At 38.2% G+C, this 135,942-nt stretch overlaps 1 protein-coding gene across 1 annotated transcript; it reads left to right on the top strand.

Annotated features, from left to right (window-relative positions):
• Positions 1–46,283: 46,283 nt before the first annotated feature.
• SEL1L2 (SEL1L2 adaptor subunit of SYVN1 ubiquitin ligase) lies at positions 46,284–120,049 on the top strand. Its single transcript, XM_044748589.2, has 18 exons — positions 46,284–46,446; positions 62,639–62,741; positions 67,127–67,289; positions 88,212–88,265; positions 88,705–88,764; positions 88,855–88,936; positions 90,152–90,306; positions 90,957–91,013; positions 97,149–97,217; positions 98,097–98,174; positions 102,255–102,317; positions 102,872–102,959; positions 105,175–105,323; positions 106,461–106,626; positions 106,734–106,808; positions 111,042–111,214; positions 119,663–119,791; positions 119,930–120,049. Exons 2-18 carry the CDS (start codon positions 62,692–62,694, stop codon positions 120,047–120,049), a joined length of 1,731 nt encoding a protein of 576 aa, XP_044604524.2. The 5' UTR covers positions 46,284–46,446; positions 62,639–62,691.
• The last annotated feature ends 15,893 nt before the right edge of the window (positions 120,050–135,942 follow it).

Consider the following 135,942-nt stretch of genomic DNA (forward strand, 5'->3'; position numbering starts at 1 on the left):
ATTTTTAAATAAAAAGAAAGTCAAGGGAAGATAGGTCAAATGACATCAATTTCAGTAAAAGTAGGAGGCAAAATCATCTGCTTGAAAGATACTGATAATTCTGGATCCAAATGGGGACTGAAAAAAATATTATTTGAAGAATGTTTAATGGATGATATTGAAAAGTTTAAATAAATTATATTTAGGCAATTTTTAAAAGTACAGAAGTTAGGAAATTTCCATTTTGAAGTCCTTCGGTGAAAAGAAAAGACATTAGAGACTCTGGTGGACTGAATAATGAATGGTCCCAAAGATTTCCAGAACCTAATCTCTGGAACCTATGAATGTTACCTTATTTGGCAAAAGGGACTTCGCAGATGCGACTGAAGATCTTGAGATGAGGAGATTGTACTATATTATCTTGATGACCCTAAATGTAATCTTAAGTATCTTTGTAAGAGGCAGAAGGAAATTAAACTATAGAGAGAAGGCAAAATGATGATTGAGCAGAGATAAGAGTGATGTGATAGCAAGTAGAGGAATGTGGGCAGCCACTAAAAGCTGGAATATACCAGGCAAGGAATGGATTCTCCTCTGGAACCACCAAAAGGAACTAGTCCTGCCCTTAATTTTAGCCCTGTAAACATTCTTTTGGACTTCTCACCTCAAGAACTATAAGAGAATACATTTCTGTTGTTTTAACCCACTAAATTTGTGGTAATTTGTCACAGCATCAATGGGAAACTAATAAATGGAGTAAACCTGTAAATTTTAATAAATAAATGTCTGTTTCTGAAGTAACTACCTGTACACACTGTAAAACCTGAATGTATTTTAGGTATAATCTCTCAGCTAGCTCCATTCCTTGGATATATTTAATATTTCCATGATTTTGCCTAAATATTCATTTTGATTTTTGGCCCAAGCCTTGAGAGCACTCACTCATGAAATACCCATATTGTTTGAGATAGTAGAGAAGGCATTTTAAAACACTTTTAATGAAAGTTTAAGGAAACACCTTTTTTTCTAAAAGTTACTGATGACTTGGATGTTTGTCTTTGTCTCAGTAAAACCTCAGCAGTTCCTCACTTGAACAGAGGATAAACACTCGCCCAGATGGGGACCAAAGACTTGGTCCATATGATTCTTGTCCCCCATAGCCTTGAAATGTTAGGTTAAAGGACGATGTCAGGTCAGCTCATGCACTTAATTGTGTTTTAACAAATGTGCAGTTTGCCCCTCTGGAGGTAACATAAAAATAAGAACTTCCAGCTACTCTGAACATCATTTGAACATTAGTATGGACATGTACAAATCAGACTTCGGGGCCCTTCGGTTAGTTTCAGAGAGCAACTCCTACCTCTTTCAAGCTTATTCATTAGCTCCCACCAGAGGAATGGCAGGCCAGGTATGGTTCTCTCCTACAGCCTGCTCTCTCTAGCAACTGGCTTCATTCCGGGTTGAAAGGAATTTCCTGGCAGCTCATTGGCCCAAGAGAAAGAAGGAGGTTGCTTGGCAACTAAATCCTGACCCCCACAAACCTGAAAAGAGGAAGCTTAATTGGCCAGCCACCTAGCTCTGCCTGTGTTACATTGAGGAGGAGCTGCTTAGGAGAAGATGAAGCCCTTGTCCCTGTTAATAGAGATATTGATAATTCTTGGGGTCACAATTAAAAGTAAGTTTTTCTGTCCTTATTATTCTCTATGAGGGTCTTTTCTCTCTAACAGCACTAAGGATGGAAGCTGAGTAGAAAACCAGAAATAACTTCAAAATATTCCCAATTAACACCATTTTTTGATAAGTACTTAAAAATATCCAGTAAGGGTAGATAGTAATGATACTCTCATTTAGGACAATACTTGGGAAGGACATTTGTGTGTGTGTGTATGTGTGTGTGTATGAGAGAGAGGGAGAAATAGAGAGAAAAGATTGAACAAATCTTTGAGGAGAGCATTATAGTAATTTTTGTAAAGTAGGGATATTTGAGGCAGATTGTTAAGTTTTGTTAAGTCTAGAATATCATGAAGATCTAGTTCCAGAACTTCAAAGGAAAAGTATAGGACTCAAAGAGTGGCAAAGTGCAATATATTTATATTCTTATAATTTCTTTGAATCTTTTCACAATAACAATTCTACTTCCAAAGTTTTCATGTTTCCTATCTAGTTAAAATGGAAATTCTTAAAGTGGAAAATTATTTAAATAATTTTTAAAATGGAAATTATCTTAAGAATGGAAATTATTTTCCAGTATTGTTTCTCTGGCCGTTTATTGAGTTAATTTTTCCCCAATCCTCAGATAATTTACTTTAGAATTCAATTTAAAAAATATTTATTTGTGAGGCCGGCGCGGTGGTGCAGTGGTTAAGTTTGCAGGTTCCATTTCGGCAGCCCAGGGTTTGCCAGTTCGAATCCCGGGTGCAGACATGGCACTACTTGGCAAGCCATGCTGTGGTAGGCATCCCACGTATAAAAAGTTGACGAAGATGGGCACGGATGTTAGCTCAGGGCCAGTCTTCCTCAGCAAAAAGAGGACAATTGGCAGCAGATGTTAGCTCAGGGCTAATCTTCCTCAAAAATAAAAAAATTTGTTTGCATTTAACCCACACCACATCAATAAAATAAAAACAAAGACTACATGATCATTTCAACCGCAGAAAATGCATTTGACATAATCTAACACTTTCTTGTTATAAAAACACTCAACAAACTAGGTATAGAAAGAAACTTCCTCAACCTAATAAAAGGCATCCTCAAAAAACACACACCTAATACATTTAATGATGAGAAACTAAATGCTTTCCCCCAAGATCAGGAACAAGACAAGGATATCCACTCTTGCTATTTCTCTTTAACGTTGTCCTGGAGTTTCTAGCTAAGGCAAGTAGATAAAAAAAAGAAATAAAAGACATTAAGGTTGGAAAAGAAGAAGTAAAACTATCTCTATTTACTAATGGCATGATCTCATATACAGAAAATCCTAAAGAATCCACTAAAAAACTATTAGAACTAATAAATAAGCTCAGCAGGGTTGCAGAATAAAAGATCAATGTACAAAAATCAATTGTATTTCTATACAATTGCAATAAACAAACTAAAAATGACATTGACAATTCCATTTACACTAGTATCAGAAAGGATAAAGTACTTAAAAATAAATTTAACAAAACAAGTGCAAAGCTCATACTCTAATAATAACTACAAAAATTGTTGAAAGAAATTAAAGAAAAACCTCAATAAATGAAAATACTTCCTGTATTCATGTATTGAAAAACTTAATATTGTTAAAATAGCAACATTCTCCAAATTGATCTACAGATTCAGTACAATCCCTATCAAAATCACACCTGTCTTCTTTGCATGAATTAACAAAATGATTCAAAAATTAATGTGGAGGAGCCGGCCCCGTGGCCGAGTGGTTAAGTTTGCGCAGCCTTCTTCAGCAGCCCAGGGTTTCGCTGGATCGGATCCTGGGCATGGACATAGCACCGCTCATGGGGCCACGTTGAGGCGACGTCCCACATGCCACAACTAGAAGAACCCGCAACTAAAATATACAACTATGTGCTGGAGGGATTTGTGGAGAAAAAGCAGGAAAAGAAAAAGGAAGATTGGCAACAGTTGTTGGCTCAGGTGCCAATCTTTAAAAAAAAAAAATTAACGTGGAAATGAATGTTCTTCTTGGAAAAGAAAAGAACAAAGTTGGAGGACTCGCACTTTCTAATTTCAAAATTTACTACAAAGCTGCAGAAATCAAGACAGTGTAGTACTGGCATGAGGCTAGACATATAAGTCAATGGAATATCATTAAGAATTCAGAAATAAACCCTCACCTTTATGGTGAATTGATTTTTGGCAAGGATGCCAAGACAACTCAATGGGGAGGGGAAAGAAGAATCTCTTCAACAAATGGTGGGGGCAACTGGAGAACCACATGCAAAAGAATGAAATTGGATGCTTACCTTAAATCATATACAAAAATTAATTCAAAATGGGTCAAAGACCTAAGAATAGTAACTAAAGCTTTAAAACTCTTAGAGGAAAATGTAGGCATAAATCTCTCTGACGGTGGATTAGGCAATTATTTCTTAGATATGTCACCAAAAGCACAAGCAAAAAAGGAAAAAAACAGATAAACTGGATGACAAAATTAAGCACTTTTATACTTCAAAGGACATCATCAAGAAACTGAAAAGACAACCTATAGACGGGAGAAAAACTTGGCAAATCATGCATCCAATAAGGATATAGCACTCAGAATATATAAATAACTCTTAAAACACATCAACAAAATGACAAAGAACCCAATTTTAAAAATAGGCAAAGGAATTGGAAAGACCTCTAATATTCTCCAAAAAATATATGCAAATGACCATCAAGTACATGAAATGATATATAACATCATTCATCATTGAGAAAATGCAAATCAAAACTACAGTGAGGTACCCCATCACACCCATTAGGATAGCTATAATAAAGAAATGGGAAATAACAGGCTTTTGCAAGGGTATGGAGAAATAGGAACCATCATACATTGCTAGTGGGAATTTATAATGGTATAGCCACCGTGGAAAACTATTTGGTAGCTCCTCAAAAAGTGAAATAATTGCTATATGACTCATCAATTCCACTAGTAGTTGTATACCCAAGAGAAATGAAAATATATGCCCACACAGAAAACTTGTACACAAATGTTTATAAAAGCATTATTCATTACACAGTCATGAGCCGCAGTCATGAGCCCCATAACGACATTTCAGTCAATGATGGACTGAATATACGACAGTGGTCCCATAAGATTAGTACCATATAATCTAGGTGTGTAGTAGGCTATACCATCTGGGTTTGTGTAAGTACATTCCATGATGTTCACACAATGACAAAATCACCAAATGACGCATTTCTCAGAATGTATCTTCATAGTTAAGCAGAGCAGGACTGCAGTTAAAAGGTGAAAACAACCTATAGGTTCATCACCAGATGAGTAGATAAACAAATTGTGATATATACATACAACGGAATATTATTCAGCCATGAAAAGGAATGAAGTACTGATACATCCATACTACAAGTTGTATGAACCTCAGAAACATTATGATAAGTGAAAGAAGCCAGACAAAAAGTCACATGTTATATAATTCTTATTATATGAAGTATCCAGATTAGGCAAATTCATAAAGACAGAAAGCAGATTAGTGGTTGCCAGGGACTTGGGGAGGGGAGAGTGGTGAGTTATTTAATGAGTACAGAGTGTACTTCTGGGGTAAAGAAAAAGTTTTTAAACTAGAGAGAGAAGGTAGTTGCACAATGTTGTGAATGCACTAAATGTCACTTAATGGTACACTTTAAAATGGTTACTGTATGTCATGAATTTCACCTCAATTTTTTAAAAATAATGCAATGCTTTGGAAAACAGTCAGGCAGTTCCTCAAAAAATTAAACATAGAATTACCTATGATCCAGAAATCCCGCTCCTAAGTATATACCCAGGAGAACTGAAAACTTCTTGCCACACAAAAACTTGTGTACACAAGTGGCAGCATTATTCATAGTAGCCAAAACGTGGGGGGAAAAACAAATGTCCACCAACTGATGAATGGACAAACAAAATTTAGTACATCCATGCAGTGTAATATTATTCAGTAAAAAAAAAAAAGGAATGAAGTAAATTGTGGATGAACACTGAAAACATTATGCTAAGCAAAAGAAACTAGACGCAAAAAGCCACATGTTGTATGATTTCATTTATATGAAATGTCCAGAATAGGCAAGTCCACGGAGACAGAAAGTAGACTACTGGTTACCTAGTTTGGGGAGTTATAAGGGAATTGGGAGATGCTGGCTAAGGGATACAAGATTTCTTTTAGGCTAATGAAAATGTTCAAAAATTGTGGTGATGGTTACACAAATCTGTGAATTTCCTAAAAGCCACTGAATTGTATGGAGAAAAAGAAATATTTAATAAAAGTTATGTGCCAGGAATACTGGGGATACAAGAATATCTAAGACACTGCCCTTATCCTTGAGCAGCTTAAAGTCTAGGAGAGAAAAGCAAGTCAACAAGTGAATAAACTGTAAAGTGTTGTAGGTATTAAAATAAAAGCATTTACCAGGTACTGTAGGGCAATAAATGAGGGAGTGACCAATTCTACCAGAGTGTGGAGTGGTCAGAAAGTTTTCATAAAGGAAATGGCATAAACTGAATCTTGAAAGATTAGTGAATGTTCACTAAGCAGACAAGGAGAACAAGAATATTTCAGACCACATAAAGGGAACAAAAACACAGAGGAAAAGAAGAGCAAGGTCTATAAATAGGTAGATCAGTTTGCTGTAGGTGTAGGATATTAGAAGGAACACAGCAATTGATGATGCTGGAGTAGTAAGCAGACTTTGTGCGACAGGCTATGAAGTTTGAGCTTTATCCTGTGAGCAATGGGGAATCATTTAAGGGTTTACTCACTGAAGAACATGAATACAATTATGCTTTAAAAAAATGACTTTGGGGGCTGGCCCCGTGGCCGAGTGGTTAAGTTCGCGCGCTCCGCTGCAGGCGGCCCAGTGTTTCGTTGGTTCGAATCCTGGGCGCGGACATGGCACTGCTCATCAGACCACGCTGAGGCAGCGTCCCACATGCCACAACTAGAAGAACCCACAACGAAGAATACACAACTATGTACCGGGGGGCTTTGGGGAGAAAAAGGAAAAAATAAAATCTAAAAAAAAAAAAAAAATGACTTTGGCGGTAGAGAGGTGGATGGATTCTAGCTGTATAACTCTGGTGACAATATAACCAGTAGCAGACTATTGAATGGCCCAAACAAGAAATGATGAGGACTTAAACTATAGCAATAGCAGTGGGGACTGAGAGGAGTAGATGGATAACAAGGTTAGAGAGAAGAGAGTCACAAGAGACAGTATGAGAGTGCCAAGAAGCCTGAAATGGCCAATAGTGCCAAAGACCAGAGAGGGTGGGGAGGTGAGGTAAGGACCAAAAAAGGACCATCAGATTTAATAGCTGGGGAATCTTTACATTTCCAGGATGGTTGTATCAGAGAAACAGGGACGAAACCTAATTTCAATTGGTAGGAGTGAACAGGAGAGGAGAAAGTAGAGACAGTGATGATGATTACAGAGCTCTTCCTGTATTATGGTGCTTTGTGGGGTCAGACATGAGTTTTCAACAGATCATGTATTGATTGCAGGTTTACGGAAGCTCAAGGAAGTAGTTAGAGGGGAAGAAGGCAGTTGTTTTACAAGCTAATGCTGAAAGACCTAAAATTCATACATAAAATCAGCCTTAACCGTAGTCTTTTTTTTTTCTTTTCCAGCCCCTAGTTCTCGAGGCAAAACAGACAGATCTGTCCTTTTTCACTCACATATACCTTGCAAGCTTGCATATTTCCTTTCAATGAATTCTTTCACTTGATACTCAATGTACATTGATTTCACCTATATAAAAATATTGAGAGAGGGATGATGCTATAACCAGGTGATTGTCCCTGACTCTGCATTTACCTAGGAAAAGTTCTAAAAAAGTCACTGTGATTATTTTTCCCTTTTGGTAAATCCTCAGAATAAAGTAACTGATGATGATAGAAAGAATGAGCAGTCTATCTTAAGGTGTGACTTAGAAAATGGAAGTCAAAGTAATTGTGTGTTTTTTCGCTGTCACCCTACCAACCCAGCTGCTGATGTAAGATAGTGTAAGGTATATAACTGAGGCAGAGAAAAGACGTTGCCAGGAGTTCTAGCTCTAGATCATCCAAGATCTAAGGTTTCCCTATCCTGTCTATTTGTTCTAGTAGTAATTCTTCACTATTGTTCACTTCTACAACTAGGAAAAAATATAATACCATAAAAATAAAATAAGCAGAAAGTTCATATCAACTCTCTCTCCTGACACTCAGCCACCCAGAATCTCTCTATCCCAGTTGAAAAAGGCAGGTAACTCATCGATCTCACACTGATCAGAGGTCAGAAAGCAATGGCCTAGCAATCATATCTACGGTCCCTGTTAAGTCCAGAGAGGGGCCGCATAAAGGCCAAGTCCTCTAGACATGTTGCAGAGGATGCTGAGCTTAGGCAGTACAAGCAGGCAATATCCTACTGCTTCAGAAACGTTATTGCTATTACTTGTGAAATCAAGGAGTTCTAAGTTACCTTTGCTTCCTTTCAGTTCTTTTATTTTATACCTCTAAACAGGGAAAGAATAAATTGTGAGTACCTGAAGCGTTTTTCCTTGAAGAGGGCAGATGTGTTAGGTGGGATTGTTGACTACTAAAGAGAAGTTTGATTGCTGTGTTATGTTAAGGATCAGTAAGAAAGCTCATTTGTCTTTTGTGAATTGTTCTGAAAGATGTAAAGCTTTTTCTTGTGTTCATATCCCAGATTTACCTGAAAGGTTCCTATGATAACCAATTACCACCCCTCTTTGGAACCATCCAGTAGGACAGCACTCAGTGGGGAGACAGCAGCCCTCAACCTGGCGAAAGTTAGGGGAGCAGATCCCCCTGATGAACCCATTAATGCCCATGCATCAGGTTTATTTCAGACTACTCAGGCTGCTTTTAGGAGCGCCCTCTTCTTACATGTCCTTTTTGTCATACCAGTAATCACTCTTCCGAATTCCACCTAATTTTCTTCATATAGGGACTCATATGTCTCTCTTACCACATAGCTACCCCAAGAATTCTGTCTGTCAGTGATAGCCCTCTATCCGCTCCAGCAAATGCTAAGATCTACTCCCCATCTATTGAGACTGCTTTCTCAAAGAATGCTAATAGCCCATTATTACCAATCCAGTGGTCTCTCACTGTTCTTAGTACTTAACCTCTCCGCAGCATTTGATACTATTCATTATCTTCTCTTCTGCTCTACCTTTGTAGAATTTTCTAAGGCTCTTTCACTAGTTTGTCTTCCTTAACCCTCCCTTTACATGCTATCCCCAGAGTTTAGTGCTTAGCTCTCCTGCTCTTCATATTCTATGCCTCTTGTGTTCTCTCCCAAGTCCAACAGCATCATTTACAGGTGTATTTACATCCTAGACCTTCCTCCTAATCTCCAGACCTGCATGTCAACTGCATGATGGTAATAAACAATATGCGGTCTGTAAATGTCTTAAATACAGCATTTCTTCTCAAAAGTAGTTCCCCTCCTATGTTTCTTCTCTTGTTAATGGCCTCAACATCCCTCCCTGCTCACCTAGTTCTCAAGCAGAAAACCTCAAAATTGTATGATCATACAGTTACAGTTCCCTAAGTATCATCTAATTCAATGATTTTACAGATGTTAGGACTAAGGCCCAGAATAGAAATAGATTCCCCAGGTCATTGTGCAAAGCCAGGTCTGGAGCCAGAATCTCCTAATCCTTTACAATTATTCATTCCTTTATTCCTTCACCAAATCCTGTTAATTTCACAGTGTTTCTTCCACCTATGCATTTTCGGTGTCTCAATGTATAGTGTTCTTTATCTACACTACTGCACTGTGACTCTCTCCTCTTTCATCCACAATACTTTACTGCCAGAAATAATATTCCTGAACTCCCAATCTGATCATGATTTTCCCCTGTTCACACACTACTTTAAGGAGGTATAGCTCAGAGGTAGAGCATTTGACTGCAAATACCTACATACACAGAACGAAGTTCAAATATCTTGTCCAACATTCAAAATCCTACATAACTAGATCCCAATCTCCTTTCTATTCTGTCTCTGCTACACACATACTTTATTCCAACCAATTCAAACTATTAGCTGCTCAGTATACCCACCTAACTCTCTGACTTCCGTCTTTCTCAATCTGTTCTGCAGATGGAGTGTCTGCAGAAATGGACTGTCATCCCATCTTCTTCCCCATCACCACCATAACTCATCACCACGCATAGCATCCTGTTCATCTTTTAAGGTCCATCCCAAGTTCTACGTTCTCCAAAAAACACTTTCTCAAGCCCTTCCTCATAGGACATTGTGCCTTTACTTTCTTTTTCATCACAGTCTCATAACTGAGTTAGTTTTTAACTCCCTCACTAGGTTGTCAACTACCTGAATGCAGAAATTGTGTTTTGCTTACCTTTTACATCTCCTATAGCTCATTGCAGAACTTGGCACATAGTAGATGTTCAATTAGCACATGTAAAATAGGCTAATAACTAACATCTGGGTAATACTTTAAAATTTGTACATTCCCAAAACATGTGGAGTAGATCATTCAGACATTTTTATTCTAAATTTTCAGATTTTCAAAACCTTGAAGTATACAGTTTAGGAAGACCTAAATCCTCTAATGGGAGTCAAGTTTTGGGGGTTTTTTTCCCTCCATATCACTTGTTTGTCATTCGAAGTCTATATTCTCCAAAGTGGACTGCTCTGGGTATTTTCCTCATGATCATATTTACTTGCCTCAGGCTGTTTTTACATACTAGCAAAGAGCCAGATGAAAAATAAAAAATTCAATCAATGATCCAAATATTTTAAAATGTAGTGTACACATGTTTGCTTCTATATAGAACAAACAGCTAGGTGATTGATTGAGTTATTTACTTTTCAACCAGTTGTTTTGGCAGCATGATGATTAAGTAAACTGAAATAGCAGTATTTTATTAGCTTTTTTAATTAATTTTGTAATTTTACTGGAATCATACTCAGGGAGTCCCTATTTCCAGAAGACTAGCTCCTGTCATGCCCTGATAGCACATCCTACAACACTCATCAAGTTATTAGTGGTAAGCTGAGGTAATTGTTATAGCATTTACAGAGAGATTAACAGGGAAAATCCAAGTCCAAGGTGAGTACAATCAAGACTCGGCAACATTTGAGTAAAACGAACACCATGAAAGAAAAGCATTAGCACAACTGCCAGTAATACCTGAGGAAACAGAATAAGCAGAGCAAATGGGTGAAGACTTTGAAACGTAAAATGATTATCATAAGATGTATTTAGAGAGGTTTTTATATCCATAAAACAAGAGCAGTCCTCAATGAAAGAAAAAAGATGAGATATTTTGGAAATGAAATATATGATAGCAAAAATAAAGACTTCAAGGCCGAATGGCAAAAGAACTGAAGAGTAACCTGAAGGCTCAAAGATCAAACTGAGAAATTCTTTTAGATCACAATGCAAATGGACAGAGAGACGGCCTGTGCGAAATAAAGGTTAAAGGACTTGGAGGATCCATCCAAAAGTTACAAATCCGCATAATGGGATTTTTAGAAAGAGAAAAGAGAAGAATGGAGAGTAAGAAATAAAGAAACCAAGTAAAACTCCCCAGATTTGAAAAAAGACTCAAGTTTTTAGATTAAGTCCCACTGAGTGCCAAGCAAGAAGATTGAGAAAAGACCCAATCCTAGAAGATAATGGTAAAATTTTACTACCTCATGGATAATGAAAAAAATCTTAAAAGCCTCTAAAGAAAAAAATACGTTATTTACAAAGAAGAAGGCACTATGTTAACTTCAAATTCCTTAGCAACATTGGGTGTAAAGAGACACTGGAGAAATATTTTCTAAGCATTGCAGTGAAATGATTTTGAATCTACAACTGTCTAATCTGACAAGCTATCAAACAAGTGTAATGACAAAATAAGACATCTTCAGACATGAATGGATTCAGAAAATTTATCATCTACCACTCTTAGCTGAAATACTGACTAGAAGACGTGCTCCAGCAAAATGAAACACAAATTCAAAAGGAAGACAAAAAATCAATGGTAGTCAAAGAAACCTTTAAGACTTAGGATAAATGTAAATAAGTGTTCACTTTAATTTTTAAAAATATAACAATCACAAAAAATCATCTTTAAAAGTGTCTTTCACAACAGCAACAGAAATGATAAAATAGCTAGGAACAAATTTAATAAAAGTGAAGCAAGATGTATATGAATAAAAAAATGAAATTATTCTGAAGAGCACTAAACAGAAAATCTGAATAAATTAAGGCTATACACCTGAATGGATCTCAATACTGTAAATATGCCAGGTCTTTGTAAATTAACATGTAAATCCAATGCAATCCCAGAGAAAATATCAATACATTTTTTAAATGAATCTGACAAGTTATTCTGAAATTGATCTAGAAAAGAAATTATGCTGGAATTTACAAGATAAGTTTTAAAAAAGAGGAACAATGTGTGTGTGTGTGTGTGTGTATCTGCACAGAGAGGTTCTTGCTTAGCCAGAGAGTAAAATATGCAATTATAAATCTATGGTAGTTAGCATATTGGCAGAAGAATGGACAAATATATCAAGAAAATAGAACACAGAGTTTAAAAATTGACCAATGTACAAATGAGAATTTAGCACCTGAAAGAAGGTTTTTCAGTGCAATGGGTAAAAGATGGACTATAATGAGTGCTATTGACAAACTGTCTATTTGTTTAGGAAAAAAAGTCATATTCCACTTCGCACTAATCACAAAAATTGAGTACAAATGGGAGACCAGCCCCATGGCATAGTGGTTAAGTTCCATGCGCTCAGCTTCCGTGGCCCAAGTTCACGGGTTCAGATCCCTGGCGTGCACCTACACTACTCATCAGCCATGCTGTGGCAGCAACCAACATATAAAGTGGAGGAAGATTGGCACAGACGTTAGCTCAGGGCTAATCTTCCTTAAGCAATAAAAGAGAAAGATTGGCAACAGATGTTGGCTCAGGGCTCATCTTCCTCAGCATAAAAAAAAAAAAAAGGAATCCAGATGGATAAAAATGTAAACCATAAAAGCAAAAATATAACAATAGCTGAAGGAAATACAGGAGAATATATACTCTAATGATTGGTAAGGAAGCCTTCTTGAACAGGACACACACACACACACACACACACAAGGTTATAAGTGGGGAAAAGACCAATAATTTTGACTGCATCAGATTTTAAAACCTCTGCAGCAAAGGACACCATAAACACTCAAAAGGCGAACAACAGACTGAAAAATATATTTACAACATATACACCAATCAAATAATATCCATAATATATATAAAACTCCTATAGATACATTTTTAAAAAAAAAAAAAAAAAGCCTAACAGAAAGATGGGCAAAATTTCTAACAGTCAGTTCCTTGGAGAGGAAATACAAATACCCCTAAATGTGAAAAGGTCCTTAACTTTGCCAGCAATTGTGCAAATGGAATTAACAATGAGATACCAAAGTTATCTGAAAATATTGGCAAAAATTGAAAAATGTTGGTTAAGGTGAAGAAAATTAACGTTCTAATACACTGTATGTGGAGGTATAAGTCAGAGTAGCTTTTTGGGGAATGCCAATTTGCCATTATCTATTAAAATTTACATTAGGCATACTACTTCTCAAGTGAGCAAATTCATTTCTTGTTGTCTATTTAGCAAACCTTTACACATGTTTCACAGAAAACATATTCAAGATTACCCATTACAGTATTGTTTATAAAAGCAAGGTAATTGAAAACACTATAAATGACTATACATATTTAGTGATTAAGATTCTGGATTTTATTTTACAGTGTGTCAGCAGTCCTCAAGAATGCACTGATTTTAACTAAGAATTCCTACACATAAACACAAATTAATTTCTTATCTCCACATTCGATAGATGTTGAACATTACCTCAAGTGCTTATAGTACAAGGTTACTATATATTTTGAAGATCACATACATAATTTCCTACAAATATATTTTTATATTTGTATAAAAATATACAAAATATACCAAAAGACAAAAACTTTCGGGATTTTCTATATGGTTATTTCCTGTGTTGGTTAATTTAGTAATATCAGGTAAAATAAACTTGCCAGTTTTAATACTCATTGCATCAATTAAGAAATACTTCGAATTACTCCATGTTATGCAGTAGTAATGTCAGATAACGCTACTGTGATGCCATGGTCACTTAAATCATTGGAGAAGACAAGACATGGTAAGCATAAGTGCCTTGCTCAAGAGCAATTAATATATCTATTTACAAAGGGGACTAAGATAGAATTGAAGACTTCTGAATCCTGTTATCTTGCTCTACTGATAATCCACATTTCTTTATTCTTAAAGAGAGATTCATCAATAATGAAAGCTTCTAAACCTGCTTTGAAACTGATTCTTACAATACTCAAAACAAATGTTCTACATCAGGTTGCCAAAAGTAATTGGTTGAATATTTCTCTGGGTTGAACCAATCAATCACATGTGGCATAAATGCATATAAACTTAAAAACCCCTTAAAACCAGTCAGCCCATTCCCAAATTTATATTGTTCTAATGGTGAAGCAGTATAGACAAAAAGTCCAGGTAGGAAAAGAAAAGAATCATAATGTTGTACTCAAAAACTAATACAAGTTCACAGATAGAACTACTTAATTCAAAGCTGTTGCAGTGGTGAAGAACAGCAATAGTAAAAAAATTTTTGAAGAGGATAACCACTATTATTATGTAAAAAAAAAAAGAAAGATTTTTCTTTGTGGCTATAGAATTTAATTTGACAAGTGGGCCCTGCCCTTGGAGATCTTACAATCCATAGAATAAAATTCAATATGTAATTGGGTGCTAATATGAGTCACAGAGAACACAAGCCCTGAAGAAGTTCCAAAAAGCGAGAGATTATTTAAGGCTGAAGTATCCAGGGAAACCCACAGATAGGAGGGTGAATTTATTCAGTTGTTCAACAAATACGCATTAACAATCTATTATAGAGCAGCAATTGTGCCAGGCATCAGGCCCCAGTGTTGAAACAGGACAAAGAAGTCCTGGAAGGACAAATAAAATTTGGATATTAGGAGAAGAAAGAGAAGACGTTCCAAATTAGAAGTACACAAGCAAAGAACACGGGTATACGAATGACTAGAGTATACATATGGGGTAGGAGGATACCACCACTTCAATAAGAGCAGGGTGTAGTGGGAAACAAATTGGTTAAGAAAATTTGGTTCAGATTATTAACCCAGAATTTGGGCCAGAAAGCCTTAAATTGCCAGGCAGAGGAAATTAAAAGGAATATTACTAAGTGCTTAGCCCATGTCAAGCACTTTCAAACCCACAATCTCATAGAATTCTCAGTACAACTCCTTCCACCCCCTTACCCACGACTGCACCCTGGGGATAAAACAAGAATAATTTTGGGCTGGCCCCATAGACTACTGGTTAAGCTCAGCATGCTCTGCTTTGGTGGCCAGGGTTTGATTCCTGGGCACCGACCTACACCACTTATTGGCAGCCATGCTGTGGCAGTGAACCACACGCAAAATAGAGGAACATTGGCACAGATGTGAGCTCAGGGTGAATCTTCCTCAGAAAAAAGAAAAAAAAAACCCAAAACAACAAACCAAGAATAATTTTCCTTATTTAATGGATGAGAACGCAGACTCAGATGTTTTATGACTTACTTAAGGTCACGTAGCTAGAAAGTGGTAGAACATTGGCACGGGATGAGTAAAAACTGGTCTATGATTTTGAACTTGGGAGCTTGATGATTCCCTTGACAGCGACAGAAGATTAGAGGGGGAAGCTGACTTAGGGAGGAGCATGTGAGCAATAGTGATTTGGTTTGGGGACATTGGGACATAGAGATGATAGAAATATATCAGGGCCACCTTGCTGCCTATTCAGTCACATATATGTCACTTCAGTATTGATTGGCGACAACTTATCAAGTAATTTAAGTATTTCCACTTTTCAATAAAACCTTGACTGGAAACTATCAATTGCAGAGTGTCAACCTTTCAACTAAAGCTGCTCAGTATGTGTCTCTAAGGTTAAAAGTTTTACTGCCCTATTTCTAAAGGAGGATCATGTTTTACACTCACCATTAACAGAGGCGTCATACTTTGTGTGAGCGTAATTAACTAAATAACTAATGTATCAATTATAAATTTTAGTCCACAAACCTGTGTGTGCAAGAAATATAACTTTAATTTTTTAATAATGGAATTTAATTTCTACTTCATGCTATCATAGTGGAAACTTCTCTTTGCCATCCCTCCACCTCTCTCCTCCCCCCTAGCCCAGGGAATACCTTCTCATTTTGGGAAGAGGGCACAGAAGGCCCTGCTATCACCTGGGTGTTGTTTTTCAGGTATTCTCCTACATCCATCCTATTGTCTAGGTTGGAAGTCCTTTCTTTCATCCCTGACAGCCAAGAAAATAGTTATTCCTTTCTTTTCTGCCTCATCATTTTTATGCTCTGAAGCAATGAGCAACTCACTGACTGAATAGGAAAAAGGACACAAGGTACAAGAAAATACCAGGAAAAATTCTTAGTTAACATTACCAATTATGTTCTACTGTGTTTTCCCACTTGTAATTTGCATTTCTCCCAAATTATTTCTCATCTAATCAAGAATTAATAATAAAAATAACATTTATTAAGCACTTTCTATGTGCTAGACACTCTGCCAGGCACATTTCATGAATTATCCAACCATCCTTCAAGGTTTCTTTTAAGCTCTTTACTTGCACACCATAGGAGGTAATTAGCAGACTTTTGGAAGAGACATTCTCAACAATGTCGAGAGTTATTCATCCTTCTCTGTCTAATTAAAACTCATAAAAATAAAAATAAATAAAAGAAATATTCACTCACTGTTAGCCTAGTCCCTCATTTTGCCATGTTTGCACTTCAAGAAGGAAGTTGAGGAGGAGCAGAGAGCAGAATGTTATCAAATACCCTTTTCAAGATGATGACATTAAATTATAGACTTCAAAAAAATCTACTATGTTACTATTTAATATAACTAAGTCATTAGTCTATTACCAAAAATATAATAATACATCAAAGTGTATTTATTGGTCAAAGTTACTACAATATACTAACATCTTCCTCATTTATTACAGTCCTTTTACTGTAAGTAAATCTCAATTTCCTTTAATATGTATTTAGGGACTTTGATAATGTCCATGCCTAGTCTAATTATGTAGAAATAATGATTGTAAATTATTCCTGTTGAGAGAGGAATGGAATATCTCCCTCCTATGTGTGCAATTCTTGCTGCACAGATGTTGCAATTATTGTATGATTGAGATGAGTCTCTTGGGGACTGAGCTGCTCTCAGTACATAGAGGATGGAGTCTTATCTGAGGGATGATAATATCTGTCACCCCAATCCTGTCAGGGATTTGGAGAAGAGAAGAGCTGTGTCCCTTAGAATGGGAGGGCCTTAGGTGAGTGACAGAGTTAGAAATTGTACTCTTACCCTTGATAAAGAGGACCAGGTGTTAAAGAGGATAGCCCCCACGGGGTGGAAAATAAGATGATACCTTTCCAAGGTAGAAGAGAAAGGTTCTTGTGAAATTCTTTGGAAAAAGAAATGAGACAAGAGCAGGGAGAATGTGGTTGAGATATTATAGAACCAGAGATCTGTCAGTGTATACTGGACTGTGTCTATGCCTTTTATATTTTCTTTGTTCTTTCTTGGGATTAACTTTATTTTGAAAATGCCAGTCTGCTTTAGATGTGGTAAGAGTAACCAGGGAAAGAGATTTGAAGGGAAAGATGTTGCTATAGTTATCAGAATGAGAAAAAGCCAAAGAGAAGGTAAAATTCAGTAGGAGATGCTTTTTCCAGTGCTTACACCTTGTAGTTTCTTCATTTTATTTCAGTAAAGGAAGTGCTTTCCTCACAGATGCTAATACCACTTGCTTTTAAAAGATAGGCCTTTGAAAAAGGGAAAAGAGAAGGGAATTGACATTTATTATTTAGCTGCCATGACTTTAATAAAACAGCAAAAACTTTACATTTTAATTCTATTCTGTCTTCACATCTACTCTAAGAGATAAGTACAGCATTGCTATTTCCATTTTATGGAAAACTGAGGCTCAGACAGGTTAAATAACTTACCCAAGGTCACATGGATATGTAAGAAGATATGACATATTATTTCTAAACATCATTCTTGATGATGGCCAAAGCTAAGTATCTTGCAAACCAAACTAATAAAGGACGTAATGTCATATTTGTTTTTTGTTGGATTTTAATAGATAACTTTTAGTCCATTCAATAGGAAGTGTCAAAGTGAAAGAAAATGAAGTATAAAACTTTCAAAATAGTAGTCAATAACTAATGAAGCAGAGATTATTTGGATTTGAAAAGTAGTAGTGAATGTGTAGTTAAACTTGACTATGAAGGAAACTGGAAGTCGAGAGAGAGAGTTAATCTTTATACAATAAGCAACGGGGACTTAATGGGTTTTTAAGCAGATGTGTGCCTTGCTGGAAACAGTACTCGGGGAAAATTATTCTGAGGGTATATGTAAGTTAGATTAAAATTAGAACCATCATGATTAAATCTGTTAGGAGGCTGTTGTAAGAATGCAGGCATGTAATGATGAGAGTCTGATTTATGCTATGCTTTCTACAGGAAACTGAATACTCATCCCCACAAAAATCCCTTTGGCAGAATTTTCTCTGAACGCTCGTAGGTGCAAACCCTCACTCTTCTTACTCCTTCTACCTTCCCCCAATTGTCTACTCATTTCTGGTAACTTAGATTCATCTACACTCTTCTATTCCCAGCCTGACCTGCTCCCATGATTTTAGTCCCAGGTTTTGGAACACTTCTTGTTTCCAGGTTTGTCTCTTATTACTTGTCTCACTTCTGCCAGCCTGGATTCCTCCTCTGGATTCCTCTGTGACCTGTGATTTTCTGCTTTTCAATCATTGCAGTTTGATTTCAGGGCCTTACTTCTTAAGTGGCTGCCTGTCCTGGAATCAGCACATTATCCTTTCCTAGTTGCTAACCTCCTGCGCTCACCATTTGTCCACTCCAAAGTCCTTGCTGACCTTGCCCAACCCTTAGATCATGCCAGAGAGAAGAGGTGAGGACTGAGGATTGAGAAATACACAATCATTAGTGGATATGAAGCCAAAGGGGAACTCTAGAATAGGGGTTTGAAAGGAAGAAGGATATCCAGGATGGTGTACAATTGCAGAAGCCAGTGTACTACGCAGAGTCTAATTGAAAGGTTAGAAAGGAACCAATAGTTGATACTTCTGATACCATTACTACATCTAGTAGTCAAAGCAAATGAATTGGGTGAAGCCCTAAGTGAGGCATGAAGCACCATTTTGGACAACTAGGATGGCAGAATCAACAAAATACTTCTGTTTACTTTAATTTGTAATATCGTGTGAACAAGGAAACAGAAACTGATTTTCTTATTTGCCTGTAACTCCCCAGGCATATTCCCCCATAAAGTACAAAGGTTTTTTTTTTTTTTTTTCAGAACCTCAGTCAGTAAAGGAACAGTCATATTAATCAGTGTCCCAATGTCCATTCAAAGGAAGATAAACTATGTTCTGGAAAGAAAGGAGGTGAGCCACATTGGGGAAATGAATGGTAAAGCCAGGATTTAATGTATATCAAGCCTTTCATGACAAAGTGGTTCTGAAAAGAACTGTGATCAAGACAATATTTTGGGATATATTTTCTTCTAATCCTTTTCTCAATGCTATGAGTATATTATATGTGATTTATTTTGGCACTATTTATTTATCTAATGTAGCTTCTAAAAATTGTTAATTTATCCAAAGAGTCATAGTAGCCTGAAGAAACAAACTTGTTTCAGTTTTATCAATTGCTACATAACAAACAACCCAAAACTTAGTGGTCTGAAACAACAATGATTTATTATTTTTCATAATTATCTGTGGGTTGACCAGGTGATTTTTCTGCTGGTCTCATCTGGACTCACTCATACAGCTTCACTCAGCTGGTGGTAAGCTGAGACAGCTGGGCCTCTCTCCACATGGTATATTATCTCTGGTTTTTCAGGCCATGGTGGTCTCAAGATATTGTTCCAAGAGGGTGAAAGAGGCTGAAATATCTAATAACTAGCCTTGAAAATTGAACAACGTCATTGGCCACAATTCTGTTGGTGAAGGCAAGTCACAAGGGTGGCTCATTCAAAGATTGGGGAAAAAAACGTCTCCATCTGTTACTGAACCAGGTTCATTTTGCCCACCTCCCAGAAAGCCAAACAGTGAGATGATGACATTGCAGCAGAGAGAGGGTTTTAATCACAAGGCAGCCAGGTGAGGAAGTGAGAGAATATCTCAAATCCACTTCCTCAAAAATGGGGGCTCAGGGATACTTATGGGGTAGAGGAGCAAGTTGGTCTGAAATGTGGAGATAAATGACTAGAGATGAGAAGTGAGGTAATCGATGATCTGCACAAGTGTATTCAGACTTCATGCCTCTTCATAGGACGCATGTTCACATGATGGCGGTGTTAGCATGATCTGAAGGTGGAGTGTTTAGCCTTTTGACCTCAAAAGGTCACTTATCAGACATCTGTGTGTGCCCAGTTGATGGGTTAGTGGTCTCAACTGGCCTGAAGTGGACAAGGCGTTCTAATTCCTGAAAAACAGTTCAAACACCCATTACCATGGTGACCCAGGCTCCAGTGAGATGTTATCTATAGGAACCTAGGGAGAGTCAGACAGCATATTGCCTAAATAGCACAGTTAACAATGGATGAGGGAACAAGTAACAGCTATAATCAGTAATTTCATCACTAGCTACTTAGTCATCAATGGCTAACTGTTTTCCAGTTTCAATCCCTCCTATTCTTTGGTCATTCCTCATTCTTGAGGGATTTGGAGCAACAACTGATCTGACTACTTCCTGCTGAATTGGGGCATAGATCTTGGTTAGAGGCATGAAACTGCTTAGCGCTCATTTAGAAATATTCTCATTCCTGGCTTCAGGTTGACATTTTTGCATTATTAGAATTTTGTACCTTGCTCAACAGTTTTGGAACAACATCTAAAGGCATATTTTATAATCAAGTATCTGACCAGAGGGATAAGAAGTACAGGCAACCCAAATTTTAATAGTCTCTGAAAAAGAGACCTAATCGCACTGGGGCCTCCATCTGATCTCCAGGTAGGGGCAGACATCTGGTCTTAGTTCCTGATAGTCTTTTGTTTTACTGTATATGCTTCAAAGACTGGAGCGATGCCCTATACCCTGATCTTTCAGTTGTCATTGATGATGGCTATCAAGAGACTCTCTGCCTGGGGGTCACATTCCTAAGGAACTCAAAAGAACAAAGTCATCAACTTATAGCAGCTGGGAAGGGCCATAAAATCTACAGAGCATTCAAACTTACAATATGGTTTCTTTTCTATAATATGGCTTCCCTTATATCAACACTATGTTGAGTCGGTATCACATCTGTTGATGGGAAGATTGGACAAAGTTATATTGTAAAGGGGTATGATTACAGGTAGTTGTGATCCATTGGGGGCCATTGTTGTGACAATCTATAACAGCCTACCTTCAAACCTCAAGAAAAGAGATTTACTTCTCTCCCACACGATTCTCCTCTTCCAAGATTGCCTAAGTCTCATCCAATCATAGCATCAGGCTCAGAATTCATGATCTTATAATCTGCATCAGGTCAAGATATTGATGAGGCTCTTTGGATACCATTCTTAGATTCAGATACCTGTGAACCAAAAAGACAAGTTATCCTCCCATCCCCTCACAGACCCATTGTACACTGGAGAGAAAGAAAACTACACTAATTAGACACTGCTGGCCAAAAAGGGGAACGGAGAGACATATAACAGTAACTGTTATATGACAATTTGGAAATCCAGCCAGGTGCTTGTTAGCAGGTTCCTCTACTCCAGAGGTAGGTAATATTTCTTGATTAGGGCCCACTTCTACTCTCTTGAAGTAGTTCCCTAATCTTTTGCTCTCCTTGGCTCTTGGCAACACCCTCTGGGCTCCTAGCTCTGCCCTGATTTGTCCTTTCTTCTGCATAACAAATGACCCCATTTGTAGCTGAGTAGCTTTCTCATCCCACTTCCTACTCATAGAAAAGTGGGGGCCCAGAGGCCTCTTTCCATTTTGAACCATCTCAATCTCTTTTAGTCCAAGCTAGTGGTCTTTTTTCAACATAACTCTTTTAAAAACTTTGTGTGTTTTCTATGTATCTGATAGGGTTCACTCCATGCCCCACAAAGCCACACGGATAATTCTTTTAGAGGCATTGGGCTGTAGTGCTAGTTTCTTCCTTATTACTTCAAAATTCTTCTCTCTTAATGAGGGTGGATAGTAAATTAAAGCTCTCATATACATAAAATGTTGTGTTTCACACTATGCAAATAGACACATCTCATAAAATTTTGTGCATAAGTCAATTTTTGGTAAAGACAATGGAGTTTATAGCATTGTAGAAGCTTGCCATTTAAAATCAATCTATTGTGAATCCTTTAGTAAAGTTTGGAGAGACAGTGGGGTAGAAAGAGGGCTAGCTCTGGAGTCAGACCTGCATTTGAATCCCATTCTGCCATGTGACTTTGAACAAGTTCCTTATTCTCCTTTGGTGTTAGTTTCCTCATCAGTAAAACAGGAATACAAATATTCTTTGCTTGCTATATTGCTGGGTTGTTATAGAGATTAGAGATAAAGTGTGTAAAGCAACTGGCACATAATAAATGATAGCTAGAGCTACAATTGTAGAGCTGAATGAAACTTTAGCCCCCTTCCTAGGCTAACTCCATATCAAAACTTTTTGATGGTATACTTTATTGTATGTATATTTATTTACTATAATGATGTACTACTGATCTAATATAAAACACACCCCAAAAATAGAAATTAAAAAGAAGAATTTTTAACTTCACTTAAGTAGAAGTTCTAGTATTTTCTTCCTGCCCCCAGTGGATTGCATTTTTCACACGGAGTGCTGGAATTTGTGGCACTACCAATATGGAGGGAAGTGATGAAACAGTGGGACAGCTCTCTAGCAATCACTAGCATTTCTCAATTGATATAAAAAACCCACTAGAAAGCGTTGTGCAAGGTACTATTTGTAGCAGAATGTTTTCCCTGGTAGCCAATCAAAACTTCATTTTCTTTAGGTGAACCCCAAAAAGCCTGAAATTTATAAAAGAAACACATTTTTAAAATGTTTCAAAAGAATTATTTTTGGATTGTGCCTCTTCTACTAGAAGTAATGACCAATGATCTTTTTCTTCTTTTTATATTTTAAGCTGTTAAATACTTTGTTCCTTCACTTAGACTTTTGTATCTCCTCCGATTTCACTAATTCTTTTATCTACACTTATTCTACCTTTAATAACTGCTCTTAGCCCTGTAATTTTCATGTTAATATTTGACCACTGACAGTTTGATTTTCTGGTCCAATGTATAATACAAACTTTATTCCATTTAATATCCATAATTTTCTCCTCTCTCTCTGGTACAAATGACACTTTGTACTTCTTATTCTGGTCTGTGCATTTTGTGCATACTAACTCTAATTTTTTCTGTATACTTTGGGAAATATAATGGTGGGAATATACCAAATCACATTTCTTTTTCCAGTTCACTTTTTCTAGTTGTGGTAGTGGAGTTTAAAAATTACTAGATGTTTACTGTGACAATAATATTAGTCACAGTGTCTGATTTCTAATACACAAATATAATTAGGCTAAATAATTTGTCTTGAATAAAAATGCTTTAATTGAGAGAGAAGTCATATTCTAGGTAAAGCATTAATAAATTCTAATAACATTTTAAGTCTCTAATTATGCATTATTTGCCGTAGTCCTGTATTATTATTTGAAGGCATCTTAAATCCTTTAAAGAAGTAGGCCTCATATAATAATAATAATCATTATTATATATAGCTAACATTTATTAAGAATTGAATATGTATTAAATACTGTGATAAATATTTTACATAGATTATCTCATTTGATTATTATAAGTTAATGAAATAGGTACAAAATTGGGACTAGAGCACAAGCTGAAAGGCCACGTGGTGGATCATGAAGCTATATTGTCTCTGGTAATGAGTATCTTTGGCCCCAAAGTGATCACTTAGAAAACTTGGGATAAAGAAAGTTTCATTTACAGTAATGTTCTTATTCTAGTGTAATTTATTTTACATCCTGAACCTAATAAGTAATCCTATAATTATATGAAATATGTATAATCTTTTAAACTTTTCATATGCTTTAGATTAATGCATTAATATCATGTGGTTATTGAATTTTTATTTAGAATTTGCCAATTGTTTCTCTAATTTGACAGAGGACTAAATATCAAACAATCTGGGATCAGTTTCTAAAAGGTCTGGCTCACAAAGAAAACAGAACTGACATAGAATTTTAAGACCAAATACTGAAGTTCATCAGTGAGAGAAAGAATAAAATATATCAAATTAATAAATACAATGTCAGAGGTAACATTAGAAAATTCATTACCTGCTATAAAGTACAAGTTCATGACTTTTGGAAACATAAAATTTTGACTACTTTATAGTTGTCTTGAGTCATATTCCTCAGTCTGTAAAATGTGAATGTATTACATATGTGCATATTTTACTTCAGGAAATATGTAGAGTCATTTTTACTGTGCATCAAATAATTTTTCAATAATTGAAAATTATCAATCCTAAGAATGTAGTTAAGTTGACATGCCATGATGTGTCACCCCATCATATTAGGTTTTCAAAGACTTATTTTTCTAAATACACAAATCAAGAAATTTCAAGTATTATGCAAAAATGAAATATACCAATGACTATGTATGTATTCTATATGGCACATATATTCTATTCTTTATAAAAAGATTCATTAAAAATTGGTTGTGAAAATTATTTTCTCAAACTTCAAGGCCTGATGTAATTATACTAGTCTACATTTCTCAGATATTTATATCATTCAACTATATTAATTTTTAGTATCTCTCTGACATATGGGTGAGTCTATAAAAATATAAAAGATTGTATTCCCTCTTCTATATTTTAATATTCTCTATTAATAGATAGCATTTATTTACATACATACATTTTAATTAAATTCTAGCTCAGAAAGTTTTCCACTATTCCAATTAGCTCTATTATTTCTAGAACTCTTTTACATTAATTCAATTTCAGGATGCTTGACTAAAGTATTTAGATTATCTCTGGTGTAAGTTACATCTTTAAAAATTATCAGTGAAGGAATTATTTTGAAATACATTGTTAGTAACTTTAAATGGAAGCTATTTTCAACTACTATTCTTAGAGTTCTAAAAGTTATCTAGAAATTTTTTTAAAAAGAAACTTTATTTAGTGAAATTTTAAAAAGAAAATGTTTTCAAATTTTGTGAAAATGTTTTGTCTATTGTAGATATCGAGGCAGAAAAACATAATAAAAACCAAAAAGAAAGAAATGTCACCACACAGGTAAGTATTTTGCTAAATCCTTACATTTTTTTTTAATACAAAATTTAGGCTATAGGCGCTATTAGACGTATTGATTCAGCATGCTTGGAATTTCTTTAAAAAGTAACTATTGACTATTGTTTCTTTCCTCTTTTTTTCCTTCTCAATCAATACTTTTGTTCATTTGTTCAATAAATATTTACTCATTCCACTGTGAGAAGATAAAATTTATCAGGCCTGAGCCTTCTCTTCAGCCATGGCATGTCTGAGATTCTAAATATTAAGAACAGACTGGTCTGGCTTGTAGAGTCACAGATGTCTACTAAACTTTATTACCTCATGATGTCTGCTGACATCTTAGAAGTAGGAGATTCAACATTTTCAGTGTATTCTCAACCGAGAAACCAGCATAAGCCTATAAATGCAAGTCATTTCAAATCATTCCTTTACTCAAAGGAGCTTCCCATCTCACATAGGGTAAAACCAATTCCTTGCCTACTAGGCTCTGTGATCTGGCCTCATGTTTTTTCTCTGACATCATTTCCTACTACTGTCTCCTTTACTCGCACCATTCTAGACACACTGGGCTTTGCGCTGTTCCTCAGAAACTCCAGGCATGGGCCTACCTTTCTGTTCTTTCTACTTGGAACATCTTTGAGCCCAGATATCCATTTGGCTCCCTTCCCTCATCTTCTTTAGGTCTTTGCTCAAACCTTTTGGAGGGTCCTTCCCTGGGCACTCTGTAAATTTGCATTCACTCTTTCTAAAATTGAAAACCCTGTCACAACACCTTTATCTTTATTCCCTGTAGCATTTTTCTCTCAGAATTATCACTACGTAACATACTATATTTTGTTATGTCGCCCTCCACTAGAATATAAACTCCATGAGAGCAAAGGTTTTTGTCTGTGTTGTTCACTGCTTTTATCCCAGCAACTAGAACAGTGCCTGGCACATAGTAGGCACTCGATAAATGTTTATTGAATTAATGAATAAATCTTAAATTTAGATTAAAGGAGTAAACTTTGAAAAAATGTTTATATAAATTAAAAACTCCTTTCTCCATTGCAATATTTTCTAAACCCCTCCAAATTTAGCTTTTCTCCATTACCGTAACTACCACATCCCATAATGAAAATAGAAGTGACCTTGGCACAAAGCCCACATTTTGTCCTTGGGCAGGTGGAGTTTGAAAGGACATCAACTTCATCAGGTCATCTTGATTTCTCTTGTAGACTTTGATATCTTGTGATATGCAGCGCCTGCCCAACAACACATGAAAGCCCTGTTTGGAATCAAGGAGCTCCTTACTGCTCCGGATCAAGGACGCTGCTCAGACCCATAAGAGTCCTTCCCATTGCCTGGGATTAGTAGATGAGGCCTATATAGTAAATGGTGAGAAAGGACCCCAGCTCTGTGTATAGCCAAGCACAAAGGAAAACTATAAACTATTCTAAGAGATCTCAGAATATTGGACAACAAAAGCCCAAAGAAAGGAGAAAACATGCCAGGGTAGCCTGTTTGTAGACTGAATATCTCACTCAATTCCCCTGGAGTATCTGCTTTTTTAATCTTCCTTAGCACCAACCTCATAGAGCACAGACTGCAGAAGTGAAAAGACTGGGCTGCAAATGGCTCTAACGCAAATTTCCCTCACATCCCTGCTACACTACAGGCAGAATAAAGCAACCTCCATTCACTACACTTGCCATATTGTTTCATGACTCCTTTGCAATAAATAGGATACTGTCTGGCTGATAACACTCTCCCCCCATCTCTACCCCCATTGTAGACCTGGTAAATTCTGGTTCTTTCATAATAATTACTATTTGCTTTATAATTTTTTAAAACGGCCTTCTAAGTATAGCTTCTCTTTCCCTAGTTTTTCTCTTTCTGGCTCTACAACTCTACGATTCACAAAAGAATATCATCTGCTCCTTCGTTTCTCCAACACACACTTTTTTAAAAAACACAAATAAAAAAAATTTAAAGACACTTTGTCTTGTGTAAAGGATCCAATATTTTCAGGAACTCTGTGTATTATTTCCTTCCGTATTAAAGAACGATTGTGATCGCAGAGGTGGTCAACCCCCAGGTATCTAATGTACTACCAGGGAGTAACTGAGGCCCCTTAAGGGAGCAATTCAAGTGCGCGGCTCAGGGGCCATTATGACAGCCACCACCACCAAGACCAACAATGAAAACAAGGAAAGGGTAGCTCAGATGCCAGCACTGAGCAGTTCTGCTGGAGTTCCCAGAGTGCTCAGTCCCATTTTCTCCTTCATCTAAACAGCCACATTCTTCTTATTTTTGAGATTAACATCTTGTTACAACAGACAATTAGACTTCTTTTTTTTTACACTTTTTGGTACCTTGTTTTATGTCCTTATTGTCATAATTCATATTAAGAACAATGTATTACAGTTATGAAATACCTTAAACTTTATAAAACCCCTTCACATATACCATTCATTCCTCCTAACACCCTAACAAAGATGTTAACTGGTTATTTAAATGGTTAACTATTATCCCCATTTTACAGATTAGAATAAGCAAGCCCATTCAAATTTAAAAGATCTTTGTATTACAAATTTTCCATATACATATTCATTGAACACAATGCCTACTATGTACCAAATACAGTTATTGGAATTTGGATTTTCAGAAAGGTTCTGATTTTTTTTTTTAGCTTTGTGACACCTCTATTTGATAATTACTTGAACTTGATTGTCTCTGAGAACTTCTCCTCTTGCAGCCCTCTCAAGCATTTTCTCCTACAACCCAATTATATTGGCTCTAGTCGGGGCAGTGGGTATCCGTCTCCCTCCTCACTATTATAGTCTCACTAGGAGAATAATAGGAGCTGAGGACAGAGAAGTAGCTGTGGTCTTTCTCTCCAACTCTGCTCCTGTCATCATTTTTGGAGATTTTGGTATCTGTGAATCCTAGACTCTCAGTTCCGTTATTTAGATCTTTTTACTCCATTAATTGCACACTCTTCAGTACTCCCTTGGTCATAATCTGGACTATGTCTTTCCCAAATTAAAATTTCAAGCTTCCAAGTCTCTGATGACCACTCGGTGCTTTCCAGTTTCTTCTATCAATGCTTCAATTCCACATCAAATCCATTTGCTCCTTTTCCTGTGCATCGTTACCCTCACATCCTCACTTCCCTTCTTAGTTGGCTTAGAGTTGATGGCTCATCACTACAGGACCACAATCCCTTTTCCAAAGCCCTTGGGAACAAGTGTGTTTCAGAATTCAACGTTTGTTTCCAAATTTTGGTAAAATATACGTAACATAAAATTTATCCTTGTAACCATTTCTAAGAATATGTTTCATTAGTGTTAACTACATTCACACTGCTGTACAACCAGTCTCCAAAACTCTTTTCATCTTGCAAAACTGAAACTCTTTACCCATAAAACAGCAACTCTCCACTACTCCTAACCTCCAAGCCCCTGGCAACCATCATTATAGTTTTTGTCTCTATGACTTTGATTACTCTAGCTACCTTATATAAGTAGAATCATACAGTGTTTGTCTTTTTTGTGACTGACTTAATTTCACTTAGTATAATGTCCTTAAGCTTCCTCCATGTTGTAGCATGTGTCAGAATCTTCCTTCTTGAGGTTGAATAAGTTCCATTGTACATATATACCATATTTTATTTATCCATTCATCCATTGGTGGACACTTGGGTTGCCTACAACATTGGCTATTGTGAATAATGCTACTATGAATGTGGGTGTAAACATACCTCTTCGATATCCTGCTTTCGGTTCTTTTGGGTATATACCCAAAAGTGAAATTGCTAGATCATATGGTAGTTCTAATTTAATTTTTTAGGAACTGCCATATTGTTTTCCACAGTGGTTGCACCATTTTACATTCGCACCAACAGTTCCAATTTCTCCATATCCTTGTCAACACATTATTTTCTGTTTTTGCTTTTTTTTTTTTTTATAGTAACCATCCTAATGGATGTGAGGAGGTATCTCATTGTGGTTTTTATTTGCTTTTGCCTGATGGTCAGTGATGTTGAGCATCTGTTTATGTGTTTGTTGGCCATTTGTATATCTTCTTTGGAGAAATGTCTATTCAAGCCCTTTTCCCATTTCCTAATAGGATTGTTAGATTTTTTTTGGTGTTGGATTGTAGGAGTTCTTTACACCTTCTGGATATTAACCTCTTATATGATATATGATTTGCAAATATTTTCTCCCTTTCATAGGTTGCTTTTTCACTTTGTTAATAGTGTCCTTTGATGCACAGAAGGTTTTCATTTTGACTTAGTCCAATTTATCTATTTTTATTTTTTTGCCTGTGCTTTGGGTGTCATATCCAGGAAGTCATTACCAAATCCAATGTCATGAAACTTTTCCCTATGTTTTCTTCTAGTTTTATAGTTTCATGCATTATGTTTAGGTCTTTAATCCATTTTGAGTTACCTTTTGTATATAGTATAAAGTAAGAGACCAACTTCATCCTTTTGTACATGGATATCTGATTTTCCCAGCACAATTTTTTGAAAAGACTGTCCTTTCCCCATTGAATGATCCTGGCACTCTTGTTGAAGATCATTTGACTATATGTGAGAGTGTTTATTTCTTAGCTCTCTATTCTAGTCCATATCTGTCTTTATGCCACTACCACAGTTTTGATTACTGCAGCTTTGTATAAAATTTTGATGTCAGGAGGTGTGAGACCCACAACTTTTTCTTTCTCTAGATTGTTTTGGCAGTTCACGATTCCTTCAGATTCCATATGAATTTTAGGAGGACGTTTCTATTTCTGAAAGAAAAATGCCATTGGGATTTTGTTAGGGATTGCATTGAATCTGTAATCACTTTGGGTAACATTGACATTTTAACAGTATTAAATCTTCTACTACGTGACCACGTGATGTCTTCCCGTTTCTTTTTGTCTTCTTTAATTTCTTTCAGCAATGCTATGTAGTTTTCAATGTATGAGTGTTTCACCTCCCTGGCTAAGTTTATTCCTAAGTATTCTATTCTTTTTTTGATGTTATTGTAAGTGGAATTGTTTTCTTAATTTCCTTTTAGGATTGTTCATTGTTAGTGTACAGAAACGTAACTGATTTTTGTGTGTTGATTTTGTATCTTGCAACTTTGCTAAATTCATTTATTAGTTCTTACAGTTTTTTCATGAAATCTTTAGGATCTCATACATAAAACACCATGTCATCTGTGAATAGAGATAATTTTACTTCTCCTTTCCAATTTAGATGACTTTTACTTCTTTTTCTTGCCTAATTGCTCTGGCTGGGACTTCCAGTACTATGTTGAATAGAATGGTGAGAGTGGACCTCCTTGCCTGAAATGCTTTCAGTCTTTCACTGTTGAATATGATGTTGGCTGTGGGTTTTTCATATATCACTTATAATATGTTGAGGTAATTTCCTTCTATTCCTAGTTTGTTGAGTGTTTTGATCATGAAAAGATATTGAATTTTGTCAAATTCTTTTTCTGCATCAATTGAGGTGATTGTGCAAGGTTTTATTCTCCTTCAGTCTGTTAATGTGGTATATTACATTGATTGATTTTTTTTAAGATTTTTAAATTTTTTTCCTTTTTCTCCCCAAAGCCCAGTACATAGTTGTATATTCTTAGTTGTGGGTCATTCTAGTTGTGGCATGTGGGACGCCGCCTCAGCATGGTTTGATGAGCAGTGCCATGTCCGCACCCAGGATTCGAACTGATGAAACACTGGGCCGCCTCCAGCAGAGCGCGGGAACTTAACCAGTCGGCCATGGGGCCAGCCCCATATTGATTGATTTTTGTTTGTTGAAACATTCTTGCATTTCAGGAATAAATCCTACTTGGTCATGGTGTACAATACTCTTAATGTGATGTTGAATTCTATTTGCTAGTTTTTTGCTGAATATTTTTGCATCAATATTCATCAGGGATATTGGTCTATAGTTTTCTTGCAGTGTCCTTGTCTGGCTTTGGTATTAGGGTAATGCTGGCCTCATAGAATGAGTTTGGAAGTGTTCTTTTCTTTTCAATTTTTTTGAAGAGTCTGAGGCATAATTCAGGGCTTTGATTTTTCTTTTTCTTCTTATTTTGGAAATGTAATACTATCCACACACACATACATAATACACATACAGACATACACATCATATATTATAGAATAATATAATATATTACCATATTCCCCAGCAGAGACTGGGGAAATAGGTTGTTTTCAAACATATTCTTAATTATGCAGCAAAACATATGGATATTCAGGGCCGGCGCGGTAGCGCATCAGTTACGTTCGCACATTCCGCTTCTCAGCGGCCCGGGTTCGCCGGTTCGGATCCCGGGTGTAGACATGGCACCGCTTGGCACGCCACGCTGTGGTAGGCATCCCACATATAAAGTAGAGGAAGATGGGCAAGATGTTAGCTCAGGGCCAGGCTTCCTCAGCAAAAAGAGAAGGACTGGCAGTAGTTAGCTCAGGGCTAACCTTCCTCAGAAAAGAAAAATATGGATATTTACATTAAGTGGGACACATAAAGAACATAACTTCACATCAGGTTCAGACAGGTTTTCCCAGCAACTGAATTTGAGCACCAAACTATTGAAAAAGCTTTTAGTTTTCAGATATTTTTGGATTTTAAAATTGCAGCAAAGGGTTTGGGGTCCTGTGAAATCACTCCCTTGTTATAGACGTTCCATTTAGTTATTCCTTTTGCACTCCATCCAATTTAGTGGTAAAACCTCAACCTGATAAACTGCAGTTCTCCACCTACTCAATTCCTGCACCTGAGTAGCTGGAAGGGGCTGGAAATAAATCCAATCAGACAACCAGTCTCATTTTAATTTCATGACCACAAGCCTCAAGTACGCCTTCAGTGTGTCCCTGCAAACCTAAACATCTCCCTAGTCAAACTTCTTGTCCCCCATCTCTAAGGCTACCGCTTCATATCTTCTCCTTTCCTCTCCAAATCCAACTCACCTGTCCCTCATTCTCAGCTGATGACTTGCTTTTTTTTTCCCTCTTTGAAAAAATAGAAACAGTCTGAAGAGCAATTCTACATTCTCCCATGAACAACTCTATCAACTTACCAGCATCTGTAACCATGTACACTGCCTCCACTCCAGACACAAACTGTCTAAGCCATCTCTCCACTGAGATTTCTAAAGGCATCTGACACTTGACATGTTGACTACTGAACTCTTGATTTTCCTCAACCTCAAACCTGTTCCTACCCTGGTGTCTCTCATACCAGTAAATGGTTCTTTCATCCACTGGATGCTTGGGGTAAAAATCTTAAGGTGACTCTCTACTTCTTTCTTTCATACCCAACATCCCAGATATCTTGCTTTTAAAATATATCCTAATCCAATCATTTAACTACTCTACCACCAGCCACTAGCATCACCCATCTAGACTCTATGATAGTCAACTTCCTGGTCTCCTGCCTACATTCTTGCCTTACTGCAGTCCATTCACCTCAAAGTATGTGTTCCATTACATATAGAACAAAACCAAACTCTTTGTCATGCTCACATGGCCCTACGTGACCTGCTCTTTATCTGAGCTCTGACCGTTCTCCCTATTGCTTACTCTAATTCCAGCCATCTTGGCCTCTGTGCTATGTTTGAAAAACTCAAGTATACCATGACCTCAGGGCCTACTGCCTCCCATGCCTGGGATGATCTGCTTGATAATCACGTGGCTTGTTGCCCTCAATACATGCTTCATTTGGGTATCTACTCATATGGTTCCCCTTGAAAAAAAATACAAAAAAATTTTGATAAAACTAAACTTTTCTCAATCACTTATCTAAAATAGCATACTCCATCACTTTCTAATTCCTTACCTTGATCGAATTTTCATGTGTTTTCTCATCATGTATAATTGTTCATATTTGACACCCCCACTGAAAATTGAGCTCCATGTGTACAGGCTCTTTAGTTTTTTGTTCACTTCTATTTCTTAGAGTCTTTATTAGTCTCTAAAATATAGTAAGTGCTTGATAAATATTTGTAAATGAAAAAAGTCATTGTTTAGCAATATTTCTATCAGGGACAGAACAGAAGCTATCTGTCAGCAGCTGTAATGATACTTATGAGAAAAAAATGCTGAAATTAATGACAAAAAACAGGTTTCTAGGGTTACCTTTTGATTTTAATAATCTATCCCCTGTACCATGAATACTTAATATGCCTATATGTTTAATTATAATTTTATGCTCCTTGCATTTAAAAATGCAGAATATAAATACTCGAGTATGTATCAGATTTTAATGTTCTCTTAATTTCATAAAACTACCCTTATAATGCATTTAGTAATTAATAGAAATGTTATATTAACACTATATAATTAGTATCACCCATGCTATTTTATTTTTCCCCTTTAATTTTGTACTGCACTGTTTTCACACATTTCAGAAGTTATCCTTGGATAGCAGTATGTTATTGTTATTTGGTGCCTTTAGAAGGTAGATATACAAATAGACAATAAAATATTTAGCATTGTCTTTGCCAAGAGAAAGAAATATTTTTACTGATGAATGAGTTATTTCTTCTCTGTAAGAAGTAGCTATTCTTTTAACTTAGGGGTGGGTGTTGCCTTATTTGCTTTGTTTTAAAAACAATCTTAGGCATGTTATGAAAAAGTATTCTAAGATTATTTTATATTCTTAACTGAAAATACTTTAGGAAAAATGAAAAACACTAAGACCATTACCAAAAACACCTCTGTTTCAACTTAACATCTCATAAATAAAATCTTACTTCAAGGGAGAAAAACTGCTACAACTGTGAGATTTTCAAGTGCCAGTCTTTTCTTTCCAAATGTATATATGTTTTTTAAGGCTTAGGAAGCTTGAGTAATCTGATATACCTTAAATTCCTGATTAAAACCATAATCCAAACAAAATCTGCTTCAATATGTGTGTTTGCTATATGTGTAAATGTTTTCACTGTCTGATGAGTGATATAAATTTTTGTACTATTTTATTTGTGTATTTTAATTATACTTTAATTTGCTGACTACTTTCTTTACTATGACTAGGGCAGGGGTTCTCAAACATTAGCATGCATCACACTCATCTGGAGGACTCGTTAAAACACAGATTGCTGGGCTTCACCCCCAGAGTTTCTGATGCTGTAGACTTGGGGTGGAGCTGAGAATTTGTATTTCTAACAGATTCCCATCTGATGCTGATGCTGCTGTTCCAGGGACCATAATTTGAGAATCAGTCACCTAAGGGAACCTGGTTTTCTTATAGGCAAACTTAATTTCTTTTTTTTCCATTCCCTTCTGGCTTTCTCCATAACCTGGCTTTTCTCTGATAATATTTGGGGCACTAATGTTCATACTCTTTGGAAATACAGTGACCTGAACATAGGATATGGAATCCCCATCTAGATATAGTGGGGAAAATGGAAATTCACTTCCTCCCTCTTGCCAAACCAATGACAGCAGCTTGTGTTGCTCTCTCTGACACAGTCTTGTTGTACCTTATTCAACCACCTGGACAAGGGCCGCTAATGAGGAGGTGCTGAGCTGGTCTTGGTTTGCCACTCCTATTGTCCTCACTGATGCTTTCAATAGGGTCTTACTTTTCATTTGCTGTTTTTTCAGAGAAGTTTTTCAGCAGAATTAGGGTATTACACAGTGCCAAGGCACAGTGAGTATTTTGGGGCATGTGAGTCAGGAAAGAAAAAGAGACATGGATAGTTAAGGGAAGCAAGAAATGCCTTTGATTGTCAAGCCCTAGGGAAAGAAAGTCACTGACAGGCAAAGAATCCTTACCTTCCAGTTCTTCTTCAACTTCTCACCAATCTCCCACTTGCAAGGAATGATGGTCGTTCCCCATTCCATAGCAAACCCATAGCAAACATGACTCACACTTACTCCCTTAGACAAAACACAAAACTTTTTTGTTTTCCGTATATAGGCACACAATTTGGAGACATTAACACATATAGAGGTGTGTCTGGGTGGGTGGGATGAGACTGATTCCCTCCTCCAAACTTCCTTTTGCTCCCCATTCTTCTTCTTCCCTATAACTGGAATCTCCATCTACTCAGCTGGTCTAGCCAAAAAACAAGAAGTTCTCTTTGACTTTGTCCTTTTTCTTACCCCTACATCCAGTCCATATCCAATTCCTATCTGTGCTACTTCCAAAACATATCCTAAATCTGCCCATACAGTTTATCTCTGTTGCTTCTGCTCTCATCTGAGTCACATCATCCCTCACCTGGTTGACTACAACAGTCTCTGAACTGTTCTTCTTGCTCTTGTGTAATCCTCTCCTCACACATCAGCCAGAATGTTCTTTCTTTCTAAAATGTAAATCAGACCATGTCTTTTGAATAAAATGTCAACTCCTTACAGTGTCCTTATATAATGTGACTCCTACATCTCTCTTTCTCTTTTACAATTTTCCCTTTTGTTTACACTCCTTGAGCTACTTGGGCCTTATTTCCATTCCAAGGAACTAAGTTTGTTCCTCTTTAGAGCATTGGTACTTGCTGTTCCCTCTGCCTGGAATGTTCTGCCCCCATATCTATGCAGGATGGCTTTCTTGTCGTTAAATTCTTGGCTCCAAAGTCACCTGTTCAGTGAGGCTTTTCTTGGGCATCCAATCTAAATTAACTAAATTAGTGCAGCAACCCTCTTCATTCTGCATTTCACTCTTTCTTACATCTCCTTGTTTTATTCTTTTCATAGCATGTATCAATATCTAATACTAACTTGTTGATTTATTTGTTTATTGTTTATTGTCTGTCTGTCTGTCTTCTCACAGATGAACAGAAGCTCCTTAATATCAGATAGATAGATTATTCTGTCTTATTTGCCATTATATCTTCAATTCCTAGTGAATGCCCTGCATAAATATGTTGAATGAATGAATCGTTTATTCATATAGCTCTTAAAGAACAAGGTTGGTTCATTACTTGATTATTTCACATCTGCTGCCTCCCAAAAACTACTTGAGGAGACTATTAAAGTCCCATTAACAGTAGCTATGTTGCTGTTATTGAAATTCTATTAAAGAATATGCATGGGATTGGGGGCTAACTTATATTTACTGTTAAATACATCTCAAGTGGCAATGGGGGCCACGAGTGTGCTAAAATTGCTGCTCACTGTCTTTAGGTGAAGCTAGTCCAAAAAATGTATGGTATAAAAGTATTTTCTACTAGTAAAGAGGTGTTTAGATATTCTGCTTAAGAGATTAAAAACTATATTTCAAAAAGCCGAATAGTGTTTACTATTTCCCAGGCTCAAAACATCGTAGTTCACTGATGAATCATGGAAATAAATAGCCAGAGTACCTAAGTCCTAGCAGTTCAGGATCTGAAACAGAAAAACAGAAATATTAATTTACACGGAAAACATATATTCAATACAACAATAATAATAATAGCTAATATTTATTGAGTACTTACTATGTATGAGGCTCTTCACATTTATTAACTTATTTGATCCCAGCAACAACTTTATGAGGTAAGCAATATTGTTACTCTCATTTAACATGTACATTTATAGTTCACATTTACTATAAACTGAGTCACAGAGAGGCTAATTAACTTTCCCATAGTTAGACACAGCTAATTAGTGGTGAAAAGAAAATACTATGAAGGAAATATAAATGAGTTTTCTTTTTTTGAGGAAGATTAGCCCTGAGCTGACTGCTGCCAATCCTCCTCATTTTGCTGAGGAAGAGTGGCTCTGAGCTAACATCCACGCCCATCTTCCTCTGCTTTATATATGGGATGCCTACCACAGCATGGCATGCCAAGCAGTGCCATATCCGCACCTGTGATCTGAACTGGCAAATGCCGGGCCGCTGAAGCAGAAAGTGCGAACTTAACCACTGCACCACTGGGCTGGCCCCCATAAATGAAATTTTAAAAATCCGTAACACATTTATTTATGGGTATGAACAATTAGGATGGACGATTTTGAATAAATTATCGGTTCGTATGTTAACAAGTAATCAAAGTTTCTTGTGCTTAAAAAGTAAAATTGCATGTTGTTTTAAGAATAAAACTAAGTATTATTCATACAAAGCATTGTAAAAACCCTTAAGTTAAACCTCTAGCCTTAGCAGACTGGATTACGCTAGTAAACAAGAAGCTATTAAAAATGTGTTCTTGAGTGACATCAGCATCATGGCAGAGTGAGTTCTCACAGAAATGCAACATAAGATTTATAGATATTCCTCCACAACTAGAAGGACCCACAACTAAAATATACAACTATGTACTGGGGGGATTTGGGGAGAAAAAGCAAAAAAAACATAAAGAAGAAGATTGGCTACAGTTGTTAGCTCCGGTGCCAATCTTTAAAAAAAAAAAGAAGAAGAATTATAGATATTCCAGAAGGAGAAAAGAACGAGAATGGAGTAGAAAGGTTGTTCAAAGAAATAATAGTAGACAATTTCCCAAACCTAGGGAAGGAAATCCATGTGGAAGAGACTGCCAGATCTCTTAAATATGTCGATGTAAAAAGACCTACTGCAAGGCATATAGTAGTGAAACTGGCAAAACAGAATGACAAAGAAAGAATACTAAGGGCAGCAAGGCAGAGGAAAATAACCTACAAAGGAACCCCCATCAGGCTTTCAGTGGATTTCTCTGCAGAAACCTTACAGGCTAGGAGAGACTGGAATGACATATTCAAATCACTGAAGGACAAAAACTTTCAGCCAAGAATACTCTCTCCAGTGAAAATACCTTCAGATATGATGGAGAAATAAAAACTTTCCCAGACAAACATAAGCTAAGGGAGTTCATAGCCATGAGATACACCCCTCCACACACACACACACATGCACAAGAAATCCTCAAGAAGGCCCTCATACCTGAAAAAAACAAAAGGAGAGAAAGGGGTTACAAACCACAGAGTAAGGAGTTAAATAGGTAGACAGAATCAGAGCAGGATAGCAAATACTCAAGTATAACATTAAAGACATAGGGAAGGAAAACCCCAAAAACAAAGATAATCTTGTCATAGTAACCACAAACTCACAACACAAGATGGAATAAGATGTGGGAAAAACAACTTAGGAGGGGAAGGGGAAAGGGACTGAATTGGTTTAGTCTAAGGAAATTAGAGGCCATGAGAAAAGGGACTGTCTTATCCACGAGATCTTGAATACAAACCTCAGGGTAACCACTAAACAAAAAAGCAGAACAGAGACAAAAATAAGGAGAAAATAAAGAAAAACAACATAAAAAATTACATAACTCAATTGGTGGACCAAAATACGCAGGCCAAGAAATAAAGGAAATGCAGGAGAACTGGAGAACAAGTGATAAAATGGCAGCATTAAGCCCTCTTATATCGATAATCACCCTAAATGTAAATGGATTGAATTCTCCAATAAAAACACACAGAGTGGCAAGATGGATTAAAGAACAAGACCCAATAACATGCTGCCTCCAGGAAACACATCTCAGCTCCAAAGACAAACACAGGCTCAGAGTGAAGGGATGGAAGACAACACTCCAAGTTAATGGCAAACAAAAGAAAGTGTCGCAATACTTATATCAGACAAAGTAGACTTCAAGGTAAGACAGGTAAAGAGAGACAAAGAGGGGCAGCATATAAGGATCAAAGGGACATTCCATCAAGAAGAAATAAAACTTATAAATGTCTATGCACCCAACACAGGAGCACCAAAGTACATAAAGCAACTGTTAACAAACCTAAAAGAAGACATTAATAATTACACAATAATAATAGGGGACCTCAACACACCATTCACATCAATGGACAGATCACCCAGACAGAAAATCAACAAGGAAACAGTGGAATTAAATGAAAAGCTAGACCAGATGGACGTAATAGACATATATAGAACACTCCATCCAAAAACAGCAGAATACACATTCTTCTCAAGTGCACATAGAACATTCTCAAGCATAGACCATATGTTGGAAAACAAGGCAGGCCTCAATAAATTTAAGAAGATTGAAATAATAACAAGCATCTTTTCTGATCACAATGTTATAAAGCTAAAAATTAATTACAAGAAAAAAACTGAGAAAAGGAAAAGATGTGGAAACTAAACAATATGCTATTGAACAACCAATGGATCATTGAAGAAATTAAAGGAGAAATCAAAAAATGTCTGGAGACAAATGAAAATGATAACATAACATACCAACTCATATGAGATGCAGCAAAAGCTGTCTTAAGGGGGCAATTCATTGCAATACAGGCTTACCTTAAGAAACAAGAAAAAACCCAAATGAACAATCTCAAACTACGTCTAATTAAATTAGAAAAAGAAGAACAAGCAAAGTGCAAAGTCAGCAGAAGGAGGGAAATAATAAAAATCAGAGCAGAAATAAATGCTATTGAAACAAAAAAGGCAGTAGAAATGATCAATGAAACAAAGAGCTGGTTCTTTGAGAAGATAAATAAAATAGACAAACTCCTAGACAGACTTACAAAGAAAAAAAGAGGGAAAGCTCAGATAAATAAAATTAGAAGTGAAAGAGGAGAAATAACAACGGATACCACAGAAATACCACAGATTATAAGAGAATACCATGAAAAACTATATGCCAACAAAATGGACAATCTAGAGGAAATGAATGAATTCTTAGACTCTCATAACCTCCTAAAGCTGAATCAAGAAGAAATAGAGAATCTGAATAGACCAATCACAAGTAAAGAGATCGAAACAGTAATCAAAAGCATACCAAAGAATAAAAGCCCAGGACCAGACGGCTTCCCTGGGAAATTCTACCAAACTTTTCAGAGAGGATTTAATACCTATCCTTCTCAAGCTATCCCAAAAGATTAGGGAAGATGGAAAACTTCCTAACACATTCTATGAGGCCAACATCACTTTGATATCAAAGCCTGACAAGGACAACAAGCCAATATTGCTGATGAACATAGATGTAAAAATCCTCAACAAAATATTGACAACTAGAATACAGCAATACATCAAAAAGATCATACATCATGATCAATTGGGATTTATTCCAGGGACACAGGGATGGTTCAACATCTGCAAATCAATCAATGTGATACACCACATCAACAAAATGAGGAATAAAAATGACATGATCATCTCAATAGATGCAGAGAAAGCATTTGACAAGATCCAACACACATTTATGATAAAAGCTCTTAACAAAATGGGGATAGAAGGAAATTACCTCAACATAATAAAAGCCATATATGACAAACCCACAGCCAACATCATACTCAATGGGGAAAAACTGAACACCATCCCTCTGAGAACAGGAACAAGACAAGGATGCCCACTATCACCACTCTTATTCAACATAGTACTGGAGGTTTTGGCCAGAGCAATTAGGCAAGAGAAAGGAATAAAAGGAACCCAAATAGGAAGTGAAGAAGTGAAACTCTCACTGTTTGCAGATGACATGATCTTATATATAGAAAACTCTAAAGAATCCATCAGAAAACTATTAGAAATAATTAACTACAGTAAAGTTGCAGTGTACAAAATCTACTTACAAAAATCAGTTGCATTTCTGTGCTCTAATAATGAACTTAAAGAAAGAGAATCCAAGAATACAATTCCATTTACAATCGCCAAAAAAAGAATAAAGTACCTAGGAATAAATTTAACTAGGAGGTGAAGGACTTATACAATGAAAATTATAAGACATTATTGAAAGAGATAGATAACGACATAGAGAGTTGGAAAGAGACTACATGAACATGGATTGGAAGAATAAACATAGTTAAAATATCTACACTACCCAAAGCAATGTACAGATTCAATGCAATCTCAATCAGATTCCCAATGACATTCTTCATGGAAATAGAGCAAAGAATCCTAAATTTCACATGGGGCAGCCAAAGACCCCCAAATGCTAAAGCAATACTGAGAAAAAAAAGAACAAAGCCGGAGTCATCACAATCCCTGACTTCAAAATATACTACAAAGTCATAGTTATCAAAACAGCATGGCACTGGTACAAAAACGGGTACACAGATCAATGGAACAGAACTGAAAGCCCAGAAATAAAACCACACATACACGGACAGCTAATCCTTGACAAAGGTGCCAAGAACAAACAATGGAGAAAAGATAGTCTCTTCAATAAATGGTGTTGGGAAAACTGGACAGCCACATGCAAAAGAATGAAAGTAGACCATTATCTCACACCATACACAAAAATAAACTCAAAATGGGTCAAAGACTTGAAGATAAGTCCTGAAACCATAAAACTCCTGGAAGATGATATAGGTAGTATACTCTTTGATGTTGAACTTAAAAGGATCTTTTAGAATACCATGTCTTCTCAGACAAGGGAAACAAAAGAAAAAATAAACAAGTAGGAATTCATCAGACTAAAGAGCTTCTGCAAGGCAAAAGAAACTAGGATCAAAACCAAAAGACAACCTACCAACTGGGAGAAAATTTTTGCAAATCATATATCTGATAAGGGGTTAATCTCCATAATATATAAGGAACTCACATAACTGAACAACAAAAAAAGAAACAGCCTGATCAAAAAATGAGCAGAGGATGTGAACAGACATTTTTCCAAAGAACATATACAGATGGCCAATAAACACATGGAAAGATGTTCAATATCACTGATCATCAGGGAAATGCAAATCAAAACTACACTAAGATACCACTTAAGCCTGTTAAAGTGGCTATAATCACTAAGACTAAAAATAAGAAATGTTGGAGAGGGTGTGGAGAGAAGATTACCCTCATACACTGCTGGTGGGAATGCAAACTGGTGCAGCCACTATGGAAAACAATATGAAGATTCCTCAAAAAACTAAAAATAGAAATACCATATGACCCAGCTCTCCCACTAGTGGGTATCTACCCAAACAACTTGAAATCAACAATCCAAAGTAACATATGTACCCCTATGTTCATTGCAGCACTATTTACAATAGCCAACACATGGAAACTATCTGAGTGCCCATCGACTGATGATTGGATAAAGAGGATGTGGTATATATATAAAATGGAATACTACTCAGCTAGAAAAAAAGAAAAAGTCATCTCATTTGCAACAACATGGAAAAACCTGGAGGGAATTATGCTTAGCAAAATAAGCCAGACTGAGAAAGACAAACACCAGATTATTTCATTCATATGTGGAATATAAACAAGCGCATGGACAAAGAAAACAGTTCAGTGGTTACCAGGGGAAGGGGGGTGGGGGTGGTCAAAATGGGTGAAGGGGAGCACCTATGTGGTGACAGACGAGAAATAATGTACAGCTGAAATTTCACAGTGATGTAAATTATTATTAACTGAGAAAAAATAAATTAAAAAAAAATGTGTTCTGCATTCCAGTACTGTTTTTTGTTTGTGTGATTGTTTGGTTTTGCCTTCAAGCAATGTACCATAGGACTGGGTCCTACTTTGGAAATGTCTCTATGCACAAGAAATAATGATTTAGCCACAAATAAATTAGGATTACTTGTACAGTGAGATAAATTCAAAGCTTCTTTCCTCTAAGCCTACGGACCATTTAGTTTCTCTTGTGAAAGGATGCTCTACCTTTCCTCCGCTTTAAAAAAACAAGGGATTTCCCAAAAAGAAAGAAATCTACACATTCCTCAGACTTTCCTCTACTCAAGACACTCTACTAGAAATAAGAACTACACTAAAAAGTTCACAAAGCATCTATAATTAATTAGGTAAATAAAACATGAAATATGTGATGCAGAATGATCTCAGCTTTGGACTGTAGAGCAGTGAGCTACTGCTAACCAAGGATGGAAGACACCACGAAGTCAGAGGAAGGGAAATCACTGTGGGTTGAGGGAAATGGGAGGGCCCGGGGAGAAGGAATTAGAGTTGGGCCTGGGAACAGGAGTGGTGTTTGGGATAATAGGAAAGAGGGGGCAATGAAAGCTGTGTAAGCAATGGCAAAGAAGTAGGAAAGAACCTATATTCTATTTGGGGAACAGAGGGCAGAAGAGTTTGTTGCAGGTGTTCGTGTAGGTGTCAAAGTAGTAAGAAATAAGGTTACTACGACATTTGTAGGCCAGACTGTGAGGAACCTTAGATTCTGTGCAAAGAAGTTTGATTTTATCCTGTTGTCACTGAGGACTGAGGGCTTCTGAGTTGGACAGTGACGTGTTGAAACACATGCTTGAGAAAAACTCGTCCAGCATGAATCTTCAGGATCCAGGGAAGTGAAGAGACAGGAGGGCTAGGTAAGAGATTGTCAAAACACTGTGTCACTCTGATTAAGAACTATAGCTAGTCTATAAATGGGTCTTGAGAGTTCAAAAGTATGCTTTCAAGGCACATACTTTAAACTTGCAGTTTAAAAACATACTTTCAAAAACATACTGCCGTTGGATTTACTGTTTGAAAACTAAAATACACATTATAACTCCTTCAACAGAAAATCCTGCCAGTAACACCTTTGAAATATATCCAGAAGCCAACCACTATCACCACTTCCCCCTACCATCTTCTTTCTTCACTGCCACTATCAACTCTCACCCAGTTTGTTTCAATGACCTTGTTTTTTCCCACTCTTTCTCCAACATGTAACATTCTCCATAGAGCGGCCAGGGTGATCCTTTTGAAATATGTCAGTTAACATCACTCTTCTGCTCAGAACCCTCAAAGGGTCTCTCCTTCACACGGAATACAATTCACAATCCTGATGCTGGCCTCAGAGCTGCCTCTCTGCCTCATCATTTACCACCCAGCCCTTCTGTTCCAGCTACGCCATCTTCCTTGCATACCTGTGTGCTCTTGCTTCAAGGCCTTTGCATTCAATGTTCCCTCTGCCAGAACTCTCTTTCCCGAGGTATTTGTATAACTAACTCCCTCCTTCCCCACAGAGCAGTCTACTCAGATGTTATCAGAGAACTTGTCCCTAACCATCCTATATAAAATAACACCAACTTTTATCAATTCCATCCCCTTACTCTTTTTATCAATTTACTATTATCTTCCCCAGCAGAACATCAGCTTCATGAGGGCAGAGATTTTATTGTTAACAGCTGTCTCCTCAGCTCTTAGAACAGGGCCTGAGACAGACACTATTGAATTATATAATCTTTGGATGCTTTTGAGGATTAGAGGAAGATTCTCTGTCTGCCAGTGCCCCCTAATACTTGCTCCAGCTGGATGTTGTTCTGCCAAATCCCACCAAGTAGAGAGAGAAAGCAAAATCAGGAAACAATGGCCTCTGTAAAAGAAAGAGATAGAAACACCAGACAATCAGAGGCATTTGCTAAGCTTGTACGACCTCCTCAATTTAGCTGTTTGCTAGTTTTGAATTGAAAAAAAAGTTTCTTTTAATAGCAATAATGTATGATAATCCCATTGTACCAGAGAATGCTGGAGGCTCATCAAGGTCCATGTTCTCTTCTTCATGACACCCAGATAGATTATGTTTCCCAGCTCTCCTTGCAGTTGGGTGAGGCCGTGTGATAGTTTTAGCCAATGGAAAGTGGCTGAAAGCACTGTGTGCCATTCCAGGTCTGGCCTATTACAGAAAAGAAAACAAAGCAAACCAAATGAAACCAAACCAAACCAAACCAAAACCCTTTCTGCACATGATCTTCCGTGCTCTTTCCTTTTCTGTCTGCTAGGTATCAATGCTCAGGGAAACTGTGGAATCCACAGGCTGAAGCTGGCACAACCTTTATCTGCCTGGGTCCCTGAGCACGGAGCAGAGCTGCCACTGACTTGAACAACTGCCTGTTGATTTTGAGCCATTATACATATGGGTCTATTTGTTAACATGTAATATTTGGCACATACTTATACTTTAAAAAAAAATTCATTGACTATGTGAAATTCAAATTTAACTGGGCATCTTGTATTTTTATTTGCTGTATCTGGCCATCCTACAATAAGAAGAACCACATTTAAAGTCCTTACATATCCATATAGAAACTTGCACATGAATGTTTATAGCATCCTTATTCATAATAGCCAAAAGTTGGAACCAGCCCAAATATCCATCAGCAGACAAACGGATGGACAAAATGTAGTATATCCGTATAAGGAATACTATTTGGCCGTAAAAAGGAATTAAGTGTTGCTACATGCTACAACAGGGATCAACCTTGAAAACATTATGCTAAGTGAAAGAAGCCAGTCACAAAAACCCACATACAGTATGATTTCATTTGTATGAAAATCCAGAATAGGGGAGTCTATGGAGACAGAACATAGGTTAGCAGTTGCTTGGGGCTGAGAGTGGGGGGAATGGGAGTATGGGGAGGGTAAAAGCTAAAGGACTCAGGGAGTCTTCTTGAGGTGATAAAATTGTGGTGATGGTGGCACATTTCTGTGAATATGCTAAAAACTTTTGAATTGTACAATTTAACTGTACAAGTATACATTTGTAATTGTAGTGTATGACATCTCAATAAAGCTGTGTTTAAAAAAGTTCTTACATGGCTTCATGTCCTTGCTCTAGCCTCTGGGTCACTGCTCTGATACCTTTGCCACTACATAGGAAGACATTAAGCATTCTAGAGAGTGATTGAAAAGAGGGAGTTTAAATTGTGATACTAAAAAAAAAAAAAGCAAAAAAGTAAAAACCTTGACTCCTCTTGGAAGTAGTCTATGACAAATAAAGGATTTTAAAAAGATCTTCCAATATAATTTTCCTGAGAAAGTATATAGGTAAATCAGGAATATGTATGCCCATAAAGCTTTTTAAGTTTTTTCTCTTAAAATCTGCATTACTTTCTACTACTCAAAAACAATCCCTCCAAATCCCTCTCTCTAATTAAAATAGATTAATTATATAACTTCTGGAAATTACTTTGGAAAATTATTTTTTCATTTTTCTTCTAACCAGTCACAAGATTTTCTATACTTTCTGCCCATTATAAATTTGTTGTAATGTATAAAGCAATACTAACTCTTCATTTTTTTTATCTCATACGATTGATATTACCATGACAACTTACCATTAGAAGAGTAAAATTGGTTAAATTTGTTCATAACATTTAGGTTTTAATGCTTGGCTCTGCAGTTTGGATGGCAATGCAATTTAAAAAGGTTTTTATTCATAAAAGATATGAATTCTTAAAGTGAAGTAAGTCACCTATCATTTAGATTTGATAAAAGCAGGAATTAGAGTGTTTACATTAAACTAGTATTTTTGCCATGAATAGATGAATTTTTTACTTTCTCACTGTTTTATTTTTAAAAGTTACATGTGAAAGAAATGAACAAAAGTCTTTTTCTTTGTAGGTATCAAAGAATGAAATCAAACAATTTTTATCGCATACATTGGAACAAAGAAAATTGAATAAAGTAATCAATAAAAGAGAAACTCTCTTAGGAAAAAAGAAGAATCAACGTAAATTAAGAATAAAAGGAATTCAAAATAAAGATCTTTTGAAAAGAAATAAAAATCATTGTAAGTAGAATTTCCTCTCACATGTATGTTAAAAATGACTTCATGTAATCTGAAATCAAATTTTAGAGTTACTTTCTGAAAGGTCTTAGGATATAGTCATAAATATTTTAACACACAAAAACCTTAAATTTTGTCTGCTCCTGTCCCCCATCTTAGATTCAGATTTGTGCTAATGATAATAAGCGAGGTTGATAATTAGGACTCACGGATAAAAAAATCTCCAAAATTATGTGATAAAACATTTATCAGTTATCCTAATAGAAACCCTTGTGCTTTAAAGAAAACAAAAATTAACATAGTGCCCTTTTTTTCCCTCTAGCCTAGCAATCTAAAACTGCCCCCAGTAAAGACACACTTAATTAGTTGATAGATTTCTCTGAATGCAAGACGGGTCTAGAAAATATAAACAATGTCTCCATAGATCCTGTGTGCAGGAGTTAACTGGTGCTCAATTATAAAATTTTGAGAATCATTTTCAACATTTGATTTAAGTATAATGCATGAAAGCCTTTTCTAACAGATGTGTATGAACTTCTATTTTATTAACATATTATTTAAGAGAGGGAGAAACTTCTTTGGCACAGAAAAATTAAGAATATCAGTTTTTAACAGCGTTATAAAAGCACGTACAGGGCCTGGCCTGGGGGTGTAGTGGGTAAGTTTGGTACTCTCCACTTCAGAGCCCAGGTTTGCAGGTTCGGATCCTGGGCACAGACCTACACCACTCGTCAAGCCATGCTGTGGTGGCATCCCATGTATAAAAAAGTAGAGGAAGACTGGCACAGATGTTAGCTCAGGGCCAATCTTCCTCAAGCAAAAAGAGGAAGATTGGCAATCGATGTTGGCTCAGGGCCAATCCTCTTCAGCCCTCCCCTGCCAAAAAAAGTACGTATCTTAAATTTATGTTAAATCCAAATCATATACATTGAAACATTCATTTGACCATTTTTTGACATAGAAACATGACCTGCTTTTTATTTAGCATTGGTGTCCTGATTGGCATTGCTGGTACAAATCACACTCAAACTGCATCTTCTATGATTTCCCATCTCAGGTTTTGTTTTTTGGGTTTCTTTAATGCTTTTTGGTCGGGAAGATTGGTCCTGAGCTAATATCTGTTGCCAATCTTCCTCTTTTATTTTTTCTCCTCCAAAAGCCCCAGTAGTTGTCATTCTAGTTCCTCTATGTGGGATGCCACCACAGCATGGCCTGACGAGCCATGTGTAGGTCTGCGCCCAGGATCTGAACTGGCGGAGCCGGGGCCGCCACTGAAGTGGAGAGCACAAACTTAGACACTCGGCCAAGCACCAGCCTCCCATCTCAGGTTTTTAACAAAACAAAAAACTAAAGCCATTTATGGAGAAGATCTGTAGGCAGAATCCTTTCAGATATTTGCAGACTTTCCCCCTTGTCATGTATAGATGCTTCACCCACAATTAAATTGGATAATTTTTAGTGGCTTTCCTTTAACAAATGTTTTCATAGTAATTCAATTACTTTACTTAGAAACACATTTTCTTTCTGCACTTGTATTTAATCATCTTACATATTGTTTAATTAAATTCTGTAATTTTAATAATAGTACAACTGGTACAAACAGGTTTGGGAGCAAGCACTCCTGCTTTTTGATAAGCACACAAAGGGTGGAAACAGGAGTGCACACATACGCTTCTGAGAATCCCACTAGCTGCAAGCATTCAGTGTGCTGTGGACATCAGTAAGAAAGCTGGATAGAAGAAGTGAAAAGCATTTAATTTCTCAAATTAATTTGGCAAATAAGGTAGGTAGAGGTTGTTTAAGAGAGATTCTGCTGTTTAAAAGAGTAAATAATGTCACCTTCCACATGAGATTCCTTTCCCTTATATGGAAGTGGTTATATTATGCCTAATAATAATAAATAATAAGCTAACTAATTGAGCATTCTCCATATTAGGTGCTTTATCCAATTTAATGTAGGTTATATTATCTCCACTTTATAAGACGTGAAACCTGTAGCACAGAGAAGTAAAGCAACTTACTTAGCATCAAAAAACTAATATTTAGTAAAGACACTACAATTTGAACTTAGGTAGTCTGGTGCCACAGTCCTCTAGCTCTTAGCCATTACACTACACGACAATATCAAGAAATTTTAATCCTATCCTTCTCAAAATAATTTTAGGCAAATATTGAATTATACGATGCAATTTCCTGAGCACCAAATTTACTTGAAGGTTTTAAGGGAAATAAATAATGGTAAATAATTTAAAACATTTCTGTTTTAGAACTAACAGCTATAATGTATGCAGCAGATTTCAAAATTCACATTTTGAATTATCAAACCTAAGACTTCAAAGAAATGCCTTCCTGCCCTCCAGACCTCCAGGGAGTATACATTGCGTTCATCACTGCCTATCTAAATGTTCAGAGGACATCTGAGAAGCCCTGACTTATAATAGCCATACTGTCCATTCATCAAGATTTCCCTAAGTTAGAAAATGTTTCCTTCTGAGAGAAGTAAATATATAAAAGTGATTATTGTTAATAAGAGCAATAGATAGAAATTGAGAACCAAAGGATCCCAGAGGAGATAGAGGTTAGTTTTGGAGCTGGAAGGACTCTTATTGATCCTGGTCTCTACTTGTTTTTTATGAGAGTACTGCCTTGACAAAGATTTTTTTATTTTTTATTTTTACTTTGGTGAGGAAGATTGGCTGTAAGCTAACGTCCATGCCAGTCTTCCTCTATTTTGTTATGTGGGATGCTGCTACAGCATGGCTTGATGAGTCGTGTGTAGGTCCACACCCAGGATCCCAACCCATGAACCCCTGGGCTGCTGAAGCAGAGCACACAAACTTAACCACTACACCACCAGGCTGGCCCCAAAGATTTTTAAATGTTTTACACTTTAATATTCTAAAAGTATTTTCCCCCACATTTACCCCCTGCCCCCCAAATACTGGCTCACTGCTCGGTTAAAGACTAGGCTCTAGATCTGACATAGAAAGGTTGACATGCGTGTTACTTGAAGTGTCAGGTAAAGTTTTGACAGGAAATAATTGGCACATTTAAATTGAGTCATTTGAGAAAAGTTTAATAAAGGGGCTATTTCCATAAGTGTAGACAGAAATGTTGGGAAACCAAAAAGTAACCCCCAGGCTAGTAATAGCAATGGCATTACCACCTGTAGGCCTGAAGGGTCACAGAGCAGTGGTGGCTACTGGAATACTGAGAAAGAAAACAAGAAATATGTGGAGAGGGCTCTCTGACAGAACTATGACCTTAAATCAAGGGACAAAGCCAGCCTGCAGCAACCCTGATCAGGGAGCCAGGAAATAACTACACCTACCTTACTGTCTTCCTACCCTTCATGCTTCCTGCTGGTGCCTTTCAGTCAAACCTAACCAGGAGCTAGAGGGGAAAGGAGTCCACTGATGCAGTCCATGTGGATTAGTGTCCCAGGGCACAGAGCAGGATGGAATGGATCTAGAAATGCATTCAGAAAACATCCAACATGCTGGGTTTTCCAGACAAGGGAAATTAGATGGCATGAATTAAAAGGATGAGGACTTTTAGTGGCATGCAATAGAAGCATAGTTATTAGAAGTAAAATACAGAATCTTGGAATTAATTAAGGAACTTTAGAGGTCATCTAGTCTAATATCTTTCATCAGATAATTCCTGGTAGATGACACCAGCTCCTACTTAAATGCCTGTGGATAAACACACTATATCATACAAGGCAGCTTGTGATATTATTTAATACATCTCTTTCTTATAAAGTTCTTCACTTAGAGTAAACCAGAATCACTTCCCAGCAGTGATCTTAGCGTTAGTCTGTGTTAAATTATGGCAACTGGAGCTGGACATAACAATCCTGCAATGGAGCTGTTTCCCTATGTCACTGAATACTGTGGCTCATGCAGATGGTTTCCAAGATCCTGTTTGTTTTCGGCACCCATTCACAGTGATGATGCATGAAAAATTTAGAGCAAATTGAAATCTTTTCTCACCTAAAAGTACTAAGCCAGTATATCAGTCAGGGTTCAATCAGAAAAAAAAGAACCAGTAGGAAATTAATATTAAAGGATTTATTGTAAGAGATTGGCTTACGTGTTTGTGACAGCTGGCTGGGCAAGCCCAAAGTCCGGAGGATGGTTTGTCAGGAAAGGCAGGCTGGAACTCTCCTGCAGGAGCCAAAGCTACTGTTCACAGGTGGAATTTTTTCTTCCTCAAGGAAACCCCAGTTCCATTCTTAAGGCCTTTCAATTGATTGAATCAGGCCAACCCAGATTATCTAGGATAATCTCCCTTACTTAAAGTCTTCATCTGCTTATGGTTTTAATCACATCCATAAAATACCCTCACAGCAACAACTAGATTAGTGTTTGGTTTAATAACTGGAGACTGTAGCCTGGTCAAGGAGACACATGAAATTGACCATCACAGCCAAGTAGCCTCTAATCCTTATGTGTTCCTCTAAATTTTTGAATCCAAGTGTAGGATTTTACATTTACGCCTATTCAATTTCATTGAGTTTACTTTGGTTTATTATTTTAACCTATTGATTACCTCAATTCATCAGCCATTCTCTCCTAGTTTTCTGTCATTAAAAATTTTGACAAGCTTGCCTTCCAGTATTTTCCCCAAGTTCTTGTTAGAGAAGTTAGCAAGACGGGGCCAAGAGCTTAGAGCCCACAATAATCTACCACAAATCGCCAGAATTATATTTACCCACTGATCAACTAGATAAAAATCTACATATGATGAGGTTGAGAAAAGGCAGTTTTATTTGCCAGAAGGTACAGTTTGCACTGCCCTTGTTTGGGAAGATGCCTTAATAAGCATTTTGGATAGAAGGTTGTCAAACCCCCCTTCCTGATACCCCACCTTCAACCCCCACAGAAGCCTAGTGTCAGCTGATTCCAAGTATTCAAGGGTGGAAAGAGATTGCACTGCAGAGCCAGGGAGAAGAATTTTGTCATTTTACTTTTGCAAGAGAGAGAAGAAAAGAGAATAGGAGAAGAAATAGGGAAAGAGCAGATATAAGGAGCCAGAAAGATGGTGTGGGCTGTGCTAACTTGAGAAACCAGTAAAATTCAAAATTTGGGGGAACTTGATTGATATTTTTAGATTAGTGATGCCTAAGATGACCATTAAAGTTGTTTTTGTTCTTGGAATTAATCATCATCTCGTTCTGCTCTATGAAATCTTTGGTAAAAATCTATGTTCCGCATAAATGCTTTATAAGAGTGAATCTTCTTTTGGGATAACTCAAAGAGATGCTGAGTTTCACTGTGGGTTGATATGAGAAAGCCCAGGAACCATACTTATGGAATCAGAAGTTAAGAAAGTAGAAGGAGCCATAGAGAAGTAACCTTCCCCAGAGGGAGGGTTTGAACTTCACAAGCTGTGGAATGAACCAGGAATATGGTTATACTGAGAACTGGTTGTCAATACGGCTAAAAACCTTGTTAAACTCTGTTCTCATTCAGTTCCCATTTCAATATTTTGTGCACAGGATATCATACAAGATAGGATATAGGTGTTCTGTATAAATGCTATTCCCCAGACTTACTAGAAATGAAAAGAGAAATGAGATTTAACCTAACATTTTCAAAAACTCTTCCTAATTCTTAATGATCACATCTCCTTACCTCAAGGCTTACAGGCAATGTATAATAATCTGTTGAAGAACTTAAAGAGATTAACGTCAAGCTGTTTCTAGAATATGAAAATATTTCTCCATATCTTGAAAACAAGGGAACTATTTACCCATTTTCAGTCCTCTACCGCTTGTCGCTTTACCCAGAATTTCTCAAACATAACCAATAGCATTTGTACTCCTCTTACTTCAAGGCAAGATCTGTGCCTGCCATTGTATCTGTCACATAGCTAATATGAATAAATATTTTGCTGAATTAAATTGAATTGAATTCTTCCTGTATGGAACTACAATGTAAACTTACATCTTCTGACTCCAAGTTCAGCATTCTCTACGATATACTACAGTATAGGTGCTACATAAAAATAATCAAGCCTTACATTTTAAGAGTACATTTGAATAGTATTTTATAGTTGAATACAATGCTTTCACATCCATTACATTTTTTTAAATGGCATGTTCATTTCCCCTCAGGGTATCTTATCACTATAACTTCAACAACTAATTCTTCTTTCTGAGTCAGAATTGAGTCTAATTGAGTCTTTATTAAATTGTTAGCAAGACAAATCAATAATTAATCATGCATTGGGAACAATGGAGGCTATTCCTGCAGGAAACTGGAACACTGCCTTCTACGTCCTTCCTGACCAGATCCTTTGTGGCATTTCTTGGAATTAATCATCACTAATTTTGGTGATCCGACCAGATCACTACCGTGTTCTTGGTTGAAGGGCGGGTGTCTTAGAATCTGGCTTTAAGCAAGTCTCTGCGTTCTTTTTTCTTGCTTCTGGGGTCTGTGACCAGCTAGGCTAAGTTTATCACTTGTATCCCACTTTACTGACTTTTGGAATATATGTGGAGGACACTATGAAGTGCCATTTAGATCTCCCCTTCATTGAAGGACTTGTTGCCCAATTGCTGGGAGTGCAGTTTGCAGACAGCCTTCAGCAGCAGGCCCTCAGGGACTGTCTTAGCTACAGAAAACTACATAGCCAAACGTTATGCCTCCTCTGTGGGGCAGCCCACTTCCAATGACTAATCAATTCAGGAGCATAAAGGCCTGACCATCTCAGCCTAATCTGGGATCCGTTAGAAGAGCTATTTTAGCTCCAGAGCACCCTGTGAGCTCAGGCAAAGATTTCATTGGGCTTCCATCACAGTTTCTCTCTGTGCACAGTCCAACTTCTTCCCCAGGTGTGGTTCCCAGGGGTACTTCTTAATAAACACCTTGAACTCTTAGAATCTGCTTATCAGGGAACACAATCTGAATACCATTAATGTCTTTCCTATTACTTACTGAAAGTTTTTCTTTAGCTCAACACAAGTTTTACGTAAGTGAGTTGATTTTAAAAGAAAATTACTAAAGATCTCTCATTCTAGCAAAATGGTGGGCTAATCCAACTTGAAAATCCTACTGCTACAAATACCTAAAGATTATGCCTCAAGTATACCAAAACTCTTTTTTTAAAAAAAATACAGAGCTGGGCTCACAAGAAACTGAAATCTCCAGTTGTTAGAAATGATGAGAAATAAGTATGTGAGTTTGTGTTTTGGCTAGCTGTGATCAGAGCTGGTAACGTGGTAATGGATGAGCCTTGGATTTTAAATCCCAGCCTAGGAAAATCAAAAAGACTTTAGGATTTTTGACAAGAGAATCAGGATGAAGAGCTATGAACCTGTCTAGGAGTCTCATAGAGCTGTTCATGCAGAGGAAGGGGAGATCAGGAAAAACAAACAAGCAAACCACCCACCGGTGGAGGCAAATGTCAAGGAAGCTCTTCCTCTGCTTAGGCTCTCACAGGGAAAAACATATCCCTGGGATAACCTGCACCACAGCCCTGCGCCTTAGACAGGTTTGAATTTGAATTTATGCCACACGATTTTTTGGTAAACGATTTCAAGCCAATACGTTAACATATAAAAATTTCCTCCCATCAATAAGATAAGTCTGGACACTTGACAGAGCAACACAAAAATCACTTTGGAGAAACATTTCCACAATTCCTCCATAAAAAGCATTGTTGGGATGAGTTTGTAAGAAAGTTTGATAAAATGCACCAAGTTAAAAGAAATCTACTCAGTGAGAGTCAGTTCGCACATGCGTGCACCCCTCACACACATGCTTACAATATAAGGCATAGCACCCCCAAGTCTTAATATAGTAGAACAACAACGTGAAAAAAGTCTATGGAATAAATATATTTTAAAATGGTTAAGAAGTCACTAAAAAAAAGACAAGGCATCATGAAAAATGAATAGGCTGCTGTGTAAAAGAACCAAATAGAACTAAAAAAATGAAAAGTATGTTCATTTAAATTAAGTGAGTGGATAAGTCAAACAAAGGATTAGATACTGCGGAAAAGAACATTAATGAACTAGAGAAAGATCAGAAGAAATTACCCTGAATACAGCCCAGAAAGAAAATATGAGTCGAAGGACAGAGACTCTTAGATTAAAATAAAAATATTATACTCAGATATATGATGTTTGCAAGACATATACTTAACACATGACACAAAAAGATTGAAAGTAAGTAGATGGAAGTGATATCCTAGGCAATAGTAAGTAAAAGAAAGTTGATATTATTGGCGCCGGCCCAGTGGCGCAGCAGTTAAGTTCTCATATTCCGCTTCTGGGTGGCCTGGGGTTCGCCGGTTCGGACCCCGGGTGCGGACATGGCACCGCTTGGCACACGATGCTGTGGTAGGCATCCCACATATAAAGTAGAGGAAGATGGGCACAGATGTTAGCTCAGGGCCAGGCTTCCTCAGCAAAAAGAGGAGGACTGGCAGTAGTTAGCTCAGGGCTAATCTTCCTCAAAAAAAAAAAAAAAGAAAGTTGATACTAGTTTCAGACAAAATAGACTTCAAGGTAAAGTCATTAACAGGGAGAAAGCATCATGACCTAGTGTTCAGAGGAACAATCCAGCAAAATGACATGATGTCTATCTTGAAAAACTCAGGAAAATCTATTAAACCATGAGAATTAATAAAGTTTGGCAAAGTTGCTGGATTTAAAAATTAATATAAAATCAATCGCATTTCTATATATGATATAAAAACAAATAAAAATGAAATTACTAAAATATTATTTAAAATAGCAATAAAAACTAAAATGTACCTAAGATAAATCTAACAAAAGATATACAAGATGTTTAAGAAGAGGGAAAGCATAAAACTTTATTGAAGAATATAAAAGAGACTCAAATAAATGAATAGTTATTATGTTTGTGAATGGGAAGACTCAAAATTCTAAGATGCCATTTCTTGTCAAATTAGTTTAAAAATTGCCCAAAGGGGTTTTCATGGAATTTGACAAACTAATTTTAAAAGTATATATGACCAAGTCTAAAGATAGCCAAGATTCTTTTGAAGCAGGATGAGATATGGAACTTGCCCCACTAGATTCTTACTATAAAATATTTGTAGAAACGGTATGGTATGGACAGATTGAAAAATATAAAGGAGTCTAGAATCTGCCTCATATATACAGGGGAATTTGGTATATGAAATTACAAGCCACAAACCATCTGGGAAAGGATAAACAAATTGAATTGATAAACAAACTGAATCGCAGGCAGTTGATTCTCATTTAGAAGATTAAGATCAGATCCCATCTTCACCTAATACACAAAAATGAATACTAAGTGAATTAAAGACCTAAATGTGACTATCAAAGCTTTAATAATTTTAGAAAAGAACATTATGATATTGGCATAAGAAAGAATTCTTAGAAAAGACAAAAGTAAAACTATAATGGCAAAATTCACAAATTTGACTACCTTAAAATTTAAAAATTTAAGAGGTATTTTTATTATAAAGTGCGGGGGGGGGGGAGGAGGAAGCGCCACAGACTAGAAGAGGGTATTGCAACAAATACAGTCAACAAAGAATTAGTATTTGGTTATATAAAGAACACCTACAAATCAACAGGAAAACCAAATAGAAAACTGAACAAAGGATACAAATAGGCACTTGAAAAAAGAAAACAACCAAAGGCCAATAAATATATTTAACTTCACTAGTAATTGCAGAAATGCAAATTTGATAGCAAACATTTATCATTTCACACAGATGGCAAAACAAAAAGATAACCCCATGAGTGAGCCAGAATTTGAGGAAAGGAGAACCATCATACATCACTAGTGAGGGTCTAAGTTTGGTACAACCTCTTTGAAGAGCAGGATGGTAATATTTAGTAAAGTTTAAGATGCATATACCCCATAGTTGGCACATGTACTTGTAGAAATATATCCTAGAGAAATTCTCACTCATCTGTATAAGAAAATGTGTGTAAATATTTTCATTGCAGAATTGGTTTTGGTAACATAGAAGTTGGAAAACCTAATGTTCATGGAACGGGTAGGATAAATAAGAGAGGAATGAACAAATAAACTGTTCTATTCACCCAAAGAATTTTGCCCAGACAATTGGCACTGGTTAAAGGAGTGAATGAGGCCTACTCGTATCCAGATGGATAAATCTCAAAAAGTGAAAAAGCAAGTTGCAAAAGTATATACAGTATGGTACTATTTATATAAAGTATAGAAATAATGTTGGATACATCTATGTAGTAAAAGAGCTACATACCAGCGTCAGGACAGTAGCTCCCTCTGAAGAGGGAGCAAAGGGAAAAGATCTTGGGTAGAGGCTTTGGGTGTGTCTCTTACATTTGCCTGTGTCTGTTTCCTTAGAGAGATACCTAAAACAAACAAGGCAGAATGTTACCATCTGTTAAATTTTGTGGGGGTGGGGGGGGTGGGGGTGGAGGAGGATGGGATATGGTGAGGTATATTTTATTTTCTTGATTTTTAAAATATGTTTGAGATATTTCATTGTTAACTTTTTGAAGAAAAAAATGGAAGTTAGTGTCATTGCCACAAACAGAATCTACATATGAATATATACTAAATATGTTAACTATCAAAATTTTAGTTTCTGTGTGTACCACTTAAAATTATCTTATGAACCCTTTGGGAAACAGTAACCTAAGGTGGCATAAATTAGCAAGTGCAGCTGTCAACCCACTTTCAGCAGTCACCATCTTTCTCTTTCAGCATGTCACCGTGTTTCCCTTGCCCCTTCCTCTCTCACTTACTGAAGGGCTTCCCATTATTCAAGACCTCCCACAGGCACTGTCTGCTTATATAATCATGTCCAAACCAACTAGACCAGGTACTGTCATGTGTGCATAACGATGCTGTGAACCATCAAGACCAGATTAAATCGTGCTCACTATCTTCTGTTGGAGAAGGTGGGAGAATATATTATATACTTTTTAGATGTATTTCAATCAGAAAACAGTCAGAATAAAAAGGGATATGACTTGTCTAATGGGAAAAATGATTTATATGAAATACATTTCTCAATAATGTGAGATAAATGATGTATTGCTATAAATAAGCCGTTGTTTCAAATACTTAAATTACATTTATTTTCAACAAATTTATTTTGGACCTCTTTTCCAAATTTTTCATCAACTGATAGTAACTTTGTGTTTATCACATGCCTTTACCTATTATGTAGCTCTGAGAAACAATATGAGCACAGACTCTGGAGTCAGATTGCCTAGATTTGAATATGGGTACCAATTGTATGACCTTGGGCAGGTTACTTAATCTCTGTATGCCTACATCACCTCATCTGTAAAATGGGAATGTTAACAGCTGCTTCCTCTCACAGTCAGTGAGAAAACTGCCTGGTGCCTAAGTGCTTTATAAATTTTAGCTTCTATTATAACAATATATAGTTTTTGTTTTTTCACTTGTTTTATAAACTGTATTTCTTTCTGCTAAATTAAGAGTTTTAGATAGTGAAATAAATCTTTGTATGTCAGACTCCCTGTTATTTCAAGTTTTGCTTTTAGCAAATATTTGAAGAGGAAATTCTTTTTCTGCTTATAATACAATTTGTCTATCATTTCCTAGCAATAGCACTGGAGGCATTTATGTTTGACAGCAATAATCTGGGGACAGTGTGAATAAACTTGATTATTGTAAATATCTGTGCTCTTGTTCAAGTGTATTTGAGCTGGCGTCCTCTTTATCTGACTAAACTCTTAGTTGAGTCATTCTTTCTTGGATGGAGTTATTTTTAGTAATGGATCGTTATTCTCTTTCCTTATCTGGGACTGTATCTTCCTGGCACACATTAAGGGCAAATGTGAAGAGCTCTTCTGATGCATTATTTAGAAAATCAGAAGCCGAAGTTGGTTTATATTAAATACAATTGAAATTAGATAAGCAGGATGCAATGTCTGTGTAGGCAAGATTTTCTGCAGGGGAAAGAATTTCCCATTTTTATTTCTTTGTATCATTTTAATGGTGAAAGCACGTGATTTTAGTCAGACTAAAAGATACTCATCTCCCAGTTCAATTGTTAATTCCTTTAACTTTCAACGATCCTTTATCATTGGCTCATGGTTTATCATTGGTTCATCATTGGTTCATGATGTAATTAGAATTTGAGATTCAAAATAATGAATTTTCTTCCTTTTATTTTTCTAGATGGTTTAAATGGTATTTATTTATTTAAATGTTAAGGTTTTAAGATTTTGTGGTGAAACATATAAGAGGGTGAGGAATGCAGGATAGGGCAAGAGAAGGAGCTGAGAAAAGAGAAAGTTTCAGAAGTTCAGAGCTTTGAAAAATGAATTGCACTGGAGGACTGGCCCCTTTCCATAAGCAGGGGAGTTAGATCCCCACATCAATCAGTCAATGACTACAGGCCACCAGCACCTCAGGGGTTACATATCCATGTTGAAGACCTAGTTTTATTTCCTAGATCTCCTCAATTCCCACCATATTTTTCTCTATTTCTCCTCAGCCACTTACCCACCACATGTAGAGCTATTTAACAAATATGATTTCAAACTCCAAAATTGTCTTTGATCAGAGCTGCCTTCCTGCCACTTCTGCTCTCTCTCTTTCTCCTACTCAGACCTGCCTTCACCTTCACAATGACTTCTACTTCCTGCTCCTACTCTCTCTTCACTCCTACATCCACTCCCCTCAGTATCACTTATGTCCACAGCCAGCCTGGACTGCATGACCAACCATGACACTCAAGCCCTCACTCTTGGTTAAAGATGCATTCCCACCCCTCATTGTTTCATACCCATGGTTCATTTGCATAGACTGTTTCCTCCAAATAGGATGTCAGTTTCATCCTCTTGGCCTGACAAACTCCTACCCACCTTTCAAGAACTATCTAAAATGTCACTTCATTTATGAAGATTTTTTTATTTCACTTAGTCAGAGTAAGGTGCCTGAAGTGGGCATTTGCTGTGTGGGGGCTTCCCATCATCCATTTTACCTTTCTCACTATCTCAATTTCCTTTTGAGGAAGTAGGTCTTCCCCAATGGATACATTCTTATAGGAATGGAATGAGAACATTTTCTTCCCTAACTAGACCCTTCAGATTCATCCTCCATGGAGTCTGGAGCAGAGAAAAGTTCCTAAAAGGATTGGATTCCAATCCATCCCAGTAGCAGTATCTGCTTCTTACTACTTCCAGAGATGCTCTCATTCCTGACCAATCTATTGGTTCTATGAGCTTTCAACAGCCTCCCAATAAGTTTCTTTTGCTTGAGTCAATCAGATTGAGTTCCTGTTGCTTACAGAAACCCAATCTGTGCTGTACTCTCACAGTACCTTATTACATAGTGTCTGCCACATGTCATTGTAATTTTTCGTAAACTTGTCTGTCTCCACGCCAGGCTGAGACAATGTCTCAATCAGCTTTATAAACACGATGTCTAGCACTGTGTCTAATACATGGTGTGTGTTCAATTCATACTAAGTGGATAAGTTAATGTTTGGATGACAGAGAACAAGTTGTCTCCAGATCTCCTCTTTCTCATTAATATCTGAAACAAGCAAGCGGGCCCTTTCTGTTCCAAAGATTTGCTTCTAGTCATTATGAACAAGAGGACTTTGCATGAATTCCACAAGAACAAGTGACAGGGATTAAGGAATAGACTTGAAAAGGGAAATTTACAATTGAAGGGTCAGCAAGAGAAGGCATAGATTCCCAGGTCTCCCATCATCCCACAGAGAGGTGAGTTGGGTCTAGGGATTGCTGGACACGTGGAAGGTCTACCTGCTACACTGACCACTTAAAGTACAGTCCTGAAAAAGTGACCTTGTCAGAGGTGAGCTACTTGAGCATCCAGCTACTTGGGAAAGTCAGGCATCCAGCACCTGGAGACCTTGGGGGCTCACAGGAAATTACAGTCTCGCCTACATTTAGAAGGTAGCTACTGATCTGATGGGAAGCTGAGTTTGGGGGCATCCCTTTCCACAGGGAGAAGAGGCAGCTTGTTTTCCATGCAGTCTGGAGTGGCATCTGTATTAGTTTGCTAGGGCTGCCATAACAAAATACCACAGGCAAGTTGTCTTAAACAGCAGAAATTTATTTTCTTATAGTCCTGGAGGCTAGAAGTCCATGATCAAGGTGTCAGCAGGGTTGGTTTCATTCTAAGGCTTCTCTCCTTGGCTTATAGATGGCCACCTTCTCCCTGTGTCCTTCATGGTCTTTTCCCTGTGTCCGCATGCCCCTGGCGTCTCTTCCTCTTCTTATAAGGACATCAGTCCTATGGGATTAGGGCCCCCTCCTAATGGCCTCATTTTAACATAATCACATCTTTAAAGACCTTATCTCCAAATAAGGCTACATTCTGAGGTACTAGGGGTTGGGACTTTAAAATACGAATTTTGGAGGACACAGTTCAACCCATAACAATATCCAGGTTAGATATGGAGTAATGGAAATAAGACTGCAGAAGTAGTAAAGTGTCAAGAACTTTCTCTACAAATTATGTCTCTGACAAACACTAAAATATAAATTCATCTAGTTGGAGCACTTTGCACACTTGCTGCTATTTTAAATAGTGCTCTGGCACGTCCGCTCTGCCCTCTTCTCTTGCTGATGCTCAGCCCTCCCACTTCTCAGTCAGCTTAGAGCCCCTATCAGGACAGAACAACAGGCCTCCACCATTTGGCCATTCCAAGGCTGCAGACTCATGAAGGTCCTTTACGTCAAGTTCAGAGTGGTCTCCTCAAATTATTTCTTGACTGTGCTTCCCTCAAGTTTGGAAATCGTTGAACTATGAAAAGGAAATTAAAGTGTTGTCAAGATAACTTTATCTGATAATTGAGCCATCTTACAGTAAAGAAAAGTTGTATTTCAATAAATTTGGTAAACCAAAAAAGAACTACAAATAAAAGTAAAAGCCATGGGTAGAAATCTGTAGTGGTAAATCATTTCTCAAATATATGTGCATGCAGAGTCAGCCTTTCAAAATTTATTCTTACTCTTTGAAAACATCTTAATAGGAGCAATTACTATTCCAAACACAGATTAGTAGGTTTTCCCCATTATTTTTTCCTCTTTAATCGTAAGTGCAGACAACATATAACTCAAAGCAGAAATTAGGTTCTGAAAGCATCTGGTATTACTAAATTGACTAGATCATTTGAAGCATTCAAAATAATTGTAGATTAGCTTTTAAGTTTAAAAACTTCTTAAATTTAAAAAAGAAAGTGGACAACTCTGATACTTTGTCAAGGAGAAGGAAAACAAGGACCACTTAAGGTTCTTAGTGTCCTTATTAATGAGGCATCAAATCCCAGAGTGCCTCTCCTTTAAAATGGCTTCAGGCATTGTTCACCTAAATCAGAGGTTCACTGAGTGTCAAAATGGATTTTGAGAGGCCCTGTGATGTTTGACAAGGTTGTGCGTATAGTGTGTGTGTGTGAGTCTGTGTGTCCGGGGTGGCGTGTGGCTCTGAGACTGATTCTCCCTCTAACCAGCTTTCTCTGTCTGTCAACTGGTGATAATGTTTTGAAAACTGTGAAGTGTTATAGAAATACTTGAGAAGTATCAATGTAGCAGGTAAAATTCCATTTCTTTATTTTCCTTATGTCCTGTAAAATTGACTCTGAGCCCCTATCCCACAAGGCAGTTATTGGTACTTTCTGTGTACCAAGGTCTTTAGATGTGTTCTGACACATCTACTCTCCCTCTTTTATTCCTGATGCTCATCCCCAACAGTTCTCAGTCAGGCTAGAAAGGTCTCTGAAAGGTTCTGCGGGTAGAGGTAGGAGGCTTGGGCAAAGCAAAATTCCAGTGTTACGTGTACACTAGTCATCTCGGAGATGCCCGTTGCTCATGTTCTCTTGGAATCTTACGACTCTGAGGTTTGTGGGTCGTGCTCAGACAAGGGAGCCTGAGCCTCAAGGATACACCTTCCCTTGGAGGCCTTGCTTCCTGCCTTCTGCTTTGCAGGACTTTGCATCCCTTTCCCAGACCAGGAACATCTCTCTCCCTCCCACCACCAGAAGCATCTCTCTGTCTCCTCCATCCTCCAGATCCTTTTACAAAAGACAGGAAGAGGGTACTTTTGTAAGCAGCTTCTACTTTCTGACCAAAAACCAGACGATCTTGAAATGCAGAGTTTAGAAAAACCCAAACTACCATGCCAGCACATTATTTTTAAAAGATAAAATACAAAAATAATGTTATTTTTCCTTGTTTGTTCATATACAGCAAAAAAGCCAGCAAAGAAAAATTTCACAGATGAAGGAGATCAGCTTTTTAAGATGGGCATCAAGATTCTCCAGCAGTCTAGAAACCAAAAACAAAAAGAAGAGTAAGTCTTTACTTGGTTACTTAAGCCAAGTTAAATTTCCAGGTTGAGAAAAAAGAACAATCCTAAATCTAGTTTGTCACTAAAAGCTTATTAGAATAACAAGCTTATTTGGCCTTAAGCTTTTGTTTTTAAAAGGATCAAATGATGTTTAAAGAATCCTACAAATTGTCAGTCGAAACAGAACTGTATATGAAATCGTGGTCCCTACACTTTAAGTGAAATGCAGAATTAAGGCACTGATCTGAGCATTCAGGTAAAAATGTCCCGTGTTAGCTTTAATTTATTAGGTATTTCAAATGCAATAAAATATGTGTTATTTGAATTAGAGTAGTTGTAGTTTTAGAACGCTTTATTCTGCCTTACTGAGCACTTTATGGTTGTCAAAACACTTTCATGGATGTGGTTCCATTTTATCCCCAGAACAGCCTTACGAGTTAGGAAGAGCTTCATTTTTCCCTGGCAAAAAGTTGGGAACAAAGATTCAAGGATGTTAAAGTGAGGTAATCATAAACACACAGCTGGAAAGTGACTAAACTGTGGCCACATGGCCTCACTCTGTGTCCCTTGTTTCTCTTTCTGCTAGTCTACTTTGTCTAAAAGGGAGGCAGAAATATCTTCTTCCCCCGGTAGAGGCACACAACTTAAGGTCACACTTCAAGTTTCTAGTTAAAACCTTGGGATCAAATCCTAGCTCTACCATTTACCAGCTGTGTGATTCTGGGCAAGACACTTAACCTCTTTATGCCCTGGATAATATAGACAAGCCCTTAGGCAGTGCCTGACACATAGTGACTAGGAGATAATCGTTTGTTATTTGTATCTCTGGTCCTCTAACTGGTAAGTGGAAGGTGTGAGAGAGAAGAAAGCAAGTATGTCTTGAGCCAATAATAGAAAGAACGGGCTCTGAACCCTCAACAAGGACACATCTTTGTTTGCACACAGATTAGGCATATTAGCCCTGGGGAAGCATCGCAGAGCTGATACAGGGCAGCCAGAGACAAGGCAGCAGCGGAGTCCATGAAGTCTCTCTTAAAACTTGAAGCCTTCGAGAAGACTGTAAGAGTACGGAGAATGAAGGGGCACTCAGCTATGAACCTGGTTACAACAACATCAACAACTTCCATTTGTCAAACTCCTTCTTTGTGCTGGATGTTGTTCTAGGCACTTATGTGCGGAATATTATTCGTCACTCACAATGATATTGTGAGACATTGAGTATTATCCCCAAATTACAGAGGAGGAGATTGAAGGTCAAAAAAGGTTCTGTAATTCTTCCAAAGTGACAAGAAGAAGGAAGGAAAGAAGTTGGTCCTCTCTCTAAGGGAAGTTAAATTAGAAGCTTTTATATAAGCAAAGGAAATCATCCCCAGCAAAACCTGGGCCTCATGTTGAGCATCCCCAGAGACTGCTATGATGAGGATGGGGTTAAATCAGACCCCCAAAATACAATCTAACCTGATAGGGAAGCTCACTCAGGTGCCCACGAGTGAGTAAGAATAGGGAATTCTCAACCCAATCTAGGTAGATGAGAGAACAATGGAGTTCTGGGAAGGGGCTTGTCCCTGAGATTTCAGACTAGCTCTGCCTACAGCAGGCGAACCCAAGATGAGGTCCAAGAAAACCTTAGATTCAGCCTGATGGGGCAAAATCACTCTTAGAAGGTCCCAAGTAACTATCCACTTAACCTTGAAGGATGCTTTCCTCTTTGGCTTAAAGAAAGGGAGAAAACCCAGCCCTGGTAGCCGACCATCCAGCAGTGCAGGAATGTTCATGCCCACCTAGCTGTCATTCAATCTCAGGCTATTTTTGCCCAGCCTATCCTTCTTCAGTCCTTGCACAAGAGTGCCAGAAGAGCAGCTTATTTTTGCAGCAGATACACGAGAGTGTACGTAAAGCTGAGTTTCCTGACCCTTCTAAGTTAGTAGCAATGGAGAATTGAAACCAAACCTGCTCATATCAAGAGGCCCCAGAAGTTTGTGGGAAAGCTGAGTGAAATTCCTTCAGTTATCAGGATTGTCTGCTCTCCCCTTAAGCTAGTTTTACCTATATAAACATCTCTAAGATTCTGGTCAGAGGAGAGAAAAATGAAAGCACACCCTACTAACCAAAGGGGAATCATTTCACTCCCATTCTTTCCTCTATCCTACCTCCTCCTTACTTCACCACTTCTCAGGTCGGGGTAGCACAAGATAGAGGTGCTACTAGTCCTTTTGACTCATCCATACTCATATTCAATTTATTCCAATAAATTGGGCTATTCCCTAGCCAAGTTCATTCATTCATTCGTTCCGCCTCTTCGTATATATGAGGGGGGAAATTGTTGAAAAAGTCAGCGCTGTTAGAAGTACAGATGCTAAGCAAGCTTATATCAGGGAGACACAAAATTGTCTGAAGGCGTCAGGAAGACTCAGTGACAGCCAGGGTTAGGTGTCATTAAGAATTACTCCCCATCAGCAAAGGAAGTTTGGAGATAAGCTGCTGCCCCACACCAAGTTTCTGATGTGTCTTAGAGATGCACTTAACTCCTTCTTCCCCAGTTCTTACCTTAGCATCCAACACCAGATCCCTTAGAGATGATCCAGATGCCAAACTGAACTTTCTTTTTGGGATCTGCCCCTGCTCCCAGTTTCTCCTACTTTTTTCCTCTTGGGGATTGCTGCCCAGATCTTAATCCTTCCTAATTTACTAACAACTTTCTCCAGCCCTAGGACCTACTTCTAGTATTCCTTATATCAACTTGGTCTTTCAGGACAGGAGACCTAGGTACCTACCCCTCCCTTAGAATCAAAGACAGCTAGAGGGATTGGTTTTGCAAACTTTTGCTGCCCCATGGGACCAGTTAATGGATATACTGATGGCTCCTGCAGCCTATCTCAGGTTTCTCTACCCTAGTCCATGGTGATGCCCTTCTAGTCCCAGCAAACTATGTAATTGCAGCAGCAAGCTATGTGACAGAGGGCTTCAGGGAGTAGCTTCTATCCTGATGTCATGCCTGTCCATGGATGCCAGAAATTTGCATTTACTGAGCTTTGAGAACTTCTATCTTATTATTTGCCTTCTGGTCCCCAGAATCTCAGCTTGCTCTGACCCAGGTTAATTTCTTGCTTGACCTCCCAGCTTCTTTTTGTTGCACTGGAATCTACCCTCTGTTTTGGCATCCAGGACCCTAATACCTACCTGGATGTTACTCAGTCCCTCTGTTTTTGTCCCTTCTATTCTGCTCCAGCCTTTGACCAAGAGCAGGTTATTTTACCATCAGCCTGGATAGGCGATACATGAAGCTGAGTTTCCTGATCCTTCTGACGTGGAAGGAATGGCAGATTAGTGTGGTTTTTTGTATTTGAGTGAAGGTCATAGGCAGAGGTTAATGCTTTCTGGTCTTACTGCTGCCAAAAAGGAAGTTACATGAGTAAAAATAAATCCCAAAAGTATTCTCTTTCTCTGACACAAGTTTTGACTTTGCAAGGCTCTCCATCACAGCTTGTTATACAGATCAGATCCAAATTGCATCTGATGGGGACTCAGAAATTGCAGTGTAAGGCAACCCTATGGCATCTATATTTGTAATCACTAAACTTTCACAGGAGAACAATTATCATGATATAAAACTTTAGAATCTATGCAATAGTATAATAATAATAATAGCTAAACTTATTGAGTGTTTACTCTGTTCCAGGCACTATGCCAAGTGCTTCACATGAATTATCTCATTGAATCTACCAGCAAACCTATGAAGTAGGTGCTACTGTTATCCCCATCCATAGATGAGAGAGGCACAGAGAAGTTAACCTGCCTGAAGCTCTCAGACTAATAAGTGGTGAAGCCAGGATTTGAACCCAGGCAGTCAGACTCTAGAGCTCTAGGAACCATTAGGTTGTGTTTGGTTATTGTTTTTCCACAGTCTGGCTTTGCTGTGCTCGAGAATATGCTCTGTTTATTTCAGAATATAAAAGGATCTTTGTTCTCATGATAGTAACTTCCTAGATGTGACATTCCAGTTTTGATTCTTTAATTGATTTTGATTATATTGTCATATATTTCAGAGTTCATTTTATAAAACAAATATTCATATAATGGGAGTGTTTACTATGTTAGGACAAATGCCTCAATTTTTCACCTCACTTGATGTATAAGCTTGAAGCATGGTGTATCCTATATAGTTCTCCTTTTAGCAGCTTCACTGTTTGTCAGATATATTTGAAATTATAGTCTTAGACTAATCTAGGGATGAAAAAATCTACTGGTCTAGAGACATAAAGGATTTCAGCTAAACTGTATTGTTAGTAGCAATGACAATTGGGTCCTACTTGTTAGAGAAAAGTAGTACGAAGTAAGGAGCAGAAAATTTCATTTTTGATAATCCTAACTTCATATTCTTGAAACAGAGCCTACATACTGTTTGCCAAAGCAGCTGACATGGGAAATTTGAAAGCTATGGAGAAAATGGCTGATGCCTTGCTATTTGGAAATGTTGGCACGCAAAACATAACAGCAGCTATCCAATTATATGAGTCCTTGGCTAAAGAAGGATCCTATAAAGCCCAAAACGTGAGTTTAAAAGAAAATTAAACCTTAAATAGCTACATCCTGAAATAACTATAGAACAAATAACATGTGAAAGGGGTTGGGCAATAATATTTCCACTCTTCCGAGTGAACCCAGACCTAGGCAAGTCACTGCAGTGCACTGAAATAGTGGTGTCAGGGCAGGGACGCAGCAAGGTCCCTGGGTAAATTCTTTTGGTTACATGGGTGACTTTCAGGAATGGAACGGAACTGCTCTCTAATCCACCTTCCCATCTTCCAAGCTCGTGTGTGTGTTTTGAAATAATTTGAGAACTCTGAACCCCTAATATATTTACCTATAAAAAGAAAAAGAGAACTAAATCTATTACCTTAGGATGATGTTTGCCTGGTTTTTACATTTCCAGTATGTTATGAACTAAATATATTTTCTTTCTATTTTAATAAATTTATTTCATTTTATTCCAAGAATAATGTAAGCATTTCATAGAAAATCTGGAAAACAGAAAAAGAAGCCCTTCACAAGCCAACCGTCCTAACTCAGCTACTTAGGACTGCTTTGTCTTTTTGCTTGGCTTCTTCCCCTCTGCCTTCTTCTTTTTACATCATTCTAATCACAATGCAAATGCCTATATCATTTTGTTTCTGGCTGCTTTCACTTAATGCTATGGCAAAAGCACGTTTTCATGTTGCTAGTCTTTTTAATGAAAACATTTCTTTCTGATTACAAAAGAAATTCATTCTCTCTACAAAAAAAAAAAAACCTTGAGAATTCAGAAAGAATGAAGAAGAAAGTGAAAAGCTTTCCTCCCTGAGATCATTTTTATTACCCTCCAGTAAAGTGCAGAAGTCAGGCTTCAGAGTCAGAAAGACTTAAGGTAGAATCCAGTCAGCCACTAGCTTATTGGATAGCTACTTAACAAAACTCTTTCCCCTTCTTCTGCTTGAGAATTTGACCTTTGGTTCACTCTCTAGTTCTGTTTTTCTAGTAATTCGATAGGAGTAAAATGTTAACCATGTTTCCGGGTAGCGTTGCTTATGATTGAAATGACCTCTGACTGGCAAACTTCCTTTGGACTGGGAGAAGCTATAATGAACTGTAAATATCTGATGGTGGTAGTGATTCTTATGGGAACCCTGGACACTATACATACGGAGTTGTTATATGGAGAATGTTACGTTAGGGTGGCTCCTGCACCCACCCAGTGTAACTCTCATCTCCCTGAGTCTGATCCATTGTCTGGGGAACCAAAGATGATGGCTGCTGGGAGACCGTGTGAACTGCTGCAAGGACTCCCAGGGAAAGGAAGGTCTGATGCTGCCCTGCTTGGAAACTAGGGTTCCTGTGCCATGTCCACCTGAATAGACTGGTGGCAAATGTAGCCTATGGGAGTCCTCTGGGTCTGTATGATAAGTTGGACCAGAAGACCCATGAGGGATGGGGAAAGCTCTCTAATTTTCATCTGTAGAGTTAGGATAATGATAAAACACTGAGTACAGTGTCTGTCTGATTCACTGTTGTATCTCTAACATTTAGCACAGTGCCTTGGACAAGAAACACAAGTTGAATGCTGAATCAATTAGTGATACATGAATTGAGAGAGTTATTGTGAGGATTAAAATAATGCGTGAAGGCACTTAATTCCATACTTGAAAATTTATAATCATTCATTGTAAAGAAAGGATATAAATATTATTATTACTCTCACTATTATTATTCTAGAATTTTTCCTATAAATTTCTTTTTATGAAAATGAGATCATACTTTAATTGCTGTTTCCTAATCTGCTCTTTATTTACTTAACAATATATCATAGACATCTTTCCATGTAAATATATACAGATGAACATCACCATTTCAAATATCCGTATAATTTTAATTAATTCAAATTGTTGAATACAATTTTACTCCAGGTAATTTTTTGCAATTAAATATAAAATAATTATATTTACAAAGCAGTAAACAGATTATAAATGTTATAACAGAGTTGTTAAGCCTTCATTCCCTGTATTTGGTTAATCAAAATGATAAAGTTCTAAGACAGACCAAATGTTACCATCATGTCCACCACTAAAAACGATATCACTTAATTCCTTTCCAAGCTAGTGAACATGAACTTTATTTCTCAGTGGGTAAGTTAATTGATTAAGTCAACAATTGTTTCTTGGACACTTACTATGTGCCAAACATAATCTGGTTGATGGGAAGAAATAGATTAATAGGTCAAAGTCCTTATGGGTTAATCTGAAATATAAAAAAATAACTTCAGAACAATTTAGATTGACTACAGTTAAGACCTGTGCTTTAGGTACAGAAAAGGGTCTGACTGGTTCTGCTGGGGCAGGTAAGGAAAGCTTCAAGGAAGAAGTGACATTTGTACCCAGTCTAGAATATTGGATATGGGCAATATAAAAGATTTATTTGTTTGTATTTAAATAAAGTATTTGATAGAAGGACAAAATACTACTCCCAGAAAAGAAATTCCAAATCAACACAAACGGTACACAAAACACATGGATTTTAGAGCTGAAGTCAGCGTTTCACTCCACATACTCTAGTTAGTGTGATTCTATTGCATGGCCACAGACCACTCTCCAGTCCTGGTTAACTGACTGTCAATTGCTCACCATTAGTTTTAAGGAGAATCAGGAAGGAAAATGTAATTGGCTTCGTGCTAACCCAATGCCAGGGAAAGCAAATGTAAATATATGACCATTGGCCATGTGTTATCATAGCCATCTTTGTGGAGAAGAGCAGGCATTGTTGGGAGAGTGTTCTAAGAAATGTACAGTTGCAGGCTTCAGGGTGGCATGGTGTGGTAGAGCAGGAGTTCTGGAATCAGAAAGTTGATAGTATGTGAATCCAGATTCTACAGCCTAATGAGCTTCCATCTTTTGTTCATTCTTTCAGTATCTCTGAAGAAGTTACCTCTCTAAACCTCAGGTTTCCCAAACCTGAAAAGGGGATTGATAATAAGGTCCACACTATTTCACAAGAAAACCAAATAACATCTGTAAGATCCCTTAGCTAGTGTTGAAGAACACTAACGAATAATGTTGTGTGACAATCTTAGTCCCAATGGCTTTGTCTTTTGAGTCAGTCACTCCTGACTTTACATCTTAGCTCCAACACTGGCATTTGTGACCTGCCCTCTCTGAGTCTCAATTTCTTCATCTGTAAAATCTGTAAAATACCTGTCTAGTATATGTGTGTGTTTGGTCTCAGGAGGACAAGAAGACAGAATGTGGGTGAGGACAAACTTATCACCCAAAAGACTGACATTGACCTGATATGCAAAATTCAGCCACGTTGTTTGTTGAAATGCTGGTTGGGAAAAAAGTCTCTGCCCCAAGCTCCTCTTACGCCCTTCCTGAAATTCTGGACACTTTTATTCTTCACTCAGACTCCTTCTAGTCCCCTGAACTCCTCATGATCTAGCAACCAAAGTGTTAAAATCTGGGTGAGCAGGGAGCCTACAGGACTCTGCTTCAGAGCTACAGCTGGATTCTATTCTGACAAATGCTGAACTTTACTCTGAAATTTTGACTATCATCCCTGACACCACTATAGGAAATCTATTTCTAATAGCAAGTCCTCTTGCAGTTGGCTTATCTGCTTGTACAAAAAACAACTAAAGAAGTTTTGTGCTACAAACAATGCTCAGTGTGACTGCTGGTTGCTAGAACCAGGCTAGCCACATGCCATAGTGATCACAGCTCTCTAATAGGCATAGCCAGGTCACCACCTTTCTTCTCAGGCTGTTTGAGCCAGCCTGCTACAGGAACCCTGCCTGAACTGGTAGGAAATGTTGCTGGGATCTGTGGGGATAATGTAGCAACAGTAACGTGGCTAAAGAAGCTGGAAATACAGTTTACTGAGAATGAGAGGGCTAGAGATAGAGAGTAAGAGAGAATGAAGAGGATGAAGACACCCATATCTGGGGAAAAAAGGGAAGAACAATCAGAAACACTGAAGTGTAACAGATGGGAGAAGCCTGGAGTGCCAGAGGTCTAGTAGAGACCTGAATTAACAAAGAAAACAAAAAAGATATGAATCCATATTATATGAATCCGGCATCGAGTGGGTGGAGGAAGAAACGCAGTTTCAGGCTATTTATAAAAGGAAGCCGGATGGAGGAAAAGGGGCATTAATTATTGCTTTTCATGTACCTTGAATGGCTCATCTTGCAAAAATCCAAATAAATTAAAGAAAATGCCAATAAGGGTAACAAAAGCAGTTAAAGTTATGAACAGAGTCCATTGAATTGATTTTCAAAGAATCGCTACCTTCCAAATAAGAACTGTTAATTAATAGAGTAGTCTTCATGAAAATAGTGGAAATTAAGGATATAGCAAACAAAAAAGTGTCATATAAGTCCTATAAGATACTGTACTACGCCAGCTATACTATACCAGGAGGTAGACACGTTATGTACTTTTTATTTCTCCGATTCTCATTTAGGAAGCAAAAATTCAGAATTAGAAAGATCACTCTTTTCTTGATATCAGTGAACTGTTTTAACAAGAAATTTGTCTAATTTGCCAAACAAGAAGGTAGAGTTAAACCTCATTTGCTTTAAGAATCAAGATAAAGATCATCCACGTTCTATCACCTTAAAACTTAATTATAGTAATCTCTAAGTGGTGGTTATTTGTAGCTATTTCCTTTCTTAAAATACTTTCTTGGGGTTTCTTTTCCTGTAAATTTTCTATTCATGGTAGATATCAGAAAAAAATTATTTAACTTAGATGTATGTACTTCCTTGTTTATACAGTTCAAAATAGTTTTACTATGAGTTATAGGAAAATCCATTCTATTATGTAAAAATAACTATAATTGATACATAAAGGAGAAGGATATGAGTTACCGCATGTTTTAACATGCTTTGTGATTTAGAGTAATTTTGTCTCAATGGAAAGATTCCACATATTCTTCATTTATTTCAGATGTGAATTATAGAAGTGTTTCACAGAGGCACTGTAGTTATTAGCACTGTGCTACTACTGAAAAAAATCATTTTTAGTATCAACCAAATAATCACTTTGATAATTCTAGAATTACTCGGGTGGAGCATTTCTTCTCAATATTAATGTTCTTTTTGTATTAAGGGTGCAGACAAGACCTGAGTTGTTCATTAGCTTTGATCCACATTTTTGTTTGGCATGCAATCTGAGTTGAAAGTAATGATCTCAGATGCTTTCAAGCTTTGCACAATAATTAAAAGAAAACTGATTAATCTTTTTTCTCTTTTAATAATAATTTCTTGAATAAAAAGTAAAAGGAGGAATATTTAATTTTAATTTGTTTTTATGGAACCTGAATAATTTGCTTTGAAATATAATAAAATATCCTCTACACTTAACTCTTTCCATTCAAATCCCAGCTACCTTAACAGTTCCTTGAAAACCACGGTACAACGATTCCATTCAGAATCAAGTCTTAGATACAATCGAATTTGCAGAGCTTGACCTTTAAAAACCACTGAAAGTGTCATTGATGTCATCACTATTATGTAGCTTCTCTTTTGACAAGCAGCATTATTTTTTCTGGATTAAGATTTAATCATTATATAATCCATTTCATTTCATCTCAGCCTTATCTCAGAAAAAGACCAAGTACCAAAAACCGATTATTGTAAAGTTAAGTGACAATGCCCAGGTGTAAAGGAATAAGATAGCACTGACTATAATCAGCACATTTACTATGCAGCAGCTCGTAACATCTTTTGTCTTCCTCTAGTGCCTGCCATGCTTTCAGCAGTGTGAAAAAATAAAACGAAGGTTGAGCCTTCCAGAGAATTAATTCAAAATCATCCATTGTTATTTTTCTGCTAAAGAGAGAGGAAGCGTGCTCTTTGGGTTGCTTATTTGAAGCTGGTAAAATCATGGTTTTAGTCTTTACCTTCTAGAATGAGCATTATACAGAGGAAAGCTCCCCTCCTCTGTCACAGGATGAAAATTTAACTCCCACGCAATCCGCTTCCCAACTTCACGAACCTCACAAATTTCTCCAGGAGGAACAGGGCAAAAGGGGAGTAAGCTCTGCACAAAAGGTGGAAGCATCTTAAAATACAAACCCAACTGAATAGAACAGTATCTTCATTTTCTCATATTAAGGTCAGTGTATTTGTTCACTGTTAAAGTTTCCACATAAATAAACAAGATTCTAAATTGAGCAGAATCAAAAATTGCCAAGAGCAGCAAGAAAAATAAAAATCTAATATTGACTAAAGATATCCTTAAAATGAGCCAATTTAGCCATTTTAAATATAAACTACAAGGGTTAGAGGAGTGCAAGGATTACAGACGTCTTCCATTTGTAAAAACAGCATTTGTGGTCAATTTACTAAAAAGGAAAGCTTTGAGACTGAAGAAGAATAAGCAGAATCATAGATTTTTTTCAGTTTATCAATTAAGTAAATTATACAAATTATGCTCATAACCCACATGTTAGAGCTATCATGCTTTTGAGAACTGAACTCTGCAGTCAATTCTCTAGTTTAAGAAGTAACACAGCTCTTTTTCCTTGAAAGTGTAATAAAAAAGTTAAGAACTAATTCCTTTTCAGCTTTGATTGAATTATCACACCTCGATGTATCTTGATTTTAGGGAGATATTTGACAAAGTTGCAAGAAATTCTCATGAACTAGATGAAAAAATAATAATGTGGGCTTTGATAACAGTAGATAAAGAATATAGACTAATGGATTGATGCCAAGGTGAAAGCGAGTGTCTGCCAATCTGCTCGTAACTCTGTGCTCTTCAAATACTTCATCAACTATTAAGCTGAATGGCTAAGACCAGATTGTTTTTAACGTGAAGCAGGGAGGAAAAGGCGTGTTATCAATGATATACATAAAAGTGTAGAATTAACCTCTAAAAAAGGGGTCAGGAAGGATAAAGCCCCAAATGAGTAGACTTGAAAATATTAGAAACACCTCAATAGACTGTTACAATTATGTTCTGACAAAAAATAGCGTTATGACTCTATTGAGAAGAGGAGGAAGGAGAAAAAGTGAGAAAGTCATGGAGATGACCTAAATCATCATCTATCATACAGCAAATCTGCAGATAGTGTGTGAAATATATAAATTAAGTAACAAGTAGTAGCAACTTGTCAGGAGTCATGATGGTGGTAATTATCAAAAGGAAACAGCTACAATAATTAAAAATGTTTGTCTATGAAGAGAACAGAGAGTGGCCTGGAAAGGAGCAGGGTATTGATGTTTATATTATAAGCCCTCCAAAGCATTAGAATTTTAATTTTTTATACATATGCATCTATTAGTTTGATAAAAAATACATAAAAAGTTACATTTTGATATTAACTCTCCTCCCAAAAAGGAATTATATTTAAAGTAAAAACCGAAAGTCCTCTCCCACTATAAAGGAACCAGCATCTTTGGAAAATGTCAGATTCTGGGTGTGGAACAAGAAATGTACAAGATAATCTTGAGGCATCTTATCATACCTGATAGTAAGGAAGCTGTCAGAAAATACTAGGATTATGACCAAAGGACTGATCCAACTCAAATAAGCTCTTACTGACTGATGATGGAACAACTGAGCACCAAAATGAATGATGATCACAATAAACTGAAATACCTCAAAAATAATTAAATGCATCAGTTCATAATGATATTTAGAAACAGCACTCATTAATCACCTTGGGGGATGTTAGAGAACCAATTCTCATAATTTTGAGAACTGATAAAGGGAAAGACTCAAGATTTATCTTGACTCTTCTATGCAAACTATATCTCAGAGTATAGCAGATGAAGGAAAGTTTTTCTTTATAAAATTATTCTGGCTAATACATGAAGAAGGAATGATAGAATTAGAACGACATCTTTTTGCCACCCCTAAAGAATCAATGGACCAAGGCAATGGTCATCAGTGGCACCTAATATCATAAAGCAGAGACAAGAAATTATGCACCTCCTGATGGAAATACATCGCACTTCCTATGAGCTTGTCTTGCCAAACAAATTACACTTTCGTTTGATCAAGCTTCTAAGTCTAACCACCAATTTACAGAAAATACAGTGTAATAATCAGCAAAATCCAGACTAAGTGTAACCCTGCAAGATAAATGACCTGTTTTTTCCAACAACAAAAATACAAGGAGAAAAGAGATGGATAAGAAACTTATAGATCAAAAAAGACTTAAGAGACATGCCACCCAATTGCATTTAATTGACCATATTTGGATCCCAGTGCAAATAAACTAAAAAATAATAATAATAAATGTAAAAAGTAAAAAGAAAATTTATAAGCCAATTGCACAGGTATAGATACTGACTGATGATATTAACAAATTACTGTTAGTGTTTTTAGGTGGATAATGGTATTATGGTTATGTTTTCTAAAGGCCTTTTTATTTTAGAGGTACAGATTGAATTATTTACAGATGAAATATATATTGTCTAAGATTTGCTTCAAAATAAACTGGATGGCTGGTGAAAATGGGTATGGATATAAAGAGGCAAGATTGGCCAAGTTGATAACAGATAATGAAATTGGGTGATGGATACCAAGGCGTTTGTTATACTACTCTATTTACTTTTATACGTTTGAAATACTCTATAATAAAAAAAAATTAGATGGAATAGGGGTTAGACCTACAGATTAATAACTAAGAAGAAGTGGGATGTCCCTACACTATTCTGGCTTTTGTCAAACATTGTGACAATTTCTTTTCTAAAAATGGCCACAACAGTATCTCTAGTCTCACTTGCTATGTCAGCACTTTAACCAACATTATCAAAAAGTGGAGTCTATTTCCCCTCCCCTTGTACTAGGTGGTTCCCTTGACTACTTCACACAATAGAATTGGTGGAAGTAATGCTACATCACTTCCAAAGTTAAGTCTTAAAAAGGACACAGCTCTACCTAGCTCTGTCTCTCAGGATGCTCACTCTTGGAACCCAGCCACCATGCTATGAGGAAGCCCATACAGCAGGAGAGGCCACATGTAGGTGTTGTGGCCATTAGCCTCAGCTAAGATCTCAACCAACAGCTAGCATCAACTGCCAGACATGTGAACGAACAAACCTTCAGATGATTTCAGCCTCCAGCCTTTGAGTCTTCCAACTTGGGCCCCCATCTAGTGGATCAGAGGCAAGCCATCCCCACTCTATTCTGTCCAAATTCCTCACCCACAGAACCCTTAGCATAATAAATGATTGGCTTATGTCATTAAGTTTTGGGGTTATTCATTACCCAGCTATAGTAACTGGAATAAGAATCCTTATATTCAGAATTAAAAGGGAAGAAAGCACTTTTCTCAGAAGCACCCGAAGCAAAGTGAAGCAAACATCTGTTTGCAGTGAGTTCAAATCTCTTGGGCCAATCCAACTCCACCCTGGGTACTGAGAGAACTTATAAACGATGTCACCACCAACTTGTCAGTGATTTAGAGTGACTTTTAAAAAGAGCAGGCAAGGAGCCACAAGGCCTGGAGGCTGTCAAATTCTGAAAATCACACAAAGTGCTAATGAGTTGAATGGATAAGATTCCCACCATATTTTCAAAAAGTTTATGAATATCCCATAAAATAAAGAAGTACTATTTGTCAAGGAACAGGGGTTCACTAAGAACAATTTGTATTAAGCAAGCTCTATTTTACAGGGTCGCTAGACTAAGACATCTGAAAAATGTGGTAGAGATGATAATCCTATATTTTATCTATATAACACCATCAACCAAAAGTTACGTGCTCTTTAAGTGTAAGTTATATAATTGTATTATTAAAATGCTATCAATTAAAGCATAAGCCAATACTTTCTTATTACTTAGAATTTTTATTTTGTTGTTATTAGAAGTGCTGTTTTAGACATAGATTTTTATCATATGTCAGTCTTTGGTTACGTAAAAAGGTAAATATAAGTTAAGTAAATTCAGGTGTTCCTAAAATTCTTCTCATTCAGAGTCCAACTGAATCAGTTTTCAACTTAGGACCCTTAGTTGATATCTGTCTTTGTCCAACATGGCATCATTCTCTATGCCATTAAGAACGTCAGTGGGGCCACATTTCTTAAGGGAATGCTCTGCAATTACCTCCAGGATTTTCTTCCAAACTATTGATGCATTCTGCAACTACTGACTCCGACACTTTCCTATTTGACTAAATTCTTACTTTTATTTTTTCCTTAATTGAACCGCATATTGCTTGAAGTTCAGTTTAAAGTCAGCGACAAGATTCTGACAATGTTTGATGTTGAACACCTTAGTCATAATGCTTCGAGATGCATAAATTGGACACAACAGCCTCTCACTGTTCATTAGTTTTTCATCTATTCCTAGGGATTTAGCAATTTCTCCTGCCTTCAGTTCTATGGCTTTACTTGTGACAGCCAATCCTTTCCCACATAATTTAGTAACAAAAATTAACACAGTCTCATATACTTTGGGATATATTCCCTTTTTTAGAAACTTGTAACCACTTTGTTTTGACAAGGCCATGACAGATATATGGCATCCATAATGTAGACCAGATTCAGAAAGCACGCAAGATGGTGAAAATCACGCAAGATGGTGAAAATCACCTAAAATATATCACACAAGAAAGGCAGAATCAGGAATCTTTGTAAAAGGGAACAAGTGAAGTACCAGATAGCTGACCTCAAGTGTCTGAAAGGCAGAGAGCGTTGCAAGAAGGAATTAATTTGCTGAGCACCAACCGACTATACAGTTTAAAGTTACTAAGTACTAAGGCAGCAACTACTCTACAGAGATTAATTTAGGTTCCCTGTGTATCTATTAACTTAATGAACTTCCCATCAGCAGAGAGGTGCACTTGTATTGGTCAGGATTCTCTGAGTTTCAAGTATAGAAAATACAATCTGGGGCCAGCCCAGTGGCGCAGCGGTTAAGTGCACACATTCCACTTTGGCGGCCCAAGGTTTGCTGGTTTGGATCCCGGGTGTGGACATGGCACTGCTTGGCAAGCCATGCTATGGTAGGCATCTCACACATAAAGTAGAGGAAGATGGGCACAGATGTTAGCTCAGGGCCAGTCTTCCTCAGCAAAAAAAGAGGAGGATTGGCAGCAGATGTTAGCTCAGGGCTAATCTTCCTCAAAAAAAAAAAAGAAAAGAAAATACAATCTAACTGGGTTAAGCAAAAGTGGAATGTAGCTATGAAGTCCAAGTTACAGCTGCCTTTAGATAATCTGGATCCAGAGGCTAGAATGAAGACATTAGGACATACTTTCTTGGTCTCTTCCCTTTGTTTTTGTCTATGATGACTTTATTTTGAGCAGGCTGACCCCATGCAGAGGCAAAGATGGCCACCAACAACCCTAGGTATACTTAGCCCTTATATCTGGAAGTCTCTGTGAAAGAAGCCGGATTCTTTCCCAATGATTTCAGCAAAAGCACTGGGTTAGATCACAAGCCCACCCTGAATCAATCACTGCAGCCAGCAGGAGAATAATCTGATTAGTTGCACCTGTGTCATGTGACCTCCTAGATTCAGAAAGGGGTGAGGAGTTCTATTGGACCAAATGAACTACGATTGGAAGAAAGGTGGCTTCACAAAGAGAATCCATGCGGGCAAAAATGACTACATCTACATGCCAAATTAAGATTTAATTATTGAGGCCTGTGCAGGTCTCAACCTGTCTGTGGTTTGGGGTCGCTACCTGCCTCATAAAGCAAAGTAGAGGATTTGTCTTCTGAGAAGACAACGTCGTCTTCTCTGAAAAATCCTCCTATGTAGTTGGCTTTGGCATCTTCCAGGAATAGGAGGGTAGGGATTGAAGCCTCATAGGTCTGGGTTTTCAGCTGAGGTAGAGAGAGGATGGCGGTTACAACCAGAAAGTCCAGAGTGGGGTGTAGTTACCTCCAGAACTCGTCACTGTCAACACAACCTGGGCTTCATGACAGTCATAGAAGTGGATTCATTAAAATAATACAGTTTCAAAAAAAAAAAAGATTTAATATGGAAAAGTATCCTAAACAAAATTGAAAAATAAAAGATTTGAAAAAATATTTTCAAAAGATGATCATACAAAGAAAAATTTAAATTTATTGTAACAAATAGAAATGATACTACATCCTTTGACTAGAAGCAATAAAACTAAAAATTAATGACAAAAAGATAGCTTAAAATTTAGCTCCTTATAGAATTTTGAGTCTCTTAATTTTTAGCAAATAGCAAAGATAAAATAGAAACTGAAATTGCATTATTGAAAACTCAATGACAGGGGTTGGCTCCATGGCTGAGTGGTTAAAGTTCCATTCTCTCCACTTCTGCAGCCTGAGATCACAGGTTCAGATCCTGGGTGCAGGCCTACTCCACTCATTGGCCACGCTGTGGAGGCATCCCACATACAAAATAGAGAAAGACTGGCACAGATGTTAGCTCAGGGCTAATCTTCCACAAGCGAAAAAAGAGGAAGATTGGCAACAGATGTTAGCTAAGGGTGAATCTTCTTCACTGCCCCCCCCCAAAAAAAAACAACTCAATGGCAATAATGACATTATATATCAAAAGTTATAGAATATGGCTAAAGCCAGATGCAGGGGAAAATATACAGCCGTAAATATTTTGATAAACAAGAAACTTAAGCATATATCTCAAAAAGCTAAAAGAAGAAGGAGCAAAATAAAAGTAGAAAAGGAGTATTTTAATAAGCTTTTCAGATAATTGTACATATTCTTTTTTGGTTGTACACCAAAACTCAACAAGTGATAACTTCTTAAATGTTAGTTGCAATGTGGAATCTGAAATCAATCAATGAACTTTTCCTACTCTTGTTACATTAAAATTGATTGACCTATCTTGAATTTTGAATAGAACTTTTTACCCATACATAACTTTATAACATCATGCATAAGTTGTTTAGAAAATATTGATTCACTGACTTATGCAAAGCTTCCAAATTTGACACATTTCATTATACGATATCAAAAAATCACATTTGTCAATATCATTGATCTCATCAAAAGTTTTTAAGTATTAGAATGTTAAGCTCATGGTTGTACATATAAGTTTTCCAAAATTCTAATTTTTGCTTAAAAGCTTGAATTTATCATTGGCAACAAATACTTTCATTTTCCTTGAGGTGACAGGCTTGCTTCCTTAATTTTCAAGAAAATGTCTGCCAATACAAATGAACATAGTCCGTCCTTTGATTCTTCAAGTAAAGACGGTATCCCGTGAAAAAAGTGGCTAGTTCAGCCTGCAACTGAAACAGTGCATTTCATTGAAACAGCCAACTTATTTCACTATACAGAAGTGCTTTATGACTACTTTCCATCTTTTCACATAGAATATTAAAAAGACATGTATTCAAGGGTTGGGACAATAAACACAATGCTTTTACTGCTTCATCAAGGACATTCTTAAGAGAAACTTGCATTTTTATTTTTACTGTGATGTGTGGCATGAAGAATACAGTAACAGTAGAAATGGCAATTTGGTGCGCTTCCCAGATTCATGCTAACATGATAGCAGTTTTACCTACTGTTGCTTTGCACCATCAATGCAAACGTCAACATGATGAAAAGTGCAAATCATATCTTGGCATTGTTATGAAAATAGTCTTGATCTTGAAGACCTGATGAAAGGTCTTAGTGTTCCAAGTTATCCACAGACTAGACTTTGAAAACTGCAGAGTTAGGATATAGGTTTAGCTGGATATGACTGAAACTCAAAATAATAGCGACAAACAAAACAGAATTGTAGTTTTCCCTACTGTTAAATTTGAGTGGGGAAGGTGGCTCTTCACAGTGAAGTCATCAGGGATTCAGACTCCTTCTATTTTGTGGCTTTGCCATCTTTAGGATGTTGCCCTTGTCTGCATTGTCCAAGTTGGCTTACTATCGTGTCAGCATTCCAGCCAGTAGGAAGGGAAAGAGTGGAAAGAGAAAGCACACCTTTAAGAGCATGACCTGCAAGTTGCTCACATCACTGTCACTCATGGCTACTGGTCATAACCTAATCACACGGCCACATCTGACTGCTAAGGAGGCTGTGGAACATATTAAGTTAAACCATGACATTGCTGACATTTGACCTACCACATCATCAATTTCCTGTGGTTCAATCTTACAGTCTATTTTGGTTACCACATCCAGGGCTACAAATCAAGGGATCTGTTATTCTGGAAGAAGAAAAATCCTGCAATACAACCAGCAATCCCTGCCACAGTCTTTCTCAGTAAAAGGAATTTACTGAAGTTCATTTTTTAAGAGTTTACTCTTTGTGTTGTACATTTTATGGGCTTGGACAAGTATATAATGGCATATATCCACCATAATAGAATCATATAGAGTAGTTTCACTGCCCTAAAAATCCTCTGTACTCCACCTATTCATTCTTCCCTTCCCCCAGCCCCTGGAAGCCACTGATCATTTTACTGTTTGCAGTTATCTTTTTCAGAAAGTCATATAGTTGGAATCACTCAGTATGTAGCCTTTTCAGATTGGTTTCTTTCACTTAGTGATATCCATTTACGTTTCCTCCGCATCTTTTCATGGCTTGATAGCTCATTTCTCTTTAGTGCTAAATAATATTACATTGTCTAGATATAACACAGTTTATTTACCTGTAATTCAGCTACTAAAGGACGTCTTGGTTGCTTCCAAGTTCTGGCAATTATGAATAAAGCTGCTATATACATCCATATCCCAATTTTTGTGTGGACCCAAGTTTTTATCTCATTTGGGTAAATACCGAGGAGTGCAATTGTTGCATCATATGGTAAGAGTATGTTTCGTTTTGTAAGAAATTGCCAAATTGTGTTCCAAAGTGACTACACCATCTTGCATTCTCATTAGCAATGAATGAGAGTTCCTGTTGCTCCACATCCTAACCGGAATCTGGTATTGTAAGTGTCCTGGATTTTGTCCATTTAATTTCATTTTGGATATAGTAAGATATTTTTGTCCACTTCTCCCTCCAATGTCTCCCTCTAATGATTTGTCAAGTTTGAAATGCTGATCTTGACACCTAATGTGCAAGTAAGCATTCTTTTATCTTAATACACAGCAGCAGCTTAGTAAACACATAATCTGAGAAGGCAATATGAAGACATATTCAGCTTCACTGATGTAAAATATAAAACAGATGGCATATGTAGATTCAAAAAAAGTCACTCTGAGGATTTATTATTGATATTTGTCTTGTTCTTTAAGGAAAACTTGACAAATTTTAGTTATCATAAAAACTTTAAAACTTCTGTATAATAAAATAGCATAACCAGTGATGAAAGGCAAGCAGTAGACTAGGAGGAAATATTCACCAAATATATAACAGACAAATGACTAATATATAAAGTTTATAAAAGTCTCCTACACATCAATAAGAAAGATAAATATACCTAGTAGTAATGGACAAAGGACATGAATATGCAAATGACAGAGGAAATTAAATGGTCAGTAAATAAGAAAAGATGTTCAACCTTACTAGTTATTCAGGAAATCCTAATTAAAACAAGATATTTTTATCCATTAGACTGGCAAAACTAAAAAATTAGAGATTGACGATATCCAGTGTTGGTGAGAGTATGGGGGAATAGGTACTTCACATGCTTTGGGTTGAGAGCATCAATTTGTAAAAACACCTTGGTAGGCAATTTGGCAGTATCTGTCAAAATTTTCAGTGCATACGCCTTTTGTCTTAGCAATTCCATTTCCAGTTATTTGTTCTAAAAAATATATACATGTGGATGTATAAGAATTTCATTGTTTTTAGTAAAAGCTGAAAATTTTAAATGCCCTAAATGTCTAACAATAGACAATGACTATGACTAATGTCTAACAAAGGCAATGACTATGCCATGAAATTACGGCATGTCCACCTGTAAGTACTGGCAGGGGAAAACCTCCAAGATATATCAAGTGAAAAAAAAGCATTTATTTTATGAAATTTTCGTGACACTTCGAAGATAGACACTAAAATTGATCAATAATGGTTAAGGTGTAAGAATAGGAAATAAATTTATGAGAAGGAAGACTAATAATATGTGGAGACTTGCTCCACCAGATATCAAAACATACCTTAAGCTACAGGGATCAACATAATTCAGCTTTGGCCCAGAAATTTTCAAATAGAACTAGACTCTTGCCACTTAAAGTATGGTCATGGACCAGCAGTATACACATCCCTCCAGGAGCTTGTTAGAAATACAGAATCCTGGGATTGACTCCAGACCTACTGAATCCAAATCTGCATTTTCACAAGATCCCAGGGTTATTCATGTTGCATGGCAAGGTTTGAGAAGCACTGACCTCAGCCTGCAGTTCACCAGAATCACTGTGAAAATTTTGAAACTCTAGAATCTCTGGCCCCATTCTGAAACTGAATGCATCAGATTTTCCCAAGGCAGGGTCCCAGTTTGTTTCATAAAAGCTCCTCAGGAGAGTCCATCGAACAGCCAGGATTAAAAACCAAGGAACTAGAAAGTCTAGACTTATGTCCACGAATATCAGAAAATTTAGTAGATTATAACAAAGGAAGCCCAAATTAGTAGGGAGTGGGATTTAAGAAAAAACTACATATATGTATGGGAATGCTTAGAAAGTGGTCTGGAAAGACAAACTGTTATCAGGCATGGGGATTTGGCAGTGAAAGGAGACTCACTTTTTTTATTGTGATAAAAAAACGCATAAAATTTACCATCTTCAGCATTTTTAGTGTATAGTACAGTAGTGTTAACTACTTGTGCATTGTTCTACAACAGATCTCTGGAACTTTTTTCGTCTTGCAAATCTGAAACCCTATGCCTATTAAACAAGTCCTTCCTGCCCCTCTCCCCAGCCCTTGCCAACCTTCATCCTACTTTGCTTCTAAGAGTATGATTATGTTAGAGACATCATATAAATGGATTCATGCAGTATTTGTCTTTTTGTGACTGGCTTATTTCACTTGGTATAATGTCCTAGTGGTTCATCCACATTGTAGCATGGATCAGAATTTTCTTCCTTTTAAGACTGAATACTATTTCATTGTGTGTATATACCACATTTTGTTTATTCATTCATCCACTGATGGACACTTAGGTTGCTTACAACTTCTAGCTGTTGTGAATAATGCTGCTATGAACATGGGTATACAAATATCTCTTCAAGATCCTGCTTTCAAATCTTTTGGGTATATACCCAGAAGTGCAATTAATAGATTATACAGTAATTCTATTTAATTTTTTAAATGACCATCATGTTGTTTTCCACAGTGGCTGCACCATTTTACATTCCCACCAAGAGTGCATAGGGTTCCACTTTCTCCCTGTCCTCACCAACACTTGTTATATTCTGGTTTTGGTTTTTTGTAGTAGCCATCCTAATGGGTGTGAAGTGGTATATCATTGTAGTTTTGATTTGTATTTCTTTAATAGTTAGTGATGTGAGCACCTCTTCACCTGATTGTTGGCTATTTGTATATATTCTTTGGAGAAATGTTTATTCAAGTCCTTTGCCCGTTTTTCAATTGGGTTATTTGTTTTTCTGTTGTTGAGTTGTAGGAGCTCTTTATATATTCTAGATATTAACCTTTTATCATATAAATGATTTGAAAATATTTTCTCCCACTTTGTGGGTTGCCTTTTCACTTTGTTTATAGTATTAATTACTGCAAAACAGAGGTTTTTAATTTTGATGTAGTCTTATTTTTTTATTTTTATTTTTGTTGCCTGTACTTTTAGTGTCATATCCAATAAATCATTACTAAATCCAATATCAGAAAGATTTTCCTCTGTTTTCTTCAATGTGTTTTTTCATTTCAGGCCTTATGTTTGGTCCTTAATTCATTCTGAGTTAATTTTTGTATATGGTGTAAGGTAAGAGTTCAATTTCATTCTTTTTCATGTGGATATCCAGTTTTCCCAACACCATTTGTTGACGAGACTATCATTTCCCCATTGTGTAGCCTTGGCACCTTTGTTGAAAATCATTTGACCATATATGTGAAGTTTTATTTCTGGGCTTTCTACTCTGTTTCATTGTTCTACATGTCTATCTTCATGCCTATGTGTGTTCTTCTATTTAAAGTCAGTCTCTTGTAGACAGCATATATTTGGATTTTATTTTTTTATCCATTCGGCCACTCTATGTCTTTTGATTGGGGAAATTTAATCCTTTTACATTTAGACTAATCACTGATAGGGAAAGACTATTGCCATCTTGTTAATTGTTTTTGTTTGTCTTGTAGTTATTTTGTCCCTCTTTTACTCTCTTGATGACTTCCTTTGTTTTTCATTTAAATTTTTTTGTGGTGGTGTGCTTTGATTTCCTTTTCATTTTCTTTTGAGCATCTTTTATAGGTATTTTCCTTGTAGTTACTATGGAGATTACATAAAACATAGTTATAACAATCTATTTTAAACTGATAGAAACTTAACTTCAATCACATACACTCTGCCCTCTCCCTAATTTATGTTATCAATGACAAATTACATCTTTCTATATTTTGTATCCATTAACATAGTTTTTAAGTTATAGTTATCCTTTATGCTTTTGTCTTTTAAATTCTACAACAGAATTAAAAGTGGCTATGCACCATTATAGAATTACAGGATTCTGTATTAATCTATCTATATATATATACAAATTTGTCTATATTTAAGTATTTGTCTTTATATTTTTGTATGCTTTGTGTTCCTATCTAGCATTCTTTTGTTTCAGTTTGAAGGATTCCCCTTAGCAATTCTTACAAGGCAGATCTAGTGGTAATGAACTCCTTTAACTTTGTTTATCTGGGAAGATCTTTATTTTGCCTTCATTTCTGAAAGTCAGTTTTTCCAGATACAGTGTTCTTGATTGCCAGCTTTTTTCTTTCATCATTTTGAACACATCATCCCACTCCCTTCTGGCCTGTTATGTTTCTGCTGAGATACCTGCTCGTAATCTTTTGAGAGCTTCCTTGGATGTGATGAGTCTCCTTTCTCTCGCTGCTTTCAAGATTCCCTCTTTGTCTTTGACTTTTGCTGGCTTGATTCTAATGTGTCTTGTTGTGGGCCTCTTTGGGTTCATCCTAGTTGAGTTTTTTGAGCTTCTTGAACTGGATGCCCTTTCCTTCCTCAGATTTGGGAAGTTTTCAGCCTTTATTTCTTAAAATAATCTCTCTGTTCCTTTTTCTCTCACTCTTCTTTCTCTGTGACTCCCATAATATGTACATAGGTCCATTTGTTGGTATCCCATAAGTCCCTTAGACTTTCTTCACTTTTCTTTATTCTTTTTTCTTTTTGTTTCTCTGACTAGATAATTTCAAATGCCCTATGTTCAGGTTCACTGATTCTTTCTTCTGCTTGACCAACTCTGATGTTGAACCCCTCTGGTGAATTTTTCAGTTCTGTTATTGTATTCTTCAGCTCCATAATTTCAGTAAGGTTCTTTTTTGTAGTTTCTATCTCTTTGTTGACATTCTTATTTTGTTCATGCATTGTTTTCCTGGTTTCATTTAGTTGTTTACATGTGTTCTCTTGTAGCACTTTGAGCTTAAGATGATTATTTTGAATTCTTTATCTGGTAATTTGTAGATCTCCTTTTCTTTAGGGTCTTTTTCTTTTTTTGGGATTTATTTATCCCTTTCATTGGGCTGTATTTCCCTGTTTCATTGTGTGCCTTGTTATTTTTTGCTGTGATATATGCATTTGGAAAAACAATCGCCTCTCCTAATCTTTACAGATTTGATACAGGGCGAGACCTTTGCCATTCAGCATGGCTCAAGATTCTGGGGGCCTCTCAAATCTTTTCTGGGGATATATCTTCTCTATGTTTGTAATTTCCTAATTAGAGAGGTTTGCCAGTTTCTTTTTCAAGAGCTTGTAATGTCTTCCTCCCTCTGGTGTCTGTTCATGATACAGCAGGTCTTCTGGTGTTGGAACAAGCCACTAAGTTCTCTTCTGTTCTTAGTGGCCCCCAGCATCTAAAGCATGCCAGTTGTGTCAGCGCTCTAAGTCCAAGAAGATAGAAACCAGTCTTTTGAGCAGCCCCCCAAAAAGCTGAAACACTGGACTCCCATTTCACTCTTTTTCTTTCCCAGGGAGAAGCCACCAGCTGGGTGCTTTCTCCTATTATACCAAATTGTGCTGGCTTCCCTCTGCGGTATCTGCAAATTCTCTGGTGCTACAATAAGTGGTTCAGCAATCTTTTGTTCTTAGCAGACCCCCAAGAATCCAAAGTATGCTGGTTCCCCACCAGGGCTCTGAGTCAGGCAGTACAGAAACCAGTCCCTCAGGGGGTCCTCCCAAAAGCTGTAACATTGGACCTAAGTTCCACTCTCCTCTTTCCCTCCCAAAGGAGAAGCCCTGAGTGGGACTTTTTCTTCTGATCACATTGACCTGTGCTGGCTTCGGGAGGGGCAACTGCAGATTAAATAAAATGGCTTTTCTTACCTATTCAGTGGGCTGTACTTTGCTTTGAGTTTGCCTGGGTTACTACAATTTCTTAACTGATTTCTGTAGTTCTCATAAAGGATTTTTGGAGTGTTTATCGTTGCTAAGTTGGTGTCTCTGTCGGGGAACAAGAACTCAGGCTTCCTAGTCCATCACCTTGCTCTGTAGTCAGATTTTCACTTTTTATTTAATATAGTTCTTACTGTTTTAACTTTTTATATCTGTCACATTTATTTTTAAAATATGAAGAAAAATATCCAAATTCAAATTCAAAACTATTGAAGGAAAATTTTTTTCATTGCCAAGAAAGGGAAGCACATAAAGAACATTGGTTTATAATGTTTTATTATTATAATTTATACTAAAGCTCAGTAAGTATAAGCCAATTTTCACATGTACTATGCAAAGCTCCTAATATTGTGACCTTTTCCAAATTCTTGCAGTTTTAACAGAAGTGTAAAAAGGCACTTTGTTGTAGTATAAGAAATAAATTCACAATACAAATTACTATGAAGCAGACATTTAAAATATCCCTTACCAATGTAGATAAGAATAATTGTGAAATAAAGGAATTTATTGAGTTTTTCTTTTTCTTTTGGGTTTTAGGCATTAGGATTTTTGTCTTCTTATGGAATAGGAATGGAATACAATCAAGCCAAGGTAAGGTCATTCCGTTTTGTCTGGAACAAAACTGATTTTTTAAAAAGGGCACACTGAATAGAGAGTCTACTTTTTAGGTAAAGAGGCTCACTCTAGTGTGGTGGTTAAGAGCACCAGCTCAATAGAAAAGTTTAGGGTTAAAATATCATAAGGTCCTTGATGTCTCATATTTCAGGTTCTTCATTAAAGGTAGAACAGTATCTACCTCACAGGGATGTTGTGACAATTAAATGAAATATCATGTACAATGCCCTTTTCCCAGACTCCAGAGCTCGGTAAGCCCCCTGCCCCCAATGGCAGCCATCTTTACAGAGCAAGAGCATGAAATTTGGAACCTTATTTTGGAGTAGTTCAAGGTTCATTGCTGGGCTAGGAATTAAAAAAACAATGATTGGTTTGAGTTCTAAATCTAGATGACTTTTTTTTTTTTTTACTTTAGGCACTGATATATTACACCTTTGGAAGTGCTGGAGGAAGCATGATGTCCCAGATGATTTTGGTTCGTAAATTAAATATTCTTGGGCCAAAATAGGTATGTTATAAATACAGCATTGTCAGAATATTAAGATTATATATGCCTGTGTTTTAGGGGTACAGATATTTGTCAGGAATCAATGTTCTACAGAATTGTGAAGTTGCGCTAAATCATTACAAGAAAGTGGCAGATTATAGTGAGTAATTCACATAATTTATTTTAAGATAAACAGACTTGCCAAGCAATTAGAAAAATAAGTCAATTCCAGTTCACATATTTATGAAAGAATTAAGAGGCTACGCTTTTAACGTCTGTTATAATACAATTCTTTTAATACAATGTAGAGTTTCTAATTTCTTAATAGTTACTTTTCAAAAAGTTTTAAATGACTGTACTCAATTTTAATTTTTGTTACTGCATGTCCCCAAACAATTCTGTTTTACTTGTTCTTGTGATGTTCTTTCCTTAAACTGAGAATCTGAATGTAACATCAATAAATATTAAGCAGTTTCCCTAATTCTAACATTTAGAATATGGGATGCCTTGTTAAAAATTCCTGAAGAAATGGATGTAAGCTACATACATTGGTGCTCTCTATCACTGCATATGACAACAATTCAAGCAATCATTATTCTATTACCCTATCCTTTGTCTACAAAATATAGAGCATGAGTTTAACATATGTTCCTAGAATCATTTTCAAAGTTGCGTGTAACATTTCATCTTGCAACATCACCAAGCCAGACTAAATAATGGAGTTTTAAATAAAAGTCTTCCAAGAAGTGAAGTCCATTTGGTTAATTTCTGTAATCAGAATAACATTTGAATACACATCTTTGGCATTATTAGGATCTGAGAAAAGAAAGAAGGAGGAAAATAACTACTTTTGAATTTAAGATGCTATATATAACAAGAGCATTTCATATGCTTAATGAAAATGGAATTACTATATATATATATTTCAAACTGTACTCTTTGTTAGGTTTATTCAAGCATATTTATCTTTATATTTATTTTCAGACTATCCTTAGGAAGTTATTAAGGAGCAGCTATTGCTCTTATATTGTAGTTTTAGTTCCAGAAAAAATCAGTGGTAGAGGGAGGAAGTTACCTTTTCCTAAAATCTATCTTCTTTTCTTGAGCCTGCTTGGCCAAATCTTCAGTAGGGTCTCATATAGGTTGATACAATATTCATATGGGTTGCAAAGAACATCTAAGTTTCTTGCACTTTTCTCAGAACCAAATAAACAAAAATTAGCAAGTTTCTGTCTCCCAAGGATAGTTCATTTCTGTTAGTAGACCAGATCTCTGCACAGTTTAAGAGTAGGCCTAACAGTGTTTTCTCTCAGTTGACTGTTATCTCTTGAAACCTTGTGTATTTTGGCTATCTCTGGCTTGTTTCTGTTCACAGTTGCTGACAAATTGGAAAAAAGTGAAGGTATTCCAGTGGAAAAAGTGAGACTAACTGAGAGACCTGAAAATCTGAGTTCTAACAGTGAGATTTTGGATTGGGACATATACCAATACTATAAATTTTTGGCAGAAAGAGGAGATGTTCAGCTACAAGTAATGTATACAGCAAGCTTGAATTTTTAGAACGTGCAAGTTACAAGGGACTTGGCTCTCTCTGAGTCCTAGAGGGGTAAACAGTGCCCCTTCCTGAATGGGGAAGGGAAGAGACATGCCCTCTGCTTTGCCCTCCTCCTTTTTTGTCCCCTGACACTTGGAGTTCCTATGGCCTATGGGAGAGTTAGTTGCCATAGTAATGATATATATTTTTTTGCATTTACTCCTAAAAATTTCAATTTTAAAAAATCTAGATTTTAATTATAGGAAAAAAGGACCATCCAATGTTGATTTTAATATGAATGAACTCTTACCAGGATCTAGAAGTGTTCCGTCTTTGGGAATGGGAATGGGACAGCATCTGTGTGAATTTTGAGAGCCAAGACTTAAGGCCCCTCGCTTTATCTGCCCATGTGTTGCAATACACCAGCAGGCAAGCTTCCTGCCACTGAGGAAGCCATATGCCCAGAACCAACCAATTACCCAATAAAAGATATAGTCTGGAATGTTTTCCTGCTTCTTTTTTAAGACATGCCAACTGCATCAAACTGGATCAACATGCTATAGTAAAATCATCAAGTAAATTTTTTCCTTTTCTTTATTTAAATTAATACTACTGCTAAAATAATTTCAAAACTCATTGTTCCTAGGTATCTCTTGGACAATTACATCTCATTGGGAGAAAAGGTCTAGATCAGGATTACTACGTAAGTCAACCTCAAGATTCAGTCATATCAGGTGGGGAAGACAGTGGTTAGGGAGAATGGCAGGGCAGTGAAGGAGGAAGGGTGGAAGAGCTCCTGGGGAAAGCCCACTGCTGCTTCTTTGGTCAGATCTGCTTCCCAGTTTTGAGGAAGAACAAAGTTCACCAGAAGGAACACTTTTCCTACCTGCTTCCAAATACAAAATGCTAGAGGCTTCTGAAGGAGCAGTTGGGGCAGGGAAGTTTCCGTGTTCCCACTGGACCTAGACTTCTCTTACCCAAACTCACTGTTGGGTTGGGGTTAGATGAGACGCATACCCACTCCTGCTGGCCTTGGACACGCCTGTTTCCCGAAGGCCAGCTATGGAAAGTCCATCTGTGAGTTTCCTGCTGAGGAGCTTGAGGGCCAGCCTCAGCCCCATTTGGCTAGATCAGAGGACAGACTGCTTTCAATATAATTAGAAATACTGTTAAGTATCTTTATAAATTTGCAAAGCTCCTTTCAGTCATTTTGTTTAACATGATCTTATCCTAGTAAGGTTAGAAGATAATTAAAAAATCAAATTTATAATGGAGAAAAAAGCAAATAAACTTGACCTACATCTTCAGTAAGATGCCAGAGCCCTGGGATGTGGTCTTGTCTAGATTTTATTGCAGTTTCAAGGCCCTAGATCCCCACAGGTCTGGGGAAGTAACTGGAATTCTTTTTAAAAGATGATTTTTCAGATTTGTCATTTTATAGGAGCCATGTGCTCATTGTCTCAAAGGAACACATACCCTATTTCAACAGAGTCCTAATGGCTAAGCAATAGAAATAACTACTTTATAAGGCAGTTACATAAAAGCATGATCTGTTACTACTTTCCATTTCACATTATATTGTTCTTTTATGAATGAGTCTTTGGTACTATTGTTTGTTTTATATGAGGTACAGTACACATTAGCTAAAGGTCAAAGTTAATTTCATAAAATGTGATAAAATAGGTAATTGAAATAAGCATATGCATCCCAAGACAGCTCAATTGAAGGTCTTCAGATTTTGTTAATCCTCATCATAACCAAGGTTTTAGCTTCTTAGATGGGAAGTTCTGGGTTAACAATAATACTCCAATGTCAGATTTTAGACTGCAATGAGTTTCTTATGTTAACTTTGGGATGCATAACTGGGAAGAATTCCCTGTTTCCCATAAATATGAAAGTTGATTGACTGTGAAGGCACCCAAACTTCAGCCATAGGGAATACCCACCAATCTCTGTAGAGTACGTGAAACCCACAGGGCTAAGTACTTACAATCAGCTCCAGCCACCGTGAACGTGAAAAGGGAGCTGTAGCTGCCTCTAGGTGAGGAGGAAGTACAATCCCAAGGCTGGCACTGAAGGATTCCACTGTTGTAGTGGCAACAGCCAGGCAGTTGGGCGTCACCCAGGAGTGCAGTCAGGCTCTCCTGTGGGCTCATTCATGGAGGTTTTATTATCTCTATTTCACAGATGAGAAGCTGAGGCTGGAGAGATGGAGTAAATTGCTTCAAGTCTCACAGCTGGGTAGTAAGGTTGTTAATCAGAATTTGAACTCAGGGCTTCAACATTCAGAGCCTGTGCTCTTTCCATTAAATCTTACTTCCTTTTGACCTGGGGAAAAAAATATGTGTGTATATACATACACATATACGTATATATATACACAGCTTCTAAAATCCAGTTTCTCCACTTATAAAACAAGAAGAAGGAATGACATAATCTCTCAAGTTGCTTTAGCTATAACTTTCTGATGGAGGGTTGGGCCTCATGCTTCCCATTCAGACGTTTCAAAAAGGCTGGTTTAATTCCAGAACTTGCCTAGTGGTTCAGGCACATTCTGGGGCAAAGGCAGGCTGGTTCTTCCTGTGTTCCTCAGTCTAAGAAACCCACAATTGCATGGAGGGCTCTAGTCAAGGTCTCAAACCTCAAGACTGATTGGCTTATGCATCAGTTAGATTAGGCTGTATAACTAACCACTCCCAAATTTACGTGGCTTAAAATAACAACCATTTATTTAATTCATGATTTTGGCAGGTCAGCAGTTTTGACTGGGCTCAACTGAGTAATTCTTCTGGTCTGGACCAAGCTCAACTAATCTTGGCCAGGCTTGCTCATTCATCTATAGTTAGCTAGAGTTTTGGCCAGGGCTGGCTGGTTTTTGATGGCCTCATCTGTGACAGCTAGGATGACTAGGGCCTTTCTCCATGTGCTCACATCCTGCTGGCAACTGGCCCAAGCTTTTCACATGGCAGTCAAATGTTCTAAGAACACATGAGCAGAAGTCTCTTGAGGCTTAGAGTCAGAACTCACAAATCACTTCTGCCATATTGTTTTGGCCAAGTCACAAGGCCAGCCAGCATGGAAGGGGCAAGAAAAGGGACTTCTTTTCAATATGCAGAACTGCAAAGTATTGTGGTCATTTTTGCAACATACCACAGCTTAGTTGCACCAAAATCAATTTGGAGGGGTAGAGGAGATACAAAGGGGAGAGAGAAGATAAAAGGATAAACTGAGTTTCTTGAAAGGCTGTTACCACAGCTCATCCTTCAAGTCTCACCCCCTCAGAGAGGATTTTCTTGATCAGCTATACTCTTCCATCCCTTATCCTATCACTGTGTTTACTTTCCTCTAGCTCATATCACTGGCTGAATTAAATTGATCTTGATTTGTTTACTGTTGTTCTCCCCACAATGGAATGTAAGTTCTTGTCTGTCTTGCTTACTACTATGTATCCTGTACTCAGATTAGTACGTGGTACATATTAGGTACTTAGTAGGTATTTATTGAATTAATTAATTAATTAGTGAGAGCATCCTAAGCGTTATATGTTGCTCCTCAGCCTGAGAACCATCACTTAAGCCAGTATGCTAATACTCGGCTTTAGTCCACCAAAGAAAATTATTAGTGTAAGGCTCTTTATAAATGTAAGTGATGCCCAGTTTACTGCCCAGCAAATTAAATGTAAAAATACCTGGAAATAATTAGCTTACCTTTTTTTCTCCACAGTTTGATTGAATTAATCTCTCTCATGAGTTGTCTCACAGGCAACATTTTCACCTCCTCCAAGCCCACCATCAAATATTAATTATTGCAAAGTATTGTATATGCAATTCTTGATTACATTATCTTGAATTTCTACACACACATTTTAGTGTTATTTGCATTTCTAAATATATACAAGCTCAGAATGAATGGGATTAGGAAAGCTGGGTGTTTTGGTGCATTATATTAAAGTGGATAATGTGTAATTAAATTAAACCTAGCAGAGGAATAATATCAAATATGTAAGGGCAACCACTTTGTCTACCCTGCCACCCAGTAAAAAGAAAAGAGGTAATATCATCCCTTTTCAGGATGATTTACAGAGCCTGGGATAAAAGAAGTGTTCATAATTGTTTTTACAACAATACATTTTCTTGACATTTCATTCTAGGGGGAATGTTGCAAACTGATTAAATGAGGGATTTTCTTAGAACAAATGAAAAATCATGCTTTTTTTAAAAAAAAAGAGATGTACATTCAAATAATAAAAATAATAAAGCTTCACTTAGCATAAATTCTTGAGACATATTATATTTCATCATATCTAAGCTACTATCAATTATAAGATACTTTAGTTTATGTCCTACTGAGAAAGAAAAAACACTGCCAATATATGATGCCATTGATAGTAAGAAGTGTCCTAATTAAAATTTGGGAATGGAGATGTACATCTTAGAATCAGTAAAATATGATGGTAGGTGCTCACTAAATATTTGAAGGATAGGGGTCGACCCAGTGGCGTAGTGGTTAAGTTTGCATGCTCCACTTCAGCAACCTGGGGTTCATGGGTTTGGATCCCAGACACTGACCTACATAGCACTCATCAAGCCATGCTGTGGTGGTGTCCCACATACAAAATAGAGGAAGACTGACACAGATGCTACCTCAAGGACAATCCTCCTCAAGCAAAAAGAGGAAGATTGGCAACAGATATTAGCTCAGGGCCAATCTTCCTCACCCTCCCCCAAAAAAAAATTGGAAGGAAGGAAGGAAAGTGTCTTAGTCTGTTTGAGTTGCTATAACAAAAATACCATAGATTGGGTGTCTTATGAACAATATAAATTTATTTCTCGCAGTTCTGAAGGCTGGAAGTTTGAGATCAGAGTGTCAGCATGGTTGTGGGAGGACCCTCTTCCAGTCTACAAACATTTCATTGTATCCTCACATAGCAGAAGGGGCGAGCTAGCTCTCTGGAGCCTGCTTTATAAGGGCACTAATCCCATTCACGAGAGCTCTGCCAATCACCTCCCAAAGGCCCCATCTCTAATACCATTGCCTTGGGCATTAGGTTTTCAATGTATGAATTTTAAGGTGATGCAAATATGCAGACCACAGCAGATGGATACTTGATCTTAACTCTTTGAGAGCAAGAACTCAGATTGGCTCATGTATATCCATCAAAGTAGCTTGCCTAATACTTTCACACAGTTTCAAGATTCCCTCATGCTCATAAATCTCAAATTGCTTCTATTTCCTACCAGATAAAATAAAAGTACTTATCTAGGTATTCAAGACTGGTTATAATATGGCCTTATCATATTTTTGCAAGTCTTAGCTTTGGGGCACTCTACTTCAGCCATACTGAAGTCATTACTATTTCCTGGACACACCTTGGACATTCCCGTCTCCCGTTATTCCCTGAGCCTACGGTGTCCTCTGCTCCAGTGAGTCCTCTCCATCTTCTGTGGGACCTTTATCATTTAAGACCTCCTTCCTCTTACCATGAAGCCAGAGTGCCGAGTACATGGGAATTGCATTCAGCCTGCTTGTGGAACTCCAGTACCAGCTGCATGACTCTTGAGTGTCACTATACAGGCTCAGATATTAATAATACCTTTTTTATGTGCTGTTGTGAAGATTAGGTAAAAAAAAGCTTGAAAAACACTTATCATGGAACTAGGTACAATTTCTTTTATTCTATACCCTCTCATTCTTTTTGTGTTCTTTTTATCCCATCTATCACCTACTATTTTATTGCTATTTACACATATGCCTTTCTTCTCAGCAGTATTGTTAGGAAGCGAGTGCATGGACAGTATTTTTATGTTCATCAATCACCTATAATACTTAACATATTACCATAAGTATATGTAGAACATTTCAATCAAGTTTTTGAAAGAATAAAGAAAAGATGGATGGATGAATGAATGCATGATGCAATGAGGTCCAGCATTGGTGGCAATTGTATTTACTTATATCCATAAGGCAGAATGACTTTAGTAAAAAGGGTGGGTTCTCAAATAGCTTGGCAATATTTCTGGAGCAAATTTACATATAAAAGAACTACTCATATTTCTTCCTTAAACATTCTCTCCTCCTTGAGAAGGAGCAGATCCTTGCATATCAACCTAGGCTTTTTAAAAAGCATAAGAGTTGTGTCCTAATAAGACACTTTGGAGAGTATCTTCATTTCTCATGCCTGAGTCTAATTTCTTTTAATACTCCATGTGGTCTCTGAGAAGAACTTCTGGAAGGTCAGGATGAGGCCAAGGGAATGAGGCAGCAAGGTACAAATCAACCCTTACGCATTCTAGACTGAACGTTTCCTTTAATGTTATGACCTAGAAAGAATCAGAGGCTTTGCCGGTTCCCTTCAGTTTGATTTAGAAAGAATTGGCCTGAACTTCACTTCTGCAGGAAGACTTGGTCTCAGCAAGCAGCCAGGTGTGTCTGGTCTTACTCTGTCTTATAAACATTAGGTCACTGCATATCCAATTCTGCCAATTGTACAAACTGTCTTATAAAATAACTACATAGTGTTAACATAGAAGGGTACTTTTTCAAAAGAATGTACTATTTAGTTCTGCAGCCTGGATTCATCTGTCTTCCACAAATGCCCACTATGCCTTTCCAAATGTAAGAAACAAGCCCTCACATTCTAAAATTGTATATGTGAGCTATATATAGCTCCCACTCTTTAGATTTATGGTTGAACTAGCACTTGGAGTAGTGCCTTGAACAAAGTGGGCATTTCATAGATATTTTTGAACGCATATTGAATGAAATAAAGTTTGGTTCAAAAAGCCATTTTGAAGGTTATGTTCGTGACTGTTAATACTACTGTTCCTTTTCTCTCCAGAAAGCATTATATTACTTCTTAAAGGCAGCAAAGGCCGGGAGTGCAAATGCCATGGCATTTATAGGAAAGGTACATGCTTCATCTCCGTCAACATTTTTCATTTCTTAAAAACCTAAGAAATTAACGTACCAGCTAATGTGTATAGTGACAGGGCTGCAGGCCTCTTTCATGGAAGCATCCGACTGGGCATTCTGCTACAAACTGAGACTAGTATTCCTGAGGTGACAGCTTGGGAAGAAGCCCCACACAACAGCAGCCTTTATCTAGGGCACTAAAAGCAGCCTTGAAAATGCACCTGGCCCAGGGCTCCTCAGTTGAGTGTAGCTCAGCGCCCCATCCCCTCAGCCCCAGTTTGACACCTTACTCTGGCATGTAACAGGAGAGCCGGGCTAGTCATGCATCAAACGGATGCAGGCCTTCGCCCAACGAGGTGCCTCCCTCCTCCATTCCTGAACTGAGAACCAGCTTCAGGCTGACCAAAGTCCACCCTTAGGGCACCTCTGACCCCAGTGGCTTTGTTGAGTGAGGGTTTCTCTAGAGGCATGTTCTTCTCTCCTTTAAAGATCACTCACTCCTCTGAGCACTGCCCTTGGCTCCCTGCGGCCAATTAGCATTAGTAACCATGGGGACAAGTGCCCTGCTTCCAGAAGTGCTACATACAGTAAAATTAGATGTGAGGAAATATGCAAACGCGCATATAGGGTCCGTTTCTTTGCCTCAGGCAAGGTCACTCCAGAATGTATATAGTAGGTTGTTTCCTTAGCTTTTTCTCTTTTTTAAATTGAGATGAAATTCAAATAACATAAACTTAACCATTTGCAAGTGTACAATTCAGTGGCATTTACTACATTCCCAATGTTGTGCAACCATTACCTCTATGTAGTTCGAAAACATTGTCATCACCCTCAAGTTCCTCATTTTTCACATGTTCTTTTTCTTCTTTTCTAGATGTATTTAGAGGGTAATGCTGCAGCACCACAAAGTAATGCTACTGCCTTCAAGTACTTTTCCATGGCAGCCAACAAGGTGTGTACTCAGCTCATTTCTGTAAACACATGAAAACCGTCGGCTTTTATTACGTGAAGATTGGTGCTGAATAGTTGACTCCGAAGCCCCAAGGCCAGCTAATGGGCCTGGGAGGAGTTTTGTGCCCTGGAGAAGAATATTGTTGACAATAAAATATGGGGTTTGGGTAGGGGGGACATGTCTTCTCATCTTGGTAAATGGAAAATGGCAGAGAGTTCTGCTGCCCTAGCAGAAGACCAGACAGAAGCTCAACTTTCCCCTCCCCCATGCAGGAGATGAGGGTGTCTAGATCAGGAAACAGGAAACAGGACATAAACAAGATGAGGGCAGAGGAAGGGAAAACTCAGTCAATAACCACAGTAAGCTCAGGACAAAGACAACCAAGAAATGTCCAGTTTTCTCCAGTTCGATCCTACTAAGGCCTAAGGCCAGAAATCCCCTGGGGCTAGGCAGAAGGTTGTCAGAGGCAGACACAAAGAGATGCTTGAGAGTATGGCTCTGGAGGCAGAATCCCTGGTTTCAATGCTAGCCCTGCAGCTTACTGTCTTTGTAACCATGGGCAAGTTATTTAACCTCTCTGTGCTTCAATTTCCCCATTTGTAAAATGGGAATATAAGATTTGCCTCATATTGCTGCTGTCAGGATGTAACGAGTTAATATTTATATGCCTCATATTGTAAAGTACTTACAGCAGTGCCTGGCACATGGTAAGTGCTATGTGTCAGCTAGTATCTTTTGCAGCCTGGGTCCAGTTAAGTAGAGTGAACTTCAAAGCATATCCAAGGCAGAATGGACTGGATATGTGAGGGAATCTAGAAATGGTATAATATGGCTCCTGCCATTGAAGCTTTGCCTTGGTTCCTAGGCTCAGCAAGACTGGTATCTGTCAAAGAAAACCTAGGAGACTACTCTGAATCCCTTGCATGCATGAAGAACTTCCTCATGGCAACACCCATCTGCCTAGTCTTGGTGAATGGCTTTGGTAAACCTTCTATCCCTGCACAGTTGAAGCATTTCATTGTCTTACAACATCATGCTGCAACACTGGCAGTAAAGATCTGCTCAAATCAGGGAATATTTTCAACTGCTCTCAGTTTTTAAAAGCCCACTTGATGCTTTAGGAGCCTATTTATAAATGACTTGCACCTTGGAGCTGCTGCTATTGTGTAAATTACTGAGAAGGCTGGTACTCCTCTCCCTTGTAATTTATATGAAATTGTTGCTCAGCAAGACAGTTATCTGGAGTACCATTAGATTAGGATGACAACGGAGAGCAGAGTGAAAAAGAGGTGGGTTAATGGAACAGAGGAAGATCTCTTGTAATCTGGCAAATAACACTGATTTGTCGGTCCAAAGGAATAATGAGAGGAAGTTGAGTGTGTAAATCAACCCAGCTTCCAAGCTATTCAGGTCTGTGTAACCAGCAGTGGTCTGAGGTACTTGTGTTCTAAGCCAGAGCTGCATCTCTTTACAGAGGAAATCTGAAACTCTATTTAAGGTAATTATTCTGAACGGCATCAGGGGAACATGGCCGTATATTCCTTTATCATCACCTGGACAATTTATTAGATTTCTCACTTGAGGTCACTATCAAAGTAAAGAATTTCTGTCTTCCACTCTACACACCCATACTCTACTACCTTTTAAAGAACTATTGCTTTTTAAATTTGTTTTTAAGTCATATCAGTACAAGATGCAAAGCTATAGACTTTATGACTTCTTTTGTCTCATTTACTCAGAAACATGAACAGTTATCCTAGGTGATGTTGGGCCCATATTGGGCCATATTCTTCTGGTTTTCTCTCTCACACCTCTGAATACAGCAGGCCCATCTCCATCTCCACAGTCTTGTCTCATCCCCTCCCTTCCCATAACCCCCCATTCTGAATCTTACCCATCCCCCAGAGCAGAGCTCAGTCCTCTCTCCCTCCACAAAGCCATCCCTACTCTCCTTGGCTCACATAATCTTTTCCTTCTTCTGAACTTGCCCTGTGTCTACCGTATATACTGCTTCTACCTTGTGCCTTCTCTCCTACTGTCTGAAGGCCGTGTCTCCTCAACTAGAGGAGGGCAAGAGTTTTAGTACACAGTGTGGGTTCATTAAATATTTGCCAAATAAGTGACTGTCTGCTCCCTGAGTTCATGTCGGTTAACCTAAGCAAGAGCACTGAGCCCTAAAGTAGAAGTTATATATGGGAGTATTGCCTACACATATGTTTTGTTTGACCCAGAAAGTATTTCAAACATTAGGAAATTTCATATCGAAATCTGAACAACCACCTTTTCTTGAAAAATGAGAAAAGCTGACCATGTGAGGCTGCCATTCCGTGTGGCAACAACTGGCTGGAGCAGAGAGCTGAGGAGCTGCTGCTGCCTTTAGATAGGGCAGGTGCTCTCTGGTTTGCCTCAGTCTGCACCACTCCCTCCATCACTGGCCTAATGTACTTCTTGTATTACTGCATGGTTGCTGGAGGGCCTGAATTGGCTACTCCTGACCTGAAAGTTCTAAACAGGTGCTCTGGGGAGTCATCCAATGAACCCCTGGTTTCCCAGTGACTCTCTTAGAGAAGGAAAGTAATTTGTCCCCACTATTCTAACCTTCCTCCTTCTTCTCTCCCTTCTTCCTTCCCTCCTCTCATTTCCCTTCACTTCCATTTTTCTCAACACCTAAATGAGGATAGTTAGAAGAAACCAGACTCACTAGACTTTACCACATCCACCACACCAGGCCTTCCTACCCCCAGACTGGACTATCCCAAGCCTCCTAGGACAACAGGTAAATGTAGTCAGGAGAAAAGAGGGAAGAAGAGAACAGAGGTATGCCATTGTTTTAAATACAGATGGATTGTCCTTAAGAATCCTTACAATAGTTGGCCCTTTTATATGCATAGGCTCAAACTTTGGAGTATTCAGATAGTTTTTGAACTATGTGCTCTGGTTATGTGCTATTCCTGTATCACTGACGGGTACTCTGGCTGCATCCACAATAACTAAATTTAGGTCACAAGAAGAAATTTGGAGAATTTTCTATCAGAACTTAAGTTCTTGAGGAAATACTATAAATCTGTAAAACAAACCTAGAGATCCACTGAATCAAAGCCATGCAGCCAAGTGTGGCTCCTTACTCTGTCATTAGAGAGTAAAATGCACAATGGGAGATAGAAAGAAAAAGTGACTTTTCTGGTTGGAACCTTTCAACGTTCACTCTTCATCCAGGATTGATATGCTAAATATCAATATATTTGAACATGTGCTAAATGCTAAATGTGTTAAATATTCCCTTCCCTAGACTATTCAGAATACTAATCAGAAAAAGAAATGGTAACTAATTTAGCATCAAGTGGAAAAGAAAACATGATGATGTTATAAGCAGTCAAATTTGAATAAGGAAACATATATCAACAGTGCCTTACCATCCATTATGGCTCGACTGAAATTCACAGTTTCTAAATGTTATTTGGCCATTTATGTCAATCTTTTTTGAGCAAAGCAGGTAACAAGTGTCTGGATAGACCTTTCTCTTCTGGGAAACTCCTACACATCCTTCGGGACCCAGCTCAAATGTCACCACCTCTGACAACACAATCCCCTCAGTCCCTAGCCTCAACTAGGCAATTGAGTGTCCCTCTTCTAGGTGCTCACAACACTCTCAATCTGTTTCTACCATAGGACTTGCTGAATTTGATATGATTTCTTTAAAATGTCCTCCCTAATGAGTCAGAGCCTATGAATTCTCTAAAGCAGGGATAATGGTTTATTCATCTTTTACCATTCACCTCCTACCTCTGCCCAGTGCCTATTATGGAGTCACACACAAAGCAAGCACCAAATAATTGTTGAATGAGAGTGTGGAGGAAAGATTTGACTTTCCCTTCCCGCATGCCTTTCGTAGGCAGAGCGGGTTAGGAAAGTGTGAAAGGAGAACCTAGAGAGGGTCAGAGGAACTTGCCAACTGCCTGATTCACCTGCCTTGATCAAGCTCCTACTGGGAGCATTTCAAATACTTGGAATGATTTTGCAGTAATTTGCCTTGTCATAAATCCTTCTGGGACTTTACTTAGATTTTTAAAACTGTTCTAGGGCAATGCAATTGGTCTTCATGGGCTCGGTCTTCTTTACTTTTATGGGAAAGGAGTTCCCGTGGTAAGTTAAAGAATTTCATTATCTTTTCAACATATTTCTAGCAATTTATGGGGTTAAATTCATGATCATTGACTAATTCAAAGGAATTAGTCTCAATTACCTGGTTTGCCAAACTATCATATCTGATAATAGGGAATAAAATAATCCAGTGAAATATTTGCCAAAGAACAAGCTTGTGACAAGAATCACAACCCTAATTATATCTTAGAATCATAGTTTCTAAGTAACCTTAGAAATCATCTAACCTCTGAGGATTTTTTTGATAGAGAAATTTATCTTCTTAGTTTAACCTCTGTGTTTTGAGAGACCTTCCTCCAATATCTAACGAAACCTACTGTCAATGTAGGAAAAGATGTAATTTATAGTGAAAATAAGATAATTATTTCCTAATAGAATCCAATACAATAATGAAATAATATGTATAATACTTCTGATACTATTTTAATTAGCCTAAATTAATAAGGCAGTATCTATACTCGTAAAAAAAGTGGAAGGCAATTGTTACTATGGAGTTATAATGTACCTTTGAGTAACAGAGTGTAATTATCTTACAGAACTATGCTGAAGCACTTAAATACTTTCAGAAAGCTGCAGAGAAAGGATGGCCTAATGCACAGTTTCAGTTAGGATTCATGTACTACTGTAAGTGCTACAAATATGGCTACTTTACTTAGAATGAAAAATGTATTATTGTCTGCTCCTTTCTTAACAAAAATCAGAGGATTGGTGTGAGTGGTTCAGATAGAACATTCAGGCAGCAGTTTAAGGAGGAATTTGAAGAAGACACAAGGAAAGGACCCCAGTTGGGGGAGGAGACAGGGAGATGCAATCAGGAAGCTCATCTTTGAAAACGTTAAGTTTGAAGTGCCTTGTGATATCCAATGCAGATACCCAGAGGCAAAATATGAAACTCACAAGAAAGGTCAAAAATGGAGAGAAAGATTTGGTAGGCATCAACATACAGGTATTAGTTAGGAGTAGCTGAAACAGCAAATGGAAAGGAGAGAGAGTGTGGGAGGAAGGAGCAGTGGGCCATGGTCTGGAATCTTGTGGTCCTTGGTGCTGTATTGAAAAGATAGGCAGAGAAAGAGTGTTCACAAGAAGACTGAAAAGGCATGGTCGGAAGAATAGGGCAAAAGGGGGATCTTAAGGAGGCCAAGGAACAGAACCTTCAAGAGAGAGTAAATGAATGAGCACCCCTGTGAAATGCAGTGAGAATCCTGGTTCTCAGTTTCAAAAAAGATTAAGAAAGTGCTGAGTATCCACGGAATTTGTCAATATGGAGGATTTTTGCAAGGTGTTTGGACTGGTTGGGGTGGAAGCCAGACACGATGGGTGGAGCTGTGAATGGAAGGTGAGCAAATAGATGCGTGAAATTATTCTTGGAAATAGTGTGCCTTTAAATGGAAGGAGAGAAATAGAATAGTAGCATGAAGGGGACCAAACACCAGGAGAGAGTTGTTTTGAAGATGGTGAGAAACCTAAGTATAATTTTTGGCAGAAAAAAGAGAGTCAGCAAATGGAGGTGGCTAAGATATCATGGGAGAGATGAGATAATTGATGAAGAGACTCTGGAAAAAATTGGGTGGCATTAGAATCTGATTGGGCTGAGGTAAGTGGAGGCCTCATTAGCCTTCATAAAGAGGAGGGATTTGTCACCCTCAAAGACTGGAGAGAGGGAGGACAGGGTGGTACAGGTAATTTCTGTGGGGACTGAGGGAGGGAGTGGCCGAGACAAGTACCAGGAGATCTGAACATACCTGAGTATCTTTGCTAAGTCCTCCCTGTCAGAGGTGGAGCTGGGGCAGCAGCAGACTGCATTATCAAGGAGGTCAGTTCTGGCCAAGACGTCAGCTGGCATTTTCTGCAGTAGTCTAGTGGCAGAGCTTGTCCTGTACTGTTCTGTACTGTTGCCTAAGTTGGCCTTATTCTTCTAGTTCATTCCAAGTCCCAGGCCCAGGATCTATCAGATTCCTCAAGCTTCTAGAATGAGAGTAATAGTAATGGCTCATGTTTATTAAGTCTTCCTATGTGTTTATTCATTTAGTCCTCTCAACACAGCTAGAGGATATCCAACAGTTTATAGATGAGCAAATGAGCCTTATTGAGGTCAAACATCTTGCCCGAGATCACACAGTTAGTGGAACTGGGATTCAAATCCAAATGATCTGCCTCCAGAGCCTTTGCTCTTAGCTGCAACATGGCACGGCTTCTAAAGGCCGAGAAATGTTCAAGTTGGAGGGCAATTTAAGGACCATATAGTGCAAGCCTCTCCTTTTGCAGATGAAGTGCCTAGACATGCCCAACTGACAAAAGGAATATTGGGAGAGCCAGGACAAGAGTCTCAGCTGCTGGGAGTATGCTGATTTCTCCACCCTAGCTCCAGATACCTCTCCTTGCTCCAGTTATGAATTGAGTCTGAGCTGGGCCTCTTCGAGCCAGGATTTGCCAAACTCCATTGTTATGGCTGGGAGGAGCTGGATTGGTCTTCTGGTGTGGAAGGATGACAAGAATGATGAAACACATCATGGTGGGGCTTCTGGTCCTCAGAGACCACTATTTGGTCTCATTTTCATTAACTTTAGTTATGCCGTATTGAAGAGATATTTTCAAGAGACTAAATTGTCCTTCTCCTTCAGTTTTCTGAATGGGTCAAGAACATAAATTTCCATATTCTTACTTATAATTGAATTCAACATTTTTCCCCCCAAATAGTGGATCTAGAGTAGCTTGACTTTTGGTTACCTTTTCCCATCCTCTTTAAAATAGCAGACAGCACTCTGACCATTATATCCACAGATTATAATGTAAAAAATAAAATAAATAAGGGATGGCTCAAAATAATTTTAATTTTCAGCTGGCTCTGGAGTATGGAAGGACTATAAACTTGCCTTCAAATATTTTTACTTGGCATCTCAGAGTGGGCAGCCCCTCGCCATTTATTATCTGGCCGAGATGTACGCGACAGGAACAGGAGTGTTAAGATCGTGCAGAACTGCTGTGGAGGTAAATAATGGGCTGTTTTTAAAGTACCTTTCATTTATCATACAGAGGAGGTGATACTGTCCTTAAATTGTTGATGCCTTTGATTTTATAGAGATTATCTCTTTTCTTCCAGTTGACGATGTGAACACTCACATTTGCCAGGGAGGAATAGCAGTAATGCAACTCAGACTGGGAAAGGGAGGAAGAGAAATGATCCCTCCTCTCTTCATTTGGCTTTTCCTTGAGTTCTGAGTTCGCCTCAGAATTTAGCTAAGGAGCTCTGTTCCAGTCTTCAATCAAATCACCAGGGCAATCTGTCACTTCTAGTGAGATTGGGAGTTGTGACTTGGGAAATGAAAGGCTTGATTTAGCCTAGAAAATGTAGCCCACTTCTTCCCAGAAAGCAAGGTCCTTAAGTTTTTGATGATTTGGATGACAACTGAGAAAGTGAGTTCTCTCAGCTTCAGCCAGTGATGTACTTTTCAAAAAGAATGCTTTTAGGACCTTAATGCCCTTCATTGATTTATTAAACACTTCCATTGCACCAATATAAATACCTCCATGTTGCAATCTGGCCCCTCTGAAACTCATTTCAAAAGCTACCAGCTAGTAATCTATCTTTAGATTTGTTCCTTTGCCAAATTCCTAGTGAATTATGTCTGGCTAACCTCTTTTGGTTGCATAAGGGCTATTCAGCTAGGTTGATGCTTGTCCTCATAGAGCTCTGCATACCTCCCTCACAGTTACGTCACCTGCACCCTCCAGCACTAGCTTCCCTTAATTCTCTCCTGTCCTCATCAGCTGTGGCCTTATAACTCACCCTCACAGAGCAGCAGTGCCCAGAAAGTTTCCTTTTTTAAAAACAGAAGTCAGTACATTCTTGTCTTGTCAAATAGCCTCCAAGTCAGGAAAGTTTATTACTCAAATTTAAAATAAACCTCAGCAAGTTTCAGCTCAAAACAAAAACTACACACTTGTAATCTTTGTGCCTAAGAAAAGTATTAACTTTTCAACCCAAATAATTTGCAAAAGCCACTCTTTAGACCTAAAACCTTGCCTGACCAGCCAGCAGGAGCTGAAGACTGATGTCATTTATCATTTACGTGGGATGAAGTATATTGGCTAACTCATCTGCTTGGTTTCTCTTCCCACATACAGCTTTATAAAGGTGTCTGTGAACTAGGCCACTGGGCTGAGAAATTCCTGACAGCATACTTTGCCTATAAGGATGGTGATATAGATTCTTCTCTTGTTCAGTATGCACTACTTGCAGAAATGGGGTATGAAGTAGCCCAAAGCAATTCAGCATTCATTTTGGAATCTAGTAAGATAAGTTAAAATTCTCTGCAATTCCCCAATCACACAAATGTTTGTATGACTTCACTATAGGGGCATTTTAAGCCTTACTAATGAAATGTTTCCTTTTTTCAGAAAAGGCTAAAATTCTTGAAAAAGAGAAGATGTACCCAATGGCACTTCTCCTATGGAATCGAGCTGCCATTCAAGGTATTAAAGCTAGATAAAAATGAGCACATACCTGGTCCCCATCTGCTATTATTCATCTGATATGCTCCAGCTGAGTTCTTGGGCACACAGGCAGAAAGGCGCAGAAAACCAAGCAGGTGATATTTCCAACTGTACTGATGTTAGGGTCAGTCTTCACTTAGAGGTCATTTGCAGGAATTTCTTTTCTTTGTTATTCTCAAAGTCCCTAGTTTAGCAAACCATAGAAAGTTTTCTATGGCTATGTCTCCATGGCACCAGAACAGTTGTTCGAAACATGATAATTTTACTCAAGAAACCGATTTTCTTGGTCTAGTTTTAGTCACTCCTTTGCTGAGTTTTTTCTGAACTTATCAGAGATATGACCTATGTCTCAATGAGTTTATAGATGAAATTACTTATGGATCTAAGACTTGTTTGATTTCTTTTCCAAAATATCACATGGGTAATTACCACAAACTTCAGATCTTTATTATAACCATTAGCATGCTATCATTAGAAAAAAAAACAACCCAGAGTTAATTGGTAAGATCCTCTCCCCTTTCTTGGAGTCCCCATGTCCCCTTGTAGGGACCACACATGATAAGGAATGTAAGATAGCACTGATGAGAAAGCATTGGCAGGTGGCATTTGCGTCAATATGTCTTGTTCCATTCTCTCCCTAAAATTATATTACTAAAAGCAGAGAGATACTGCAAAGCTGTCACTATAGGCATTTGGATATGTGAGGAACCCTGTTGCAGTAAGAGAGCAATTTCACTTCCAATTAAGTTTCTTAAAATCGTCTCATGCTAAGGCCAAATCATCTCTTTTCTACAAGAAGTCAATGGGATAAAAAATGATTTTCAGTTGATGCTAATATGAAGCAGAGGGCAAAGTCACAGTGGTTCCTTTGCAGATCCAGATGAGATGGTAATTTGGCAGCAAGCCATCCATGTGATTTTAGTGAGAAATTCCCTAAAAAAGAAAAGTCTATGTTTTCTAAAAAGCAATAAAGACCTTGTTTGGAGTGAGGAAATAACACCAGCAACCTCTCAGCTATGGCAGATCAGCTTACTTGCAACAAACACAGGTTTACTCCAAGCCAGGAAATGGTGTGTAAATTGCACCAAGGAAAAGAGACATTGAAAACGAAGAAACATTAATGTTAAACAGAATTCACCAACATGAAACGTCAGGCTGCTAAAAATAATTATGTGTTTCAAGAGAGGTCAGACATGAGTGTCCCTGAAGATGTGGCTGCTGAGTGGCTCACTTGAGGTTAGGAAATCTAATAATGAAAGTTTCCAGTCGGTCACTGGTGTGCTTCTTTCAGCAGATGCTGCATGTGAGAAGGGTGCTGAACCCTCAGGACTCAGCCACCACGCTGTGACTGTGAAATTGAAGGGGAAAGCCCTCCCACTGTCAAGTGAGCCCTGGGAGCCTGTCAGGGTTGCCACATGCCCCCAGTCGGTCTCCTAATTAGGGTGGAGCTGAATCCTCCGGAGGAGCTGCTTGTTCACTGCCTTCCATTCTCAGAGAATTCGGGGGTCTTGCTTACTGCTTGTAAAACTTGAAAATGCACAGAAGTCCTGTCCTTTTGTGGTTACGGCCCAGAAGGAATCTTGGGGTCAAAGGAAGGCAAATTTGGGCAAAATTAGAGAAGGAATGGGTTTCTCTTTAGGGCTCCTCCAGGCCCCTCTCCTGGGTATCATTTCTGTAAGGTCTTGTCCCTAGCTACCTGTACATTTTGAAGCACCTGGCAAGCAAACCCTGATAACTAACGTCTTTGTCAACTTAAGAATTCTATGATGTTACTTCTACTCAGAGAGAGCTAAAGATGGCTTGTGGTATTAAATTTTAGTAGACAATTCTAGATGAGTAAAAGAACTTCAGTACCCAAAATCAATTCCAAAAGATGTTAGGCATTGCAGTAGGCAAAGTGAGGAGAAAAAATTGGAAGAATTCCTATAGCACTTAATGATACACCTCAGACCATACCACACAGGGTAATTCCTCCTTTTCCAAATAAACCTAGACTGTGCTAGAGGGGTTGGCCACAGCTGAGATGAATGTCCTAGATAAGCATTCTCATCTTTTCAATCAATATTATTCTAGTGAATGAAACCAGGGACCCCAAAGAGACCCTTAGAATTCATTACTAACTGACCTTCAAAAGACTGAATCTATCTTTAAAAGTCACATGAATTTTTTTCTCTTCCTGAATATATCCATGCTTGTTGGAAAGTAAGGTTCTAAAATACTTACCACCTGGGGAAAGCATTTTCTAAAAAGTTTCCTACCATGCCTATCCATTCACTCCATAAATACTTATCAAGTACCATTCTAGTCCTGACCTATATCAGTGATCAAGAGCTTCAAAGTTCTTGCCCTCACGAAAGAGAGAAAAAATAAACTAGTGAAAAAAATAAGATAGTGATATGTGTTGTGAAGGACATAAAACATGAAGATGAGATAAATAACCCCTGTGGTGAGGGCTGAGGGGATGCTTTAGACGAGGTCGTCAGAGAAGGCCTCTAGGAGGAAAGGGGACACTTGTAGTGAGACCTGAATGATGAGAAACCAGCCACATGAAGAGTCAGAGGAATTCCAAACGTGCCAGGCAGAGGGACTTGAAGAATCTTAATTCAGGGATTCTGAGGCAAGAACGAGCTCAGTGTGTTGAAGGAATATTAAGAAGGCTAGAACATATCAAGAAAGTGGCATGCGATAAGGCTAGGCTAGGCAGGGAGGCAGAAGACAGACAAGGCATGACTTGTAGGTCAGGTAAGGATTCTGGATACTAGTCCAAGTGCAAAGAGAAGCACTTGAGGGATTTAACACAGAGGAATAACATGATTTGATTTTACATGATAAAAAGATCATCTTGGCAGTTGTGTGGAGAATAGATTGAAAAGTGGAGACAAAAGAACATTTTGGAGGCTATTGTAGTATTCCAGGCTTGGACTAGTTGGTGGAGGAGATGGCAAGAAACAGGTATGTTTTAGAAGTAGAACCAACAGGACTTCCTGACAGATTCAATGATGGAAGAGAGGGGAAAAGAACTTGGAATGATTACCCTAGATTTATGGCCTGAACAGTGCTGGTGATGGCACTGACATAAGGAAGAAACTGACGATTTTATTTGAGGAAGGGGGTAGCAAGGTGTTAGGAATCTCTACTGGATGTTTTAAGTTTGTGATCCAAGTAGGGAAGCCAAGAAGGCAATTCTAAGAGTCTGAGTCTTGGGGAGAGATAGGACTATAGGTGTAAATTCAGCAATAGTAAACATAAAAATTGCCATGGAACTAGATGAGTCACCTAGTAAAAGAGCTGAGATAGATGAGAGTGGTGGAGAGAGGAGGAGAAGAGAAAAGAAGGGAGCTAAGAAAGGGAGAAAAGGAGTTGAATAACAAGCCTTTGATATTCCGAAACTTAGAAGTTGGGTAGAGGAGGTGTCTGGCAAGAGATTGAAAAGGAGAGGCCTATGAGGCAGGAGGGAAATCAAGAAAATACAATGTCATTGGCGTCAACAGAGGAAAGTACTTGGGCAGCTAGGTCCAATGACTCCAGTGCTGCTTAGAGGAGGAGTGCTCAGTGCGCTGAGATGAGGACAGAGAAGTGGCCAATGGATTTGGCTGCATGGAGGTTATTGACCACCTTGAAAGCAGCAGTTTCGTGGAGGAGGGGGCAGAAACCAGATTGGAGTGGGTTGAAGAGTATGTGGGAGGTGAAGGTTTGGAGACCATGAGTTTAGAACACACTTTTTAAAAGGCTGAGTGTGGAGGGAACAGAGAAACGGGGAGTAATTAGAGGAGACACCATGGGATAAAGAAAGGGTTTGTTTTTGTTCATAGAAGATACCAAAGTGTGTTTGAATGACTGATGGGATTGACCTAAGAAAGAGGGAGAAAACTGGTGATGCAGGAGAGTAGAACTTCAGGAGTGAAGTCTGAGAACAGGAGGGGTAGATCCAGTTTCTCAAAAGTAAAGCTAACTTCAAAAAGTGAATTCAAAAGGTAAAGTTTATAATTTTTTGTTCTTAAGAACATTTTTACTATACCATAGAGTTATCCTACAATGAAAACACTAGCATTGAGTGTTATATTTTGTATTCCACAAAATATCTCATCCTGATGCTGAGATTCTGAGGGGTTTTTTTTTTCTTTTTATACATTTTATCATTAGGTTGAGTTATTAAGAACTATATGTGAATCATTTGAGTTATGATTCTTCTCTTTCTAATATTTCTATCAGGCAATGCGTTCGCTAGAGTAAAAATTGGAGATTACCATTACTATGGCTACGGGACTAAGAAAGACTATCAAACAGCAGCTACACATTACAGCATTGCAGCTGACAAATACCACAATGCACAAGCCATGTTCAATCTGGCCTACATGTATGAACACGGTTTAGGTATTGCAAAGGTAATTATGTTAGTAATAATCCCAATCTCATAATGCCAGCTGTATGGGAAGGGAAAATTTATAAATGTTTTGCATTTCATTGATGTCATCAATGTAAAGAAAGGAAAGAAAATACTTAACATTTGCTGAGTCCCTCTCACATGCCAACACATATTACTTACCATATGAGGTAGAAATTATTTTTTCCATTTATGCCCAAGGACATAACTAACAAGTAGAATAAATCTAGTCTAGGCCAATTTGACTCATAAGTTCATGCTTTTTCCAGCAGTACTGGTGGGCCCAGCCCCCACTCCCTTCCACCTCCAGGCCTTTTCCATCAAAATTTTTATGTCTCTCAAACTCCCAGTGACAAAGAGAAAGTGGGAATGAGGTCAGAGCTGCATACAAAGGTGGCATTAATCCAGAAATGTCTTATGACACACCTACTGTGTACATGACACAATGCTGAGCCCTCTAGAGAGGCCCAAGAAAATACATCTCTATTCTTCAAAGACTACGCTTGACTGGAGGAAATGAAGCATATTCGTTAAGAAAAAGATGTAACACTACTATATTGGGTAAACTCATTAGACAGTAACTGTAATTAAGGCAAAGGTGGCATTGGGGTTGGTCTGACAGAGTAATTAAGGTGTATTAAATATCAATAATGATAGTAATATCCAAGCAGTTGTGTGTTATATATACTATGTCATTTAAATCACACACCCACTCAATGAGATAATCCCTATTATTGTCCTCAATGTAGGCATCAGGAAACTGAAGTGCAGAGAAGTTGTCACACGGCCAAGTTTTCAGAGCTCATCAGTGGTGGACCCAGAATTTGAACCCCGGCTTGTCTGATTCCATGTTTTTGGGGGGAAAGAGTGGGCCTTGCACTGTCATTCCTAGTGCTCAAATGTATATTTCACTTCATTGTTTATATTCCTGGTTGCATTTCAAGACCAAAATAATGAAGGGGTTATTGGCTTTTCTATATTCTCTCTTTTCTTCTAGTTGTAGTAGTAATTGATAATCATTGGTAGGGAATTTCCTATCTGACAACTGCTAAAGGCACACGCTGCAACCAAGGGCTTCTTATTCAGGTACCAACAATCCAGCGGTAGAGATCCCCACCTTCCTGTGCTCTCCTGTGGTCTGCCTTTCAGCTTATTACTTTCCAAAAGCCCCAGCACCCCAAGCAGTGGAAAGAATATCAAATCCAAATCCAGTCTATTTTCCCCATTCCTAGCAAGTGTAAGCTTCCTGCGTTTATAAAATTTGCAGGGGGGCGGGAGTTGGGACTGGACCAAATAGCTAAGTTGGATGATTCTTTGGATGTCATTTAGCCACACCTCGCTCCTCTCCAACCGTCCCCCACATCTGTAAAACAGAACAGTGATACCTGCCCTGCCCCAGGCTTTGAGGATAAAACGAATAAGCTTTTGTGAAAGGGCTTTGTAGTCAAACTGTATGGAATGACTGATACTCAGATCAGAAGAGAATTTGAGCAAGCGCTAAGTAAGGCTTCAATAAGATTAAAGCGTTTGTTCCCCATTCCCCATGTAAAACATAATAGTGGTGAGAGGAGCATTGTCTGTATAAAGGATAAAAATGAGCCCACCTCGTGGGTTAAATTCAAGTTAGTTCTCCCGTCCTGACTTGGCCCCCTGACAGCCTCATCCTCACCGCAGTGAGGCCATTTTGCCTCCAGTCCAGGGGGGCAGGAAGGGGCGTCTTCTCAGGACACACGATCAACGTCCAGGAGAGGACACTGACTGCCAGCGCCCAGTTGGCCCACTATGTCAGAGGGTTTGATATTCCTCCTTGGAGTCCCCACCGATCTCTTTCCTAGGGGCTTTCATCACAATGTCAGATAGCAATTGTCAAGACATACATTTCATCTGTTTAGAAAAAACTTTGAAGTTTCTCTCTGGCCAGATTGCTGTGCTTTTCTGTCAGGGTTCCTGTTAAATCATGGGTAGTTCATTTTGATCAGTCACAGGTATATTTTTTCCTACAGAAAGCCTCTACATTTAAAAACAAATAGGGGCTGCCCTTAACCTCAGACCTGGATATGGGAATTTTAGATTTAGTTAATGAGGGGCCTTTGCTCTTTGTCTTTATTAATTTCTTTGTTTAGCAATTAGAAAAATAATAACTGAGTACCCAGGGACCAAGTTTACTAATCTTGCCATCTCATAGTCAAATTAATGAGGAGATACCACCTTTTCTAATTCTTAAAATGAATAGGCTGATAATTAAAAGTCCAAGGCTTGTTCCAGTGACGGTTAATAAAAGCAAAACATTTAGGAGAACAGGCTTTCACAGCACCGAAGTCATCAACTAAGTAAGCATTTCTTCAGCAAGGCACTTCATGATCCTCTTTATGAGTTAATCCTCATGCAAACCAGTGGGAAAGATGGGTATAACATTATTAGGATTTTCTGAGAATCAAAAAAGGTGTGGTGTGGAATCAGGTTTTGTAAATTCCGTATTTAAGCCCTCTGGGAGAAGGAAGTAAGGTATAAATCAACTCTTGGTGAATCAGTGTAAAAATCTGGGTCGCTCTTGTTCTTGTTACTGAATATAAACACAGGTTCATTTACCCACCACACAAGAGGGGCCAAAAGAAAACTGGTTGCCAGGCTTGTGGCAAGGAAAGGGGGTTTGTTATTGAAAGGCAGCCAGACAGGAGATGGGAGTTAAAACTCAGATCCACCTCCACAGAGGGAAAAAGGTAAAGGTTTTTGTCTGTGGTTTTAGGTAGGGGAGGGAGAGCATGTGGCCTTGCTAGTTGGCGCCTTCCCACCAGCCTGCGTTTGGCCTTGAACACCGAATTTCTTTTCCCTTGACTCTCTGGACTTTTCTGGTTAGTTTTCATCTTCAGCCTGCGTTTGGCCTTGTAAAGCTGAATCTTGATGTCTGGACCTTGACTTCCTGGGAAAGACAGCTCGCTCATATACCAAGGAGGGACGGAAAGACCTGGTTAGTTTTGAACAACAGTTGATTATGTTGAGTATGCACAGCTGCGGTTAGAGCTGCGGTTAGCAAAGCTTATCTCAAAGTTTTTTGCTCTAGGGAAGATTTATTTTTTTAAAATTTTTTTTTTTCCTTTTTCTCCCCAAAGCCCCTCGGTACATAGTTGTATATTCTTTGTTGTGGGCCCTTCTAGTTGTGGTATGTGGGACGCTGCCTCAGCGTGGTTTGATGAGCAGTGCCATGTCCGCGCCCAGGATTCGAACTGACGAAACACTGGGCCACCTGCAGCGGAGCGCGCGAACTCAACCACTCGGCCACGGGGCCAGCCCCTCTAGGGAAGATTTTTTAACTTCTTCCTTCTCAGTTTCATTCTCATCTGTCCTAAGGAGAGAACATTTGGATTAGGGTGATGTAGGTGAGTTATTCTAAAAGCTTCACTGAGAAGCATCTCATTCCCCAATGCCTGACTTCCAATTAAGCTCAATGGGCTTATTGACTTAAACTGTGGTTCAGGACTGACTGCAGCGTAGCTCTGGAAACACAAAATAATACCTGGGAGAAATTGGGAGAGGACCTGAACTGGTTTAGAAATATAAGCACTCAGCTCACAAGTTGTTATGAAACTCTTTGTCAATTTCTACTTGATTCAGAAGTACTTCAGGCACTTAACCATGAAGGAAACCTGTTCCCCATCCCCTCCTGCCTATTCCTTCTGTCTGTACCCTGGTACAGGCCTGAATTTCTACTCACATAGGCTTATCATAAAGAATTCTCAGAGGTCTCTCATTCTAGTGTTCTTCCTTTAAATCTGAGGCAGAGATAGCTCTGTCCACCAAAGATTTGTAATCCCCAATCCACAGGAAGGACTTGTCGCTGGGATGTGTCTCCTAGTCAGAGATTACATTTCTCAGTTCCCTTTCCATCCATGTGACTAGTTCTCACCAAAGGAAAGGAAGTACAAGTGAAGGGTGTCATTTCTGGGCTAAGGCAGTTAAGAAGTAGATGGAGCTTCTCCCTAGTCTCTTTCCCCTTCCATTGGCTGAATACAGAAAACACGGAGGCTCTAGGGTATGGCAGAACCTCATAGTAGAAAGAGCTTGAGTCTCTCACTTACCACGTGAAGAACATTCACCACCAACCGGGAACACCCACATTGGAATGTTGAATGTGCTTAGCCACTGAAATTTGGGAGTTTAATTGTTACAGATGTTAGCATTACCTTGTAATACATAATCCATCTAACAAAGCATTACCAGCTTATTCATGGTGAAGTTCAACTCTGGTACTGTTACTCCTCTACCTTACTCCCCCAAACACACACACATACACACAAATTACAAACAACCAAACACACAAATAAAACAAAAAATCTTACTGATTTTCTACTGCCTAATGAAGTCCAGACTTCCCACCCTGGCATTTAAAACCCTCTTAACTTAACCTACCTTGATAATAATGGCTAGATATGCCACTATTTCCCTCTATATCTTCTAGGCTACTTTTCCTTACTCCTCAAAGGCCTTGAACTGAACCCTCCTGACTTTTGGTCATATCATCCCATTTGCTGGAATGATCTTCTCCCACATTTTTGCCCTGAAGACCAATCTATTTTTCAAAGAATAACTCTAGTATCATCTCCTCTACCCTTCAATGAACCCTTCAATGAACCTCCAGATTTAAAGATACCTGCCTCTAAACTGTTGTGGTACTGTGCCTTGCTTTTTATTCATTCATTTATTCACTCGAATATTTATCAAGTGCTTGTTTTGTGTCAGGAAGCACTGGGCTTGGTTCTGGAGATACAAGAAGAACAGGACAGCCTTCAAATAGCTCACAGTCTACTATGGATAAGACAAGTCTGTAGCTATAGTGAAAGTCCAAAATGGCACGCATGCATGCAAACACAAATAAAGTACTAAAATATGTTGAAGAGGGAACAATTAATTCGGGTGGAGGAATCAGTACTAGTGGATCTTGTTATAAAATGTTTTTGTAACATGGAGTATAAGAAACACATGACAATCTTTTTAAATGGAAGAAAGCATGTATGTTTTAAGATAATGACTAGGAAATCTATCCTAAATCAAGACAAAAGGTGAGGGGAAATTATGCTTAAAGATGAGTTTCAAATATATATATATATAGTTAGACCTACTAGATAGCACATTTTTTGGATCCTGCAGGAAAAACAAAACCAGAGCCACTGAATAAATTATAAATAGACTTGCCAAAAATAAAAGTAATTATGGCACAAAGGATTTTTATTTCATCTGACCACCTATGGAGTCTTAGAACTGAAGCTTTAAACACCAGAATAGAATCATTTTTTGGAAAGGATAGGTTAAAGTTAGATATTTAAAATGGCCCTCTCAGAAATGTGACAGGACAGAATATACACCTCTTAGAAATGGTCATAACCTTTATTGAAATAATTGTTTATAACAATGAAATAATCAGGAACACACAAAAAATGTTTTGTGTGTATAGATTTATTTATTACAGAAAAAAAAGCACGACAAACAACCAAAATGCTCCAAAAAAGAAGGCATATTATTTTGGGTAAGTAACTTACCCTCTCTGTGCCTTCGTTTTTTCATCTTTAAAATGGAGTCAGTAATATTATCTGCCATATAGAACTGTCATAAGGTTTAAATAAATGAAAGTGGTGACTGGCACACAGTAAATATTTAATAAGCATTAGCTTATTATTATAAAATCATTAAAAATAATGACTATGAAATCATTAAAAATAAAAACATTGCAGACCAAAGGAATATCTTAGGACATGGTATATTGTTTGAAAAACATTGTTAGGTTAAGAAAGCAGAAGACAAAATATCATGTAGAATGAAAAATTCCTAAATTAAAAGTATGTATATATGAATATATATAAAAATGCTGGAATGCTGGAAGGGTGTATATGAAATATTCTCAGTAGTTAGCTCTGTAAAGTGAGATTGTGGGTATTTTTTTTTTCTCATTTGTTCAGCTCTATATTTTCAAAGTTTTCTCTAATCAACATAGAGTATATTAATAAGAAGAAAACAAGAGTAAATTATTTTTAAAAACTACCTCTATCCCATTATAAGAAATTTTTCATGACACCCAAAGATTTTGGGGCTGGAAAACTCCTGCATCATGTAATTGAACAATTTTCATAAACCAGATACTTTATTGCTGGAGAATTCTGTATCTTTGAATTATAAGAAGCTATTTTGAACATGTGAACATTGGGCAGGATTTTGGCAGACCTGACATTTTAGTGAGAAACATACTATTTAAGAAGAGTCTGCAGATCAGTTTACCTAATCTCCTAAATCACTGCATTTAAAGCAAAATAAACTCAAATGCACACAGAAAAGTTAAATGGAAGTGGACTAGAAGTGCAATGGACTTATTTAATGAACACTGGCCATCATCAAAACACCATTTATTAAGAGGAAACTCTTTGAACTATTTGGGTTTTTTACTAAATAGGATCAAAAAACCATGAGTCTTTTCTAGAGTTTAGGAATAAACTTTCTTTTCTATGTGTTGTGCTAATTAGCCAGAAGCGTTCAGGAATTCCTTTCTCTGGGAATTTTAAAGAAAGACTCTCCTATCCCAACCTACCCCCACCATGAATTGTGAGGCCACCTGGGCAAGGAGTGAGCTCATGTCATCCCATTTTAATGATACTTGTTGCTATTTTTTATTATAAACTAAGTGACTGAATAGTGATGTTGTGCCTCAAGAAATAAATTAATAACTATCACCAGCCTCAAGTAAGAATGAATGCCTGAGATATTGACAAAGGCTGCCTTTCACTGAATATTCTATTCAAGTCAATATGCCTTTCCTATGAAGGGGTGACACAGTCGTTATAATCTGCAGGGTGCTTTCAGATGAACACTAATGAATTTGTTGGAATTAGAGAAACAAATTAGAATTTTTACAGCATCTATTTTCTCCATTGCCAAGAAAATTTGTTCAGAACAATCTCCTGAATTTTAAGTATTTTAAGCAAGAACATTCTTCTTTCTCCAACAAATCAACTTACCAGACCACAAAGCCTTGGGAAAATTTAAGAAATGACAAGCAGAACATGGCTGAGAGAGGATACTACCCAACAAATGGATTTAGCAGAAGCCTCAAGGATTCATAACTATTGAACTCTGTGTAATGGAGGTCTGGGAGATGGAGAAGAAAGACAAAGAGATATGGGATGATCACAATTTGTGAAAAATCTGTCTTCTTCCTCTTCTTCTGAAACTAACCCACAGGTGCCCAAGCAAAGCACAATCTGAGACTGGCCCAGGGCACTTCAACTTTTAAAAGCAGCTCTACTCAGCCTTTTCATTACTCTGTTTGGGAAAACAAAGCAAAAATAAACCAAACCAAAAAAAAAAAAAAAAAAACCCTAGAAGTAGGTGAAAATGAAAGAAAAAATATGTGTCATGGCATAATTTACTGGAAAAAAAAAGGCCCAAAAAATATAGTATGTCATTTGAGGAATCAAATTCCAGCCTGAGAACAAAATAGTTTATTCATCCATTCTACAAGGATTATCAAAGACTTACCATGTACTGGGTTTTCATTAACATTGGGAAGTCAGGGGAGAACAGGTAGTCTAGGTCCTTGAAAACAAATGAATAAACAAATTCATGACTTCAAGTATGATAAGGACTGTGAAGGAAACAAGGAATTTTAAATGCTCATTAGTATCTGTCTTATATTGCTTTGGGAGCTGTACTCTTAGTGTCTAGTTTTCTCCTGCCCTTTAATTGGAGTTCTACCTAAGATCTTGTCTAACAGTATCCAAGAAAGCTTTTTGGAGATTTTGTTAGTTTTCTATGGCTGAAGCAACAAATTACCACAAATTTAGTGGCTTAAAACAACACACATTTACTATCTCACAGTTTCTGTAGGTCAGAAATCTGGATGAGCTTGACTGAGTCCTCTGTGTGCGTCTCCAGGCTGGAACCAAGGCTGTGTTCCTTACTGGGGGCTCTGGAGAAGAATTCGCTTCCAAGCTCATTCAGGTTGTTGGCCAAATTCAGTTTCTTGCCCTTAGTACAAAGGGCCTAATTTCCTTGCTGGCTGTCAGCATTCCTTCTCATTCTTTCCAAATGGCCTCTCCAGCAGTGGCGAGTTGAGTCCTTCCCATGCTTAGAATCTCTGACTTCTTCTGCCACATCTCTGACTTTCTCTTCTGCCCTCAGCTCTGAGAAAACTCAGTGGTTAAGGGCTCCTGGGATTATATTGAGTCCACCCATATAATCCAGGATAATCTCTCTTTTTGAAGGTCTGTAACCTTAATTACATTTTCAAAGTCCCCTTTGCCATGTAACATAACATAATTCACAGGTTCCAAGGATTAGGGCGTGAACATCTTTGGGAGGCCATTTCTGCCTATCAAAGATAAATTATGAGATTTCAAACAATAGCTTTTGTTTACTTACCCCTAAAGAATCTGTACGTAATGAATATGGGCTGTTCTATTTCTAGGACATTCACTTGGCCAGGAGATTATATGATATGGCTGCTCAAACAAGTCCAGATGCTCGCATACCCGTGTTCTTTGCCCTCATGAGACTGGAAACTGTGCATTTGCTCCAAGATATCCTGTTTTTTAATGTAAGTTTGTCTCAAATAAGTCCCAAATCTCTGAAAACTACAATGAGCTACTCTTGGGTGGTGGGATGGAGGGAGATGATGGTCCTGAATGGAGTGGGATGCTTAGATTTTTTTTGACAGAATGTCTCTTGTCAGCAGTTTACAATGAGATGGAAATGGAAGAAATTGGACAACACCCTTGGACCATACTGGGATTTATTTGTGATTGGCCTAATTGTTGCTATGCTGATCTTCTTGCTTAGAAATCGCTACCGGTAGGATCTGGATAAGGAAAACCAGTTCACTCTGAGGTATCCTCACTAAATAAAGAACTTCCTCGTCAAACTCAAGAGTCTACTGAAGATTTCCCACACAGGCCTGTGATGAAAAATGGACAGAGCTTGGGATCTATCCTCTGAGAAACAATTTCAGGCTTCCTGCTTGGTTGAAGTGACCACTAGGGTAGGGGGTGGGATGCTGGAGACTCGTCACTTAAGACTTCCTTACAAACCTGCCATCTTGGTGACCTAGTATTGACATAGAGATAAAGACCACCCATTTTCATATTGTTATAACAACTTCCCCCCTTTCCAGAGGATAAATGGGTTTCTGGGTTCCTACAGACATACTGAGGTAGGAAAAGGGAGTTTGGGGAGGGCAAGAACACAGATCTCTTGGCATTGGAGAAAGACCCAGATTACAAATGGACTTCATCTTGTGGGAATGCTCCTATAAACCACACTGTAGTGCTAATGAGCAGAAGCTCCTTATGGCATGCTGTGCCAGAGGGACTGACTTGGACTCCTCACTGAGGTGCATTTTATCAAAGCTCCTTTAGTAGTTGTATAGTGAACAACGCCATTTGGGGTCTGACCAGCACTGTACTCCTCTCCTCCATCCCTTACTGGAACCCTGTTCTACCTAGGAAATCCCCTTTAAGGTACCCATAGAGGGAGATGGTACCAGCCTTCTGGGACAGAAGCTAAAGGCCCAGTTCTGTCTCCCTTGATAGGCAAAGCAGGGACTCAGGGCTGGGGGGCAGGGGTAGGTATGGAGCGTGCAGGAGGCCCATGACTTATGTCAAGACCCAGCTTGAATTCCAGCTTCACAGCTCTAGCTATTTGATCTCTCTGAACCTCAGTTTCCTGATCTGCACCATGGGAAGAATAATACCTATTTGAGAGAGATAGTATGAGGATTAAATGGGATAATGTATGTAAAGGGACTAGCACAGGACCTAGCATCTGGAATGAACTCCATAAATGGTAACTCTTATTACCTCTTAAAAACTCATGACAAATTGTTTGGAATATGGGGACAGCTGTGTTGATGACAATCGGGGTGGTTGTAGCGCCCTACAGTCAGTTCTCCAGACAAAATGCTGAGTGTTTTTGTAGGAAGAGATCATGCTTGCCTATCTGAAAATCCAACCCAGGTCCAGAAAAAGAGTTAATTAATAGCATTGATCAAAATCAGAAAGCAGAATGAAATGGTGGGGAGCACTGGATTTGGAACCAAACAATCTGAATTTGAGGTCCAGCCCTGTCCCTTAGTAGCTTTATGACTTTGGGTATAATTTCTCCAAACCTCAGTTTTCCCTCCATAAAATGAGATTAATTCCTACCTCACAGGAGAACTGTGAGGTTTAAATAAGTGTAACTTCAAAAGTGCTTTATAGACACTGTACGTACACATAGTAGCCACAGTCACTTATTTGGCCATGAACTGATCCAGGCCTGTCTGAGGTCCAAGTGTTTAGAATTTCCTGGACATGGTTCCTGAGTTACTAGATAGCTCCAGTTCCAAAGGATCCAGCCTAATTTACACAAATGTACAAGGAAGGAGCAGGCATCCAAACCTCAGGTCAGAGCCTAATGGACAGGCTGGATGTGCGATTATCTCTCACAGGTGTCTGAGACAGGGATAAGAGCAAAGGGGAGTGTGGAAGGCAAAGCAGGTGAGTCCTGGCCCCAGGTCTGAATGGAAGATGAGCTCCTTAGAGGTAAAGCTTGTGAAAATAGCTGCAGACAGGGAAGAAGGGGCGATTTTTTGTGGCTTGGTGTCTAGACTAGAACATTTCCTGAAATATGGGAGCAAGGGCAGCAATTGCCCATAAATTTCCTGTTTCAGCTAATTGTTCCAAGTAAACGTGAGCAAAGGCTTTGAAAGCACAAGCAGTTTGGATTGCGTGAATCATTCAAATGTCTGTGTCTGGGCCTATTCTCCGGAGCCTCCTCTGTAGCAGTTCCCAGAGCCACGGTGCATGGATAGGCACCTGCAGCACCTGGGCAGCTTTGGGATGGCTGACCAAGGGAGAAAGGTCTTCTGCCTGCAGGCCACTTCTACTTTCTGGATATGACAGTCCCACCCTCTCCACGGGCACAGAGGGCCCCTATTATTTTTCCTGCTTCTGATACCTTTAAATAAAAATGGATAGCCTGTGGACTATAAGAGAGCTTTTTTAAAAATCTAATTCTCTTTGTAATTCCCTTTTTCCTCTGTATTTCCTTCCCAGATTCTTTATTAAAGTGGAGCTGCTATTCAAGTCAGTACATTTTTTGAAAGTCAAATCAAGTAAATGATTTTTTTTCTAGAGCAGTTGTCCACAGTCATTTTATGAGGAATATGCTTTCGGAATTTTGCGCTTTTCCCCAAAGTCTTAAAAGGTGGGTTTTAACAGGTATAGCCTGTATGGGAATCCCAGAAAGCTGTAGAGAAGAGGGTGTGGTGAGGCTGAGAAGGGGAGAAAGGAACGCTATGGAACATCTGCCACGTGCCAGACTTTTTTTCTAATTCCGTCTTCACGATGAGGCCGGGAGGTAGATATAACTCCCTCTATTTCACACAGGAGGAAACTGCAACTAGGACAAGCTGCTAACTTGTTAAGAAAAGATCATATGAGAATGTGATCCCATAATAATAAATAATAAAGCTAGAATTTGAGTCCAGATCTGACTCCAAAATACATTCTTTCCTCTATATTGCTGCTCCAGTTATCTCTTGCTGCTTTAACAAACTGCTCCAAATCTTAGCGGCTTAAAACAACAATCATTTTGTTATATCTCAGGAATTCGGGCAGGGTGTGGTTGTGTGATTCTTCTGTTTCACGTGGCATCCACAGAGGGCACTCGTTGGTGTTCAGGTGGACCAGCTGTTCTGGAGAGTCCAAGACAGTGTTATTCACATCCCTGGCACCTTGGCAGGGATGACTGAAAGGCTGGACCCAGCTGTGAGTATTGACCAGAATGCCTACATGTCACATGTGACTTCAGCACGATGGACAGAGCAGTGGGACTTTTTTTACACAGCAGCTCAGGACTCCCAGAAAGAGTGTTCACAGAGATGCAGACAGAAGCCATAGGTTTCCTAAGACTCAGCCTCAAAGGTTCTAGAATATTACTTCTGCCACCTTCTATTGCTCAAGCATAGACTCCACCTCTCATGGGAGGAGTAGCAAAAAATTTGAAGCCATAACTAGAAATACACTGTTTAAAAATCTACCAAGGATTACATAATTTCCAGTACAGAAATTGGCAGGAGAAAAATGCAGCCCAGACACCGAGCTGCTTATTTTGGAAAACAAGGGCTGGACAGACTAGCTCTCTTTGTCCTGGCTCTCTGTTTTCCCATCTTTCAGAATGAGGAAATCCAGAGGCCTCTGATGGTAGCTGGAGGGAGGAAAAGATATTCTTCTCTCTTCCTCAGCCAAGCACACACATGCACACACACACAGTTGAAGAATGCTCACTTCTTTCTCTGCTCTGAGCTCAAGTGACATGCGCTAAGAGGTGCAGAGTCCCAGGATGATCGGGACTATCCCCCGGCACACTGTAGCTGCAGGCTCCACCCTGTGTCTCAGGACTCACACCTCTGCACTCATCACGCAAGAGACACGTACCCCAGGCCTCTATGCTCCTGCCCATCCTCGTTCATTTTCCCTTCCCAGACCCAAGTCCCTGTAAGCCCATCGCCTCTGCCTCACCCTCTGGAACTAAGGTCCTCCTGTTGAGACATGGCCTTCAGCATGGGTTGTGTCAGCATCCTCTGTCCTACAGTTCTGCTGCTAGATGGGAGGAAGCAAAAAAAAAATCACATCCTTGGATCAGGACTGGGGAAAGCAGCCTTCACTGTGGATTGACCTCTAGATTGGAATGTATTAAAAAGTCAGACATCTCTTTTGCACTATGATTGTCATTCTTCTGCTAATGTATCTCCTAAACCTTATAATGCAAAAAGCGCATCTGCTCCTTCCCAGCTCTAATATCAAAGTCACCCTCCTATTACTTTAGCTTTGGGAAGTGCCAGGCTCTGGTAATGAAGTGTGGGGAGAACCCTTCCAAACCATCCTACTAGTCAGGTCAGGCTCTAAGAGTTACTTATTGGAGACTTTTGGTCTAGAAAATGAACGGTTTTTAATTTAATTTTACATTGTATTTTATCCTATTTTAAAATATATGATTACAAAACCCGGAAGTCCCATTTTCACATACATCTTCACAAAGTATCTGGCCATGAATACTATCTTTACTTTGTTCCATGTTCAGCAACCTCAATGAGCTTTACCTGAAAATTCCTCCAAGTTCTTCCAGGTTCTCCCCACACTTTGTAATGTTTCCCACATCATTTAGCAGAGAGAATACATTGTCCCAGAGCAAACGCACTGAGAGTCTCCAAAGAGATTTACTTCTAATGGGACCAAAGAGAAAGATAAGGGAAAGCAGGGATTGGCTGTAACAATATTCTGTCCCCACCTTCACAATAACAGGCGATTCGGACCAGGACAATGGCTCCTGCAATCTGAGGTCATCTTCATGTTAAGAAAACAGGAAGACTCGTGTTTCTGCAGCAGCTGTGGGGCCACTGTCAGGCCTGGCCTCAGCAAACCTGCTGACTGAATTAGATGGCTACCCCAGCCGGCGAAGAGGCAGCTCTGACGTGGAAAGCAGACAGGCCCCAGGATGGATTTAAGTTAGGCCAAGTAATTTACACAATAAATTACACAAAGATCTGAAACCAAGCAGAGCGGGGATTGAGGCTATGGGAAAGAAAAGGCCCAGCTTCACAAAGCTCCACATACATTTCAAATCTAAGTGATGTGATTGTCTCAGTTTAGGTTCCCACAGAAGCGGCCCATGAGAAAAGAAATTTTTTTGGTGGGTATTTTTTTGTTTTGTTTTTTGGTGAAGAAGACTGGCCCTGAGCTAACATCTGTTGCCGGTCTTCCTCTTTTTCCTGGAGGAAGATTGTCGTTGAGCTAATATCTCTGCCAGTCTTCCTCTATTTTGTATGTGGCATGCTGCCACTGCATGGCTTGATAAGCAGTGTGTAGGTCTGTGCCCACGATTCGAGTCCATGAGTCTCGGGCCACCAAAGCAGAGCACATGAACTTAACCACTACATCACTGGGCCAGCCCAGAGATAAGAATTTGAGTGTAAGTAGTTTATTTGGTAGGGATCTCAGGAAACATAGGTAGGGAGTGAGGAAGCGAGACAGAGCAGGGAAGGAAGCCAGTGCAGGGTGGTTATCAAGCCTCCGGAGCTCAATGCCACTGGGGAGCTAGGCAGCCTGTGGAGAGCATGCCTCTCACAGTTACCCGACCCAAGGGACTAGGGAGCTGGGTGTTTACTCACAAGTCCCAGCAGTCACTGGTTGAGGGGCGCTTTAAGGGGGGCATTTACTCTGCACTGACCTGATTACTTCATCAGAATAGCATAACCATTAGCAGAGGATATTTAAAAGTAGAATCATAGTGTTGTGATTCTAGCTGATGAACAGCTTTGTCTCTAAAAGAAATGCAGATGCTAGCAGAGTAAGTGGATTGAAGCAGTATGTTGAAAGAACTGAATGCAGGAAGTAGGCTGTGGCCCACCCACTTCAGCCTGAGTCCCCTGAGTGAGGGGGGAAGGGAGTGTGGGAAATGATCACCTTCTACTGTTTCCTCCCCTCCCACCACTCTACCCGCCTTTAGATCCTCCATGGTTGAATGGTGGGGGGTGGCAAGAGGTGTGGCTTAAGGAATGGGAAAGATTTTACTAAACCAGCACAGAAGCAATCCTGCAAAGATGCCCTCTGAGCATGAAAACTTACTATGTTGCCTCCCATGGAGCACTTTTGTGGCTTTCTTGGGGATTCCCTTGCTGGGAACCTTCTGTCTTTGTTTGGGGTCTCCTGAAAGCAGAGCCTGAGATAAGGATTTGGGTATAGGTAGTTTATTTGGGAGGTGATCCCAGGACTCTGAAGTGAGGGAGTGGGAAGGATGAAAAGCCATAAAAAAGGTGCATTGTCAAGGTCACTGCTATAGGCAAAGGGGGTTCTATGCTACCAAGATCTGAAAAGTTTACAGAATACTTCCCAGAATTGTCTTTCTGAAAGACGAGAGGCTGGGGCACTTGCCCACCAGCTCCCTTCTCCATTATTTGAGGATCACCCCATTGTGCATTAACTACCCCCTTGCCCCATCCAGGCTGCTTCTCAGAGGCTTTGGGGAAGTCTCTGAGGCTGAAAAAAGACCTGGGCTTTCGCTTAATGTTGGGCACAGTTAGCAGGAGTCTGAGGTTGCAGGGAAGGGCCCTCCACAGCTGCAGCTGAAATCAGAAGTGAGCAGCATAACCATCGCTTTGTGAGTGAGGCCCCCTGAGCCCCAAGGCCCCTGTCATCTATCAGTCCATCCAACAGACTCTCTGGTGGGACTCCCTACCATGGCAGGCCGAATAATGGGCCCCAAAAGATATCCGTGTTCTAATCCCCAGAACATATGAATGTTACCTTATAAGTCCCAAAAAGGACTTTGCAGAAATGATTCAGTTAAGGATCTTGAGATGAGGAGATTGCCTTGAATTATCTAAGTGGGCCTAAAGAGCAATCACAAGGGTCCTTATAAGAGAGAGGCAGAGGGAGATTTGACACAGATCCAAGAGGAGGAGGCAACGTGACCACAGAGGCAGAGATTGGAGTGATATGGCCACAAGCCAAAGAACGCCAGCAGTCACCCAAAGCTGGAAGAGGCAAGGGATGGCTTCTCCCCAGAGCCTACGGAGGGAGTGCGGTCCAGCCAACACCTTGATTTCAGACTTCTGGCCTCCGGAACGGTGAGGGAATAAATACCTGTTGTTTTAAGCCATGAGTTTTGTTGTAATTTTTTACAGCAGTCCTAGGAAACTAATATAGTACCCTGTCTCTAGGTAGTTCTAGGCTGGCTCCTTTCCTGGTGTCCTGTATCTGGTCCCTGAGAAACACATATCTTGCTCCTGTTCTTGGTGGAAGTGCAGCCAGCTCTGAGGGCAGCCTAGTTTCTCTTGCACTCTCCTGCTCTCATCCTCTCTCTCCTCAGGCTGGTAGTTGTAGCCTCTCCGCATTAGGTGTGCGTCACACCCTAGTCTACTATGTCCCCCAAACTCCAGGGGCCACAGACCAAGTTCTCCAAGAGGCTCCCTTAGAGCCCCTCTCCTTTGGTTGAAGTTGAGGGGAGAGCTTCCCCTTTCCCTCCCCCACAGGAAATGCAACAGCAATCAGAAAACTCCCTGCAGGAAAATTTTGCCTCCACCTTCCTACTTCAACCCTTAAACACCCTAGCCCTCACCCTCACCCCTTTGGCAGTTCAACTCAGGACATCCAGCCTCTTGGTTTAGAAATTAGGCTCTTTTTGTTAATTCTCAGTCTTTGGGCCTCAGCACAAATCAAGGCACAAAGAGTACTGTTTTATCACCTAGAAATTGCTGACAATTTCATCACCGAGACGTGTGCTCTGGGCTGGGAAGAAGCAAATGGTTCCAGCCCTAGATATGCCAGGAACTAATGCTGTGGCCTGTCAAGTCACTTCACCTCTCCAGCTTCACTAGTTTCCTTCTCAGGAAAATGGGAGGGTTGGACGAGTTTACAATACCAAAACCACCAAACTGTCAGTGGTGTCAGTAGAGTGCACAGCTACAACTTCAGAGATAGAATGGGACCCCCTAACTGTGGCGGATTAGCGAGAAAGGCTCCTTCAGTCAGGAACCGATGTCTGTGCCCTGGCTAAAGGTCTGTAGTGTAAATTTGCAATGCATTCATAAAAATAGTACGAAAAAACTCCATACCGCAGCCACAAAAATACACCCAGGGCATCAGAAAGGGAATTTAATTTTTTTTAATTTAGAACCATTACCAAAAACAAAGAGGGAAGTGGGGAAGGGGTGGAGACATGAACCTTGGATTTCACATGAAGTTCTGCTCCATTTCTGTCTGTTCCCACCATTTCTGTCTTCCCCACATTCCTTACTCTGCCAGAACAAATTCCTTCTTCCATGGAGTATTTTGCTTGTATATAATTAATATAGAAAAACTGTTCACCTCCTCTAAGACACATCCTTTTTGTAAGAAAATGTACCAAACCATAGCAACAATAAATGTGCCATTCTAACAATAACTTGTTATTAACATGAAAAAAATTATAAAACTAAAAATAGTGATTCCACTAGAGCTAACTTGAGAGGAAACAGTCATGTGCTGAATATGCATTTCCAGAGGCACAATATCCCTGAAGCTTTAAAGTTCCTCCAAACTCCTGAGCTCCAGAATCTTCTCTTCTTAGGGTCTGCTTCTGGGAAAACCCAAACTAAAACAATCCGACAAATGTATTGTCACATTTCCCAGTAAGGACATCCTGGCTCAGAGAGCAGATAAGCAACTTGCCCAAGGTCACACTGCCAGTTAGGGGTAAGATTTAGGATTCATACTTAGAGCCAACCCCAAAGCAAGTGCCCTTTCTTCCATTCTATCCTCCCTCTCATGTTATCACCTTATTATCAAACATGGCTTTCAATGTGATATCTATTATTTTTCATTTTTCCCATGAAAAATATTAAACTAGACAAAAGTTAAAATTTATATAAGCTTCTTTGGAAAAATCCTTTTTTCTATCATGTTTCAAAAGTATCATAAGGAAAACGTTAACAACATACAAAAATCCAAAAGGCATCACCAATCTTGCCATGTGATTCATTGACAACTCAAAATGGAATGTGAAATCTTGTGATTAATTAATACTATTGTGATTGTTCTCTGAGCTACACTGACTTCCCACCCTGATTTTATCTCCTATTATCTCCCCCTTCCTCACTCTGTGTAAACACGCTGTCCAAAGATTGCTCCCTTTTCCAGATGGACAATGTCTGTAGTAGACACCATCAGTGCCCCACCCATGTCCCCTCAGCCCAGTTCTGAGATCACCTGCATCTCCCATGGGCAGTCCCCTCCCGTCTGTGGCTTCTTACCTTAAACTCCTGCATTCCTCTGCCTGAGGAGGCCCTCAGGTTGCAGGAGCATTCTTGGCCACACACAGGGCGGGCCAGAAGCAATCCTCAACCAATGAGGAACACGAATCCTCTGGTTTCCTTGCCCTTCAGGGGGCTGATTTGGAGTGTTTGCTGTAGAGTCTCTCAGACGGTGTTGAGCAGGGTTGAGCCCCACTTGTCCACTGTAGTGCCTGCTCGTTAACATATTTTTTGTTGGCTTTCCTCCCTTCCACTTTTCTACTCCCTTACCTTCCCACTCTCTCTCCAAATAAACTACTTGCACTTAATTGTTTATCTCAGGGTGTGCTTTGGGGGGAATCCAAACGAAGAAAGAGTCTAAGAACAGATCATGTTAAAAATACCAGAAGACATAGAAATAGTAACCAAGCTGGGAATAAAATCAATATCTATTCATAGACCCACTAGATTGTACACTGTGGAAGGAGGGCCCATTTTTTGATCTGTTCACCACTGTAACTTCAGCACCTGGCACCAAGCCTGCACATAATTGGTCTCAAATACTTTTTAAATGAACAAATGAGTGAACAAACAGATAAGAATTCCTAGCTTTCTGCTAAGTTTCCTCAAACTTTAAGATGACAAGTTATCCTAATTAATGCCAAAGCAAAGACTGGGATTATAAAAGAAGAATCTAAACTGATGTAATAATTAAAAAGTCATCTATAAGATTTGAATAAATGGAAACATCTTGTGTTTGAATAGGAAGATGCCAAAATACAGAAATGCTAATTTTCCCTAAATTAATCTTTAATTATAATACATTCTTCATAAAAATACCAACAGAATGCTTTTTAAACTAGGCAAGTTACTTCAAAGTTCATAAGAAAAAGTAAACACAGATGAAATAGCAAAGACAATTCTGGAAAAGGAGAGAAAATGGGAGACAAGTAGCTATACTAGCCAATAAAATATAAAGCTATGATAATTAGGCCATTGAATAAGACAGAACAGAATAGAACACCCAGAAATGACTCAAATGCATAAAGTTAAAGGGGCAATTCAAATCAATGTAGAAATGATAGATTATTCAGAATTGTATGTAATTTGGGTAGCCCATGGGAAAAGATAAATCCAAATCAATACGTCATAACTTAGGTGAAAATCAATTCCAGACAGGCAAAGGTTTAAATGTAGTTAATGAAGCTATAAAAGTATCAGAAGAAAACATGTGGGCTTTTGTCTGTTTTTTTGCTTTTACAATCTAGGATGGGAAGTCCCAGTTTGATATGGTTGGACAAATGCTCACACGCAACTCACCTAGGTTCTGCTAAATGTCTCCTCCTTGGGAACCATGGATTCCTTAGCTCTAGAAAGAGCAGACTGTGCCCAACTTATCTTCGTGATATACTGTATATCAGGACTGAGAGGAAATGGACACAGTGCTGAGAATTTCAGCACTCGCTAGCGAACTATTGTCCTCAAAAAATGAAAGACGCAAAAGCAAAGGTTTATCTGTACTGGAGACTGTAGACAATTAGCCCAGGGAAGGTGTTTCCTGGAAGAGCTATTAACATAAGATCTTCTAAAAGTTTCTCAAAAGAGCAGTGACAACTTTCTGGCTCTGTTTCTGGCTCCTCCCTGTAATTGCCTTTTCACTACTCTAGTCCATAAAGGATGCCATTAAATTGAAACTTCATTAATTTGACTAAGAAAGGAGCATGATAAATTATTAGGCCACCCAGTACTGACCGTCCTGACCATCGTGGCAAACACTGCCCCTCAGTCAAGGCTGCGCCATTACATTTGCGTTATGTAAAAATGATGTGATAAAAATAACCAAAGTGTAGGAAAACTGACACTCTTGTATGCTGAAGCTGGCGTGGGTAGTTTGGGAATTTATGCAATTCCACCTCTTGACATTTATACAAAATAATAACTAAATATAGGCATAAAATTAGTTATAAGAATGCTTTTTCCATAGCGTTACTAATAATGACAAAGACTTGGAAACCACCCAAATTATGGACTGGTTAACTAAATTGTCATGCATCTAGGCAAGTGATTTAAAATGATGCCATATATGAATATTTATTGCCACGGAAATATGTTCTGTTGTGATGTGGAAAAAAAAATTTCAAAAATACTTTGTAAAGTTTGGCACCATTTTGTAAAGAATGAGAAGAATGTATTTAGATATGTAACATATTAGCAAATTCTGCAAGAGCACACATGAAAATGGATGTTAACAGTGATTATCTCTGTGAAGGTACTGGCAGAATGGATTTTTTAAAAATGTGATGCAACTATATGTCTACAATAAATACACTTTAGATTCAAAGACACAAATAGGTTTAAAGTAAAAGGTTGGAAGAATAGTAACCAAAAGAGAGCGAGAGTGGCTATGCTAATGTCAGACAATATAAACTTTAAGACAAAAATTGTTATTAGAGACAAATAAGGACATTTTATAATGAAAAAAGGGCCAATATACCAGGAAGACAAAACAATTATAAACATATATGCACCTAATAACAGAATCCCAAAATACATGGAGCAAAAAATGACAAAATTGGAGGGAGAAATAGAAAATTCAACAATAAAAGTTGTTCAACATCCCACTTTCAACAGCAGATAGAATAACTAGGTAGAAGATCATAAGGAAATAGAAGATTTGAACAAAACTATAAACCAACTAGACCTAACGGATAGCCATAGAACATTTCACCCAATAACATCAGAATTCATTGTGTGGAAAACAGTCTGGCAGTTTCTCGAAAAGTTAAACATAGTTACTATATGAGCTAGTGATTCCACTTCTTAGTATATACCAAAGAGAACTGAAAACATATGTTTACACAAATACTTGTACACAAATGTTCACAGCAGCATTATCCTTAACAGCCAAAAAGTGGAAACAACACAAATGTCCATCAACTGTGACTGGATTAAAAATATACTGTATATTCATACAGTGGAACATTATTCAGCAGTAGAAAGGAACAAAGTACTGAGATCTGCAACAACGTGACTAAAACTTAAAAGCAGTATGCTATGTCAAAGAAGCCAGTCACAAATGGCCACACATTGTATAATTCCATTTATATGAAATATCCAGAATAGGCAAATTCATAGAAACAGAAAGTAGATTAGTAATTGCCAGGCCTGGGGAGAGGGAGGGGCTGGAGAGTGAATGCTGACCAATAGTGTTTCTTTTGCAGATGATGAAAATGTTCTAACATTAGATATTGGTAAAGGTTATACAACTCTATGAAAATACTAAAAACACTGAATTGTTCACTTTAAAAGGGCAGATTTTATGGTTTATGAATATCTCAATAAAGCTGTTATAAAAATAAATAAATGGACACAAATATGATGAAATCTTAACAGCTGTTAAGGAGAGGTTTGGGGATATGAATGTTCTTTTATTCTTTAAACTTTACTGTAACTTATAAATATCCCTAAATTAAAAGAAAAGGGATGCTGGAACAATCGACTAACTATTTAGAAAAACAATTAGGTTATTCCCTCACTCCCTGTAGCGTAGGCAGTTGGCGCTCAGCAATAAATGCTTCATACGCTCTCCTAAATTTTCCAGCTGCCCTGGTGGCTACACTGAGCCCATGTGACTAGTTCTGGCCAATGAACTGTGAGCCGATATAATATTTGTCACTTCTAGGCTGAGGCAATCAAAAGCACAAGATGGTGGGAGCATGGATCCCTGAGTCACTGGATAGAGGCTCTTTTCCCCAATCCAACAGATCTGGCCTGAATGGGAAATACTTTCATTGTGCAAGCCGTTGGTATTTCAGAATTTATTTGTAACTGCTACCTAGCTTAGATTAGTCTAACTAAAATAAATAACAGATAGACTAAACCATTTGTATAAAACTATTAAGAAATAGCCTAGAAAAAACAAAAACAATCTAAAAAAATAATGTTTAAGATCCCAGCATGAGGAAATAAGTTTTAAGCACCAAAGCAATGAAAGTTATCACAGGGGCTGGCCCCGTGGCTGAGTGGTTAAGTTCGCGCGCTCTGCTTTGGCGGCCCAGGGTTTTACCGGTTCGAATCCTGGGTGTGGACATGGCACAGCTCATCAAGCCATGCTGAGGCAGCGTCCCACCTGCCACAACTAGAAGGACCCACAACTAAAAATACACAACTATGTACCAGGGGGCTTTGGGGAGTAAAAATGAAAAATAAAATCCTAAAAAAAAAAAAGTTATCACAAAGGAAAAGCTGTACAAATATGAGTAGAAATAAAATAAAATTTTGATACATTAAGAAAGTCACCATATATAAAATGATAGAAATATGGGAAAATGTCTGTAATAAATGTGTCAGAGAGTTAAGGTCCTTAATGTTTAGAATAAACTATGGAATAGAAAAAATGGGCAAAGGATGTGAAAATGTAAATAATCAACTCAAGACATAACCAAAATTCATTTGTGCTATTTGCAGGCACTATACATTATACATCATATCACGCATCTTCACAGTGATTCTATAAAGAAGGTACTAATACCATGTCCACTTAAAAAAGAGGTAATTGAGGCTTAGTGAAGCATCTTGCAAGACTCAAAACCACACAGGTAATAAGTGTATGTGAACTTGGAACTTATCAAATACCAAAGCTAACCACTACCCTTCCACAGGAAACTACGTGAGCTCATATTTATAACCAAAGCAACATTAAGGAAAACAACAATGATATACTATTACTCACTTGTCAAATTGGCAAGGATCTAAAAAATAATTACAATCAATGTAGTGAGGGTGTGATAAGACATTCATTCACTCACTCTTCATTCATTCGCAATTTTTGAACGTTCAGTAGTTATTGAACACCTACTAGGGGTCAGGTACTTTCCAGGATCTGGGGTTATAACAGTGAGCAAAACAGACCAAGATCCCTCCTTCCTGGAGTTGTCCTACCAAGCTAGAAGATGTACATTGGTACAACTTTTCCAGGGTGCAATTTTGCAATAATTATCAAAAACTCTAAATATGTTCATGCATTTAAATGTAGTAATTCCACTCCCAGTAATTTATTCTTTTGTCATATAGTTATCTATAATGGGAAAAATTATATAATTGGAAAAGACAGCCCGACAAATGAAATCTTTGAAAAATGTATGGTACATTTTCATGACAAAATACTATGTTGCCATTAAAAATTACGCTTTTATAAAGAATGACAAGAAAATGCTCACAGTATAATATGAGAAAAAGGCAGGATGCCAAACAATCTACAGTATGATTTCATTTTTACTATCTAGGTAGCTAGCAGTTAGTAAAATACTGGCGGGATATATATTGAGATTTTAATAGTGATTGACAGGATTACAGGGTTTTAAGAATTATTTCCCCAAATTTCCACCTTGAACAAGTATAACCTTTATAATGCTGGTAGGGAGTAATTAGGAAAAATGTTTTCTAAAAAGTCTTAGCCATCTTTCAAGGGCCAGCTCAAATGGGAGGGAAGACCTCTCCCTGTACACTATTTCTTCTCACTCTTTGCATTTTCCCTGAGCAATTTTTTTTTTTTGGTAATAGCTTTATTGAGATATAATTCACATACTGTACAATTCACCCATTTAAATTATACAATTCAATGGATTTAACACATTCACAGAGTTGTGCATCATCATCACAATCATTTTAGAATATTTTCATTACCGTAAAAAGAAATCTAGGACCCCTTAGCCATAACCTCCAACTCTCCCACTCCTCCTGGCCTCCCACTGCCCCCCAGCTCAGGGCAACCACGTATCTATTTCCCATCTCTATCGATGTACCTATGCTGGATATTTCATATAAATGGAATCACATGTGGTTCTTTGTGACTGGCTTCTTTCACTTAGCATGTTTTCAAGGTTCATCTCTGTTGTAGCCTATATCAATACTTCAGTTCTTGTTATTGCAAAGAATATTCTATTGGGTGGATGTGCCACATATTATGTATTCATTCATTAGCTGATGAACGTTTGGATTGTTTCCACTTTTTGGCTATTGTGAATAACACTGTTATGAACATTCATGTACAAGTTTTTGGGTGGACATATTTTTGTTTCTCTTAGGAGTAAAATTGCTGGATCATATGGTGACTTTCCCTGAGCAATTTTATCCAGCATCCCCATCCTCTCCCCAACTGCCAAGCCAATCAATCAATCATGAAGTCCTATTGATTACCACCTCTTAAATCTCTCATCCTTCCACTTCAATCCACACCCATTGCCTGCATCCCTGTCCAGGCTGCCTCCACCTGTCACCTTGAACTCACCAGCTCTTATCATTAGCATGGCATCAACCTGCCTAACTAGAAGCGGCAGCCCTGCACATTCCCCATTTCATATTCTAGGCTCCAGAATGATTTGCAGGTCCCCAAAAGTCCTATGCTCTCATTTGTCACCTGGGCTTTTGCATATGCTGTGCCCTCTGCCAAGCACACTTTCCTGTGTTCCCTCTTCCACCATCTAATACAACTTCATTTCCAGTCCTCAGCTTCCAAGTCTAGGAAGACCTAACTTCCAGGCCTGGATTAGATGCCTCTCTTATAAGTACCGCCTGGGATTCCCAGACAGGCCTCTCCATAGGACACTGCCAGAGAGGTTATGATAAATGTGAGCCAGTCATCCATCTCTTTTCTGCCTGCCTGGAAGTCTCCACAGCATCACTGCCAATGACGCTGTACTGTACTAAAGAGCGGGGGTAAGTAAAAGGGAACTAGAACATAGGAAATAAATCTGCGCACTAAATATGATGCAATGACAGAACACCCAAGTGAAATCCTTCCCAAGGATGAGGAGGGTCCTGTCGTGGACACAGCTTTGTTCCTAACCCTCAGGTTTCCCAGTCCTCAGGTCTGCCCTCCTCCACGAAACACCCTCTTCTTCAAGCTGCCACGTGTCACACTCGGCCCATTGAGCCCTTTA

Source organism: Equus asinus, chromosome 15 (genome assembly GCF_041296235.1).
Source record: "Equus asinus isolate D_3611 breed Donkey chromosome 15, EquAss-T2T_v2, whole genome shotgun sequence".
NCBI lineage: Eukaryota > Metazoa > Chordata > Mammalia > Perissodactyla > Equidae > Equus > Equus asinus.

Coding starts and splice junctions, on each gene's coding strand:
- SEL1L2 (XM_044748589.2), top strand. CDS start 62,692: ATGGGCATCAAGATTCTCCAGCAGTCTAGAAACCAAAAACAAAAAGAA. Junction 97,218..98,096: donor CCATGGCATTTATAGGAAAG/GTACATGCTTCA, acceptor CTTCTTTTCTAG/ATGTATTTAGAGGGTAATGC. Junction 111,215..119,662: donor ACGGTTTAGGTATTGCAAAG/GTAATTATGTTA, acceptor TTCTATTTCTAG/GACATTCACTTGGCCAGGAG.